The 143,653-nt window shown below is 49.0% G+C and overlaps 1 protein-coding gene across 2 annotated transcripts; it reads left to right on the top strand.

Moving 5' to 3' along the window:
• Nucleotides 1-26,986: 26,986 nt before the first annotated feature.
• WSCD2 (WSC domain containing 2) lies at nucleotides 26,987-130,066 on the top strand. 2 transcript variants are annotated; one of them, XM_033097482.1, is made up of 9 exons: nucleotides 26,987-27,450; nucleotides 82,592-83,517; nucleotides 91,203-91,317; nucleotides 95,422-95,606; nucleotides 104,784-104,905; nucleotides 106,929-107,103; nucleotides 112,390-112,554; nucleotides 120,859-121,059; nucleotides 127,995-130,066. In XM_033097482.1, exons 2-9 carry the CDS (start codon nucleotides 83,136-83,138, stop codon nucleotides 128,345-128,347), a joined length of 1,698 nt encoding a protein of 565 aa, XP_032953373.1. In that variant the 5' UTR covers nucleotides 26,987-27,450; nucleotides 82,592-83,135; the 3' UTR covers nucleotides 128,348-130,066. The 2 variants fall into 2 exon arrangements, with proteins under 2 accessions (XP_032953373.1, XP_032953374.1); XM_033097483.1 differs by lacking the exon at nucleotides 26,987-27,450 and adding an exon at nucleotides 29,381-29,517.
• The last annotated feature ends 13,587 nt before the right edge of the window (nucleotides 130,067-143,653 follow it).

The raw sequence follows: 143,653 nt of genomic DNA, 5'->3' as shown, positions 1-143,653 counted from the left end.
GAATGAGTGAAAGCACAGGCTCCACTTAAGGTTTGAGATCAGAACTGGCCCACGGTTACTTCAACTTATTCCATTGGCCAAAGCACGTCACTTGGTCCAGCCCAGTAGCCCTGGGATAGGAAGGTCCACCCACCCACAGTGGACTATAGAAAGGATGGAGAAAGGAGAAAGATTTGTGAGCAAATTGTACCCTTACAGCTGTCAAAACCCATAGTATGACAGTGGGCCATACGATTCCATCATCCACCCAGCACTGCCTTCTGTATTTCTCAAGGTTTAGCAGTTCATCCAAATTCCTCACCTCACTGATGGGGAAACTGAGGTTTGAGCCCCTTCCTCTGGTTGTCTCCAGTCACAAAGGGTCTTAGGGATTGGCAAAGTGCCACAAAACACTGGACGTCTTATTCCAGTGGGGGATTTTAATAAATAGCCTCCAGCGTGAATTCCCAGAGAAAGCCTTATTTACTGCTGGAATGTGAAGGCAGCCACCCTCCTACCCCTACTGGGGGTCCAATGTGAAGGAAGAAAACAAAACATCCCCATGAAATTGACCACCGAAGTTTCATTTATGAGTGCCCAACTCTGCCCATTCAGTTTCCCCTGGCTGAATCTTTTGGTGATTTCCACTGTCAAACCCAGGTTGGCTATTTACTCTGGATACCAATGGCTGTTACAAACCATACTGATAAACGAGCTTCCAACATCCTCTCAATCCCAGGAGCAGTTCATTTAAAACAATAGCAGCAACTCCACCAACAACAACAAAATCAATGTAGGCATGTGTTTTCCACCCCAACCCAGAGGAACCTGGTGATGAGTTGATGAGTATTTTTAGATATAGATATAGATATCTATTTTTAGATATAGCTTGGGCCTGGCCCAGGTACATTCATTTCTTCAGTAGCATTTTTCAGAGTCCAGATTATTTCCTAATTTGTTCCAGATACACCATATTTTGTGGCTTCATTTGGGCATTGAGTTCATCGAGAGACGGTTGTGTTTGGTAGTAGAGAATGTAGGAAGAGGAAAGAAAATTTTCATCTATTCATTCACTTTCTCACTCACACATTCACTCACTAGTCACGGAGTATCTGCAGTGTCCTAGGGGCTGGGAATTCAAAATTGAAAGAAGCAGACGTTCCACTGTGCTGGTCACACCAGTTCCTCATTAAATGTATATTTTCAAGGTAGGTTGTTGGCTTCCCATCAGTCACTGCACTACAGGTGATTGATTGCAGCTAATCTCAGCAATCCAATTCCCTTGCCAATGATTGGTCTAAGGGTTGGCATGTGACCCAGTTCTGCCCAATGAGAAGTGAGGAAAAGTCTGTTAGTGGCTTTTGAGAAACTTCTCCCCATTACTAAGAAGGAGCTGTAGGAAGGAACGGCCACTCTTCTCCATTGCTTGCAGGATGTGCAGATGTGACAATTGTAACGTTGATAGCCATCTCGCTGTGTGCTAGAAGATAGAAGACAAAGCTAACGCTGGCAATGGCAGAGTGGAAGGATGAGTGGACCTACATCCTCGTTGACATTATTGAGCTGCTGAGTCTCTAACCCCAAAGGCCACACTAAGTCCAAGGAAGTCCCTTGGACTTCCTGTTATGCAGGATAATAGACTTCCTCGGTGTTTTAGCCAGTATAGGTTGGCATTTCTGTTATCTGCATCCCAGGGCATCCTAATCCATGCAATACTGTTACTGTATTAGGTTGGTGCAAAAGTAATGGTGATTTTTGCAGTTGTTTATGACCTTTTAAACCGCATTACTTTTGCACCAACCTAACAGAACCTTGATTTCTCTTAAAGGAGCAGGCACAGAGCGTGGGGTAACTTGTCTAGACAGCTGGGGAGTGTCTGAATTAGATCGTGAACCCAGGACTCTTTGCCTCCAGACTCCTCTCCCCATAGGTAACTTATAGCTGGCCTCTAATAGTGAGCATTCGGCAAATAACAGATACTAAGCTCCCACCACGGGTAGTGCTGCACGCTAAAGGGATAGGAAGCTGATATCCAAAGAAAAAGGTGGTGAAGGTCTTGCCAGAAGAGCTCAACACGGCAGGTGGGGGTGGGGGCCACCTACACTGGGCTAAAGCCACTCTCCCATCCCCACACTCTCCATAGCTACAGCCGCTTTTCCTGGGGCATCTTGGTACAGTGGAAAGCATTCTCGCTTTGAATTCAGACAGATCTGCGTTCTATTCCGGTCTGTGCTGCTTCCTAGCTCTGTGGCGTTGGGTGTGTCCTGTCACCACCTCTCTAAGTCTGGTGGTACTGGGGAGTGGACGTGACATATGCACATTGCTAGATAATTAGAAGATGCTCAGTGAGTGATAACTACGAGGATGATTATGACAATTAGGATTATTAAGAACTTTGAGAGTCACATAGCAGAAAGAATGCTATTCTGATGGCAAGAAGACCCAGGTTCTAGTCCCAGCGCTGCCACGGTGAGCTGTGTCCCTACAAGCAATTCCTGCTCTTGTTGGCCGTTCAGTTGCCCCCATCTGTAAAATGATGGGGTGGAACTTGACCAGTTGTTTTCAGACACTGCTCCATGAAGCTCTAGAGAGTCATTGGGTCTGTAATGAGAAAGGGGTACAGGAGGGACTGGACCCCCCACCCCCAGCTTGAAACACCGCTACTCTTTTGTTATTTCTTTCGTGGGATTGGGGTTTTCTGTGTTCTTAAGAGAGGCTTCTGCTACTTTTATTTCTTTTTTAAAAGACTTAAAAACCTCTTGATTAGATCACTAAATGCTTTCCATTTATTCAGTGGTTGACAGCATATGCTTTGGAACTCAATCCACCCAGATTTCAATGATGACTGACGTTAATTATCTTAGTTAAGAGGGAAGCCGATAACTTCTTGGGCCAGTTTCTAGTCATCTACCAGCCATTCCTGAAAATTTCCTTTCCCCTCGTCTCTGCCAGCAGGAGGTGTTACAGCTCTTTTTAATTTTTGCCAGTTAGTGGGTCTAAAGTGATATTTCATTGTTACTTTAATTTGCATTTCCCTAACTCTTAAAGAACTTAAGCATCTTTTCTTATATTTATTTGTTGGCCAAGAAGATTTCTTCCATGAATTTTTATCCTTTGCTCACTTTTCTATTGGGTCATTTGTCATATTTCTTGTTAATTCGTAAGAGCTCTTTACTACAGTCTGGACATTATCCTAATATAGTATGGATTTTATCTTTTACCTGCATTACAGCTTTTTTCTAGAACTATCTTTTGTTCTTTTTCATCTCATAATAATGATTCCCACTGCATGTCTTGTGAGGATTAAAGCACTGAGCAGAATTCCTGGTATATCGTTCAATAAATTATTTCTGTTATTTACAAGCTTTGGTGTAGGTACAGGGTTCTGGAGTTATTTGAATATGTATAAGCTAAAATCCCATCGGCCAAAGCAAGTCACATGGTTGAGAGGGAGAGCGCTCTGGTCACATGGTCAAGAGCAAGGGCACAGGTAGGGATGGAGCAGCGGGGCCATCATTGCCATTGGCCACAATGGTCTAACACTGAGATCAAGATGACAGGTTGTGGAAATGGAAAGACCTGGATTTTGCTGCCTGTCCCTGCTGGCATTTGCGTACCTCCCTAAGAGCTCCCCTTGGTGACTAAGCCGTTTTCCCACAAGGCTTTGTTACCATGGCCAGAAATGTTGCCTTCCAGCTGCTAATGCCATCCTCGCTCTCAAGGGTATTTGCACTGAAAGATCCTTATTGCTTTTTCTGATTACAAGGGAACATGTGCCCAGTGCTCAAGCAATACAGATAACCTTGCCAGTCCTAGAACCCCACGCTGAGTAGGAACTTCCCGCTGTGAACATAGTCTCCCAGGCATTTTTCTGTGCTCATTTGAGATCTCTCTTTTTTGGGGTTAAATATGGAATCATGTTTGACACTACAAATATGGGGTACTTCTTTAACTTAACAGCCGTGGGGGCGTTTTCTACACGGTAGCGTCAGCAGCTTGTACATCAAAATCATCTAGAAAGAAAAATATCAAAATGCATGTTCCTAGGCCTCATCCCTAAAGAGTCAGTTTTAAAAGGTCTTAAGGGAGGTTTGAGAGCCTCTGTTTTTAAGTAATTGTTGCTCCACGATATTTGTATTTTAACAGGGTCTCCTTGCCGGGTGCTAAGTTTGGGTGATGGTGGTGGAAAAAGAATTACCCAATGAAAGGAATGACTAAAGAGGGGTTCCAGGGATTGTGACAGGAAGTAGGAGGGACAGCCATGGTCAGGTCATACCACGTGAGGAGGCCTCCCTTGCCCAGAGAAAGGATCCTGCATTGGCTTTAAGTCACAATTTCTTTGGCGTCTGCCCAGATGTGGGCCCCCTAGGTAATCAAGTAACTGTGAATCTGGGTTCTGGAACTTCCCAACTGTGTGTCCTGGGGCCAGTGACCTTCTCTGAGCCTCAGTCAGCTCATCTGTAACGTGGAAATCGTTCTGTCCACGTGGCAGGGGCTGTTAGGAGAAGCAATGAGTTCACATTCATAAAACCCCCACTTTTGGGTTGGGCTCACAGTAGGTTTTCCCTAAACATAGTCTCCCTTCCCCCGCGAGATGAGCAGGGACTCACCGGGCAGTTTGGGGGAAAGCCAGAGAGTCCCTGAAGAGAGCAGCAGCCGCACCAGGTGTCTTGACGAGTTAATTATGGAAAATTAGGGCAAGTCAGGTTTCACCTCCAGGAATCTCATATTAAGGTCTGGACGATAGTGTGGGATTTTAATCATTCTCCAGGGGCTGGCGACAAGAAAGGCTCTTCCTGCTGGGACAGATGATAAGTAGGGGAACCAATCAAACTATGCAAATCCAGCCAAGGGAGAGCTGGGGACACCTTCAGAGAGAGAGCCAAGGCCTTTTCTGGATGTTTGCTGGCTGGGGGCTCTGACTCAGGCAAAACCTGAGGGAAAAATTCCTAACTCCTGACTTCAGAGTTACGGGTAATAGATGCAAGAGTGGCCACAATTCTCTACCCTTCCCTCTAGCCACTCCTTTTCCAATGTACCTTTGCCTCTGCTCCTATTGAGAAGTGGAGTCTGTTTCCCTAATGCCCTCGAATCTGGGCTAGCTCTGTGACTTGTTTGGCCTATAGAATTGGTGGAAGTGACTGTGACGGTTCCCAGCTTATGGGTCTAGAGGACTAGAACACTTCTGCTGTGTTTTGGAATCTTGCCCAGCCACCATGAGAACCAGCCCAGGCTCGTCTGCTGGAGGATGAGAGACCTTGTGGAGGAGAGCCCAGTATGTCAGCCAAGGTCATCCTAGATAAACCTGCAGCCAGCTGACCCTCAAATATGTGAGCAAGCTCAGCCCAGCTCACACGGCAGAGCCACCTGCCTGACTCTAACTTCACTCAGATACGTAAGTGAGCCCTGGTGAGGCGGGAAGAACCCCTGCTGACCTGTAGACAGTGAGCAAAATAATTGCTTCCTGTTTTAAGCTCTGAGTTTTGGGGTGATTTGTTAGACAGCAACAGCTAACGGATACAGTGTGTGTATGATGACAATAAAATGAAAATAATAAAAATGTGGTAATAGTAAGAGCTGTTTCAGGGACTGCGAAAGTGATTATATACAGAGGGTGCCAAAAAAATGTATACTCATTTTTTTGTTATTATTTTAATTTTATTGGGGAATATTGGGGAACAGTGTGTTTCTCCAGGGCCCATCAGCTCCAAGTCGTTGTCCTTCAATCTAGTTGTGGAGGGTGCAGCTCAGCTCCAAGTCCAGTTGCCGTTTTCAATCTTTAGTTGCAGGGGGCACAGCCCACCATCCCATGTTGTGAATTGAACCGGCAACCTTGTTGAGAGCTCGCGCTCTAACCGACTGAGCCATCCGGCCGCCCCTGTAAACACCTTTTAAGAAAGGAAAAAACTGTATTCATTGTAATACTCAATATATACCCGATAACAAAGATGAATACGAGTCACGTTTGACTTCTGCAATTACAAGAGGTGTGCAAAGTGGTTCCCATCAGCGTCCAGACACTTCTGATTATGGCGAACTTCTTGAGCATAGATAATATCTCTTAAAATGTGTCTACATTTTTTTGGCACCCCCAGTAGAATCATTTAATTCTTACAATGGCTCTGCAAGGTAGCTATTATCATTTTTCACTTTACGGAAGAGGAAACAGAGGTTCGGGAAGGTTTATTATAATTGGGTACTATCAGTTGCTTTCAAGTGGAGAGGCTAGGATTGGAACTCAGGTCTGTCTGACTCCAGAGTTTGTGCCTCCTCCGGGCACTCACTAATCCATAGACAAGCTGTTCCCAGAGTAAGGGCAGGTGCCCCTGCCCAGCATGGCAGGCCCTCCATGACCTGGCCCCTGGTTTCCCCTTTTGGTCCTTCTCCAAAAACATCCATGCCTCTTCCCACGGCATTCCCTCTGCTTGGGTTGACCTTCCCTCCTTCTTCGTCTAGAAAACTCTTATCCATATCAGGTCTTAGCAGCAAGTAATAGAAATTCCTTTTTCAAAGCAGCACAACCCATAGTACAATCTGATTTGATATCCCACAAGAATGGAACTCCAGAGGGGAGGGAGGAAGGCGAGTCCTGGCTTTGTAGACGCAGCAGTTCAATGGATCTCCCCCAGGACCTCATCCCTTCCATTTCTCTGTTGTGTAAGCTCTACCCCAGGCAGGTTGCAAGGTGTCTGCGGAAGACTTAGAGTCACATCCAGACCCAGGTACGTCCAGGGAAATCAGAGATTTTGTTTCCCCCTCATGTCTCATTTTGAGAATCCTGGAAACCTTTCCCTGCAGCCTCAGGCAGACTTGCTCTCATGCCTCCTAGGCCAAGATTGAGCCACGTGCCCTTCCCTGAGCCAATCCTTAGCGGGAAGAGGATTGCATAGCGGGGAGAGATAGATAAAAAGTATCACTGTTTTTGATACTTCCGATCATCTCTGCTGGAGTGGCTGTAGACGAGCCAACCACCATGGCCGTAGTCTGCCTCCCCCAGGGGGCTGCCTCGGACTTTTCAGGCTGGGTCAGTTGCCTCCATCTGCGTTCTCACAGCCTCCAGAGCCTCCAGAGCTTGTTATAACACAGCTTGGCTGTTAGAACTAAGCCCGGGTGCAGCTCTGATCACCATGTGTTATTAGTGGCTGCTTCACTGGGAAGACATCCCCTCCCACTGAGCTCTGTCATTCTCATCCCATTGTCCCCTACACCACCCAAACACTCCCTACACTTGGGATGACTTACCCAAAGTCCCGCCCGAGACAGCAATGGCATAGCACCTGCTGTCACGTCATTGCTGTCTCCCCTACTTATCCCCAGCCCCTAGCTGAGCTCCGGCCCCACAGAGATGCCCAGTAAATGTTTGTTTTCCTGAAGTCTCATGTGCTAGCACTGGAACTCTGGATCAATGCAGGAGAAGGAACTGTAAGCGAAATATTGCAGTGTCAACTTCAAGGACACCTTCATGCAGATTCCATCCGGAATGGCCCAAGCCTCTGCTGGGTGCCCACTGAGCCGAGAACATTTCACCAGCCACCACATTAATGGCTGCGAATAATCCACTGTGGGGTGTTCATGGATTACAAGGGTCCACCCATGCATTCGTCCTCTGATCCGTGCAGCAACCCCAAGAGTCATGTGGGAGCCTCATTGTATAGATGATTCCTGGGGAGGTGAAAGGACATGCCAAGGGGATTGGCTCCTAAGTCTGCTTTGATTTCAAACTGATGCTCTCTCCACTTTGTACAAATACCAATGGGTTTCCAACCTCCAACTCTGCCACCATCTAGGTCACTCTCCTTGGGATAATATAGAATAGTTGTCCACCACCTGTATTGGGTTTTATGGAAGAAGCATCTTTGCTCCCTTATAATAAAAAAGACCTTTTATCAAAACACATAGTGTTTTGTACTGTTACCCAGCAAATACTCTCCCTTCCCTGGTCAGTGAGGAGAATATATGTCCTCACCCCGTGGATATTGGGCTTGACCATGTGGGTTGATTTGGCTAATGGAATGTGGGCAGAAGTGGTGGTGGGCCAGTTCCAGACAGTGACCTTCAGGCATGGCTAGTGTCACCAGTTCTTGCTCTTCCCCCAGAGAACAACATGCCCAGATAGGAGCTTATCCTTTCACTTGGGCTCCCAAATGAAAAGACACGTGGAACATCCCAATTCTGACCGACCTAACCTTCAGACGTGTGAATGAGAAATAACTTTGCTGGAGCCCACTGAGATGCTGGGGGTGTTTGTCACACAGCTTTATTTTAGCAAAAGCTGACTAATACAGGCACTCTGTTCCGGGATTGTGCAGAGTATTTTCCATGCATTGGCTCATTCAATCCCCATAACAACCTCTGAGGGAAGTGCTATGAAATCCTCTGCCGCTCTATGAGTCCTTTACCCCATTCCTGTGTTAGCAGAGCCCAGCATACTGCTTCGTACATAGTATATGCACAATAAATATTTTCAGGTGATTAATAAAATGAAAGTAGGAACCATGCGGCACTTCTCTGCTTTGTGGCCAATATGTGAATAGTAATAATGGACGACTGTGTGCCAGGCACCGTGAGGTGTTTATTTAATGAAATTATTTCAACAAATGTTTATTGAGCCTCTAACTCATTCAAGACATTGTTCTAGGTGCTGGGACTACCGCAGTGAACAAAACAGACAAAACCAGACCCTCTTGGAGCTGAAATGCTCCTGGGGAGAGATAGATAACAAACAACATGTATAAATAAATGATAGAATATGTTCTGTAACAAGTGTTATTAAAAAAATAAATCAAAGCCCGGAAAGGAGATGGAGAGTGCCAAGGGGTGGGGTTGCGATTGCTGCCAAGGCAGGGACGGAAGGTCACTTGGAGGAGGTAGCATTTGAACAAAAACTTGAGAAAGGCGAGTGTGAGAGTCAAGTCAATGTCTGGAGGAAGATGTCCAGTGGGAATAACAATTATTAATGCACTTTGCAGTGAAGAAAGAGGCTCAGAGAGATTAAATCGCTTGCTCAGTGTCAGACGGCAGGTAGCAGAGCTGGGATTTGGACCCAGGTAGCCTGACCCCAGCGCCTGTGCCCTTGATTACTTTGTAGATGGTTGTAACAGGGCTGCTCTGACTTAGCAGTCGGTCTGGGAATCCATGCTCTGATCCTGGGGCCAGCCCCCTGGGCCCTGAGCTATCGTCATCCTATTGCAACTGATGACAGTGGGAAACCACTTTGGTTCCTAATGGATTCAGCACTCTCCAAACGCTCCGTCATATTAGCTGTGGAAATGGGCTTTATCTCGTCGCTTGATGAAACGAGCAGGCAATCAACCTCCCTAAGCCAAAGGTGATTTAAAAATATTGCAAAGAGCCAGCCTTGGATGAGGCTTACTCAGTGTCTGTGATTTGATGAGGGGGATTTTAGGGCTCTCCCTGGGGGCCTTGGGTTCCCGCTGTAGGCAGTGGGTAGAGGACAAACTCCCAAGCGTCCTCCTGCTGGCGCCTGGGACCAAGATTAACCAGGAGAGAAGAGACAGTGTCCCTAAGCTGTCTAGGCTGCCAGCGGGTGGAGGCAGAGAACAGGGCTCCAGGCCTTTTTTGGAGATGGACGTGTAGTATCCTGCTTCCTGCTTGTGTGTTCTGAAAGATTCCCTTCTGCTCTTCCTTTCTTCCTGTTTCTCCTTATTTTTTTTCTCTCCCGTCCTGCCCTGTGTCTCACCAAGCATCTGTGAGTGGAACGCTCTTAGTCGAGCCTTAGTGTTATCCAGTACAGGAGCCACAAGCCACAGGTGTCTGTGGAGCACTGGAAATGTGGCAAATCTGCACTGAGGTGGTCGGCAAGGGCAACACATATGCCGGAATTTGCAGACTCAGTGCAAAAAAAAATTGTTTTAGATACGAAGTAGAAATAAACTGATATTTTATCTTCATTTCATGTTAAAATGATATCTTTGAGAGTTTGGGTTAACTAAAATATCATTAAATATACTATCTCACCTATTTCCTTTTCTTTTTCCTTAATGTGGCTACTAGAGAAAGTTTAAAATGGTGTGTGACCTGCATTGAGGCTGGCACCCTGTTTCTGACTGCTTTCTCATCACCCCACATTGATTAATTAAGTTTTTTTTTTCTCACAAGACACCGCCCAGAATCACCACAGCAGGTTGACATTTGGCAATAAATAAATAAAATACAAAGGAAGTAATGTGCTGAGAGCACCTACTCTGTGTCCAGCTCAGTGCTGTGTCACTGACGTAGGCCAGGGTTTCTCAGCAGCTGCACTGTGACGTTTTGTACTGGATAATTCTGTGTTGGTAGGGGTGGGGGTGGGTGCATAGGAGGGGTCCCTGTGCATCTGTAGGATATTAAGCCCCATCTGCTAGCTGCCACTGTCACCCCCTGAGTTGTGACGACCAAGAACATCTCCAGATATTGTCAAATGATCCCTGGGGGCAAAATTGTCCTGGCAGGGCACAGAGAGCCGCTACCATGGAGGGTCTGAGGGTCTGTTCCCTGCCCCACAAATGCAGTCCTAATGGAAAACAGCTCATTCTCCAGACATGCCCTGGGCATGGGTGATCCCCCCAAACACAGCAAGAGAACATGCTCGGGAACCTCCCCTACTGGGCTCAGATGGCAGGTCTTGGGGATCCCCATCTACTGCCTCTCCTGCCAAAGGGTGTTTCAGCTGAGCAGAGGGAGGCCTCAGAAAAGGCTGCAGCCTCGGAGGAGGGAGTGGAGGTGGCTTGGGTGGTTATTCTTAGCAGTTCAGGGGGCAGACTCACTTTGGGCTGCCAGGGCCGCATAGCACCTTCCAGAGGGAGCAGCCAGACCACAGTCCTTCACGGCCTGCCAAGTTTGGTCGGAAATTCTTTCCGCCCCAGGCAGTAGAGAATTTGGGGAATTCGGGATGGGCCCGCGAGGGCCTTCAGAACCCCTTAACTAAAATTTCTCGGCTCTGGGATCAGAGCAGTGGTCAGTAGTAAAGGGGGATTTCAGACAGAGGGGCCAGCCAGGCCGAACCCCGAGTCCAGGCTCCTGGCCTGGCTGTGGTTTTCCTTCTGCCTGAATGCTTTGATGAATGATGAGGCTGGCCCAAGGAGGACGAGTGGAGCTGAAACGTTCCACATCCTCCAAACCAAGGCAGGAGGCAGACAGAATGCTTGCTGAAGCTCCAGCTTTCAAAGGTCCAGGAAGAGCTGAATGCAATTGAGGTTTGGCCTTTTTGTCCAAGGTGTTGTCGCCTGTCTGAGCTTGAACAAAGGCTCTTTTCTAGGGTGGCAGAGTGGGGAAAAGCACAGGCTCTGGACTCAGAGTCCTGCATTCAAATCCTGACTCTGTCACTGATAAGCTACGTGGCACTGGATAGGTAATATAACATTGCTGTGCCGCAATTTCCTCAATTGATAATAATTTCTACATGATGAGGTTGCGACGAGGGTTAAATGAGTCAGTACAGTTCTTAGAACAGGTCCTGACATAGAGAAACTACTCAATAAATAGTAACCCATGAGCCTGGCACACAGAACATATTCCATAAATAAATAGTAACCGTCGTGGATGCTGGCTGCTTTTCCTTCCAGCCATCCAGTCCTTTGTAGGGAGTTTTAGAATACCAGATGTGAAGGAAGACGTATCCAGACTCCTTAGCCGAGTGGCCTGTGACTAAGATTGTAGCAATGAGTCAGCAAGTGACTGATCTGTAAAATGGGATTAATCGTGGCTGTCACTTCATAGGGTTGTAATGAAGACTGAAACTGCTTAGCCCAGGGCCTAGCACTGAGTAAATGCACAATACTTATTTATTTTTATTATTATTTGTTATTTATTTTTCCATCACTCCTTTGACTCAGTGTCATCAAACACTTCTTGTACTTCAAGCATCAGCTCTGAAAAAAATCAAACACGCTAGTACCCTCAACAGGCTAATTCTAAGTATCTGTGTGTGTCCTCAAGAAGGACGGGTTTGTTTGAAGAAGAAGAGGAGAGGAGAGCAGGAAGGCAGAAATAACGATGTCCACACCAACTCCTAAGTCTGGGGGTCCAGTTGGGGGAGGGGAGGTGAATTGGTACTTCAAATGGACACATAAACGATGCCAGAAAGCAGGGCTCACTCCGCTCTTTCTTCACCTGTCTCCTTTGGGAAACCTGAAGGAGGGTGGCAGATTGAAGAGGCTGCACAGCCTGACAGGCAGAGGCTATTTATCATCCTGTGACTCTGGACAGGCCTCGGTGACTTGCTCGACCAATAGAATGTGGCAGAGGTGGTGCCCTGGGATACCCAAGTCTGGGTCATAAGCAGACTGCTGCAGTAGTGACCAGAGCAAACAGCGTCTCTCAAGTGGGCTCTGGACCACTCTTTATGAGACCATCCAGGGACATAAGTACACTCGGATTAAATCACCTTGGGAAACTGCATGGTAAACCCCTCGCCACCTCACACACAAGAGAGTTCCCTGGGTACTTTAACATTTGAAGGCCCTGAGAAGTCCTGCGTTAGGGAATCCTTTCATCTCTGTTTCACCCAGAGTGACTTTGTAACACCTCACATCTTCCCTTGGAATTTACTAGCCCTTAAGATCAATGCTAGCCTAGACCATGCATTAAAGATCTTTGGGACAGAGAGTTTTACAGCTTGGAGAGAAAGCCCTTCTCTCTCTCTCCTCAACCCCACCCACCCCCAACCTTTTCTAAACCTCCCTCCTTCTGTCTATGAGGGGAGGGGGCCAAGTGTTGCACACCAGCTTCCACAGCTGGTTCAGCTGAGGAGAAAAAAACAGCAACTTGAAAAAGTCCCACTGCAGGCATTTTCAAATTACTTGACCCTTAGGAGAAACAAACCGGGGGTGAGGCCCAGGAATTGGGGGAATGCAATGCGTAGCCACAGCCATTTAAAAAAAAAAAAAAAAAACAGAGAAAAATAATTTGGAGGATTATTGAGCGCCAGAACCCCAAAGCTATAAACAGGATGTTTGAACCGATTTCAAGCATAAAGGTCACAATCTGCAATTTAAATGGAGCGGTTGTTGCCTTTTTTCTTGGTTATGGTTGGGTGCCACCAATTAATTAAAGTGTGCGTGTGTGCACTCACACGCACGTGCGTGCTTGCTTGCATGTGTGTAAAGGTTTCTTCAAAGAGCACCTTGGGCTTCTCCATCAGGCTGGGTTGGCTCGACAGCCTCCAAACCCACACGGGGGTGGGCAAATCCTGTACAGCATGAGAACAGGCAGAACTCTATGCTGCCTAGTGAGTGAGGGCCTTCTTCCTCTTTCTGGAAAAATAAAAATATAACGCAGCACAAACCCTTGGTCACTCCAGCCCTCTGCAGTGGTTTTTACCCTGAAGAAACGAATCATTGAAAAATCGTCCCTGGGGTGAGATTGCCGCCAAGCTCACACCCTAGTCCAATGGTCATTATTAACACAAGTCCTGCGGAATTGATTTGGCGAGGGCAATGGGAGCGAGTTTATTGAGCTGAAGACTGGTGTCATTCCTTCAAGCCTTTGCTCTGTGACAGACACCAGGTTTAGTCTGTGGCTTTGGGAGAGGTCAGTGAGCGGATAGCCAGGCCAGCTTGCATGTCCTTTCCAAGGTTGGGACTCTCTCTCCTGCTCATGGGAGGGTGGTTGTGACAGTTAGACCAAGGGGGCTAAACTAGGAATGGCCACCCGGCCATGATTTCTTAAACTGTAATGTGCACGTGAATCACGTGGCCGTCTTTGTTGCGCGTTTAGCTACACTACTGCATATATTGCTGCCTCAGCGTCAAATTTGTGTGGCCAAATGGCCTGCAGAGTCCTTGAACTGACACCAGCCCCTTCCATAAGCACAAGCCCCAGAAAACAGTCTGCAGGGTCATAAAGAAATGTGAGTTCCCGACATGACTCCCCCAGAGGTCCTTGTGATAAGTGTTCTCCCTGCTTCCCAGGGCCATGAAGCTTACCAAGGTCCCACTCTTTTTAGTTTGAATTGACCAACCCAGGCTTAGCCTGGGCACCCCAAAGCACTCTATCCTCAGACCTTACTAAAGGCGTGTGGCCCTTGCGCTCTGCCTTGAGCTCTCCACGTGGCCCCTTGAGTCAACTGGTACCTCCTCCGGGACTTGTGTGTAATCAGATTCTCTGCTTCTCTTGTGGTCTTTTAACTGTGGTTCAACATCCACTCCCCACCCCTGCCCCCAGTTTAAAATGTTAATCGAACAAAGTCACAACAATCTTATTGAATGCGATTCTGACTCAGTAGTTCTGTGATGGAACTTGAGATTCTTCGTTTCCAACAAGTCCCCAGGGGAGGCTAATGCGGCTGGTCTTAGGAACAACAGTTCGACTATCAAGGCTCTGGACCATTCTATCAAAGCCCCATAGAATGTTCTGTGCCGATGGCAGTGTTCTGTATCCAGTGTGCTGCCTGATATGGTGGCCACCAGCCACATGGGGCTATTGAGTACTTGAAATGTAGCAAGTTAAAGAACTGAATTTTAAATTTTACTTAATTTTAGTGATTTCAAATTTAAATAGCCGTCTAAGGCTGGTGGCTACTGCTTCAGACTGCACAGCTCCAGACAGGGAGCTCTGTACGAGCAGGGACCATATTTTTATCTCACTTTTGGGTCCCCATCGCTTAGCAGAGTGCCTGGTCCACACTGGGTCCTTAATAAATGTTTATTGACCAGGTTATGACATAATATAATTGGAGAAGGAGTTTTAAACTGTGTTTCTTAGAACCCTATGGTTGTATGTGACCAAAACCTACCTTGAACTTGAACCTACCCGAGATTTTATTGGCTTTTCTGTTCCAAGTACAGAAAGGAGTGTAGCTGATCGTGGGAAGTGTTGGAGCCAAAAAGTAATTCAACAGCAGATTTTTTCTCTAGCTTTTGTCTGCAGGCTGGTTCATTCCCTTAAGCTAGTCTTCCATACTAGACTGAAACCAACATCACAGGTAGCTCTGGACCTCCAAACCTCAAACCAACACCAGTCAGAAAATTCCCAGGCAAGTTCTCTGATTGGCTGAGCTTGAGTCATGTGCCAATTCCCAGACCAATCACTGTGGCCAGGCCAATGGGATTCTAAGAGTGGCCCAGCTAGATTCAAGGATGTCCCTCCATATTCAGGGATGTCTTCCTCCAAACACGCAAGATTAGAGGGGAAAGGAGCAGTTCTCACAAAGATGGGGTGTCCTCTTCAGGGCAAATGGAATAATAAATGTGGGGAGAAGGGGAACAGAAGCTTTCTAGCTTCTGTAAATGGTTGTTGAAATGTATTTCTTTGAACTAGACTAAAGCTACGGAGTTGGCTTCTCAGATTATGTCAAAAGGCATAATAAGGATAAGATTTCATTGGTCAAACCCATTTTCTTCTACTCTCCCTGCCCCTGCTATGTAAGTGAGGCCACTGGGGTCTAGAAACAAAGGCATCCCAAGGGGAGGCTTCATTTGATATTGTAAGCTGAGCAGGAGTTTGTTGGACCTGAAGTGGAAGGAAGGAAGAAAAGAACATTCCAAGGAGGAGACATAGCATAAGCAAAGGTAGGGTGGGGACCGAGCACTGCATGTGGGGGAGGAATGAAGGGTCTGCTATGGAGAGTGGACAGGAGCAGTGGGCAAGGGAGCAGGAGGGGGACCTGAGGCCAGACTGCCGCCGGAGGCCTTTAGTGCCGAGTGAAGGAGTCGGGGCTCTCAGCTGTGGGAAGCAGGAAGCCACTTGGAGAGCTTAAGCAGAGGGGTGCCGTAGTCAGAGCTGTGTGTGTTCTAAGATGGCTCTGGCTGGGTGGGTTTGGAGGATGGACAAGCTGGTGATGGGAGGCAGGGTGCCAAGCATGAAGCTGTCCCAATATGTCTTTAAGGAACTGCTGTCTCAGAGGTGGGCGATGGAACACCAAGTTCTATTCTGGCTCCTCGTGTACTCTCTCCCCATCTCATGTTTAGACCTTGGTCAAGCTGGATCCTGGTCTCAGCTGTGCCACTTTCCAGCTCTGTGACATTGGGCAGGTTACGTTAGTTCCCCGAGCCTCAGTTTCCCCACCTGGAAAATGGGGGCAGGAATACCTACCTTACATGGCCGTTGGGAGATTGCAAGGCCAAAATGGATGTGATGGCCCCAGACCAGTAAATCCCAGACCTGCACATAGGAAGAGCTCAGTAAATGTTCCTGTTGTAATGAACTGTGGCTACTGGGTGTATTTGCATGCAAAAAGTTTGAACAATGAAGACATGGGGAGAAAAAAGACATTTCAATTACTGAAACTTCTTGGAGCAGCTCTGTAATCAGGTCAGGCTGACTTCTTCTGAACTCCAAGGTAAAAATCCTCCGGCCCACACGCCCATGGCTCTCTGTCCTCCCAGGAGACTCATGTGTCTAAATTGAAACATGTCAGCAGAGGCTGGTTTCCAAGAATATTTCCCTGGAGGCCAGGCTGGAGTCTCTGGGGAGAATAAGGGCATCGTGCTACATTTTAGATTGCATCTTAGATTGACCTGTTTGGCAGAACTGACAGCTACATGTTCTCCTAGAAAAACCCCAGTGTGGAGCCAGGACCACCCAGGCCTGAAACTGGAAATCCCCAAGTTCAGGCAAGTCACTTCACCTCGGTGGGCCTCAGTTTCTCCATTCGGAGGATGGGAACATTACCACCCATGTGGGGCTGTTGTGCGGATTAAATCGACTAATGCATGTGGCATATGGTCACATGGCTGTGTCTCCAGTTGGGGATTAGGAACGTGCATGTATTGGTCCCTGTGATGGGTAAGCCTCTTGCTAAGTACGAACAATCCACAGACAGGAAGATATGGATTCTGGCTTCAGGGGCGGGCTTGGGGTACAGATAACTGAACATACCACCAATGACGATATAAGACAGTCTCTCTATAACAGGTGTGCCAGTCCATGTTGAATGTGATTTTTCCATGGAAGGAATGATATACTTCAAAGTCATATTTATGTCTTGGAGGATAGGACCCTAGAGTTTATTTGAATCATCACAAACACTGAAAGTAACCCTCTATACATAAGTCTGCTGTTGTAATAATAATGATAAAAATACTGCGATAGCAGTATCTGATTTGATCTTCAAAACAGATAAATCGCATCTAATAGGTAGATATTATTGTCCCCATTCTACAGATGAGTAAACAAAGGCTCAAAGAGGTGAGATGACTTGCCTAAGGGCACATAGATCAGAAGAGCTGAGCCTAGGACTTAAACCCAGATCCAACATCTAATCCTTCATTGTTGTCACTAAAATACACTGCATGGAACATCCTTAGGAAATGTATGGCAATCAACAAACACCGAGGAACCGGTAAGGAGAGTTTGTCAGCTCACAAACATTAATTGAGCATCTACTACATTCCAGACTTGCTCTCTGCGCAGGCTGGTTCCTGCCCTCGTTGAGCTTCCAGTCCAGAGGGGAAGATGGCCATGCAATAATAATTATAGTGGACGCTCTTAGGAAACACTCAGCTCCGCTGCTCATAACCAGTGCATCTAATAAACTGATTCTCACTCTGTCCTCTGTAACACGTGCTGACTGATGCCACAATTTACTAGAGACTAGCAGCCTGGGCCATCTCTGTCCAACCTGGGACTCCACCAATGGACAATCTTTGCTCTGGGGCTCCTGCTGGGCCAGCTGAGCCGTTCTTGGAGCTGTGCTGAGGCTCCCCAGCCTCTCATCTAAGGCTCTTCCTGCACAGTCTTCCTTCCTTCCCTTTCTCCTTTCCCAGGTGTCAGAGCCACATCACGGTTTGAAGGCTCTGCCAGCTCAGTTCTGCTGCCTCTCTCTTTAACCTCCACAGGGGTTTCCTCCAATAAATCCATGCACTTCTGATTCCATCTCAGTACCTGCTTTGCAGAGGACCCACACTCACTGAGAAGCCTGTGGAAGTGAGGTTCACTGAGGCCTGACACATGAGAGCTAGGGTAAGAGATTGGGAACAGGGTCCTGGAGGATGGAATGGTGCTCTGGATGTGGCAGGAAGTGAATCAGCCCAGAAATAAACGACTCCGCTCCTTTCTGGTGTTCACACATGGGTGACTCACTTACCTCCTCTGTGCCTCAGTTTCATCCCCTGAAAAATGGGAATAATAATAAGGATATTACCTCCTTCCTCCTGCTGTTGGATTAAATGAGATCCATGCTCAGTGGTTCAGACTGGGTCTTGAGGAGACAATGGGAGAGCTTCATCGCAGGACGGGGAGGGAGCCTGCCCGGACGCCTTTGGTTTCTAGAGCAGCCTTCCTTACTGGGGCCTCTGCAGACTCTCAGAGAGCTCCCACAGCTCCTCTTGCAGAAATTAGACCCCGGGGGTGGCACAGGCCTCTCTCCTTTCTACCCACAAATATGGCCCCAGGGGAAGGGTCCACCACATAGGTATTTTGGCTGGGACGTGTGTGTCACCATGACAGTCTGACCATTATCTGGGTCACTTGATGCCAGGAAACTGCCAAATCAGATAATTTGGGTGGTTTGCCTGTCTCTCTGGATCAGATGTCCTGAGTAATGGCCCTTATCTCCACCTGGCCAGGTCCTGCGTAGACAATCCCCCTTTCAGTGAGCCTGAAATGAAAGCTGGTTTCAGTGGGTATATTCAAGGTCAAGTCTTAGGAGACGAGGCTAATTTAGAGGCCTACATTTACCCTCTTTATTACGTGGCTTGATTCATAGGCATCGGTAGCTAATAAAGGTTAAAATTACTGGAACTGGCTAATTTTTACATTAAAAACCATTTTCACTGAAGTGTAATATATGCCCGTAAAGTACAAATGATAAGTGCACAGCTCATGCATTTTCGCAGAGAACAGCCATGTAACCAACACCCAGATCAACAAAAGGAGCATTAGCAGCCCCCCTGAAGCACCCCCAAGCCCTTTCTAGCAACAACCTCCCGCTGAAGCACAACCACTGTTCTGACTTCTAGCAGCCTGGTTAGTTTTGCAATTGTTGAACTTTATATAAATGGCATCTTTGGATTTGGCATCTTTTGTTCACATTATGTTTGTGACATTCATCCACGTGATCATGGAAGCAGTTGTTTGTTCGTTCTCATTGCTGGATAATATCCCGTTGAATGCGATACTATTTATCCATTCTTCCATTGATGGAGATTTGAGTTGTCTCCAGTTTGGGGCTGTTACAAATAGTGCATTCTGTTATGTGTATTTTTGTGATCATATATGCGTATTTGAGTTAGGCATCAAATTTTTGATTATTTAAAAAATAGAGATGAAAATTGGAGGAGCTTGTAACATTACTTTCAGTCTCTTTCATGATGATAGAAGTATGCTTTGGGACTGGAAGAGAAAGGGGTGCAGCCACATTAGGATGTGTCCTGCGGCTTCTGAGACCTGGGATCCAGTTTTAACAGGGTCCCCATATGACCATCATTGGTCCCCTGGAAGAAAGTGGAGGTTTCTGTACGTTCTGTGGGAAGAGCTTTGAAGGGGAGGTCCCATACAGTGCCTTCTCCAAGGGGGCCCTCCACACACCTCAATTCTGCTTCCCACGCACCCCACGACCTCAGACCACTTCTTCCAAGACAGGTTGGGGACCGAGCGCTGCACATAGGGGAGGAATGAAGAAACTCTCCAGCCTCAGGGGCTTCATCTGTAAAGAAAGGTTAGAAATGGGCGATCTTCTTAGATGTTATCACTTCTCTAGTAATTTGAAATTGACTACTGTTGATAATTAATTATGAGAAGAATAGTTGCCATTTGTTGAGTGCTTACATTGCTGTAAGTCATTTATATACATTCTATCATTTCATTCTTCCAAGATTTACTAGCCTCATTGTAGTGTTGAGAAAACTGAAGCTCAGAGAGGTTCAATTCCTTACTGAAGACACACAGCAGATGTCTAAACGGTGGTAGGAATTAGGCCAGTTCCACTCTAGGCTTCACTCTCAACTGCTGCCTCAATTTTTTTTTCCCTTTAATGAAATGTTTCAGGCATACAAAACAATGCAGAGAACAATAGAATTTCTACGTATCCACCAAATTACCTTCAAGATAGAACATTAAAAGCACAATTAAAACTCTCTGGATTCCTCCCCTCCCACTCTGCCTGGAAGTGGTAACCCCTCTACTGAATTTGGTGTCAATTATTCGCATGCATGTTTCTATACTTTTACTATATATGTATGTACTCATACACCGAATTGTTTTTCAAATTTTTGAACTTCATTCAATGGTATTATTCTGTATATGTCCTCTTACAACTAGCTTCTTCTTTTTTTTACTCAACACTAAAATTTTTGAGCTTTATTCACAATGATAGAGTTCTAGTTCATTAATTTTCACTGCTGCCTTGTGCACCCCTTTAAAAATGTACCAGAATTGATCCATCTATTCTCTTGTTGATGGGCATATAGAGTCTTTCGAGTTTTCTGCCATTAAAATGTGCTGCAGTCTACATTCTTATACATTTATGTACCTTGGCTTCTTTTACTGGAATTTTAATGAGTGACCTCTCCTGATCATACCAGGTTTTCTTTTCATCTGTATATATCTATAGTAATCCTGGACAATTTTGTTCCTTCATCAGTTTTTTTCCTGAGCACCTATTCTATAGACTGAATGTTTGTGTGCCCCCAGTATTCCTGTGTTGGACCTAAATCCCCCGTGTGATGGTCTTAGGAGGGGGGCCTTTGGGAGGTGATTAGGTCCTGAGGATAGAGCCCTGATGAGTGGGATCAGTGCCCTTATAAAAGAGATTCCAGAGAAATCCCTCGCCCCTTCCACCACATGAGGACACAGCAGGCCGATGGCTGTGTGTGAACCAGGAAGTGGGCCCTCACCAGACACTGAATCTGCCAGCGCCTTCATCGTGGACTGAGTCTCCAAAACTGGGAGCAATACATTCTGTTGTTTATAAGCCATTCAGACGGTGGTATCTTTGTTATTACGGCCTCCGTGGACTAAGGCAACCTACTAAGTGTCAAGGACTGTGTCGAGTGCTAGGGAGGGAGAGTAGGTAAAAGACATAGCTCTGGTGTCCAGGAGTTTGCATGGCAGACCAAGCCCCAAACACTGTCAGATAGGTTGGGGGGATGCTGGGAACTCACTATTGATTCCCTAGAGGAAGCAGAAATGCAGGGTTTAGAAGGAGCAGCCAGCCCACCTGGGCATCGTGCCCAACCCCTTGCAATTAAAGGACCTCCTGCATCGCGTATGTGCACCCAGGACAATGTCACAGTGACCTTTGCGGTTGCCTCTTCTCAACCTTATTCTCTCTTCCACACCTGAACAGCGACGTGTGAGTCAGTGTTTAGTGCCTGAAAAGAAATCTGACAGTGGGAAACCCACCCATGCTTGAATTCTGGATGTGCATAATACATGTACAGCAGGTGCTGTGGTCAACTGTCCGTATACACCTATCCTGTAACCTGCACAAAATCCTCACAAGGTTAGAACTACATACTGCTCTCTCTGTTTTTAAAGACGAGTCCCAGAGAAGTTAATTAATTTACCCAAGGCCACCCAGCTAAGAGGTGGCAGAGCCGGGGCTCCATCCCAGGTCTATTGACTCCAGCAGCCTTCATCTTATCCCTCTGAGCTCTGCCAGGATTTGCGTGACATTTCTGGGGCAAATACCCTCCTGTCCAATTTAGAAAAAATTCCATCAAAAGGAGTTACTTACCACCTGACACAGCCCGCTCACTACTCTCTCATTCTCTCCATTTGCACCAGTTACTCAGGAAATTAGAGCAAATCCTATTTTTAGATGTTGTGGTTCAAATGACAGTGATGTATGGGTTAGTGACTCGTCTTATGAACACAGCTTAGAGGTGTTACTTGAGCTTATGCTTGGAAACTCGCTGACATCACCCTGTTTTGATCTCTGTGATTTATTTCAAAGATCGCTTTGTTTCTTCTCTCTTCTCCATGAGTCCTGCAATAGACTTTGGCCAGAAACAATAAAATTCTGAGCTGAATTAGAAGGCACGGAGAGGGGATGAGGCTCCCCTCGGAAATCTGAAACACAGATTGTGCCTGGCTTTAGCAGCGGGCGGGGTAAGCTCTCAGCAAAAATGAAGAGTTTGCCCAATGGTTGAGTTTAGAGGAAGCTGACTTCGTCCCTTTCGGCCAAAATTGACTGTGTGTTAGACAAAAATCCTACAACTTCACTACCTTTTATAGCTAATCACAATCTCTTAGTTTTAAAGGCCAGCACTGGGACTAAACAATGTTTATGGGGAGCTCTGGCAAGATTTAGGCAAGGAAAAAAAAAAAAGAACAGAAGAGGAGGAAGGAAGTGAAAGGAACCAATACAGAGTGCTTGGTATGTGCTAGGAATACCTTTCTGCTTTAAGCAAGTTCATGCTCTTGTCAACACTGGAAAGGACCTTTATTCCCATTTTACAGATTAGGCAATCAAGGCCATAGAGGTCAAGTGACTTACCCCAAGACACACACCTGGTAACTCTGAGGTCAGGATGGCAAGATTTAGCAAATGAAATTTTAGGAGACCCAGTTAAATTTGAATTCCAGATAAACAATGAGAAAAAAATTAGTGTAAACATGTCCCATGTAACATTATAGGCTTATACTAAAAATGTAACTGAGCCTCCTATATTTTACCTGGCAACCCTCGATGAGGTTCAAGCTCAGTTCTTTCAGATATTTCCCTAACAACCTTTGACTATGGGACAGACACAATACTGTAGAATGTGATTTGTGATCATCAACAGCCAATAGTGCTTGAGTGAAGTCCCCACACTTTGCATCTGTTATTTCACTTGAAGCCCTTTCTTCCTCACACAACCCCATTGAGTGCCTTGTTTCCCCGAAAATAAGCCCTAGCTGGACCATCAGCTCTAATGCGTCTTTTGGAGCAAAAATTAATATAAGACCCAGTATTATATTACATTATATTATGACTCGGTCTTATATTAGAATAAGACTGGGTCTTATATTAATTTTTGCTCCAAAAGATGCATTAGAGCTGATGGTCCAGCCAGGTCTTATTTTTGGGGAAACACGGTAGGTACCATTATTGTTCCCATTTTATGGAGGAGGAAACTGAGACTCAGTGAGATTAAATAACCTGACCGTGGCCACACAGCCAGAAATGAGCAGATCTCAGGTTTGAACCCAGTTCTGTTTTGCTCAAGAATCGTCACTTAAAAAACAGCTTTTATGAAAGTTAAGGTTTAACACATGTACAGAAAAGTGCTCAATACGTACACACATGGTTCTATGACTTACCGCAAATACCTGTGTAGCTGCCAACCAGATCAAGAAGGAAAAGATCTCTACTATGCCAGAAACCCATGTGTTCCCTCCCAGTGACAACTCTCGTCCTTCTCAGAGATACCACCACTCTGGCTTCTAACGCGCCGGTTGAGTTTTGCCTGCCTGCAAACGTTATGTAAGTGAAAACATACATACAGGGAGCACTCTTTGGTGTCTCGTTTTCATCAGTCAACATGATGCTCCTTGGACCCATCCGTGTGGTTGTGTATGGCTAGAAGTTAGTCGCTTTCGTTGCTAGATAGTACTCCTTAGGAACATATACGTACATAGTTAGCCCATTCTATTGTTGGCAAACATTTCAGTCGTTTGGGGTGATTTCAAAATTGACCATTATAAGCCACAACAATGGCTGCTGTGAACCTTCTTGTATATGTCTTTTGGTGGCAGAACTCTTCATTTGTGTGGGATGTATGCTTAGTAGTGGATCCGCTGGCCCTAGGGAGGGTGTCTGTCTCAGCTTTAGTTGATAATGCCACACAGTGTTTCAAAGCATTTGTACCAGTTTACAGGCTCAGCAGCAGCATATCTGATTTCTAGTTGCTCCACATTTTCACCAGCACTTAGCGTTGTCAGTCTTTGTCATTTTAGTGTAGTTGCATCGCCTCGCAGTTTTAATAGGCATGTCTCAGATTTCTAATTAGATTGAGCACCTTTTAATGAATTTACTGGCTTTTAACATCCTCTTTTGTGAGATGTCTGTCCCAATTTCTTGACATTTGGGTTGTCTGCCTTTTACTTATCAATTTGTAGAAGTTCTTTGTAAATTCTGGATAGGTGCCCCTATTTAGTTATGTGTCTTGAAAACATCTATTTTCTATGGTTTGCCTTTTCACTCTCTTCTTAATGGTGTCTTTTAATAAAGAGAGGTTCATCTGATTTTAGCGTAATGAAATATATCCTTGTTTTCCCTCATGGATAGTGCTTTTTCCATTGTGTAAGAGATTGTTTTTACCCCAAGGTTATAAAGATTGTCTTCTCTATAAGCTTTTAGAAGCTTTGTTGTTCTGCCTTATACATTTAGCTGTGCAACCCATCTGGGATCAATTTGTGTGTATGGTGTGAGGTAGTGGGGGTGGGAAAACTCAATATTATAAAGATGTCAAGTGTCCTCAAATTGACTTGTAGACTCAATGCCCTCCCATCCAAACCTTTGAGGTCTTTTGTTGTTTTGTTGAGTGAAGGACTTGACAAACTGATTCTAAAATTTACATTTAAATGCAAAACGCCAGGAATAATCTTGCAGGAGGCAAAAAAAGAAAGTGTTTTACTGATATTAAGAGTACTATAAAGCTGTAGTAATTGAGACCATGTGATAAAGATGACCAAATATAGCACAAAGGTAACCAAATTGACCAATGGAACTAAATGGAGAGCACAGACCTGTCCCCTCCACACACAGGGACACACAAGGTCGGACAATTAAGTTTGCGAACTCATTCTAGAAAAAGTGCTACCTACCTCATTGCTGAATATCACTACGGTCACCTTTCAAGTACTCCCCTTGGGAAGCTATGCACTGACGCCAGTGCCTAGTCCACCTTTCAAAGCAATTTTGGAACTCTTTTTCTGGAATGACCATCAGAGCTGTCGTCGTATTACCCTTGATGTTTTGAATGTCATCAAAATGTCTTCCTTTCAATATTTCCGTATCTTTGGGTAAAGAAAGAAGTCACTGGGGACCAGATCAGGTGAATAGGGAAAGTGTTCCAATATAGTTATTTGTTTACTGGCTAAAAACTCCTCACAGACAGTGCCGTGTGAGCTGGTGCATTGTCATGAAGCAAGAGCCATGAATTGTTGGTGAAAAGTTCAGGTCATCTAACTTTTTCAAGCAGCCTTTCAACATTTCCAAATAGTAAACTTCGTGAACTGTTTGTCCAGTTGGTACAAATTCACAATGAATAATCCCTCTGATATCAAAAAAGGTTAGCAACAGCGGTGCAACAAGTTCGCGGACTTAATTGTCAGGCCTCGAATGCTTTGTGACAAAGGTGGCCTCACAGAGCAGTGGGCTAAAGACAGTTCTTTGAATAAATCATGATGGATCAATTGGACAGCCATATAGGGAACAGCAAACTTGTCTCCAGAGCTCCCACTTTTAACCACAACAGGATGCCATGTTGCTCTGTCCTTTGAGGTTTTGATGATGATGACGAGGAAGATGATAAAATCACCATTATATTTTTACAGCTGTTGCCACTCTCGAGGTGCTTTCCAACCTATCATTTCCCCAGCAACCCTACGAAGCAGGCATGGAAGACACTATTTGTCCTCTCATGGATGATGAAGCAGAGGCTTGAAGGGGCAAATGACCAACCCACGGACACTTGGCTAACACTCAAGCTTCACTTGCTTGACTCCAAGCCTTGGGCTTTTTCACGCGGAGCCCAGCTCCCATTCGTAAGGGGGATTAGGGAGATTCTCTTTGAGCCAACAGCTTTTCCCCTTAGTATATATTAAAAAAAAAAAAAAAAAAAAAAAAAAAAAAAAAAAAAAAAAGGTCCTTGATGTAGCAGGAACTACATCAAGATGTTAATAACCATTATCTCTGAGAGGTGGGAATAGGGTTTTTCTTCGTACTTTTCAGTATTTCCTGAATTACCTACATTAGACAAGAATCAGTTGGAAAAACAATGTGCTTTACTAAAATAAATGCGGGTGCCGATTCTTATTGCTAGTGCCAAGAAAGAGTAGTCTGCTCATGGCCACTTTAGAGCCTTTCCTTGAGTCCCAAGCTTAACAGACACTGGTTTGGGAGTCAGAAAATCCAGAGTTCAAACCCCAGCTCTGCTACTTTCTAGCTTCACCAACCCAGGGTGAGCCTCTGAACCTCTCTGGGTCTCAGTCCTCCCATCTGTGAAATGGAGATGGAACTAGCTGCCTTCTGAGTTTTTTAGAGGATGTAGTGACATAAGGCATTTAAGAGTACATAACGAGGTGTCTGGCACTTAGGAGTCTCTCGGTCACTGGTGGCTCTTGTCACATGCCACGTCAGAAGATGTGCTCCTTTCCCAGAGATTCACTGTAGATCCCTTGAAGGTGGGCGTAATCTATTATTATCTATCATTCTTTACAGATAAAGGTACAGACGTTCAGAGGGAGTGCGAAGACATGCCCAAGGTCACAGAGCTTGGAAAGGATCTTCTGAAACTGGCTCAGAGAGGGTAAGTCATCATTAGAGGCCACACAGCTTACGCCTCCTGCCTGTTAAAACAACAAACTAAATACCAAAAAAACCGAACTGCCCTTTATATGGTGTTCACTATTTGTTAAGCCTCTTGCACAACAGCAACAGCAAGGAATACTCTGCCATTTATTGAGTGCTTACTCAATGTCGGACAGCCTGGCATTTGGCATAAACGTCTCAGTTAATTCTCCAAACGATCCTAGGACGTGGGTCTCTTGAGCCCATTTTCCAGACGAGGCAACTGAGGGTAGGAGGCTGAGGCCCCTGCCCAAGTTCCGCAGCAGGCCTGGCAGCAGGTCTGCCAAGCTCCCCGGGAGGCTGCGGGAGGGCCAGGTGGCATGCAAGGAGTTAAGCGGTAGGCAGTGCTGTGGCTCCGTGCGAGGAGCGCGCCGGGATGAGGCGCTGCTGGCAGCGGCGGCGGCGGCGGCGGCGGCGGCAGCGGCGCGGGGAGCTGGGGCTGGAGACGTGAAGTCCGGGAAAGCGAGGAGCTAGGCAGCGAGCGAGAGGCGAGGCGGCCCGAGCTCGCGCCCCGCCGCAGCCCGCGCCCCGCGCCGGGTGCGCACCGGGCCCGGGCATCCCCGGGGCGGGTGTGTGCGCGGGGCCTCGCGGTGGCGCGGGGTCCCCGCAGTGCCGCCCGCCCGCCAGTCCGCCCGCCCGAGCGCCAGGCTCGCAGGAGCCCGGCTTTCACTTCCTCTTGCCTCCGCCCGCCTCGCCGGCTCGCCGGCTGGCGTCGCCACCGCCTCCTCGTTCCCGGCCACCGCTGTCGCCGCTACTGCAATCCAGGACGCACACTTCCACTTTCCCGCTGGAGGCACGGAGGAAGCCCCTTGCACCAGACCCGGAGAAATAGCCCCCGGGCCCGGCCGGAGGAGCCTTGGTGGAGAGAAAGCAAATCCATATTCGGCTTTCCTTGATGCCACTGCAGCAGCTGGCATCTGGGAAGGCGCCCACAGAGCGGGCACGCCAAGCGGGACGCAGGAGTCGCAGAAAGAGACCCCGGGCTTCTGCCGGGCTCCACTGGCAGAGTTTGCAAGTGGCTGAGACCCCCTCAGGTAAGGCTGAGAGGCCTGCATTGGGTAAGAGGGTTCCATAAGGGAATGGGGCGCCGAGCTACTGCAAAATGATTCCTGCCCCCCATTCCGGCTTCCAGTTCCAGCCGCTTCTCCGCAAGGTTGGGGGTTCAATGCACAGCCAGGTAAGTAAAGCACCCAGAGTGGTGACATTTACCAGCTCTGGGTGAATGACAAACTTTCTCTGGTAGAGAGTGGGACATCCTGGCTCATCCAGGTGTCCTTTCTCCCGGCACCCCGCTGGGACCCCAAAGGCAGGCACTCAAGGGCTTCGCAGGCTGAGCTCTGCCAAGGGGAAGGCAGCGGGCCCCTTTAATTTGGTTCATGAATCACCACCTCCTTGGCCAGTTCAGAGTTCTGAGGGAGAGGGAGCTGGTCATATTTTCAAGTTGGCTTTACGAGGTGTTTGTTGGCGGTGATACTCTGGTGAATGAGGCTCCCCGTTATTTGGAGACATCATCCAGGGCTGCCGGGAAGATGGGCTTTGTGTCTGGTGCTTTGCAGGCTTGCTTATGTCTATTCTGGGGTGTGTGTGTGTGTGCAAGGAGAGGGAGAGAGAACTGGGAGCGGGGTACCCATTCAGCCAGATCGCCTCCATTCAAGCCCTTGCAGCAGCCCCGCGTGTCCTCCCAGGAGAGGACTCAGCTCCCTGGCAGAGATACCAGGAGAGGTGGGCATCACCTCTGGTTCCTCGCAGCCCCTTAGATGAGCAAACGATTTGGGAGAAGTTTCCTGGGCTGTTCAACGAGACCGTTTAGATTGGAGCTTAGGGAGGTGCAAACTTTTTGCAGAAAAAGGGACTGCAATGGAAGGTCGGAAAGGGGCGCCTGGCATTCTCATGCAGCTCCGAGGATGTGGGTGGTCGCCCCACATCCAGGCCCCTAGAGGCTCTGAGGAGCCCAGCACATGGCTCATGAGTTTGGCCGGATTATTTTTCCCACTAATGAAGAGCATAATTCAGAGAGGCCACGTTGTCTCCAAGGATCATTTCGAAGCCACCCCGGTGGTCACAGCCCTCTAGATGGCATTGTGCTTCCTCACTGGGGTTCCAGCCTAGGGCTGGGGATGTCTTGATGGACTGGTTGGGCAGCGAGGCAGGTGGTGGAGGTGCTTCTGGCCATGAGCTGAAGGTGGGACCGTTCGCTTGGCCCTGTAATCGCCTGCTTGGGCTGGGCAGCTGCCCCTGAGGATAGCATCGCTGTGTAGTTCTGGGACAGGACTTGAAGCATAAGGTGGGAGTCAGGACTGCCTGTTCTTGCTTGGGATTCTGACCTGGGACCAGGTTGGAAGCTGCTTCCCTAGGCTGGTGAAACCCTGGGGATTCCTCTAGGGTGTCAGAGACTGGTTCTTGATGTCCTGGGGAAGCCCCAGCTCTGGGTCAGGAGGGTGAGCTTCAAGTCTGCCTTCAATTTGCTGTGTGACTTTGGGCAAATCACTAGACCTCTCTGGGCCCCGGTTGCTCCTTCTGTAAAATGAAGAGATTTCGTGTATCCCCAGAGGTCCCAGCTCAGACACTCCATGGCCCTGAGCAACTGTTACAGATGAGATTTTTCAAAATCCTAGGAGGCGATGTGATTTGGTGTTTAGGAGGCCTGGGACTCAGCCCCACCTGAGTCTGACCCCCCCAAACCTGAGTCCCTCTGAGTCACATCACCCCCCAAACCTCCGTACCTCTGCTGTAACATAGGGAGTTCGTTCTTCCCACTTCAGAAGGCTCTTGGGAGGACTAACTGAGATGGTGCACAGAAAGCGCTACGTGTAGATAGTGGAGTCTGGAGCTCTGTAGACACAGCAGCAAGACTGTCCATTTGGGGGTCTTATGCATGGGCATCTGGCTGCTGTTTGAGCACCAGGTGATCCTTGGTGGGGGGTGGGGGTGGGAGCAGGGCCCTTGTTCTCTCCAATCACCTGGCACCTGCAGTCCCCACCCCCTCGCTGTTGCCTCATAAAAGCCCTGCTGGATCAGCAGCTCCTAGTGGGGAGCCTCCAGTGGTCTGGGAGCATTGGAGGCATCCAGCTGCTGTGTCACCATGACAACAGGAGGTGGAGGTAAGCTGTCTCCAGGGCTTCAACTTTGCAGCTGTGCGGGGACCAGGACAGAGAAGTTCAGTGTGTCTGGGTGTCAGGCTCTGGGTCTGCTGAGGCTGTTGGAGCAGGCAAGGCCGCTGTTCCCTGCAGGAACAGCCATGCTGGGGAAATGCCTTGTGTGTGTGGGCAGCGGGGCGACGCGGCCGGGAGGGGGCTGTTGCTGAGATTGTGGAGGAAGGCAGTAGGTTGACCAGTGTTACTACTTTCGGAGTGGTTCTAAGGTTTGGGACATCTGTGGCCCTCCCCTAGCTAGGGATCCCCAGGGTCCATGCTGAAACCGCCGTGGGAAAGGCAGACCTCATCTCAGCTGACATAAAGTAAATTAATGGGCGCGCAGCGGGAACTGGGGCAGGAGCTGCTCTGCCGTGTGCTAGCTCAGTCTGTGGGCTCGACTGAGACAATGAACAGTTTGCTTTCTTGGTGGAGTAGGAGGTGGATGTGTATAGAGGTGCATGTGTGTAAATGTGTGTATTCCCATGCAGGTTTGGGCACATGTGCTCCTGTGAGTATGACTGACATGAAAACCTTAAATGCGTATGCACACATAAGAATAGTGTCCGTCGGAGTGTGTACTTGTGAGCTCCAGGTGCATGGATTTATGAGTATGCGTACGCGTGCCCTCCCGCAAGAGAATGCATGCCTGAATGAGTCCGTGCGAGTGTGGGGATGCGTGTGCCCTCGTGAGTGTTGAGCAGTTGTGTGTGTGTGAGTGGGATGTAGCTCGGTGACCAGGCAGGTTGTATGGCTGCACCGCTGCACACGTGTGCCGTGAGGGTCCGCGCAGGGACCCCTGCGTGTGAGAAGCCGTGCAGGTCTGCCTGGTGCCTGCTTTGCTGGCTGTCTGTGCTGTGTGCACATGTCTGTGTGTGTGCTCACACACGTGAGCGTGAACTTGTGGCGTGCACTCACAGGCGTGTCTACCTACATGGCTTTCAGTGTACTTCGTGTGCGTCTGTATGCACATGTGTGCATGGCACTGCACGCTGACTGTCTGTGTGTGTGTGTGTGTGTGTGTGTGTGTATGCATCTGTTTGTCGTGGCGTAGCCCCTGTGAGTATCCGAATACATGTGTGACTTTCTGGGCATCTGTGTCTGGGAGTGTCAGCGGGCACATTTGATTGCATCACTGTATTCACGTGCTTCTGTGGGTGTGCACCTGTGTGTGTTGCCGTGTAAACTTTTTGTGCACCTGTGTTTCGGAGTGTGTGTGCCTGGGGGTAGCATCGCGTGCTTGGTTGTATCTCTGTGCGTGTGTGTGTTTCCTAGTATTGGTGTCTCGGGGTGTTGGTTGCAGTGTACATTTGAGTGTCTCTCCGTGTGCATGTGAGTGTCTCTGAATGTGTGTTTGGGGATGTCGCGGTGTAACTTTCGTGCATGTCACCTGTGTATGAGTGAGTTTCTGAGTGTGTGTACCTGGAGAGTTCCACTGCGTTTTCTTGCAAGTCTCTGGGTGTACATGGTGTGTTTCTGAGTGTGTGTGCCTGTCTGTGGGGCCGTGCTACATTTGTGCGTGTGTCGTGTGTATGTGTGTGTTTCTACCATGTGCATCTCTGTGGGTGTACATTACGGGTGTACCTTAGTATCCCCAGGGGTGTAAAGGGGTGAGTGTGTGTGTGTGTGTGTTTGTGTGTGTGTGTGTGTAAATGCAGCTGAGAGCTTCCAGACAGAAAACATCTCTGAACCTTTGAAACTACGCTTCTGCCTGCTCTTCAGGTCTGAACTGTGCTCGGGCTGCGTGTCTTCCGAGTGTAGATTCAGCGATCGGTGCCGGCTCTGAGCAGCGTGTCGGGATGTTGCATGTTCGTTTTTCCACATGTCTTAGCCCCGAAGCCTGTGTGTTCCCTCCGCCCCCAGTTGCCTCGGCCCCCATCACAGCCCAAGTCTCTCTCGCCAGAAGCCAGCACTTTAGGACAGTTGCTGAATACATTCACAGATGTTAGGAGCGCAGGTATCCTTTTCGGCAGAAGGTCTGAAAATCAGCAGCCTAGGATGCACCGAACATCTCGACAGCAGTTTGTAATTAGGAGCAACTTGTTTTCCTTAAATAAACAAATCAAGTGAGGAAAGAAATTGCCTAAGATGAATGGCTCCCCGGAGCAGGTCCAGATGTCGGGAAGCAAGGAATGGGGTCCCCAGGGACTACGCATGTTACTGCCAAGGGTCTCTTCCAGATTTTGACCAAGAGCTGATGAGGCAAGAGCTGGGGAGGAGGGCAGGGCAGTGTGAGGCCCCACTGCCAGGTTTGGCTGGTGTTTGGTTATTAGGGTACACGCATTCCTGGCCCCAATTCCTCCTTCCTCCCCGTGTCCTCAGCCACACGACTTCACTGTTCTGCCCACTCAAGGGGCTGACAGGATTTCTGTTGCTGCTCCTTCACTTAGGGCTTGGCCATGTGACCAGCTTGGACCATAAGGATGAGGTGGAAATGACCGTGTGTCCGTTTAAAGCTTAGGCCTCAGGGGGCCTTGTGTGTTTCTGCCACGGCTGGGAGAAGAGCTCCCACAAAGTAGCTACTGCCCCCCTGAGCGTGGCCCCCAAATGAACACATGTCCAGCCACCCTGAGCCCAAACATCAGTGAAGAGCCTAGCTCAGCCACGCGCCAGCTGGCCACAAACAGGGTGACTAAATAAATGCCTCTTCCTGCCTGTCACTGGGGTTGGGCGGTTGTTCGTGACGCACCGTGATTGTGGTGATGGCTAACCAGCGCAGTTACCGGCACTCTGTGTTTCCTCCTGCCTTTGACCCCTGGCACCCATTCAGAAGTGTATGGTGGGGACACCTGTACTTCTCACCACAGACAGCCTGTTTCTACCTTGCTTTCTGCTCATTCCGACATGAGCAGTAATAATAATAATAATAATGATGATGATGATGGTAATAATAGATAGTGTTTGCCAGATACCACACCCCATGTGTGAGGTGCTCAGTCTCTCTATCTCTCTCTTCCCACCCCCACCCCGCCTCTCCCTAGATATACACACACAGAGAGTGCCAAAAGAAATGTACACACATTTTAAGACAGGAAAAAAAAACTATTAAAATTGTCATACTCAATATATACAGATAACAAAAGATGAATCCAAGTCACGTTTGACTTCTGCAATGACAAGAGGTGCTCAAAGTGGTTCCCATCAGTGTCCAGACACTTCTGATGATGGCGAACTACTGCTTGAGTAACGCTGACCAAAGTGTCCACTTGTGTGCATTTTTTGGCACCCCCCACCATGGTATGTGTGTGTGTGTGTGTGTGTGTGTGTGTGTGTGTGTAATCTATTACAACAATGCTATGAGGTAGGTTCTGTTATGATCTTCTGTTATCATCTATGAGGCTCAGAGAGGTGAATCGGTTTGTGCAGTCACACAACCCAAAAGGGCACCCCTGGGCTTTCCACCCAGATCACCGGATATTAGAGACCATATTGCCTCCCAAAGCCAGCCGGCATGCTGGACGTACCGACATCCTAGCACACATTCAACATTCCTCCCTTGTCTCGCCTGGAGGTCAAGTAGGCAGGAATGAATCTTGTCACAGAAGTGGGAAGTGTCTAGTTGGATTGGCGTGGTGGGGGGCGTTTGCTCCTTCATTCGTTCTTTCATTCATGGATTCATGCATCAGGTGTCAGTAGCTGCTGACATTCCGTGTTCGCTCAGAATCTTCTGTGTCTTATTCTGTGCCGGGCACTGAAGACACAGATGAGAGACCCCAATTCTGTCCTCAAGGAGAGGAAGCAGGGGAACCCGGTTCTGGAGGCAGATTAGATTGGGCTCCAGCCCAGCCTTGACCCTCCCCTGGGAGTGTCTCTGGTCACCTCAGCCCCTACCCAGCCCCACCGAGAGGATCAAAGGAGATCGTGTTGGCAGAGCCCTTCGCAGTGCCTGGCACTGAGATGCCACAATAAACAGTAGCCCTTCTTCCTCTGATTCTTCCTCCTCTTCCTCCTCCTCCTCCTCCTCCTTACAGAGGAGAGACAGTTAAATGTCACAGCCAGAGCAATGCTGAGATGGGAGAAAACAGGCCAGGGATCCCAGACAGGTCAACCAACCACCCTTCTTTGTCGGAAACTGAGAGGTTTTCTAGGACCCAGGATTTCATGCTAAAACTGGGCGAGTCCCTTGCAAAGCAGGGAAAGTTGGTTAGGTGGCCCGAGGAGATGTCACACCCAGCTGGGAACGAGTTAGAATAGGGCTTAACAAATGGTGGCCCACAGGCCAAATCTGACCCCTCCCTTATTTTGTAAGTAAAGTTTTATTGGGACACAGCCACACCCGTCGTTTACATATCCTCGAGGGCTGCTTTCCAACTACAACTGCAGTTGAGTAGCTGTGCCCGGATACCACGTGGCCAGCAAACACTAAAATATTTGCTATCTGGCCCTTTACAGAAGAAGTTTGCTGACCTCTCAGCAAAAAAGCCCACCTGGGGTCCTGGGCCTTGGCCAAGAGGCATAAGGCAAGAATTCAACATACTTGGGTGAATCACTGGATCAGGTGACAGGTGGGGCTGACATCCATCCACGGGTGAGGCATCAGAGGGTCAGGAAAGAGGCAGCAACTCCAAAGACTATGAGCTGGGAGAATTCTTAGATGAGGAGATGGAGACCCAGAGAAGGGAAGAGATGTCCCAGCGCCACCCAGCCAGTGGGAAGTAGGTGGCTGTGGTCTTAATACCTGGAAATCTGGGAGGACAGCCGTGTGCCTCTCCCTTCCTCGACTCCATACATTTGACATTTCTCCCTTAACTCACCTGGAGGTTAGGTAGGCAGGAATGAATCTTGTCGCAGAAGTGGGAGTCCTGGAGTCACAGACAGGAGGGCCTGACCACATCTCGATATTCAAGTTTCTAGCTTAGTTCCCAGATGTTACATTTACTGTTTCCTTTAAATTCTCTGCATTGTCCTACAAGTGCAGGGTGAAGAGAAGAGCCCCTGAATGGGAAGGAAAGACAGCCGGGTCTCCACTCTGCCCCCTATTGACTGACTTAGTGGTCTTGAGCAAGTCTCTTCCCTTTCTGAGGCCTCAGTTTTCCCATCTGTAGAATGGGAGAAAAGTTATATGTGCTGACTAAGGACTTTTCCAATCTGGTCTTTTACGGTCCCACTTTCTTTTCTAATGGGAGTAGCCCCCAAAGACTTAATATATGTTGGCCCCTGCTCCAAGGGGGTCCTGCGGGACCCTGATCTGCTGACCCTTCTGGTGATGATAATGAAGGAAATCTCCATCCTCATGGCTTCTGTGTGTAGGGTGTTCACGATGCCAGGCATTGTAATCAGAGCTTCACTTCCATTCTCTGTCTGTGTCCTTATGTGTTAAGGAACCTCCGTCTGCGCTTTATAGGTGAGCACACTGAGGCTCAGAGAGGTTAGTGCACTCGTCCAGGGTCACATAGCCAGTAAGTGGCAGAGCTGGGCTTTCAGTCCCTGCGTGCTCAGCCCCTCCTCCCTCCTGCCTCCCGTCCCTGCCATGTCACCACTGTCTTTCCCAGATGGAAGAAGGAGCTATCTCAGGAACCCCTCGGTGGAAGGTTTCCATTCCTCTCCCTCTAGTTTATTAAAGTGGAAGTAACAAAGCCAAGCCAGGGTCCATCCGCGCAGGCCTAGTGATGGTGACGTGGGTCTGTCAGGGCCGCAGTCTGCGTGGGCAGGAGGACTGAGCGGCGGGGGGCCTCTAGGACAGTGGACAGCAGAGGACTCAGGTGGGTCTGGGTCACCAGGGCGATACCCATCAGGCTCTGGCTTTGCAGATTCACAGGAAGTCCCTGAACCTCCAGGGAGCTGGGGCCACCCGACACGTACCGTGATGAACCACGTGGAAGTTTCTGGAGATGGCAGATCACTCATGTTCCACCCTCTCTTGTGTTGTCCCCAAGGTGAGCCCCACTTTGCTGAGATGGCCCTGATTTCTCCCCCACAGAATGTCCACTCACAAGTCTGTGGCCTGGGCTCTTTGCAGTTTGAATGCCTACCTTGTGGGACAAAGAGGAAATGCAGAGTGTGGAACCATCAGACTAGCTTTCCTTTTCACAAAGCTTTTAAGTGTCTCACCATAATTGCAGGCCATTTGTCCTGGAAACTCGTACTTATAAAGCAGGAGAAGAAAGTCGTCCCATTGAATTGCCACAGTGTCCATATCAGAAAACAGCTAATCTTTCTTCACTCAGAGCCTGTTTACTCTTACTTTGCACACCATTCTGATAAGCCCTGTGACCTGATTCCCCAGCCTTGTAGCCTATAGAAGGAGTGAGTTAGAAGTGCGTAGGATGCTAGAGAAAGGACAGTGACAGCAGCTGGAAGCAATCAATAGCTGACAGCATGAGAACAAGGGTACAAATGAAGAGATTATAAAAATAAGCATGAAAATGAAAGAATCAGAGTGGGGGGCGGGTCTAATATAGGGGTCAAAGGACCCCCCAGGTCAGTAGTATATGCTCATCTCATTGTTTTATAGAACAATGTAACCAACTATAGGCTAATGGGCAGTAACCCCTCGCCCCCATCCGTGGAGGATACATTCCCAGACTCTCAGGGGATGCCTGACACCGAAGATAGTACCAAACCCTATATACTGTTTCTGCATATACACACATAACTCTGATAAAGTTTAACTTATAAATTAGGCAATTTCATGGGTAGAAGTTTCATTCTTAACATAGATCTAAGTAACCTCAGCATAAGATTTTTTTTTTTCTTATTAAGTCAAGAATTTTCACCCCATCACTTAAAGGAAGCCCTTTATGACCTCTCTTTGGCATGTCCCAATTGCCAGCATCACTACTCTTGCATGTTGGGAACATTATTAAGTAAAGTAAGGGTTACTTGAACACAAGCACTACAATACCGCGACAGTCGACCTGGTAACCCAGACAGCCACTAAGGGACTAACAGGCGGGAAGCATACACAGTGCGGATACGCTGGCAAAAGGATGGTTGACATCCCAGGCAGGACAGATCAGGATGGCAAGGGATTTCACCACGTTACTCATAAGGGTGCACAATTTAAAACCTGTGAATTGTTTATTTCTGGAATTTTCCATTTAATAGTTTTGGACTGCAGTTGACTTTTCAAATCATGGAGAGTGAAACCGCGGATAAGGGGGGCTTTTTTTTCTTTTTATGTAGAAAAGCAATTTATTCCATTATAAGCACTTACACAGTTAGTCATGGAGAGTAACAGACCTGGTGAAACAGGTCACCCAAAATAGAGATGGTATCAAACTAATGGTCAACGACTAACTCTTAAAAAAAAAAAGGCAACTCTTATCCAGGATTACTTTAATTTTAAAAACAAATACAAGCTATCGATTCACTCTGCTCAACTTAACTGGACAGTCTACCTGTGGTATAACTGTCAGGTAAAAACATACATCTTTACAACCTGGTGGTCCCCAAGTTCTTTTAAAAAACCATTTCACAGAAAGGAAAGAAATAATATGAAAACAGCTCAAGAAGTACACTAACAAGCAAAAATATATGGGCAAGAGGAACACTTAGTTTTGACTTAAGAAACTGAGAGGACACTGGTCTGCATAGGAAAATATGCATCCCGTTAAGTCAGGTGTGAAGATTTTACAATAGGAATTTATGACTTGAATCTCCCCTATTTCCTGAATGACATTTTGCAGTACTTGTACTTCATGGCTCCGACACCTACCTCACTTGGCTCTATTCCTTCCTTCCTTCTAGTCTTTACTTAAAGAGTTTGCAAAACTTAGGGATATACTATAAGAAGAAACATAAAATAACCACACACAATATAAGGGGGGACTATTGTAGTACAATGTGCTGTGTCATAGAGCAGCAAAAATGTTGCTGGCTTCTGTGATGGCCCTAAGAAACAGTTAAACCCCATTCAGGAGGCAGGGCAGAAGGCAAAGAATAATGTCGTGTATAAAATATTTTGATCCCATGGTTAACCGAGTGTTGCTGTTATGATGCCTCAGGCATCTGGAAAATTCACTTGTGTGGAACTCTTCATTTTTCACAGTGTTGAGTAAGGGACATCTTTTTGCACCTAGAAGAGTATCTGGCGCATGGCAGGCACTCAAGAAATGAACGTTCTTTGGAATCCGACAAAGGGTTCAGATGCTGGCCCCTTAACAACAGCCAGCGTCTCCGTCTTCGGCCTTAGTGTTCTCGTCTGTAAAGTGAGGACACGAGCTAAAGCTGCTGCTGGAGACCACAGCACCTTCTGTCTGTGTTTAGCCTCTGGCTCAGGATATTAGCTCCTATATCACATGGGAGCTCAGAGAGGACTCTGAGATGCGTCATGTAATTACAACTCAAAGTAACTGCCAGGAAGGAAAGTATCTGACACTGGGGGTTCACAAATTAAAGCCTTTAAAAAGAAGGCTTCCCCAAGAAAAGGAGAAATGAGCCGGAAGCTGAAGGGTGAGTAGGATTAACCAGGCGAAGAGAGATGGAGAGATAGAGGAAAGAGCACATGCAAAGGTCCTGAGGTGAGAGTGGCAAGGACCAAGGACATGGACCCGAGAGCTTTGGCGTGGGGAGGAGCTGGTACACCATGAAAGGGGACAGTTCTCCGTGCTTTGTGGGCCCCATAAGTGTTCTGCTCTTTACTTCCAGCAGCAGGAAACCTTGTAAACATTTTAAGTACAGGGAGTGAAATGATTCAATTAAACCCTGGCCAGAGCAACAAGAAGACTCCTCGCCCACGTGTGAGGTGGGAGCCCATTGAAATCCCAGCAAAGAGGGGACTGAGTGGGCATTAGCAAATTCAGGATCTCAGCATCATTATGCAAAGCACCCAGGCTTCCAAGGGAGAGGTGAGCTTTGGAAAAAGAGTCAACAGATTAGTTTTTTAATCTGCTTTAAGTTGCTGAAATGCCCCTGTCTTCCTTCCATTGTCACCGGATAGCCTGTGGGCTATTTTAACTTTTATTAAAGATTTTTTTTTTAATTAAAGGAGGTTTTTTTGAAAAAACAAATGTTAGCCGTGTTTGATAAGACACAATTAAAATGTGGCACTGGGGAAATACCGCAGAAAGCTTTGATTTTTCTCCGTATGGCATCTGAACTGATTTAAATAATAATTATATATCTAATCTCGATGCAGCCCCCCCGCCCCGCCTCCCTTCCTGGTCTCCCCAACACACCACAATGTACCAGCACCTCTGAACATATGCTGTTTTTACAATCCCCAATTCTTAGCTCCTAGAGAAAGAGGGTTAGCCCTGTAGGAGACCACACTTTCTGACCTCACTGCTTTAGTTTCGGGTAAATCTCGCTCAAATCCAAGTGCTACCAATTCACAGCTGTGTGGCCTTGAGAAATTTACTTCAATCCCCTTAGCCTCCGATTACTCATGTAAAATGGAAATAGTGATAGTACTTTTATTCATCGGGATTCTTTTGGTTGTTAGAGAAAGAAAATCCAACTTCAATATCATTACACTCTTATTCTCAGGCACAGAAGGGAATATATTGGTTCATGGAACTAGCAACTAGCTTCAGGCTTGGCTGGATCCAGGGGCTTGCCAAAGCCACAGCTTTCTCCCTCCCACCAAGATTTTTGACCCTCCTTTTCTTTTTCTTTGTCCATTTTTACTTTAGACAATTTATTTTTCAATTACAATTGACATAAAGTATTATATTAGTTTCAGGTATACAACATGGTGATTCAACATTTATGTGCTTTATGAAGAGATCACCCCGTGAGTCTCATTTTCTTTGTATGGGCTTCCTTCTCAGGCTGTCTCTGGCTCTCTTCTTCTGCGCACAAATGCCCACCCATCCGCAGCTCCATGCTTAGACATTATGCCAGCTGTAAGCTCAGTTCCAGCAAGTCCTGGGATTGAGAATTGAGACCTGGGGCCTCCTGGAACCAATCACCATAGCCAGGGAAATGGGCTGTACTGGTTGGCCGGATTGAGGTCATGTGACCAACCCTGGTGCTTCATGTGGGCTGCATCACTCTTTGCTGCTTCCTGAGTCACAAAGACCAATAGTGGGAGAGGGATGGGTTCTCCAAGGAAAATCAGGACCCAGATAACCAAAGATGAGGAAGTGAATGCTGGTCAGACGGTAATGACTGATCGGCAGGCCATCTAGTCCTCGTCTCAGTGGGTGGTTACCAGGGTGCAATGAGCTCAGGCATGCAGGGTCCTTAGCACCGACGCCAGCGTGCAGTATACTCAGTAAGTGCTACCTGTTATTACGGCTGCTACTACAGTGATGATTCCGATTGGCATGGTGATAATATAGGCCAGGCCGGGGCTTTGCAAGTTTTCAGGGCAATGGGAGACACCCATGACCAGAAGAATCAGCCTGGACATGTCACTGACCTCCGTAAGCCTTGGACCTGTCACTTCCCCTCCAATTTTGCTTGCTAAAAGCTGCCATCCCCGAACAAGCCCCACGTCTCATGGGTTACTTCACCAGCTAAAATGCCTCCATGGGTAGATGGGTCCCCTAGGAGGGAGACAGAGCGGAGGAACAGTAGTGAACCAGAGACCAAGTGCCTTGTTTATGGGGGCGGGGGGGCTGCGGGATACCCGCTCCAGGCCCCAGCCATTGCCCTCCACCCCCACCCCGTGAGAATGCTAGCCCAGGGTAGTCATATCTCTCAAACGTTTTTTCCCTAAAGAATTCCTTGGTTTTATGCAAAATTCACCCAGTTGTAAATGTTGGCCACCAATTCAGGCAATTTTAAAACACAGAACGGACCAAGCAAACGTGTCAGTGGTCTTATAACCAGTGTTATAAGACCGGGTCCCTCCAGCCTGAGGGACATGGAGCCTGTTCTGTCTGAACCGTAGAGAACTTGTTTTGTGGATGACCTCAGAAGACACACCAGCGCATTGTTCTTGAAACCTGGATCATGTGCTTTCTGTTTTCAACATCTCCTCGGATGGCCATGGGTGGACCTTTTCACTCTGAGCTGCACCATTTGTAACACTCTCCAAGGATGGGATTCAGCAAGAACGGCGGCTTCAAAGCAGTTCGTTTTGCTGCCTGAGATTATTAATGTTCTCTCTGATTTCCTGCTTCACACTATTGATTTCCTGGGATAAATCTTCCTCTGCAGAGGCTGAGAAGGTAATTCAGCCGCCGTCCCTCCAGGTGAGGGAGGGTTCCATGCTGGCTCTCCCACTCTTCTGCTGTGTGACTGAGGGCAAGTCACTTCACCTCTCTGAGCCTCAGTTCTCTCATCTGCAACATGGGGATCCTCGTAACTCCTGCCTGCTGAGGAGCTGTCAGGCACATAGTAGGTCCTCAGGGAAGCCTAGCTCCTGTAACCCCCCCCCCAGCAGCCTGGGGAGAGGGAGATAGATGACCATTCTCCTCATGTGGACTCAGCACTCACTCTGTGTGTGCCAGGCCCTTTCCAAGCACAGCCCCCGTTTCTACCCGTGGCAGCCCTGAGGCTCATGGCTTTACTCCCACTGTCCTCTTTTTTACAGATGAGGAAACCAAGACTCAGTGATGAAGGGATCTGCTGAGGTCACACAGCTAGGCCTGCCTCTTGTTGGGGGCCCTACCTCCTAAGGGAATCAGTTGCGTTCACATAAACCCATGGGTGCCAAGAAACCATTAGCAATGGAGTCTAGACCCAGCTCTGCTACTAACTTGCTGTGTCACCTCAGGATGCTTTCTTGACTTCTCTGGGCCTTTTTACTCCCGGCTCCTTAAACTCACCTTGCTCCCTTCCACCTCAGGGCCTTTGCACATGCTGTGCCATCTGCCTGGCACACTTCCCTGTCTATCTTCACCTGGTTAATTGCAGCTTCTCCTTCTGGCCTTGGGGAGAACATTACTTCTGAGAGTCTTCTGGGGCTCTCCTGGACCAGGTCAGATTTTCCCTGCCATGAGCTCTCCAAACACCATGTCCTTCCTTTAGAGTTTGTGAGCACAGTGCTGTGTGATGATTTAAATAACCTGTGTCTTCTCCACCACTCTGTCTCTTCAAGGGGGTCAGGGATCCTTTCAATCCCTTCCTAAGCGACACTCCAAAGCTGCCACATGCATCCAGCACAAAGTTGTAGTTATTAACTGAAATTTAAAAGGAGGCCTAGAACCCTCATACACTGCTGGTGGGAGTGTGAATTAATACCACTGCTTTGGAAAACTACCTGGCAGCATTTACTAAAGCAGCACGATCTAGCCTCTAATCTACTATGCCATTTTGAGATATACATTCAACAGCAATGAAGATATGTTGTTGTTTTTTATATTTATAATCATCATAATAGTAAAAAACTCTGAGGTGAGGCAGCTGACTGCCAAATGTCCATTCTGATAGAACAGACAAGTGACATGAGGTTCTGTCATGCCATGGAATAGTACACGGTAGTAAAAAATGAACCAACTACAGCTACATGCCACAGAAGGATAGACCGTGCAAAAATAATGCCGAGAAAAAAGCCAGACACAAAACACATAAGCTAGATAATGTTAATTACAAAAAAGCGTGCCATCGAAGCTAAACTGGAGTGCGTAGGAATGCATGTATGCTTAGATGGAAACATTATAAAGAAAAACAAGAAAGAAATGGCCAGAATAGTTAGGATGCTAGTGACCTTGGGTGGGGAAGGAGCACAGATGGAGTTTGAGGGAGCTGGCCATGTTCTCTTTCTCGCCCTGGAAGATGATTACATGTGGGGGTTTATTGTGCGATAATTCGTCAAAGGGTACATCTCTGTTTTGTGTTTTCTTTTGCATATGGGTCCCATTCAATGATCCTATTCCTCCCCAGATACTTTAGCTCTACGGGACCCCACCTGGATGCATCACTTCGGCTTGATGCACAGAGAACACTCTCAGCCATCCTGCCTTAAGCCCAATTACTCTCTATTTCTAATGCAGCAGTTGTCTTCGGGTGTGGGCTGTGCCCCTCTGTCCTGTAAGCCCCCAGGGATCCAAATTTACATGTGCAAAAACAACCTAAGCAGCTTTTGTCTTGGCACAGAGACCCCCCCTGGCCAGAGAACACAATTAGCCCCTTTTTTTCCAGAATGTGATCAAGATGGAGAGTTGATTGCCCTAGAAGAAAATAAAAAAGAAAATAAGAAAAAAAAAAAAAAAAGAGAAAAATAAAACGCGAGAAGCAGTTTCTAGTTTTGCAGGCTACCGAAAGCTGGGGAGATAAGATGTACTCGATGGAGGGTCAGATAACAGGGAGGACATGGGCCTCCCAGAGAGGGGCAGCTGAGTGCCAGGCCCAGGGTGGGCTGGCCTCTGGGTCCAGGAAAAGTAGGTCGTTGAACTCACCGCCACGGTTGTTCTCCCATGGCCCTGAGCCCCCTTTCTGTGCAGACAGAAGGTGGGCCTGCTCCCTGCTCTTGAAAGCAGGCCCTCACCAGAGAGCAGAAACACCATGATTTTGATAGGTCGTTGGAGCGCACGTCTGGAGGGACTAGGGTTGAAATGTTCCAGCGGCTTCCAGAAGTCTAGCTCATAGTTTTGGATCATTAACTCCTTGATGATGAACATCGTCCATCCATCCGTTTAAGAAATGTTTGTAAATCTTCTACTCGCTATTCGTTCAACAAACATGAATTGAGCTTACCTTGGACTAAACTTTGCTAAGCATTGGGAAGACAGGGTGACTGACTGGTTTTGGTTTTCACGGGATTTTCCCAGTTTTAGCACTGAACGGCTAAGCATCCTGGGAACCCCTCAGTCCTAGGCAAACCTGGACAATGGGTCCGGGGTGAGTAAGACTCTTCTGATGCCCAATCTCACCGCCCAGTGGAGGAGGCAAAAAATGACAAATCAGCAGATCAGCGCTTTGATGGAGGAAAGGCAGGGCTCTGTGAAAGCCCAGGGGAGGCCCCTCAGCCAGAGGAGGGTTCCAGGACGGTTTCCTGGTGATGGCATCAGGACCACGTCCTTCCCGAGCAGCCGAATCAGGCGGGCGTGAAGAGTGGGTGGCAGGGGAGACAGTGTTCCTGAAGGACGAGAGGTGAGAACCTGGTGTGTTTGAGGAGGTGAATCAGGTGGGGGGCGAAGGGACCTGGAGGGGTGAGGTCATGGGTGGGTACCCAGCAGGCATTTGGACGCCCTGGGAGGTTCAAGAAGGAAAATGGAGGTACCAAATTTCTATTTAAAGATTGCCCTGGCTGCTGCGTAGAGAATGGAGGAGGGATTAGCAGAGGAGAGAGAGTTAAGAATGGATGTGAAGACCTTCGGGTAGAGCTGTTCATTAATCCTTCCAGATGCTTTTGCCAAAAGCCTGGGAGACATCCTTCACTCCTCTCTTTCTCTCCGACCCCACATAAGCTCGTCAGTAAATCCAGCCTCTTCTCTCCATCTCCATCTTCGTGCCTGGCATACCCCCAACCTACTGTGTGGTTCTCTACATAGCTCTTACCACCTTCTACTTTACCATGCAATTGACTTGCTTATTTTGTTTACTCTCTGCTTATTCCCTCTAGAACAGGGGTGTCCAAACTTTTTTCAACGTTTTTTTACCAAGGGCCGTATGCAGTGAAATACACACAACAGCCGGGCCACTCACTCGAGGTGAAGTACGTATTGCCTCACCGGGTTTATTTAAGTAAACCAAATATATTTTTGGAATTTGCTGCGGGCCAATTAACAATGGATTGCGGACCGCAGTTGGCCCGCGGGCCGCAGTTTGGACACCCCTGCTCTACAACAAAGTTTTTCAGCCTTGCACTACTGACATTTTGGACCAGACCATTCTTTGTGGTGGGGGCTGCCCTGGGTATTGGAGGATGCTGAACAACATCTAGTGCCAGGAACACGTACCCCCAAATTGTGACAACCAAAATGTCTCCACACATTGCCACATGTCCCCTGGGGGGCAAAATGGCCACCAATTGAGACCACTGGTTTGGACCAGTCATAACACATTCCCTGGGAATTAGCAAATCGCTGCCCCCTTCCAAAGACGGGGGTCTCTGTTAGCTAAGAAGAGGGAAGGGGGTGCACATAGGGTAGATAACAAGCAGTAAATGCCAGACACTGCCACATAGAGTTGGTTTCTTTCCTTCTGTCTTCCTCCTTCCCTCCCTTCCTTTTACCCTCCAACAAAACTTTATTTATGTTATTTACAAACATAGTCAGCCAGATCTGGGATTTAGCCCTCTGGGTATAGTTTACAGACCCTTGGAATTAAAACAAGAAATTCTCTTCTCCCTGAGATGAAATGCTTCCTTTAAGGCAGGAGCTGTCATATTTGTCTGCCACTGTCTTTGTACAGTGTTATCCACATAAGAGATAATAAATCCATTCTTAAAAAGAATTTAAAAAAAATTTTTTTTACCTGTTTTCCAATTTTTTTTTATCTTGGTAAGATACACATAACATAAAATGTGTTGTCTTAACCATTTTTAAGTGTACAGTTCAGCGTACACTCGTACTGTGCTATCATTGCCACCATTCATCTATAGCACTCTTTTCGTTAGGATTTCTTGATCCGAGACGGGTGAGCTAAGATCATTTGGACCCACCCTCTCAGTTTAGATCTGGGAAAACTGATGCTCAGAGGGAAAGGGATTTGCCAAGGGACATAGCCAGTTAGAATCAAAATCCAGTTTAGAATCTGGGCCTCATTCTGCCAGGTAGCCCCCCACCCCCAGCCAAGTGGGCCTCCCAGGCATTTCCCAGAATGCCTTGCACACAAAGGTACCACATAAATATTTAGTGACAACTGCAGACTGGGAACTCCATTGACGCTTTCCCTGGGACTAATCCAGTTCCCTCTCTAATCTCTGGGAATTTTGGAGATGAAAACCTACTCCATAGGCTAATGGCCAATTTAATTGCTCTCTTTGGCCAGATAACACTTTTCATCTTTTCTTCTAGAAATTGCATTGGCCTCCCCTGAGATCTAAGCAGTTCTTTCTAGTAGTTCCCTTCATTCTCTCCCCACACTCCCCCTGCCCACACGGGCCAGACAGGAGAGCTGCTCTGCGATAAGAGAGCCATCGATCCCCTTTCACAGGCGTCACTGCCCTCCTGGACCCATCTCAAGGCGTCTGGGACGCTCCAGTTACCCTCACAATGAGGGCATTTAGCCGAACTCTCCTCCCCCGGGATGCTCAGAGGCAGAAACCGGAGGAAGAGCAGAGAGGAGAGAGAGAAGAAACAAAATCCAGCAGAACTGCCCATTCCGAAGGCGACAGGCTAGGAGAATGAGGTGCAGCCAGCTTTGATTTCAGAGACGTTTTAGAAAGTGCCTCTTCGTGGCTTGTTTTCCCCATTGGCGGGCTGATCGGGACGGTGCCCAAGGAAGGACAAAGTTAGAGGCCCCATTCAGGCAAGCAGAGGCAAGGGTCCAACATGAGTGGGGCAGGGTGGGGGCCAGGAAAACAAGGGCTCTGTGTGTTCTTGGGCCTGGGGATGTGAGCCGTGGGCTCCCACCGGCTCCAGCCAGGCGCTGGATGCAATCAGAAATCCACAACGTCGCTGTAGAAATATGGGTCAGGGAGGCACCGATGCTGTGCAACTGAGCTGTAAGGAGAGCATTTTTCAGCGTGAGCTGCATTGGAGAGGATGACAAATTCCCCCTCTGGGTGGCCGGGCCTGCTCTGGGGTGAAGATCACTCTCGGGAATGAGCCAAGCCCAATGGGAGGACTTCGGGTTTCTTCAGCTAGAGATAGAGAAGAGCCCGCAAAAGGAAGGAGTTGCAAACCCAAATGTCCTTGGGAGCCAGGCACGTGACCGAAGGAATGTTTGTTGAAGACGGAGGCACGTGGGGAACCGACGCCACATCTGAAGGCTCAGTGTATCGGTGTCAACTGACCAGCTAGGTCGGATCCCAGCTCCTCCACTTGTTAGCTGAGTAACCTCAGACAGGCCATTGACTCTCTGTGCCTCAGTTTCCCCATATTGAAAATTGAGGTCATGCCAATAATAACTTCCTGGGGTTATTGGGAGGATTCAATGAGTTAACATACAAGCACTTAGAACCACGCTGTTCCATTTAATCTTTCGAGAGAAGCAATAACTCTGGGTTTGTATTCCAAAGCTCCCCATCGTTAACTGTTGGCAATGAATTCAAGAGGAAGAGAAATAAATACAGTCTTTCCTCTGGCTCCATGCTGGCAACCTCTGGCCGTGGGTTTTGGGACAGACATGGGCCCCAGAGCTGCCTCTCCCACTGCCTGTTCTTGACATTGAATACGTGACTTAACTTGTCTGTGTCACGTTTGCTTCGTGCTGTATCAGTTGGGTGCCTGGCAGGAAATAATGACTCACTCAAAGTGGGCAGCAGGTGAGAGTTTAATAATGGTGGGTGCGTGGTGTGGGGAACTCGCACGGGGGGTGCAGCACTCAAGGTTAGTCACGGAAGGGAGCTGTTACCGCCTCTGGTCCTGAAAAAGCCAAGGGCAAGAGCAGTGACAGGAACCTGGAGAAAGGAGCTGTGTGGGGAGGGCCACCTGCAGGAACTCTGGTCTTCAGTAAAGGGGCTCTGCCAAGCCGGGTGGCCCCACAGAGAGAGGGGTGCCGGGGGAAGGAATGCCCTGACCATTCTCTACCCACCTTCCCATTTCCTGCCAGTGCCTCCTGCTGGCCAAACTTGAGCGGAAGCCAGAGAACCACGGAGCCTGTTGTTGTGGTCCATGCAGACTCCCCACCCCCCGCCCCAAGACAGATGGGGTCCATGCAGACCACCCCCCCCCAACAGAGAGCAGAGTGGAGAAGGGCAGGAGTCAGTGTGGACGGGCAAATGGAGGACAGGTGGTGCTCTCACCTGCCTCGATGCTACAAGGCTTTCCTTCAGTCTAGTTAACATGAGATACTCAACACACAGTGGTAGCAATTGGTTGTAGGCGTTCTCCTTGTTACTGGAAGAAGGATGGCAGAGGCACTGCCAGGCAGCGTGGAGGGCCCCCAGGGGGCCTCAGTGTGCCTAAATGGCCCCTTAGAGGTGTTGAAGGGAGTATTAGTTTCCCCTGGCTGTTGTAACAAATCACCACCAACTTGATGGCTTAAAACAGCACACATTTACTGTCTTACAGTTCTGAGGCTTGGAAGTCCAAAATAGGTCTCACTGGGCTAAAAGCAAGGTGTCTCCCGGGCTGAGTTCCTTCGGGACGCCCGAGAGGAAAATCCTTTCCTGGCCTTTTTCAGTCTCTAGAGGCTGCCCACATTCCTTGGCTCATGACCTCCTTCTGTCTTCAAAGCCAGCCGTTGTATCACTGTCACCTTTGCTTCCGTTGTCACATCTCCTCTCGCACTGACTTCCTGCCTTGCTCTTATAAGGACCCTGCTGAGGACATTGGGCCCACTGGACAACCCAGGGTAACTTCTCCATCTCAAAACCCTAAGCTTAATCCCTCCGCAGAGTTCCTTTTGCATGGAAGGGAACCGATTTACAGGTTCTGAGACTCAGGATGTAGACATTTGGGGGGGCATTATTCTGCCCACCGAAAAGGTTCTCGGAAGCTCCTCAGGGAAAATATCCTCCCACTGCCATGCCCAAGAATCCAAAATCGCCTCCATTAATGTCTCTCTCTTTTTGACTTAATGATGTTCCCAAACTCCCACACTTCTTGGGCTCCCTTCAAGAATTTTCCCAGAGCTGCCTGTTTGTCTTTAAATGGATCTGACATCAACTCACTATTTTACTCAGCTTCATCCTAAGTGATAATACATGTACAATCAAGGTTTGATGTTCACTTATAATCTTTCTAACTATTCCCATTAAAATTATTACATAACTATTGACATTTTAAGAACAGTTGTTATGTGAACCACCTAAAAGTACCTCGTGGAATACTATGATTATGTGTATACCACAGGGTGCAGAACTCTGGATTACCATATGAAAAGGCAGCTAGGCTGTCTGGATAGCAAATATGCCTCGAATTCCCTCAAAGCTTGCTGCCTGCAGAGTGATTGCCTGTGTCGGGGCTTCTCAGAGAAACAGAAATACACACACACACACACACACACACACACACACACACACACACAGCGAGAGAGACAAAGAGACACACAGAGAGAGAAGTAGAGATTCATGGTTTGCTCACACAGTTACGGAGGCTGAGAAGTCCCAAGACGTGCAGTCGGCAAGCTGGATACCCAGGAGAGCCAAGGTATAAGTTCTAGTTCCAATCCAAGTCCAAAGGCAGAAGAAGACCCAATGTCCCAGCTTAAAGACAGGTCAAGAGTAAATTCTCCCTCACTCCACCTTTTTGCTCAAGGCCGGCCTCCAAAGGATTGAATGAGGCCCGCCCACCCTGGGAGAGCCATCTGCTTTCCTCAGTCCACTGATTCAAATGTTCATTTCATCCAGAAACACCCTCACAGAATAACGCTGGACCAAATGTCCGGGCACCTTGGGGCCCGGTCAAGTGGACACATACAATTAACCATCACAGTGATATTGTGGAAAGAGCTCCAAGAGAGGAGTGAAGAGACCTGGTTTGGGTTCTGGATCTGCTCTGTGACATTGGCCAAGTCTCACTCGGTTCTGGGGCCCAGTGTCCTCATCTACGTGACGGGGACAATTCGTCAGGCTCTCTCTAGCTCAGACATGTTCTAATGTACCACTGGTACATTAGTAATGAGAGACTGGAACAGGAGACAGGCCAGTTTTGACATGGATGGCTGGAGTCTGAGGTGCTGTTGGAGCATCAGAGGGGTCCCTCCACCTCACCCCAGGACCAGCATGACCTGTTCTCCCTGGGCACACATCAATCATGGGTCTTGGGAGGAGACCGAGTTTGATCCTGCCTTGTAGCCATCACACCAGGCCTAGCTAGAATAAGGATTCAGTATGTTATGTAGCTATTGAATGACCGATTGGCAGGCGGAAGAAAAGGCAGTGGGATGTGTGTGACAGTCCCAAGAGGTCAGCGCTCACTGAAAGGCCCCTCAAAGGACTCCATGCCCCGGAAAACTTACTGTGAGCATGTGGGGTCTGTGAGTCAGACAGTCCTGGGTTCAAATCCCAGAGCCACCACTTAGGAGCTGCATGACCCTGGGCAGGCTGTTTCACCTGTCTGAGCCTCAGTGGTCTCATCTGTCCATTGGGCATAATGATAGAACCGAACTCATAAGTTTGTGCTGAGATTGAAATGAGATGATCTATGCAAAGTGCACAGTCCAGTGGCTAGCACATAGGGCTCCATAAATATTAACAACTATGACTTATTATTGCCATCATCTTACCTCCCATGTTGTCTGCGGAAGACAGAGATGATTCTCTAAGAGCCTGTGCCTCTCCTGGGCCATACAGGGGATGTAGGGAACTGTTGGAGACCCCATATCTGAGGAAGTTTATTAGAGTCTTTGAAATATACATTGACTCGCCCATACCACACCCGCCCCCCGCCCCCGATTCTGCAGCAACAAGCCATTTGGTGCGGTTCAAATACTGTTCAAATGTAATATTTTGAAACTCATTTTAAGATGGTTCTGAAATCCTTGCCCAAATCCCACGTGAACAAAAAATGTTATTGTTCGTTGGCTTTGCATTGTGAGAACCGATTGTCAGATGAAGAGAAAATGACGGCAGTACATTTGCTTCATCACAAAGAACTGGAGGAGAAGCGAGGAGGCTGTGCAGGGTACACACCTGGCCCTGCCACTTACGACCAGGTAATCCCAGACGACAGCCATTTAGGATCTCTGAGGTGTTTCTCCATCTGTGCCATGGGTCACTCACAGCTTCACCAATCAGGTTACACCAGCACCTAGTAAATCCAACCAGTAGTAGCTGTTAAAACTGTTGAAAACGACACTTGTGATGTGGCTGGCACATAGTAGGAGCTTTGTAGATGTCAGCTTCCCCATAGGCTGGAAGAGAGATCAGTGGATGACTCTTGGTTGGATCTGAGCAAAGCCTTTCTAAGAATGGGTTGCAGTCCAGCCCTGTCTGTATATTTCAGGAGCCAGCATATTTAAGAATCTGGTTTGGCAGCTTGCAGCATTCCGAAGAGGCGGGCAGGTGTGGGTGCTGGGTGTCAAGGACTCTTATTTAAACCCACCCATTCAGATAGACCAGAAATAACAACTTTATTAAACACCTTTAAATGAATTCAAATTGGACTTGGAGTTGCAAGAAACTCACTTTTCGTCATTCCTGGGGCTCCCTTATACCAGGATGGACTTACCCTGCCTACCTGGACACCATCAAACCCCATTTACTTACCTGTGGGTTTCTTCCAAGTCTGGAAACTCGGCTGCTTCTGGACCCAACTTGGAGCAGGGGAGCCTGAGCCCAGGTTGGTATTTCTGGCATCCAGGGTCCACTCACTGCCTTCTGGCACTGCCGGGGCTTGCTTGCAACCTCTGACCCTTGATGCCAGAAATACTGCTCTGCAGGCTCATCAAAGAGCTTTCAGCAGAGTTTGCAGATGGAGAGTTGTCAGGTTGAATGAGGCCTCCAGATGTTTCACGTGTGTGTGCCCGTTTGTTTGTTTATTGGTTTAATAGACTTTATTGGGCAGAGCATTTTAAGCTTACAGAAAAATTGAGCACAAAGTACAGCGAGTTCCCACATCGCCTTTGAAACCCACTCTCCCTCCAGCCTCTTCTGTGATTAATGTCTAGTGTTATGGTTATTCATGACAACTAATGAGACAATATTGACAATTATTGTTACCTAAAGTCCATAGTTTACATTAGAGTTCACTCTGGGTTTTGACAAATGTATAATGACACAGACCCACTGTTATAGGGTCATATGAAAATAATTTCACTGCTTAAAAATCCCGTGCTCCTTCCTTCCTTCCCTCCCTCCCTCCCAATGCCTGGCAACTACTGATCTTTTATCTCTCTCTATAAGTTTGCCTTTTCCATGTTTTTGAATTCATTAATTTATCTTCCAAACTTGAGAAAGTGAAATATTTTATATAAAAACCCAGGTGTCAAATAGCTCTTGAAAAATTGGTATATTCCAGGTACCACTGGGCTGGAGCTGAGTACCAGATGCTGCCCTCCCAGAGGGGCGTGGCCTCTCCCATTCATTCTTCCCCCTTGGCACATGTGACCCCTCCCTCTCTTCCTTGGCCCCCTTAGGCATTTGAATTTTTGACCCTGCTCTGGCCTCCTACAAAGACCAGAACAGCCTTTGACTTGTGGATTGTTTCCATTTCCTGTCCTGCAAATGTATCCCTGAGGCCATGTGTCACAACACGAATAGCCACCCGCCTGGGGTGGGGATGAAAGAAACATGTAAGGAAATCAAACGCAAATTAATTCCTCTGAAAATTGTCTGGTGACCCACGGGAGGCTCATCTGAGGCCACTCACATGCCCAGCTGCAGGCCTGTCTGAGGCTGGAGCAGGATCACCCAACACCCTACATTCAGCAGATCCCTCCTGCGTTCTCTACACAACCTGCACGTACCGGTTGTCTGAAGTGGTGGGTCCTCACGTGGGCTACACACCAAGTCCTTCAGTGCCTGCCGTAGCTCTGGGTCAATAATTGATGCGAATGCTGCAATTCACCCTACTGACCTCCTTCCTGGAGCATGTCAGGGAACTGTACACCCAGAGATTAAATTGCCCCTGGAGTGGGTGGTGGCAGGTGCAGAGGGACACAGTGGGAGGTTCAAGGCCAGAGCATAGCCCATCAAGACACAGCCAGCAATGGAGACAGTCCTTTCATTAGGCTGCAAGGTTTTACCGTGCAGAAAAACCTGCGTCTCTAAGCAGTGAAACGCTACCTGGCGTGATGGGAATATGCCCCCATCCTTCCACCTAACAAGCCCCTGGGTGGTCCTTATGCTCAGGGCCTTCAGGACAGGCTGAGAAGTGACCAAAAGAGCACCAGGTACAGAGTCCAACATCTGCCCCTTCGGGGCTGTGCAATCTTGGCAAGTTGCTTTGTCTCTCTGAGGCTCCATTCCAGAGAGACCGAAAAAGAGAGAGAGAAAGAGAAGGTGGCAGACAATAATGCTTGTCTCACAGGAGAATCACTGGGTTGTTACATCCCAGGGAATTCCTTTATTATCTCCTCTCAGCCTTGTATCTGTCCCCATCGCACCAACATCCTGCCCAAATCATCATACTCAAGTCCCCCCTCTTTCTTGCTCTCCATAGTCCTTCAATCCACAAATGTTTGCTGATGACCTACTATGGGTCAGTCAGGCACTGTTCTTGGCACTGGGGACACAGCGGTGATCAAGACAGACCCCGTCTCTGCCCTCGTGGAATCACCCGTCCATCAATTTCCTTCTTTGTGTCTTTCATGCCTGCACCCTCACCTCCAACGACCCTGATCCAGGCCACCACTGTCTCTTGCTAATATTCCTGGAGCACCCTCCCTAGTGTAGCCAGAGTTCTTCCCGAAACACAAATCTAATCATTAGAGACCTTCTGTGGTCTTCTGTTGCCCCTAGAATAAAATCAAAACTCACCACGCACCAGCCACTTTAGCCTCCTTTCTGCCACTGAAACTAATGGAGCTTTTTCCCATCTCTGAATGTTTGCCCTGGCTCTTCCCTCCATCTGGTTTCCTTGTCTTAATACGCCATCATCTTCTCAGGTATCACTCTTGACACCTCATTCTCCAGCTAGCCCTCCTTAGCTCTCTCTCTGTCCCTATCACATTCCTGATGATAATAGTCAACATACATCTGGTACTTTCTGTATAGCAGACCCTGTCTTAAGCTCCTTACTCATATTAACGCATTTAGTCCTTACAATAACTCTATGTGGTAGGAACCACTTCTGTGCCCATTTTACAGATGAGAAAACCAAGGCACAGAGAGGAAAGTGGCTATGCTGGGGTTCCACAATGCTACAGTTGCCTCTGGCCACTCCATCTTGAGTCCCATGGAGCAGAGACTCTGTCTTGCTTGTCTCTGCATCTTTATCATACAGGGCCTGGCACATAGTACGTGCTCAGCAAACTCTCACTAAATGATAAATAACTGTCTTGCTGAAAAAGGGCTCATGATGGTGAAAGCCCTAGTCACATTGTTCTGGACCACCTGATTATAAAGGATTCTTATTACTCCTCTTGGAGCTGGTTTAGCCAAAGGAGGAATCCGTCTCCCGATCCCAGAAAGCCCCTGGTGGCCACTGAAGCATCTCTCACACAGGGAACATGGGTGTGGGAGGAAGGCCTTTGCCATCCTTTGTTTTTCTCAGTGTTGACTTTTTTCCAATACATACTGTCCCTGGCAGGCCAATGGAATCCAACGAGTCAATGTCATCGGGGGCATTTCTGGCTACGGGGACTCCTGAGGTCTCTCCCTGTGTCAAGACTCAGGGGATTCGTTTGGCTGGGGCTCTACTGGGGACTTAATGGAGATATTGGACACGGGCATAGCAACATGAGCGCCATGGCTCCTTACAGCCTCATAGTTCATTTAGGGACTTGGCGGGACTGGGGGTGAGGGCTCCTGGGCGTTTGGAGGCCGCCACGTGTTAGCTTCTTTCAAGACCCAAGGTGAAGGTGAAGGTGAACCGATGCATGAGGATGTCTAGTAGGATGGGCGGGGAAGAGCAGGGTTGTTCTGAGGGCTCACTTTAGAGCCTGAGGTCGGGTAGACAGAGCTTGCTTTAAATCCTTTCCCAGTTACTATGTACCTAGATATGATGTGGTGTGATATGATATGATATGATACGAAGTGGTGTGTGGTGTGGTGTGGTATATATGCTATGATATGACATGATACATAATATACTATGCTACGTAATAAACCCAGGATTTCACAGAAGCAGAGCGGTGAAATAAATGATTGAAAGCACAAACTTGAGAGGCCGGTGCCTGGATTCAAATTCCAGCTCTGCCATTGACAAACTGTGTAACCCTTGGTTTTCTCACGTTCTCTCTCTGAGCCTCAGTTTCCTCACCTGTAAAGTGGTAATACTAACAGAAGCTGCGTCCCTGGGTTATTATTAGGAGGACTGAAGGACGCGAACACGGGGAGGCAGTTGGGTGTGCAGTAGAGAACAGAGTTTGGAATGGTGCGGTCTGGTAGACAAGTTTTGGTGCCGCCTCCACCACACCTGTGCTGGGCCTGGCTTCAGGTGAGTTTTTCCCCTCTTTGAACCTCAGTTTCCTCATCTGTGAAATGAAATATTGATTCTCATCTACCTTGCAGCGCAGTTATAAGAAAATATCACAATGCATGTAGGGACAGTTACGGTTTAAATTGTGCTCCCCTCCCTTAAAATCCATAGGTTGAAGTCCTAACCCCCAATACCTCAGAATGTGACCTTATTTGGAAATAGGGTCTTGGCAGATGGAATGCATACAGTGGTCGTCCTGGTATGGGGGGGCCTACTCCACCTTCCTCTCCCTGCTGGTGGTTTGCTGCCCATCTTTGGCGTTCCTTGGCTGATAGAAGCATCACCCCATCTCTGCTTTCATCGCCACTTGCTTTCTCCCTGTGTCTGTGTCCGATTTCCCCCTTTTTGTAAGGACACCAGTCAGAGGAGGTCTCTCAGCTTCTAGACCAGGAGAGCATCATCTGACCTGATTTGGGGTGTGAGACCTGAGAAAGAACAGAGAGGAAACAGGCCCATTCTTCTTTATGGGCCCCATTCTTTTTATGTTGGCCCCTCCCATTTGCTGAGTTGATGAGGCAGAAGTTTGGGGTTCCACTGAGAGTGTGGTGGAGACACCTCCCAAACTTCACTCATCAGCACACCACCTACATGATTTTTGCCACATTTGCTTATTTTTCTTGGAATCGACCTTTTTTTTTTTTTTTTTTTACTTTTACTGAAAACTGTTTATTTAAGAAACCAATTTACCTGCAAATATAAAATCAATGTGACTTTTCCTAACTAGAGGTTAATCACTATAAACACCATAAAAGCAGAACAAGGTTGATCAATTGTAGCCAGACACTGTTCCTGGACTGGGGCTGTGAGCCTGAGGCTTTTCTCTGTCATGAAGGCAGATTGGCAGAGCATAAAGGAGGCTAAAGCTGTATTAACACCCAAGGGAGACTTTCTCCGTGATGGAGTCGGAGGACTGACAGAAAATTAAGTGTTCGATTGTTATTTAAGGCTGGAATCTTCTGTCCTGCCAAGGCTGGTGCTACCCGGGGAACACTGGAGTATTGAAAAGTCTTCTAGTCCAGGAGTCAAATCTTTGAAATTGTATTAGCTCCGTAACATAGAATCAGTGACTTCCCCTGTCTGAACCTCAACTTCCTCGTTTGTACAATGGGATGATCACAGTACATGCCTTGAAAGCCTCTGAGGTACCCATTCAATGCCTCTGACCTTGGTATTGTCGTGATGGGGCCGACTTCTCACGAATCTTATGGCCAGCAGCGGGAGCGAACACCCAGGATATCCCTTCATCATGATTCTTTTAGGGCTCCTACACCTAAGCAAAGTCAAGTCCTCTGCCATTCTCAGGGAGTGTTTATTGCCCTTGGTGTCCTGCCAAAGGTAAATGGAGAAAACGGTCCTGGTGAAATGTACACACTTTGTCATTTGCTTGCAGGCACCGATATGAAATCCCACCCACTGGAGAGTAAACAGAATCTCCTCAGTAGACCCGCTCTCGGGCAGGTGGTGATGTGTTAGGGGCAGTGCTTTCCCTGTCAGACTCACCTGGATGCCCCGCCCAGTTCTGCTGCCTACTCACTGTGTCTCTTGACTGTGCCACTTTTCCTCTGGGAGCAAACTGAGTCTCAGTTTGCTCATCTGTAAAATGGGAACATTTACCCCTACCTCATCGGGTGATAAGAAGGAATGGATGAGATAATGCACAAAACACTAGCCAGATATTTAAAAGACAAGAACCATTATTGCAGTTATTCTTTCTTGAGGACGCTAGGGGCTGCATTTAAATGCTCTGCGGAGCTGATTCTGCCTCTTGGGCTCATGGTCATCCCAAATCTTTGTCTCAGAAAGCCCTTACCCCAAGTTCAAGTCCATCCCAGATTTCTGCGTCCCCACAACCCAGACCACGGGTGTTCACAAATGTGTTCACAAATGCAACAGCTCTGACGCAGGTAAAAAATTTGTATGTTGAAAGTGGCAAAAACACAACTCAAACTGACTTTCCAAAAAGAGAATAGTTTATTTTGGCTCACAACATCAAAATCCACAAGTATGTTACTTCAGGCCTGGTTCAGTCCAGGCTCAAGGACCATCAGATCTTAGTTTCTCTGCATCTCTACCTGTCCCTAGTCTTTGGCTGCCCTGAAAGGAACAAGATGTCCCTGGGGACCCAAACTGACTTCTCCGAGATGCCCTCATCCATAAGAATCCAGAAACTCTCCCAGCCAATCTGTTGGTTCTAATGAGATTATCTGCCTACTCCTGAACCAATCACTGCGATGGGAGAGGGACATGGGCTATGCTGATTGGCTTAGGTCAGTCAGGACCCATTTTGGGAGCTGAATGTGGGGTCGGTCCTCAAACCATACTGGCAGGAGGAGATGTGGATTCTTCAGAGTATTGATGCCAGAAGAAAGGGACCAGGGGTAAAAAGATCTGGAGCTGCAATCAACCAGTGTCTTTATGCCTTTTTCAAAAAAATGACAGATTTTCCCTTAGACACCCAGCAATGCTGCAGGATTAAAGGAGCGCCGCCCCCACCCCAACTTTTTTCCAGTGCCCTGTTGCCTGAATAGAAAAGGTTGGAGTGAGAGTGATGAATGGGGCAAGATTGACTCAGCACTCATTTGGCCTGGAAGCCATAGCTATTTTGAGCTCCTGCTGAGCCCGGGTTTAACTTAGCTGGTTAGAGAGCAGGGCTCACAAGGTCAGGGGTGTAAAAAAAAAGCAGAAGCATGGGCCTGGAGGCGGAAGTCCTGGGTCGTGGTCATGCTGTGCCACTTTTGACCTGGAGCCCTCAAGTAAGTCACCCTCCCCCAAGTGTCCTTTTCTCCTCCCCTCAACTCCTTGGCTAAGCAACCCGTACACATCTCTCAGGTCACAGCCTGAATTCTCACCCCAAATAGGGTTGGAAGCCCCTCCATATTCTTCTATAGCTTTAAGTTCCTGGGTTCAATTCTCCCGGTTTCTCAATGAATGACTTGGGGCAAGTGTGTCAACCGCCCTCTGCCTCAGTTTCCTCATCTATCAAATGAGGATAAGGTGAGTAGTACGTCGTGGGGTTGTGGCAGTAATTACGTTGGATAATTTCTGTAAACATGTAGCACAGGGCTGGGTTCAGTAAATGCTAGTGTCAAAAAATGATGATTGTGAAATCCGGGTAGAATATCAAGCTGGCGAAATGAGGCTTCTACTTCTTTATTGTGGCACTGGGATTTTATATCATTCTCCTCTCCACCTCCTTATCTAGAACTGTGCCTGGCATCCAGCAGGTGCTCAATCAAATATGCTGACTAAATGTCTCAGTTCAGCATGTTCTAGGGAATTCCCCTAGCTCTGTTGGGAGCCCAGAATCGCACAATTAGGTCGTCCACGGGTCTCACTGGACATGTCCAGTTTGCAAGGCCAGTGTGAACTGGGAGAGAGGCTTCCTGAGTTGGAGAGGGGTGCCCCGTTGGTTCCCTCCTTTATGACTCCATTCTCTGCTGTCTCCAGTTCCTACCCACAGAGGGAGATTCCGCTAACATGCAAATATCTGCACCTACATTCATTATCACTAGCATGCCACTGGCTTTAAAGAGTTCATTAGAAGAGCAGCGGGTGTGAGAGCAGGACACTGGGCTGGTGAGACTTGCAGGGTCAAAGATGGAGGAAAGAAGAAGTCAGAGAGGCCACCTCCCTGGGGGAGAGGCAAGGCAGCCAGAGCATGTCTTTGGTTCTGCCCATAACTTGACCTGCAGTGACCCTGTCTAAACATGGTTGGCAGTAGTGCTAACAATAAATAAATAAGCACCCCCCCCCACACACAAACAAGGCCCCCTCTGTTTGAGCAGCCCATTAAGACCTGAGGGAGGTTATTTCACTTGGCCGCTTCCCCCATGGGTGGCCAAGAAGCTGAAGACGGAGGCCGTGCTCCCTGAGCCTTGTTGTATCAGGAAGGAAAAAATAAACTCCGCAGGACCTGTGGCCAGTGACTTATTTTTCTCTCCCCAAAGGCATTCTCAAAGCTGTGTGCTGGCAGTGTTCTTTGGCCAAAGAAAATGTCCTGGGTGTAGGGGTCTGTGTGTGTGTGTGTGTGTGTGTGTGTGTGTGTGTGTGTGTTCCAAACAAGGATCGTCTTTCAGCCTTATGTGTGTTATTAGTTGGATTTAACACAATTTATTGCTTAGCCTGGTTAAGAAACTTGCTTAAGGTGGGCTCGGCAAACCTGTACCCAGCAGTGTGATGACGGTGATGGTGGTGATGACGGTGATGGTGGTGATGACGGTGATGGTGGTGATGGCGGTGATGACGGTGATGACGGTGATGGCGGTGGTGGCAGTGATGACGGTGATGGTGGTGATGACGGTGATGACGGTGATGGCAGTGGTGGCGGTGATGACGGTGATGGCGGTGATGGTGGTGATGACGGTGATGGTGGTGATGACGGTGATGGTGGTGATGGTGATGGCGACAGTGATGATATCAGTGGTGATGCGGACGAAAGCAGTGACGATGACGATGATGATTCAATGTCCATGTTGATGACAACAGTGATGAGCTGCTGATGGGAAGGAAGATCTGCTGAGCACACACCACATGCCGAGCACTCTTCTAAGTGCTTTCATTTAATTTATTAATTTATCTACTCCTCACAACCCCCCCAGGAGAAAGGGCCTATTACCATTGAATCCATCATTTGCTCATTGGGTGACGCTGGGCAAGTTATTTCATCCCTCAGAGCCTTAGTTTCCCTATCCGTAAAGTGGGGATAAAAATAGCACTTCACGGTGACATATTTAGTCAATGGTTATAAGTGTTCAAGAGATAAAAGTGATTCTCATAGTTCCTCATTCGACCCACCTGTCAATCCTGTGCAGCAGGAGGTATTATGATGACCCCGACTTTACAGAATAGTGGCTGATTCTCCCAACTAGGAATGGCTGAGCTGGAGTTCAAAGCCAGGCATGGACTGTCAGTCCTGTGTGCTGGCAGAAGCCGTTTTTGTTGTCTCTGCAGGGCTGTTTCTGATCCACGGGGTCCCCGGGCTGAGGCAGAGCTCAGAGGTCCACGTGAGGCCTGATAGGCCCCAGAGCAAGCTGGGTTCAGTGAGTCCCAAGCAGGACCCTGAGCCGGGGTGGCCTGACGCTGCCCACAGAGTGACGGGTGGGCTCAGTCAGGAAGTGGCTGGAGCCCGTGGGCACACGGAATCAGTCACCTGGTACCTGGACTAGTCTGGATGCCAGAGACACAAGGTGTTCGGCCTCCTCACCTCCCACGTGAGGAAGCCATGGAATGGCAGCAGTGATGCGTCTTGATTTGCAGTCAGAAGAATGTTTTTTCCAGCTGTGTAAATCCACACACAGCCAGATCTGAGCTACACCACCCACTATGGTGGCCACCGGCCACGTGTGGCTATTGAGCACTAAAAAATGTGGCTGGTCCCAACTGGAGGGTGCTATACGTGTGGACTACACGCCAGATTTAAGTCTTGGCATAAAAAAAGAATATAAAATACCTCATTAATAACAACGTTTTTATTTATTTCATGCTGAGACAATGTTTTAGATATAGTGGGTTAAATTAAATATATTATTAAAATGAATTTCACCTGTTTTCACTTGTGACTACTAGAACATTTTAAGTTATGCATATGGCTCACCTTGTATTTGTCTCCTCTAGAACTTACAGTCAACTGAGGCCATCGAAAAGCTTGCTTACAAGTTTCAGCCTGGCTGTCAAGCAGACCTGAATTCAAATCCCCACTGAGCCACTAACCAGCTGTGTGACCTTGGGCAAGTCACTCCCACTCTCTGGGACGCAGTTTCCTCAACTGCAAAATTAAGATAGTAAGAGTACCTGCCTCATAGGGTTTTTCTGTGAGCAACTGAGAGACAATATAGACAGTAGTGCAAACAGTGCCAGGTGTCAGGTGCGCATTTCATCACTGCGAGCCCGTCGTCGTCGTTGTTCTCGATTGTTAGCGCATATCACGGATCCCAAACCTCTGCAGCCGCATGAATTGTGTTTGAGTTATTTTTTTGTTTGTTTCTCCTGTGTTTGGAAAGACGTTGGTCTCTGAAATAAACGACATGATTTTAAATAAGAATTCTCTTTACTCCCCCACTAAATTAAAAAAAAAAACCAACTATCAAAGACACTGGTAATCAATTGTTAATGAGGAATTCTGCTTATCCTCAGAAAGGATTGACTCTAGCACTGAGTTAGTCCTATTCCAGCCAAATGTGCATTGTTGAGGATTCATGTATAATTTCTAGGGTTTCAGAAATTCTAAGAGGTCCCATGGGCCCCTGTGGTGACTTCAGTCCTTTTAAGAACCTGGGACCATGGGAAGGGGAAGAGGACCATGATCTCTTTCAAGCTTCTCATCTTGTGGACAGGAGAACAGATGACCAGAGAGGTTAGGCAAACCTGTCCAAGGTCACACAGCATGTAGGCAGCAGGTCATCTGGCTCCAGGGTCTATGCTCATGACCACTTGCTGTACTGTACCATCACACCCAATCATCACAACAGTCCTATAATTATCCCTATTTAAGAAGGGGGAAACAGGATCAGTGTGGGTAAGTCCTTTGTACCGTCACACAGCTGCAAGTAGCAGAGGTGGGATTTAATACCGGGTATACTGGATGGAAGAGAGTCCCTCTAAATTTCGTGTCCATCTGGAACCTCCTAATTGAACCTCACTTTGAAATAGGTGTCATAGTTAAGATGAGGTCATCCTGGATTTGAGTGGGCCCTAATTCAATGACTGGTGTACTGTAAGAAGAGAAAACAGAGACAGACACGCAGAGAACGCCATCTGAAGATAGAGGCAGAGCTTGGAGTGATGCATCTATAAGCCAATGAACAGCAGAGATTGCTGCTACCACCAGAAACTAGGAGAGAGACAGATTCTCCCTCCAGAAAGAACCTCCAGAAGGAACCAACCCTGCCGACACCCCGATTTTCGAATTCCACAATTGTGAAAGGATAAATTTCTGTTGTTTTGTTCCACCCAGTTTCGGTAATTTGGCAGCTCTGGAAAACAGATACACCAGGCATGATATGCTTGCTGCCCAGTCACTGTAAAATCCCCAGCTTGTCCTAGGGAGCTGTCAAGATGTGCCCTCCTCCGGTCCCCAGACCCTCCCATGAGTCCGTAGCAGCTGCTGGGCCTTCAAGTGGCCCCACGGGCTCTGAGCTGTGAGAAAGGCCAGCTGTGGTTCAACTGTGCCATCCTCTCCGCTCCTTGCATTGTGAGCTCTTGCAAATTACTGTTTTCAGTTGAAAAGAGGCTCCAGAGGGCTCTTCAGTTGCTCAGCAGGAGATATGGATGCTCTTGAATTAACACAGAGAAGTGGAACCTTCTATGGCTGATGGCGCAAGGCCCCCCTTTTGTCCTGTACCCCAGTCAGGACTGGGCGGGACAGCAGTGCCTCGTGGTTCCCACAAGGGCGGTCTCAGCTGAGGCCAGGTCAAAGTCGCTTGTATTTGGAATGTCTGTTGAGAAGGAGTCAAAGGATGCTGAATTCAGCTTTGCAGTTTCCAAGGAAGGGGTCAGCAGCCTTCTGATGTCTCTTACCCAACCTAGCAGCCTGTGATTGGTCAGCATGCACAGTGAGCCTTTGTTTGGTCCAATCAGAGAGCAGGAGGCCACTGAGGAAGCGTCTGCTCCTGGTTCACTCTGTGTGTGTGTGTGTGTGTGTGTGTGTGTGTGTGTGTGTGTGTGTAGGACTGTCTGGGATTGGAACATCCTTCCCTTGCTGGGTGATTTGATGTAAACTCACCTATGCCTCTGGCTCCCACCTTAGCAGGGGCCAGTCTCCCCAAAACCTACTGTGTACATCTTTCCAAACAGCATTAACTGAGCGTAAGCTATTTCCCAGACTCCAGTAAGCGCTTTACAGCATTATCTCATTTAATCTTTACAAAAATCCTGTGCTGTATTATTGTCATTGTCTCCATTTTACAGATGACAAAATCAAGGCCTGGGTACTTGCCCAAGTTCACAGAGGTGGTAAGTGGCCAAGCGGGAATTGGATGCTGGTCTATCTTGCACCGAAGTCCACACTCTTTATCATATTAATCTTGACAGGTTCTCTGCTTTTGGACCACATTCCCTCCCCACATGTGTGGACATGTGTCTGGATCTACTGTTAAAGAAAAGTCAAAGCTGGACGGTAGTTAAAGTGACAGAAACAGATTTTATTCAGACTGTTGCAATAGGGGAAAGAGACCTCAGGATAGAGCCAGTTCAACTCGGAATCCAGCAGGAGCAAGTGGGAATGGATGACAGGGAGCAGGGAGGGGTCAGTGTGGGGCCGGAGCCCCAGAGAGCAGTTTCCAGGCTCTCAGCCTCATGTGGAAAGGTGCTGGCTCGGGTAGTAGATGGCCATCAGCTGTGACTAGTTGGCCATCAGCTGTACCCAGTTAGCCATTAGCCACTAATATAACTGCCATGGCTACGTTGGTGGGTTGGTTGGCAGAGAAGCAGATGGCGGATTGCACATTGGTTGGATCCTTCTTCCTTTGTCTCCAACCCAGCCTCCAGTGAGAATATAGTAGTATGACTCCCCCATCTATGGCTCCGTGGGTGTTCCTTTTTGGCCTCACCATATTCTGCGTTCTTGTGCAGGGAGCGGGACCAGAGACCCTGCATGATGGCAGGATTCTTGCTAAAATTGGACAATGCAGAGACACCTACGTGAAAAAGAGTTCAGGGGAGCCTGAGTAGAGTTTGGTTAGGGAGAGAGAATCTTTGTTCCTATTTATTCCGCATCTTGTCCTTAAAAAAGGCAGCTACGTTAAGTAGAGTGCGATAATTAAGAAACAGGGCTCTGGTGTCAGACATTTCTAAATTCAAATCCTAGCTCTACCACCCACTAGCTGAGTGCCTCAGTTTCCTCACCTGTAACTGGGGATAATCACGGGCCTCGGTCCCAGGGCTGGGTGAGGTCATGTGGGAACAGCCTGACACGTGGTACAGATCCACACAGAGTGGCCAGAGACTGACTGCTAGACAACGCCCCCCATACCGAGGCAGTTAGTGACCATCAGCGTCACTCCTGCTGCCGTCCCACAAAACGTCTTTGAGCCTCTGGTATGTGAACGTGCCAGGCACTGTGGAAGGGATACAGCGGTGAAGAAGACAGAGTCCGCTCTGTCTTTCTATGAGTCTTGGAAGACAGAGGGATGCTGAGGTGAGCTTGTACCTCTCTTGAGTGTACCTCTCTGCGTGTGTGCCCGTGGTTCTTAACCAGGGCGATTTTGCCCCCTGGAGGCGTTGGGCAGTGTCTAGAGATATTGGTGACGGTCATGACTGATGGCAGAGCCAGGGATGCTTCTGAACATCCTGCAGTGCACAGGACGGCCCTCTCAGCAGCAAATCATCCAGCCCCAGATGTCAGTTACACCAAGGCTGAGGCACTTTTGTGGCCTCTACAGAGACCCCAGGGCTCCAAAGGGCTGGGAGGAACCACCTACCTGCACCACCCTCCTTCCCCTGCCCTCTCCCGTCAGCTACTGCCAGCCAGATAACCAGGCCTCCCCACGTTTCATAGAATCCAGGCAGCTGAGGCAAATTTAAAAACAAAACCCAGTGCAAATGTGTTTTTATGTAAACACAGCAGGGGGGTGGCGGCTGCCTGTGGAGAAAGTACCCTGTGGCTGGTACTACTGGATGCAAAAATAACCCCTAATACTCCTGCTCCTAGAGCAGAGCAGGCAATGAGATGAGGGTCACACAGGGAGCTGACTCTGCCCAGCATGAGCCAGCCCTTCCCTCCAGGTGAGCATCCCAGGGGCCGGGGATGAGAAGGTAGCAGGTGTTGATTTTCCTGGAAGCATCCCTTCCTTCCGGGGTCAGCCAGCATTGCAAGAAAAAACACAGTGGGTTTTTTTTTTTTAATTTAGTATAATTTACCTGTAATAAAACTCACCCATTGTAGTTTATAGTTCTATGAGTCTTAACAAATGCATTCAGCCAAGTAACCACCACCAGAATCAAGATATACAAGAGTTCCTTCAGCCTCAGAAATTCCTCTGGGCCCTGCTGCCCTATCCTAGCCCCTGGCAACCACCCATCAGTTTTCCTTTGGCCTTTTCTAGAATGTCATCTAAATGGAGTGATACAGCGTTTGAGTCTGGCTTCTTTCGCTTGGGCGAATGCCTTTGAGATTCATCAGCGCGGTTGTACGTACGAGTAGCTCATTCCTTTTTATGGCTGCGTAGTATTCCATGTACATGCAGCACCGTTGACCCATTCACCCTTGAAGTACACTTGGGTGGTTTCGTTTGGGGCAATTACAGATAAAGCTGCTATAAACATTTGCATGCAGTGTTTGTGGGAGTATGTGTTCTCCTTTCTCTTGGGTAAATTCCTAAGGAGTGGGACTGCTGGGTTGTATGATAAGTGGGTGTTTCGCTTTATGAGAAACTGTCAAACTACTTTCCCCAGTGGCCGTAAGCCCGCTGGCTTTCCCACCGTTGCTGTCTGAGAGTTTCAGTCACTCTGCATCTCTCCAGCACTTGGTATTGTTGGGTTATATATTTGAGCCATGCTAGCGTGTGTGCTATGGTATTTCAGTGTGGTTTTCGTGAAGGTGCAGGTCGTTGAGTTCTGTGGTCCAGGGGCTGCTACGTAGCAGGAGCTGGCAGGAGGCAGGTGAAGTCAGTGGTTAAGAGCACAAACTCTGCAAGTAGCCACACTCCATCCCAGCTCTGCCACGCACTTGTTCTGTGACCTGGGACATGCATCTCAACCTCTCTGAGCCTCAGTTTTCTCCTCTGTAAAAGGGGGATGCTGTTAGTATTTACTGCTGGTAATACTATATAGTATATAAATAATATAATGTGCCTGGCCCAGAGTTAGAGCTTATTACTTGATAGACGTCACTGTGATTATATTTACTGGGCACTTACTGTGTAATATACTGTGTAATGGAAAGTACAGTGAGTACAGCCAGACTACCCAGGTTCACATCCTGATTCTACCACTTATACCCTAGCTGTGTGATCTTGGGCAAATTACTGAACCTCTCGGGGCCTCTGACTCCTCATCTGTACAGTAGAGAAAACCATAATGCGCTTTTCAGGGTTTTTGTTTTTGTTTTCTTTTTTTATGAGGCTCAAGTGAGTTTATATGTAAAGCGTTGGCTTCCTCTGTGCCATACTGTTCAGCCATTTATGAGGCTTAAGAACAGGCAAAACTAACCTATGGAAATAAAAGTTAGGCCAGTGATTGTTGCTGGAGAGGGGGCATTAACTGGCGGGCGCATGAGGGAGCCCCTACAGATAAAGGGAATGTTCTCTATCTTGATCTGGGGGGGTCACGTGAGTGTGCACACAGGTAAGATTCCGTTGACCTGTGTACTTAAGATGTGTGCATTTTCCAATCCATATGTACATTTCCTCATAAAAAATAAAAAAAAAGAAAGAAATCTGAGGTGTTCCACAGAGAGCCTGTGTATTAGTGTCTTAGGGTTTCCATAATAGATGGGGTGGCTTAAACCTCAGAAATTGATTGTCTCACAGTTCTGGAGTCTGGAAGTTCAAAAGGAAGGTGTTGGGAGGGTTGATTCCTTCTGAGGGCCGAGGGCAGGATCTGTTCTAGGCCTCTGCGCTTGGCTTACAGAGGGCCGTCGTCTTCCGGTATCTTCACCTCATCTTCTCTGTGTACCTGTCTACATAGACATTTCCCCTTCTTATAAAGACACCAGTCACATTGGATTAGTACCGACCCCCGACGACCTCATTTTCCCTTGAGGACCTCTGTAAAGTCCCTTACCTCCTAGGAAGGTCATATTCTGAGGTACTGGGGGTTAGGACCTCAGCATACAAATTTTGGGGGGGCACAATTCAGCCTATCACAGTACATAGACGCACTCTCTGAGCATTCATTCATTAGTATTATAAGGTAGCACTCATTTACTCCTCACCACAACTTTGGAGGGAGTCACTGTCCACTTCACATGTGGAAACTGAGGCTCAGACAGGCTCCTGCACACACCCCGTGCCTCACAGGTACCAATGGTGGAGCTGGGATTTAAATCGAGGTCTTCTGGGCCCAGAGGTCGTGCTCTGTCCCAGAGGATCACATCCTGATTTCTTCTCCCAGCCTCCTGTAATCACTTCCATGTGGGCTGCTCTAATTACCTAGACAGGAAGTTTTACCAGGCTGGTCCCTGGACCAGAAGCAGCTGCTCACCTGGGAGTTTGTTAGAAATGTACGTGGTCAGGCCCCACCCCAGAGTGCTGACTCAGGAACTCTGAGGGGGTGCCCGGCCACCATGCCTGCTCCGCCAGAGAAGGCCTGCAGGGGTCCCTCACTGAGGATCAAACTGAACCCCGGAGTTGCCTAACTGAGTCTGATCAAAAGACCACGTCAGGTCCCAGCTGGAGCCTAAAGCTTCAGCCCCGAGCGGATCATGGCCAGTGGATTTCTCTGACGTTGAATATCTTCCTCTGTCAGATTCCGGAGAATTCAGGGACCATCTTGCTGTGTGAGGAGCACAGAAAAGGCTCCCTTTTATCTGGTGGGGCTGGCATTTGCACTCAGGATTCCTCCAGGAATGATGTGCTCCAGACACTCTATCAGGACTTGGGAGAAGACGCCATGTCCCAAGGGACAAGTGAGGGAGAGACTCGAAGCCAGGCCCCCAGCCCTGAGGAGCTCACTTCCCTTTGGGGAGGTGAACTTCTATACAAAGAGAGTAGTGGCGTCACCAAAAATTCCTTTGGAGCCACACAGCCCTGGGGTAACATCTTGGCCCTGCCACTTACAAGCTGTGTGATCTTCATCTTACAAGCTGTGTGAGTCCTTGACCTATCTGAGCCTCAGTTTCTCATCTGTATAGTGGGGAGAATAGCACCCACCTTATGAAGTCATTGTGAACATGAGGCATTATGCATTTCTAGGTCTAGAAGCTCAACAAGTGAAACTGCCATTGTTAGTGCTTAAAACCAACACAGACCCCAAGATTTTAAAAGTTAAAAAATAAGCTGGTCATCTTGCTGATGGCCCAGGCAGGCCACATCTCCTTCAGGGGTGTATCCACAGCACCTGGCATACAGTAGGCACTCAATAAATGTTTGTCGAATGAAGAGATAAAAATATGCCGCATCTCTAGACTGGGGTTGAAGGCAGAATACTGGGCCCCTGTGGATTGGAGTTGAGGTCTTCTGAGGTGGGGAAAGAGAAATTTTCTCCAGAGACGATGCATTTGTGAAGTTTGTGCAAGATAAACTCTTCCTATGGATTGATCCCCTCGGGCAGGCCAGACTTGGCAGGTGGCTGGCACTCAGTGAAAGTTCGTTGAGTGAGTGAATGAATGAATGAATGAATGAATTGTAGTTTGCATGGGGTGGGGGAAGGACAATAAGTAGGAGTCAGAAGAAATTTTGAAGCAGTTTTCAGTTTTGTGTTTTACAAACAGAAACTGAAGACACAGAGAAGGTAATCCACTTGCCCCAGGCCACACAGAGTGAGCTTGAACAGTGGGGTGGAAAGAGGAAGGGAAGTGAGAGACCAGGCTTGAGTCTCCACCGGTTGCCCTGCAGGGGGCTGGGGCGTTCACCATCAGGAGACCCCTCCAACCCTCACAACCACCCAGGACCAGCTACATAATTTGCAGGGCCTAGTACAAAATAAAAATGCCCCTTGCTCAAAAATTAAGAATTTCAAGAAAGCTACAGCAGGGCATTACCTCAAGTACAGAGCCCTGTGTGACCAGGAAAAGGATCCCGCAACCACCTCATTTACAGATGAGGAAATCCCAGCTCCCAGAGGCTACGGATTTCACCCAGGACACTCGCTTGGACGCTCAGATTTGAACCCACAAATCTTAGGGGTCATCTAGTCCACCCCTTCCTTGTACTAACCTTGCTTGTGAACACCCTCCCTCCCCGCCCCAGCAAGTGTCCCCACTCCCCACCCAGGTCCCATGTGGACCTACAGGAAGTCCCCTGCCCCCAGGCACTTAACTGCTGCAGGGAGCCAGCTCCTGGCTCCCTCTCCTTCCTGGGCTATATAAGGAGACAGACCTTCCCTCCCACACCCCTCCCAGATTTATTCCTGGAGATGCGTGGGTGGACGTGTGTTTGTGTGTGGGGTGTTCATCTAAATTTAAAGACATGATAGCAAGGACTTATTAATGTTCGGGCTGGTGAGGCCTCTTCTTTTAGAAGAATCACAAATAAGTTGAGAGCTGAGGGGCCGCCTCCAGTTCCACCTTCTGCCTCGTTCCACCCTACCTGGCTCTGTGCCTGCCAACCCTCTGGAGTGGGGTAATAATAGTAAGGCATGCCAGATGCCTGTGGGGTACCTGGAGCAGTGACAGCTTTGTGCCCATTTTATAAGTGGGGAAAATAGAGTCTCAGAAAGGGGACATGCCCTCCTGAGGTCTTGAGTTACAAAGTGACAGAGCTGGACTAAGACTCAGGCGACTTCAACACATTCCAGAACCCTTATGCCTTCAGCCAGGCCATGGCTGCCTGCATTGATTCGAACGTGAAGTTAAGAAACCATTGCGGCCCGGTGTGCCTGGCCCCGTGCTAAGCATTTTGCATGTGTTACTTGCACTAACCCTCTCAACAACCCACCCTGTGGGCACTTTCATTCTCATCCTGTTTTACAGATGAGGAACCTGCAGCTTAGGGCAAGTGGCCCCCTCCCCTTCCCGGAGTTAGTGAGTGGTAAAGCCGATTCCAACCCAAGTCTAATTGACCTCCAAATGCATGCTCTCTGCGTCTCTCTTTAAACCACAGCCATTCATGGAAAAAAAGAAAATACAGATAAGCAAAATGAAAACAGCAAAAAAATCATTCCTCAACCTACCCTGCAAGAGGTAACACCTCCGTGTGTATCTTGGTGTGTTTCTACCCCACTGTTTTTCTCTGCTGAAGGGAGGTCCTTGCTCCCGGCCATTGACCCTTGGTGTTCTGTAATTGCTGAGCAATTTAGAGATGACTTGAAATATATAATTCATGGGCACATCTTTTATCCTGGTCACTGGAAGTCAGCGAGGCGTGGCTGTCTCCTGGGAAGAATTTCAACCTTGACACGGGAGGAGATAGCATCTTAGGAGCTTAGAACAGAATTTCTGAATCAGAGAATTCTCCAACATTGAAACTGAACTTGGTCCCCTGGCACAGAGTGCTAGAAGCTGGGGATCCTACCATGGGACCTTATAGTAAAATCTTACGTAGAGCACTCGGATAAAATCTAGCATTGAGCTCTAGAATCAGAGACTAACACGTTGTAAATCTGGAGTCAGATGGGTCCAAGAGCAGTATTCTGGTCTCCTCTTCCGTGCATTCACCAGGGCAAGGTCTAGGACAGTCTAGAGATGGTTTTCAATGTCACAGCTGGGGGGACGATACTGGCATCAAGTGGGGATACTGCATTAACATCCTACAATGCACAGGATGGCCCCCACCCTGTCCCCTTGCCAACAAAGAATTACCCAGTTCAAAATGTCAGTGGTGCTGAGGTTGAGAAACCCTGGTCTAGACTCTGGAAGACATGTGCCGATTTGTTCTTTTGGTGGTAAGACACCACGTTTGGTGAGAATGAAAAGCTTCCGTACTAGTTTTACCTGCAACACTAAACATATTTCTTAGGCAAGTGACAGAGTCCCTGCTGCTTCTCATTTGTGAGGCGGGTTGCAGGATTCCTGCCACGTGCTGTCAGTGGAGCTGGACAAATAAGGACGGGTGCATATGTGTATGTGCTGGGCGGGGCGGGGGGCTGGTTGGCAGGCGTTGGGGATGCACATGTTCACGCATGTGTGTGTCTCTGTTGGCATGTTTATATGTACGTGTGATCGCATGCCACCTTCTCAATGGTGTCCAGATGGTGAGCCAAGGGACCGAAGCATCGGTCAGTTTCTGCTCTCCTGGGAGGGGACACCTCTGTTGGATGCTAGCAGGACTTTTGGGGCCACTGAAGGACATGGTGAAGGTACCACAGAGGTCGGAGGACCGCCTGTGTCTGCTCCAAGGGGCTCATTTCCCTCATTTCCAGCTGTGAGGGGTCTCAAGACCCCGCTTGCTGAGCAGGTTCCCTGGGTGTGGAGGGCCTCAAATCACCCCACTTGCTCTGCAGAGGTCAGGGGATGGTGCTACAGCAGGAGGTGATGTCACACACAGGTTATGATGAAGGTTCTGGAGTCGGACAGGCCTAGGTTCGAGTCCTGCTCTGCCACTCACCAACTCTGACTTCCGGCAAGTTGACTGGCCTCCCCCACCTCGACTGCCTCATCCGCAAAGGGAGTATAAAACCTGGCTGCCAAGGCCAGCCACTGGGGAGAGTCAAGGACACAGTGTAAACGGAAGAGCCTGGCACACAGTAGGTGTGCAGTAAGTAGTAATCCTTCCTTCCCAGGGCGAGTGCCAAGGCTAAGGCTGGGGGCCAGGAGGCCTGGGTCTGAGTAGTCACTGCATCACCGTGGGGAGCCTTTCCACCTGCTCTTTTGGGCCTCAATTTCCCCATCTGTCAGTGAGGAAACTGGCCTGTGGATTGGGAAGGGGCCTCCCTCCAGCTATGATGGGCTACTTAGTCCAGCTTAGTCCGGCTCTGAGCCAGCCGCAGGGGCTGCGCCCCCCTCGCCCCAAGGACACTGGGTGCTCTGTGAGGGAAGAGAACTTGGACTTGTGCAGAGGCCACACACATACACACACCCCCCACAGTGGCATGGACAGAAAGACTGGGCTGCGGTGGTTTGAGGGTGAGGACCACGGTTCTTGCCGGGGAAACTCCCGGTGGAAAATTCCTCTCTGGAGACGAGTTTCTCATAGGAGCTGTCACTGTTCCTAAATTAGAGTTTAATCTTCCATGGCCAGCGGGGAGCCAGCCTGTGGCAATTCGCTTGTGGTTGGGGCAGGGGGGTGATGGGGCTGGCGAGGAGAGGTGTGTCCCTGGGACGAAACCTGCAGGGCAGCAGGCCTGGTCCTGGAACCGACTCAGCCCTGGTCTGGCTGTGTGACCCTGAGCCTCCGGTTACTCATCGGCAAAATATCAGGCTTGTACCAGCTGGTTTCTAAGGGGCCCGTGAACTCTTAGATACTACGGCATAATAATAATAACGATAGCAACAGCTAAAACGTCATTGGACGCTTACTGGAGTCCTGGTCCCTGCGAAGCATTTCACATGGATGGGGGTGATTTCTCTTGAGTTTCTTTGGGTCTCAGTTTGCTCTTCTTACTAGGGAATGGATCTTCCACTAGGGAATGGATCTTACTAGGGAAGGGGCTCTTCCACTAGGGAATGGATCTCCAGGCTTCCTTCCGGCTCTTTGTCACTTGCTCTAAGGAAGTTGCTGAGAGACCAGACGTTGGTCTTTGGGGCTGGACAGGGCCACCTCTTCAGTGGCCCGAAGCCCCTCTCCTGTGACCTTCACCATCAGCCTCCATTGCTGATAAAGATCAAGGTTGGGAAAGCTTTCTGTAGAGGGCCAGACAGTAAATATTTTAGGCCTCGCGGGCCAGGTGCAGGCTGAGACTGTGCCACACCTTATCCTTGTTCTTCTTCGTGACCCATTAAAAATCCAGAAGCCACCCTTCGCTCTAGGGAACTACAAAACCAGGCTGCAGGGTAATGTGGCCGACGTCATGGTTTGCCATCCGCTGAGAGTGATGATGTCACCGGAATTCATCCTCCTTGGCACCTTTTGCAGCGGCAGGTTGAGCCCCGTGCCCGCCCTTTCTCAGATGTTTCCCCTGAGCCTCACCCAGAAACGAATTCTAGAACCGCCACTGACCCCTGTGGAGGGCCCGGCCCGCAGCCTCTTCTCAGCTCCTCCAACCAACCAACATTTCAGCCTCCAAGAGCCAGCAAATCATGGCCGTAGCCCCCTGGGACAGGAAGGGTCCTTAGGGCAGGCTGATGGCACTACCTCCACCTGCTCATTGCACATGGAAGGAAAAGCCCTGAGCACAGTGGGGTCCCCCCACTCCCCAGCCCCCACTCTCACTACGCTGACCCTGCCCTCCATTCTGGTTCCTGGGATGTGCTGGGCCCTTCCTCACCGGCCAGTCTGCATTCTGTCCCCTCAGCTTAGGATATTCTCACCCTAGATCTTCCCACGGCTGCCTCCTTAGCTCAGATGCCTCCTTCTCAGTGGGTCCTTCTGCACCCACCCCACCCAAAGTAGTTTTCCCCTACTTGTCTCCATCACTAGGGCTTTCAAATGATTGCAATGGACCTACAATGCATGGTCATCCAGAGCGCGCGCGCACACACACACACACACACACACACACACACACAACTAAAGCAAATTTATTTAGGTTCACTAAATAATACTTCTCCCTACGGCATGTGAGTCAGAGGTAGTTCACTCTGTTCCATTCCCCTCCCTTCCATCCCATCCCACCCCCTTCTTCCCCCCTGTCCCCCTTCTCTGCCACCACCTTGTGGGTAAACATTGTTCCCAGAACCAGCAGAGCCACCCATTATCTCCCCCAGACAATTAGCAAGTGTGCACTCACTGAGCCATGACCCAGCCGCTCCTGCAGGAGACGGGTGACTTCAGACGGCTTAGTCACAGGAATTCGGGGCCCTTCTTTAGAAGTCTCTCTCAGGGGAAAAGCGATCTGGGTTCAGAGAAAGGCTGCCAGCTGCAGCAGGGAAGGCCCATGGGTGAGGTGGCCTGCGGCTTGGGCCTCATTCCAGAAACCACTGGACAAGGGAAACTGTCATTTTACCCCTTTACCCCCATCCAGGACCCCTGTCCCTGCCTGCAGCTCGGTCCCTTCCTCCTAACCCAGAGTGCGGATGGTTCCTTGACATCTACTCCAGGGGGTTCCTGCCTTTTCAAGTATATGATTGGCCCCCTCTAGTTTTTAAAACAGACTTGACTTTTTATAGAGAAGTTTCAGGGTCACAGCAGCCCTGAGCAGAAAGTACAGAGATTTCCCATCGAGCCCCTGCCCCCAACCAGACACAGCCTCCCCCGCTGTCAATACCCTCACCAGAGCAGTCCGTTTGTTACAGTGGACACAGTGGATGAACCCACATTGACACCATTCTCACCCCAAGTCCATCGTTTCCATCAGGGTTCACTCTTGGTATTATACATGCTGTGAGTTTGGACACGTGCAATGACACGTATCCACTGTCAGTTTCGTGCAGAAGTTTCACTCCCTTAAAAATCCCCTGTGCTCCCCCCATTCATCCCTCCTTCCCCTCAGCCCCTGACAACCACTGATACTTTTCCTGTCTCCAGAGTTCGGCCTTTTCCAGAAAGTCATACAGTTGGAATCACACGTATGTAACCTCACAGACGGGTTTCTTTCACTTTTATTTATGCACTTAAGGTTCCTGTATGTCTTTTCACAGTTTGATAGCTCATTTCTTTTTAGCGCTGGATGATATTTCATTGTCTGGCTGTCCCACAGTCAAATTAGGTGAATCCCATTCACCTACTGAAGGCCCTCTTGGTTGCTTCCAAGTTTTGGCAATTCTGAAAAAGCCGCTATAAACATCCACATGCAGGTTTCTGTGTGGACATAAGTGTTCAGCTGCTTTGGGTAAATACCAAGGAGCGTCACTGTTGGATTGTTTGGTTAGAGTATGTTTCGTTTTGTACGGTTGTCCTTTGAAGACTAACTGTAGATAACTCTCAGTGAGTCCCTGCTGTATACCCGGCACCATGGTAAGAGAAGCAGCCATTTTTCTCATTCGGTGCTGCTGAACCCTGCAAGGCCAGTATTTGGCTCTCAAGAACCCAGAGCTTTCTCAGCATCTCGGTCTTGAAATCTCTCCTCTGCTTATTTGCTTTCTTTGTCTTCTCTTTGCAGACTAACTTTTGCTCTCTCTTTGGGCCCATGATAACAGCTCCTAAGGTTACAGGTCCTTAGTCTAAATGACCCAGCAGAGATCAGAATGTCTCAAGTCTCAATTCCACATTCCGGAGGGCAAGAATTCGTTGACTAGTTTTATACCTGAGTCCACCTATGGTCCACCAGCAGTGTCAGTGGGCAGGGATATGTGGTAAAAACATGACCACTAGGACCTACCCCTGTGAGCAGGGGCTAGGGGGTCACTCACTAGATGGACCCCCCCATGTATCTCCCACATATACCTAGGGTGGTCTGTAATCATCACAACTCATCAAATCTCCATCTTCTATTGAGATGAAGTCTGGGCAAGTGATATTGTCGTGAAAAGGAAAGAGGTGGTTTGTTTAGTTCACCAAAGTTGGGGCACAGAATGACCATCTATTGAGAAACTGTTATGTCAGTCTTAGCAAAGTGAAGCCTCTGGAGCAGACTACCTGGGTTCAAACTCTGCTCTACCATTCCTAGCTGTGTGACCTCACACAGGTGACATAACCTCTCTGAACCTCAGTTTTTCTCATCTGTAAAATGGGACTAACAAATGAGAGTTTTCCCACAAGATTGTTGTAAGGATTAAATAAGCTAATATCTAGACCAGTGCCTGGCCCATAGTAGGTGCTCAATAAATACTAGCCCATACTATTGTTATGGTTTTATGTATTTTAAATGCATTCGCTCATTTAACCCTCATACCTTCCCTACAAGCAGGGTGGATTGGTCTTATTTTACACGTGAGGAAACTGAGTCTCAAAGAGACCACTTGCTGAAGATCGCACAGCCACCATGTGGCTGAGGCAGGTTCAAATCAGGAATGTCTAACACTAAATCTGACCCCTTCCCCTGTTTCTTCCTGGCAGTCATTTCCACTCACTGAGGCCCAGCCTGATTCCCTGAAATCAGTGACGATGGCCATAAAATTTGACCAAGAGGCACTGGAGTCATTACCCAGGAAAACAAAATTTTAATATTTATTTATAATGGGCGCCATATGCTCCCTCTGGTTTTTTTATTTAATTACATCATGGCAGATGGCTGGGTGTTAAAGGCCATTTAGCTAATGGCACTTTGCCTTCTCATTTATTTTCCCAAGTTTTGGAAAGATGAATGAAAATGGATATGGAAGGCAAGCTGTGAGCGCTGGGTGGTGGCGGGTAAGCCCCCTACCAAGAATGGAGAGAAGGAAGTGTGGGGGTGCTGGGGACTCTTTCGGGGAGGTGTGTGAGGGTGCAGGAGGCAGCTCATCCTGTGCTTAGGAGCCTGGAGCCAGGATTCCCCTGTGAGCACACACACGCATATGCACACGCAGTAATCTCACTTGTTTGACCCAGAAGTAAGTCCCTATGTGCGGAAGTGCCCACTGCAGCTTTGCACAGAGTGGCCCAAAACTGGGAAAACAACACAACACGTCCCTTGCAGGCACAGTGGGCTCATTACACTATGACACGCCCGTGAGTGGAACGGTCCACACGCCATGTGGGGTGCAGAATTCTCCCCCAGGGTTAGCTGGGTTAATAAAATTCTGGGTTCCTAAAGCCTGTGAGTGGACACTGCAAGCTTGGCATTAATAATAGGATTTCTCAGACTATTTTATTACCTCTTTCACTTCAAAGTGGTTGCTCCAGGAGCACGAAGGGTGAGAAGGGACTTGGATTAAAGGAGTTGAGGGGTCCATCTCCCTGGAGAAGACGTACCTGAGGGATGGTGTTCCCTGTCTCCAAGCTCAGGAAGGATCCTTCCATTGAGGCTGGGATTCAAGTGACAGATGTAGTGGGTAAGAGAGGAGTTAGCTGTGCTGGTGGTCTCCTCGGTGTGTGCCACTGCATCACGACATTGAGACTTAGACAGTTCTGCACTGGAATTCAGGCTCCACTTCTTGGTAGCTGTGTCTTGAGCAAGGTACATAATCTCTACGAGCCTTACATTGCTCATCTGTAAAATGGGTATAAACGTACCTACATCTCATTGTTGAGAGGTCCTATATCACTTTCCAGGAATGTGGACAAAGAGCTACCCTGTTTCCCCGAAAATAAGACCTAGCCAGACAATCAGCTCTAATGGATCTTTTGGAGCAAAAATTAATATAAGACCTGGTGTTATTTTATTGTAATATAAGACCGGATCTTATATAATTATAATGTAATGTAATATAATACCGGGTCATATATAATATAAGACTGTCTTATTTTACTATAATATAAGACCAGGTCCTATAATATAATATAATATAATATAATATAATACCAGGTCTTATATTAATTTTTGCTCCAAAAGACGTATGAGAGCTGATTGTCCGGCCAGGTCTTATTTTCGGGGAAACACGGTACATGCAGGAGATTAATCATTACATGACTTGTTTATGAGGGAGGAAAACTGGAAATATTTTACATGTCTAATGATAAGGCTGAGGTGAAACAAATCCCGGCATATCCCAAGTAATCGGTATCATCAGTCAGTGGTTTTATTTAAGAGGTGAAGCACACCCTGACTCCTTTCATTCCCTGAGTGGGAAGGGAGACAGGAAAGAGAAGAAACCAATACACGGGGTGCTGTCCAGTCAGCACCCCCTGACAGTGACTGACACCCAAGCCCTCTGGGGAAACTCAGGGAGCCTGTGTAAACACAGCCTCACCGTCTATTAGGAGGTGAGGGAGCTGGGGCATTTATACACCACCTCCCATCAGTCACTCACTGAGGCTGCCTTCACCTGGCATTTGGAAGTTAACTCTGTGGGTGCCGCCCATGCAGCATCTGTAACAGATTTCCCAAGCTGGCAACCATGAAAAAGGCAGATGACATTAAGTGCTGATGTGAATTTGGAGCAACAGGAACGCTCATACACCACTGAAGGGAGTTACAGCCACTTTGGGTGATAAGTCAGCATTTCCTGGGATAGCCGTGAGACGCTCACACAGTAGGACCAAGCAATTTCACCCCTACAGTAATTCTTATGCACAAGTATCAGGAGTCAGGTGTGTGTTTGCAGCCACTAATGAGGGCATTCCGTTTTGCCCAAGCTACATGAGCTGAGAATTGATGACAAAGAAGCTCTGTAAAGGAAAATGGGGTCCTTATACCAGGAAAAAAGGGGCACTGAGCAGGCAAAACCACATATTCTCCAGAAGTTGTTATAGTAAGAAGTAACACTTGCATATATTAATTAACTCATTTGGTCCTCACACCAACCCTATTAGATAAATACTATTATTTCCCCATTCCTTGATGGGGAAACTGAGGCATAGAGAGGTTAATAACCACCTCAGAGGGTTCTCGTGAGGCTTAAATGGCACAATGGAAATAAGACGCCTAGTAGAGTACCTGGCATACAGGAAATGCTCAACACATACCAGTGACTTCCGATATTTTTATCCTTAGACCAAGGCTAAAGTTTCACCTCTGGCCTGGGCTCTCAGTGACTTGGAGATCCCCAGCTGGGTCTCCTACCTAGAACTGTGAAGATATCAAACCTTCACAAACCCACTTTCTCAGCAGCTATTTCTTAGCCAAGCTTGGATGGTCAGAGGGTCAGCTGGTCCCAGGGATTCTGCCCTCAAGTCAAGTTCAGGGGGCTCTGGACGGTGGGCCAGCCCTCTGCCCAGCCTCATGGGCTTGCAACCAGACCTGCCTGGCCCAGAATCTCCAAGGAGAAGCCCTGTGGCCCCTCCCAGGGGAGGGAGCCTCAGGGCAGGCTGCACCTTCTGTTTTCCCTCTCCGCAGGGCAGCTCTGACCGCCAGTCATTTTCTTGGCAGCTCCACACCAGAGGTTCATTGTGGTGCTAAAAATAGGTTGTGTTTAGACACTCTGAAGCTCCGCCTGGAAACACGAAAGGCAGTAAACCAAACGCTGCCATTCCCGCAAAGGGAGCCCCTGGGCCTCATCCTTGTGGAAACTCATGCTAGGCCTGGGATGGAGGCAGGCTAGGCGTCATTTGCCGCGTTCAACAGGTGGGGAAACTGAGGCTCAGAAGGGTCTCGTGTAAAATGAAGAGGGACAAAGCGATGCCCACCAGCTCTTAGCGAACACCAACTCCCGCCTTATGGATCATCTCATTGAATCCATCTAAGTCGCCAGGAGGGAGATTCTATGGTCGACTCACTTTCTGGAGAGAAAACCGCAGCTCAGAGAGGTGATGGCACCTGCCAGGGTCTCATAGCTGCGAGTGACAGGACAGGATGCTAATGAGATTATGGTTTCCCACATGTAAGGAACAAACGGAGACGGAGAGGCCAAGGAGATTGCTAAGGCCAACCCGGGCCCCCCGCCCGGGGTTGTAGATACACAACCCGTGGAGTGGGGAGGACCATCACACCCACCTTGCAGGTTGCCGGGAAGGAGGAGTTTGTGAGAATGTTTGTAAAACCTTTATACACAGTGTCCAACATAAAATAGGTGCTCATCGAATGACAGTTAGCTTCATTTCCCCGTTAGAATTTCTGATAGAATTTCTGTCTGGAGGGAAAGGGAGAAGGAGAGGGAGAGAGGAAGAGGGAGAGGGAGGGAGAGAGAGGGAGAGAGACAGGCTTGTGTGGGGAGAGAATGAATGATGGATGGACATGAGAGGCAGAGAAGTCTTTGGGGTTCCCTTGGGGAACCAGCAGGGGCCCTGAACTCCAGGACCAGACTGAGTCCTACCAGATGCTGCCTCCACAGAGCCCTGAATGTCCAGTTTTCCGAGGCTGTCACGGTGTCCCAGCACATGACATGGAGCCATGGTTGTTTAAGCCTCAGTGGGGAGGCCAGTCCCCTGATTCTTTTCACTCATCTCCACCAGTGTTTCTTGGGGACCTACTACGTGCCACATGCTGGGGCTAACGCGGTGAGAGCAGACACGGTCCCACCCCCATGGTTCTGGGTCCTCTGCCTCTAGATGAGCTCCCCACCTCCCAGCAGTGGCAGGATGGTGTGGGGGGCCCAAGTCGGCACCCATTGCCCAGGGGAGCCCTCCTCCTCACAGTCCCTTCCTGGGAGGACCCCCTTCACTCCCCATGCCGCCAAAGCCTCAGTCTCTTTCTGATCCCTGCCAGATCCTAATGAACTCATTATCCTCTAAAACCCATTTGGCACCCACTTAGAGAAAAGATGTGTTGAAATAGAAAAGATTGAGAATGGAACAACAAAAAAGGATGAGAAATATCCTCAGAGAGACAAAGAGCCTCAAGGAGCACAACAGCTGAAATCTTTGTCATCTCCACGGCAGCACTGTGCTGCTGTGGCAAATGGCTTTAAAGGCTGCTCACATGTGCCCATGAGAGGGGTGGGGATGGGGGCGGGCGCTTCTCTTGAGCACCTACTATGTGCCAGACACTTCGTGCAATTTTCCATTCAGTCCTCCCAGCAATATATTTTTTTGGGGAGGGGCGTCAAGATTCTTCGGTCCACTTTACAAGTGAGGAACCTCAGTGAGTGGGAAGAGGTGTCTTGCCCCAGCCACACAGGTGGTGGGTGGAAGAGGCAGGATTTGAACCCAGGTCAGCCTGCCTCCAGAATCCATGCTTTTGCCTGCGTGCCTGGAAGTGCTGGTGTCCCCCTGCCCATCCCCATGAGGGCTGCTAGCGTTTTCTCATCCTGGCCCCGCTGCAAAAACATCTGGCACGTGTGTAATCTATATGGCATAACATGGGGCACCACTCACTGCCCAGAGGTTTTCAAGCTGATTAGAGACTAGTCTTTCTAAAGTGTCGGTGTGACCATGACACTTCCGTGGATCCCCACACACACTGTTAGAGCACAGTCCGGATTCCTGAGCTTGGCGTTCAAGGCTCCCCAAGGTCTGGCTGCTTCCCACTACTTAACTGCCTTCCTACCGTGCCCTAAGCTCCTTTGCTCCCTCCATCCCAGTGACTGTCCCTTTGTGTGTACTGTCCCTCCTCCCTGGGGTGTCTTCACCCAAGAACTTCGACTCCTCTTGTGACACCTGCCAGCTCAAAGAACCCTCCCTGAGGAAGCCGTTTCTGATCCCCCCAGGCAGTTTCAGACCCTCACTTGTCTGGGATCCCATGTTCTAGGACTTCTCACCCCAGGGTCCACAAACTCCCTGATGCGATAAGCCCAAATCTGGAAGCTTAGGTACCAGAGCTCTTTTCTGGGTATACATCTGTAGTTTTCATCAGATTCTCAAAGGGATACAAGACCAGACTAGACCCATGGTTAGGAAAACAATCTGTGAAGTCCAGTGGTCCTGGGTTAACAACCCAGCTGTGGCTTACTAGCTGTGTGGCTCTGGACAAGTTACTTAACCTCTCTGAGCCTCATTCCTTTCTTCTGTAAAATACAGATCTCCCTCACTGAATTGTTATGAGGATTAAGTCAATATGTATTTAGAGCTGTGTCTGGCACATAGTAAGTGCTCAACAAACATGAGTTTTTAATATTAGTTGCTGTTCTATATCTTACACATAACGCTTACTACAGGATTTATCGCTGTCTGTCTAGTATAGTGATTTGGTATAGTACTTATTTACGTCATTGTCTCCCTCAGTTAGATCCTGAATTCTCTGAAAACAGGGACTCGGAATTATTTATTTCCGCATCCCAAGCACACACACAGTAGGCAAGCAACACCATGTTTTTAAATGAGTGGAAGAATGGATAGATGAATGGATAGGTGGAGAGTCAGATGGATGAACGGGCTGCTACAGTTCAGATGAATTGATGGATGGATGGATGTATGGATAGATTAATGATGGATGGATGGAGGCATAGGTACACTGATGGATGGATTAAGGAATGGATGATGGATGGGTGGATAGATTGTGAATTAAATGTATGGATGGGTAGGTGGTCTGATGGATGGATTAAAGGATGATGGGTAGATGGATGGATCGATGGATGAATGGATAGCTTGACCCCCACAGAAGCATGCATATTTGGCTGTTTTGTTCACTGATTTATTCTAAGTGCCTAGAACAAGAACTGGTGAATAGTAGATGCTCACTACTTAGTTCTTGCATGAATGGGAAGGCATATGGAGGACTCTACCTTGAACCACAGTTAAATTCCCATGCTGCTGTCTGGATTAGGAGGGGCTGTTACCATTCAGATCACCCATTGGCTGACCGTTGAATCCTATGCATTGACCAAGATTGTCATGAGGCCCCCTGCTGGTGGTAATGTGAAACAGCATCAGCCAAATGGAATTTGCTGTTTTCTAATTTACATTCCATTTTCTTCCTGGCTGATGATGATCCTGAACGTTCACTCATAAAGCAGTGGTTCTCAAACCTTTATGCTCATTGCCATCACCTCAGGGCACTTTGTTCCACCTGTAGGTATCCCCCTCAATGAGAGATTCTAGTTGGAGAGGTCAGGAATCTTGAACCCGGCTTCCAGGTGATTCGGAATCAGATTCTCCACAGACCACACCTGTCAAAGGGTGAGCCACTGCTGGTCACTGGGAGGCAGTGCAGAAGGGCTGCTGCTTCAGGGGCCATCTCTGAATGCCCAAGTGATGTGCACACCACGTGGGGAAAGGACAAAGTCAAAAAGGCAGTGGTTAAGAGCTGTGGTTTTGTGTTTGGACCATTCTGGATTCAAATCCCAATGCCATCACTCAGTAGCTGTGTAGCCTCAGTCTCCTCATCTGTAAAATGGGGAAACAGTTACCTCCCATAAGAATGGGGGAAGAATAAATGAGATATATGCAGAGGGCTTGGCACAAAGCAGGGCATACTGTAGACACTCCATAAATACTGATTGAATGAATATGTTGCTAAATAATCCTGTTTTCCTTCCTTTTCCTTTTTTTCCCGTTGGATAGAGGGGAGAGGCTATGGATTTGAACTCTCCCACTAGAATGTGAGCCCTATGAGGGAAGAGACTTTGTCTCTCTTGTTCACAACTTTATTTCCAGCACCTAGGACAGTGCCTGCTACATAGTAGGTGCTCACTAAATATTTGTTAAAAAAAAAAAAGAATTAATTTGATCTGGCCCCATTACCAGCCAGGTCCAGCAGACAGTTCAGCAAGAACCGAGAAGTACTTTTGGAACTTCAAGTAACCCACAAATCAATGTGTATTTGACACATATGTAGGAAGTGAGCATAAGAAGCTGTGCTTGTCCACGATAAAGCTTGTCCCCAAACCAGGACCCAGTAGAATGCAAGCCCCCAAATTCCCAGTGTGGTTTAAAGGAAAGGCGGGTGTTCTGGAAGACTCAGGACTGGGCTTCTGTCCATCCTTGCTGGTGCTTCGGGCCATTGGTTTCCTCCCCTCTCTGGACTCTGCAATGTCCCTTGAGAATGTTCAAGAACCCCTGGAGCTGTGGCCTCTGGGAGGAGGCCTCTTATGCTGTGTCTGTGCTGTTTTGCAGGTGGCAGCCCTGAGCCCTAATGCTTGACCAGATGGAAACCCGCCAGCTTCTGCTTCCACGAGGTGGACGCTCCGAGCTTGGTCCCCAGCTGGGGAAGAGGCCAGAAATGGCCTCCGTGAAATAGTCCGGCCCCCACAGGCATCAGGAGCCTAGAAAGGGCGAGAAGTGCACTGCGGGTGCTGGTGACTCGCAGAATCGTCCTGCGGTCGCTGTTTTCGAAGTTCTTTGGGGACTCTCTGAGGCGAAGAACAATGTAGGAAAATGGGACCAACTCCCGGATGTCCTGAGCCTCCAAACCCCTTTCGTGGCCCAAAGAAGCTCACCTTGATCTCGGGAGGGCCGGTGAGCTCTGTCCTCCCTCCTCTCGGCCACAGCCAAGTGCTGGACTTGCCCTCCTGCTCTGGTCTTGGCGGTCGCCTGCGCAGAGGGCATAAGACTGAAACCCCCCCGGGGTGCCATCGCTAAGCGGACCTCCGAAAGGCCGCCCCCTCCCTCCCTGCCCGGAGCGCCACCCCCACCCCCGCCAGGCCGGAATGATCCCACTATGGCCAAGCTCTGGTTCAAATTCCAGCGGTACTTCCGCCGGAAACCTGTGCGTTTCTTTACCTTCCTGGTGCTCTACCTGACAGCCGGGAGCCTCGTCTTCCTTCACTCCGGCTTTGTGGGCCAGCCCGCCATCTCCCAGAACCAGGCCAACCCCGCGGCGGGGGCCCCGGCCGAGGGCGCGGAGCTGCCCTTCCTGGGCGACTTGCATCTGGGTAGAGGCTTCCGGGACACGGGCGAAGTCGCGAGCATTGCCCGCAGGTACGGACCCTGGTTCAAGGGCAAGGATGGGAGCGAGAGAGCCAAGCTGGGTGACTACGGAGGAGGAGCCTGGAGCCGAGCCCTCAAGGGGAGGGTCGTCCGGGAGAAGGAGGAGGAGCGAGGTAAGAGGGGTGCGCCTTTGGGCAAGGACGGTGAGAAGGAGGGGAGATGATAACGTAATTACAGCCGTCAGTTTCCAGTGTTTAAGGTGAATCTGCTGTCAAATAATTACAGCTATAAATATTCATTAGCTGTAATTATTCACGATCACCCCCATGTCACAGAGGAGAAGACTGAAGCTCAGAGAAATTAAGTAGCGTGCCCAAAGTCACACAGCTTGTAACTAGCCAAGCATGGATTTGAACCCCACATCTGTCAGAGTTCAAAGTCTGGCCCTCCCCTGCAGCCTTTTCCAGTCCGTATTAAATACACGTGAAAATTAAAACAGCTAGCATCTATTAAGCACTTACTATGGGCCAGGTATTGTGCCAAGCACTTTCCATGTGTTGAATTATTACCACAACTCTCTGTGGAAGGTGCTATTATTCCCATTTTAAAGAAGAGGAAACTGAGGCACCAAGAGCCCAAGGTTACATAGCTACTGAGTGACAGAGCTGCTCCACCACATTGCTTCTTGGTCTACCTTGCTGGTTCCCTTGGTGATGGCGCTTGGGGGACATCATTGCCCTGGGCATATTTTGTTGCATTTTCTTAGCCTTTCACAGTCAAAAAGGGCTTTTCTTTGTGAGTGCATTACCTGACTTGATTTTCATTGCACTTCATGGACTTGAGCAAAGGAGTGTGATCTAGGCCCAGTTAACAGAGGTGGAAACAGGCTTGAAGAAGTGAAGACACTTGCCCAAGGCCACACAGCTGGTAAGTGGTGGCGCTGGAATTCAAATCAGATCCTCTGGTCTGAATGCTTGACTCTAGGACTGCCTCCCAGAGTCTGCTGGCATCTCTGCCCATCTGACCAGCTTGCTGGGGAAGACCCCCCCCAACCCCTGCAATCCATGAGATTAACACGAATGAACGTTTTGAGAGTCTGGATCAGATGGTTTGGGAGGCTCCATCACCAATCAGGACAGAAGGAAAACCTCCCGAGCGTTGGTGTTCCCTGCCACATGTCACACTTCCGCTGTGATTCAAGTCGTGGAAGACCCCTTCTCCCACCGTGGAGGGAAGCAGGATTAATGCAGGGGACTCATCCTGGACGGCCCGCTCCCCTGCTTCAGCCCAGTCTGCACCTGGCTCAGGAGCCATCCAAAAGACCTTACCTTCCACCTTCAGGCATTTCCTAGAAATCTGTGTCTTTAAGAACCCAGTATTCACAGATGATAGAGAGGTGAGAAGTGGCAGAACCAATTAGGGGATTTGTGGCCCAGGCAAGTGGCTTCACCTCATCATGTCTCAGTTTCATCATCTGTACAATGGGAATAATGACTCCACCTTTCCAAGGCTTCTCTGAGAGTTCAATAGGACAACAGTTACGGAAACACCTAGCACAATGTCAGCATATAGGAGTTTCTTAGAGGTGATCAGGAAATTCTCATGGGTCTACCCTGGGAAGGGACCTCATCTTGTAGGCTACGTTGATGGAGAAATCGTGATGTGGCTTCTGTCTCGCCCTTCTCCACTCACTAAGCTCCATCTCCACCCAGCACTCCAAACTCCGTCTGGTACTTTGCAAGCCCCAAAGTTTGTCACAAGCTTGAACTTTAGGATATGCTCCCATTATGCTTAGGATAAATTCCAGGGTTTCTTTCATGGCCCATCTCTCTAACCTCGTCTTGTAACACTCTCCACCCCCCTCACCACACCCCGCCCCCCGTCCTGGATCTTGCCGTTCATTGAACACACCAAGCCCCTTTCTACCTCAGGATCTTTGCATAGGCAGTTCACCTGGGGTGCACATACCCTAGATCTTTGCATGGTTCCCTTCCTCCCTTCCTTCAGGTCCCCGGTCCAACCTTGCCTCCCCATACAGGCCTTCCTGGTCTGCCCTAACTAAAGTAGCCTGACTTCATACCTGGTCACAACCACATTCCCCATTTTATTTTTGTCACCACACTTCTCCCAATCTGAAAGCATCCTGTTTATGTGTTTGCTTCCTTGTTTATAATCTGCCTCCCCTACTAGACTGTCAGGTCCATGAGGGCAGGGAGGTTGCCTGTCCTGGTCTGTCAGAACCTGGGACAGCACCTGGCACAAAAGTGGTGCTCAATACCTACTTGTTGAATGAATGAATGAGTGAATGAATGAATGAATGGACAGTTGAATGAATGACCATCCCTCTGGATGGACAGCCTCCAAGGGTGTCTTCCTCCAGGTCTCAGCTTAGCTCACCTGCAGGAAATTGTCCCCAGTCCCCCTCCAGACATGATCAAATGCTCCTCCTCTGTCAGGGCCTTTCTATGAGTGGTACTTGCCTGGACTTGTCCAGGTCCGCTGATAGAATACAAATTCCTTCTGGCACAATTGATACATACGACAACAATAACAGCAACACCCCATTTGTTAGGAGAATAAAAGACCACTGCCGCCACTCGTAGTAATTACCATTTCTTGAGCATTTACTTCACACCAGCCACTGTCTTATTTGCTTTTCATATGTGATTTGCATGCAACGATATGCTTATCACATCTCCTGGCCCCGAATAATTGGTCACTTATTAGTTGCTGTTACAATCAGGAGTAGAAATAACAGCTAATATCTCCTGAACGATCACGATGGGCTAGACTCTGTCCTAAGTGTTTCATTGCCTTTTATGATGGTCACAACCCAAAAAGTTAGAGATGATTGTTACCGTCTTTCACAGATGGGAAAAATTAAAACTCGGAGAGAAGTCAATTTCCCTAGGTTACACAGGTAGTGAGCGGAGGAGCTGAGGTTGGAAACAAGGCCCATTGCATTCCAAGGCTTGTGGTCTTGTATACCATGCTAACCCTCCTGTCCCTGGAAATCTTCCCCGTATTTTATACAATGTAACAAGAGAAGGATGAAAAAATAAGGAAGGAGCCCAAGAGCTCAAAGCTCTCAGCAGGCAGCCTTTGGAATCAGGAAGCATTATTAAGAAAACCAAATCCAGCCTGTCCTTGATTAACTTATTCAGAGTTCAGTGAGAAAGGCAACATATTAGATTAAGGCTAATAAAAACGAGCCGCTTCTCCGACTTGACGCTAAAACACATTTGGTTTTCCTCTGAAGCTGGCGAGGGCTCTCTGCTTGATGCAGTTAATGCTCGTGCGGGATTTAAGCTATAAGGGATTCAGAGTCCATCTCGGGGGCAGGAAGGGGAGGGCAGAGCTGCTGGCGCTGGACAGGAAGTCCGACTGCCGGGGTGGAGCTGGCACCTGCCATGTGTCAGTCACCTTGCTAGGTCCCTTACCTCCTCCATCCTTTCCAGTGCCTATGCTCTGAGCAGCCAAATCAGGGTTCAGCTTGCAGCTCTGCAACTTGCTGGCTGTGCAGCCTTGGGCAGATCACTTCACCTCTCTGAGCCTCAGTTTCCCCGTGGGGGAAAAACGTACGTAATATCAGATGGCTGTCGTGATTATATGAGATAAATCGATGGTGTGCTCTCTGAGTACCAGGCACTGCTCTAAGCACTTTGCATCTATTCTATCACAGAATCTTCATAGCAACCTAATATTAACTCCATCTTACAGGAAGGAAACTGAGGCAGAGAGGTTAAGTAACTTACCCAAGGTTACCAAGCTGGAGGAGGGAGTAAGCCAGTATTTGAACCCAGGTGGTTTGAGTCTTACACCTGATCCTTAAGCAGTGCATCACCTCACTTCTCAGTGCATGAAAAGGGCTCAACGCAGAGTCCAGCATGAAGTAAGCACTTAATATGTGCCAGCTATTATTATTAATATTGAAATTCTGCAGGAGAATACGAGGCACATAGAGGTGATGTGACTTGCCGAAGGTGACACAGTTAGTTGGGAGCAGAGACAGAAGCTAAATCCAGATTGATTTTCAAAGCCTGGGCTGTTTTCCATTTCCCCCAAAATTACAGAGAGGCATGGGCTGGGCATGAAGGAAACATGGGGAGATTAGTCCGCATTTTGGGAAGGAACCACAGGGTACCCACTCCCCATCTCCTCCAGCTGAAGATGTAATCTCTGCAGGTTATTGAGGGTCTGGTCTGTGTTGGGGACTGGGCTTCCATACTCTTCTTTCAAGCCTTACATCAGGTAGGAATTTGAGCTCCTTTCAGAGATGAAGAAACAGAAGCTCAGAGAGATTAAGTATCTTGCCTGATGTCACACAGCTGCTAAGAGGCAGAGCGCACTCCAACCTAATTCTGTCTGAATCCAAAGCCCTTATTTTTAACCACTGAGCTATACAATCACCAACTCCCATCATTCATTCATTCATTCATTCGTTCCTTCGTTCCTTCCTTCCATATTTACTGAACACCTACCATGTGCCCTACCCTGTGCTGGGAGGTGGAAACAGAGGAATGATTCAAATAGCTTTGCCTTCTGAGGAATATTCATAGCCCCCTGGAGGAAGACAGGCAAGTAAAAAAATAAATTATTGTTTTCAAAAAATAACTTTTTCTTGATTATCAAATTATATAGGCTCATTATAGAAAAATTATAATACATAGGAAAAGAGAGAGATGAAAATAAAAATGATGCAGAGCCCCACCACCCAACAACAGCCACCGTCAACACCGTTGATGTATTAGTTTCCTGCCTTTTCCCTTTATGTGTTTATTTCCGAAGCATGTATTTTCTATATGTAGCATTGTGTCCAGCTTTCCCCCATTATAGCACCTTTTAATTTTGGTGCCAGGGATTGTGGCTGTTGGTTGGTATCTCTGGGCTTACAGAAGATTTCGTCCCCCCATCTTTAATCTATGCGAATCCAAAGAATGGGTCTTACGCTCCTTCCCAAGAGCAATCAATTGCTGGCGGGTGGGAGGGACAATAACGATTGGCCCTGCCAGTGTCAGTGTCTCCCCCATTGACAGGGCAGGTAAGGTCTGTTAACGGAAAAACAGGAGGAAGAGTGCGATGAAAGCACCCACAGTACATTACGGTCCACGCCTTCCCTCCACCAGGGACAAGCCTGGGACATGTACTCTCACTCCTGTTAATTTGATTATATAAAATCTCCTCTAACACAGTCCACTTTTGCACCGACAGCCAAATGTACCTACCCTCCCCCTAAGTCGAGACGACGCGAAATCATTGTACATCCACCTACTAAGCCTAGTAAGTTACGAGCAGCCCTTCCCATCAGGTGTCAGTGTGGCTCTTTATGATCCTGAAGCCCGTGGGCCAAAAGTGGAACCTCCCCAAATGTAAAATGGACGGAAGATAGACCTGAGCTTACATTTCAGGAACTTGGGCAGACTACATAGCTTCTAATTCCACTTAGAAAAGTGTAACATGAAGTAACATGAGTGGTTACCTGTTAGAATATATACTGTAGGCCAAAACTAAGATTCACTTCTAAGGCAGACAGATGGAATAGGCGCTAGGATCAGTTTCCTCATCTAGGAAATGGGTTAATAAGAAGGATGTTAGGGTTGAATTAAAAAACATTAGGCATGGCCCATAGTAAAGTTGATAGCACATAGTAGGTGCTCAAAACATAATTTTGTTCCTATCTCTTTCTGTGTCTCCATCTTTGTTTCTCTCTCTCTCTCTCTCTCTCTCTCTCTCTCTCTCTCTCTCACACACACACACACACACACACACACACAATCTGTGGGTCTGATGTCAAAGACCTCATGCTGTCAAAATAACCCTGTTCCCCCTTCCTCCCTCTCTCCCTCTCCTCTGCCTCGCTCCCTCCCTCCTTCCCATTCTCCTTTCTGTTTCTCCCTCCCAGTCCCTCATTTTTCCCTCCTTCTGCCATCCTACAATGCATCCTTGGACACTCTGTCCTCTAGTGAGCTATTGAGCTGAAGCTGGTGTAAAAGCCCTCAGCAACAAGGCCCATGGATGTCCTCTCTCCCTGCTCAGGTGCAAACGGCATCCATGCCGCAGGTCACAGGGCAGGATTCCATCTGTGACAGGAGGGACATATGTTGTTGAACAAGCATAATGACAAGACGTGAGCTTCTCCAGAACTGTCACTCTGTGATGTGCCCGCTCCAGGGAGGCGATGTTTCTTTTAAAGATGGACTGTTCTTCGTTGACCAAATCACCTCTGTCTTATGCCAGAAATTCAAGGTGATGGAGGTTGTTGCGGTACATCTCCAGGAGGGCTGACAAATCCTGCACTTAGCAGGGCAGCACTGATGGGCACGAAGTGATGAGCCCGCATCCTCTGCTAGACCCTGCTCTGCCCCACGAGTGGTGGTGGGGGAGAAGCAGCCCACAGGTGAATAAACAGCAGCCTCGCCAGGGAAAGTGATCAAATGGCATGTGGAATTTGCCTCGGTCATTCCCTATGGGGGCCATTTAATTCCAAGGGCTGGCTGGATCCTCTTTCCAACTTCCAGTTACTTCCAAGTGGAGCAGAGGAAAGAGCACTGGTTTGGGGGTCCAACAGACCTGGATTTAAATCTTTGTTCTGCCATCAGTTAGCTGCAGGTTTCAGGTGGATCCTTTCACTTTTCTGGGCCTCTGTTAAATCATCTAAAAAAAAGAAAACGTGAGCGTGCCTGTGCTTCCCACTTGACGGGTGTCATGGCAAAGATCGCCAGAGCCAAGAAGAAGCAAGCAGTAGTTCAGAACATAGATCAGATTGCCTGGGGCCAATCCTGGCCCCACACGTACAAGCTGCTGTTTTTCCTTGGGCCAGTGACTTAACCTCTCTGGGCCTCAGTTTCCTCTTCTGTATAGAATGGCAATATTAGTACTTCTCTTATAGGATCCTTGTAAAGATTCGATGTGTAAAGCACTTAGCAAAGTGCCTGTTCAAATTAATAATAATTTTAAGAACATAGGTCTTAAGAAAAGACCTCACAAACTGTAAAGTGCCATCTTCATGTGTGAGAATGACTATTCACCATGAAGTACAGGAATATGTTTACTACTTTAAGAAAATGAAGTGTATGGTTTAAAACAGGATAGTTGTTTTACAGACTTTAAAATTTTCCTTTGGATGGAAGCATTCAACTTGGCTCACGATTCAGGTAAACTGTAAAGTACTTACACAGCCCTGTGAATCACCAGTTTCTTACTCCACTCCCCTTCACTTTATGCCTGTTCTATGCAAGACACTTTGGCAAAAGCATTTACACAAGTCATTCCATTTTAACCTCACTGGGTTGGTATTTTCATCCCCACTATGAAGAAAACCAGGCCTCGGGGAGGTCAACTAGCCTGAACTCACTAGGCCAGTGCTAGAATGTAACACAAGAGGAACACCCAGACCTAGAGATATCCAAGTCCAGTGTCCCTCCCAAGGACAAATAAGTATCTTCAGGCTAGAACGGAGAACATGCTGTCCAGTGTCAAACTCGTCAGAGCTGCGTTAATATGGGTCTTATCGGCTCGGTGCTTATGGACTGGCCTTGGTTTGGGTTCCTGCAAGCCCAGTTGTCACCAGTACAGCCCAAGGCTTTGACCTTCACCCTGGCCACAGGAGGGTCCCTTTCTCTATTCTGTTGACCTCCAGGGCCCACAGCCTTACCCATTGGACTCCACTGCCCTTATGCAGCAGGTTTTGCCAATGCACCATGACTTTCAGTCTCTTTTCGTTCCGCTTTTCTGCTTAGAGGAAGAAATTGGGACCAAAAGGTCAACAAGGCCACACAGCCAGAGGCCACACTGGTTACTCCTGTAACCCTTTCAGCTTTGTCCCCAGCCAAATCTGATTTTTCTCCTTTCCTCAAAGCCAAGTACATCGGCTGCTACCTGGATGACACCCAGAGTCGGGCTCTGCGAGGCGTGTCCTTTTTCGACTACAAAAAGATGACCGTCTTCCGTTGCCAGGACAACTGCGCAGAACGGTAAAGCCCCGATGTGCCAGGGTCCATTCATGTCAGACCCCTTCCTTCTCAGGTTCCTACCTGTAGTGTTGCTTCCTTTTCTGTGGAAGGATGTGACGGAGAGCGAGCACGTGACCACAAGGAAAGGGTGATGCCAGGGTGTGTGTGTGTGTGTGTGTGTGTGTGTGTGTGTGTGTGTGTGTGTGTGTGTGTGTGTGTTGTGTACGATGCATGTAAAACAGCAGGATTGTTTGGGAGTTGGTCTATGGGGTTGTGAGTGTACAGCTAGGACTGTGTGTCGGAGTGAATTTGCAATGCACAGTGTACTGGGTCAGCTGGTTACACCTGTGAGCTTAATGCCATCACACAGTTATATTTGAATAATGGTGGCTGTGTGTGAAGAAGTCTGTGACTACGTGGGCGAGGGTCTAGAATTTTGCTTGTGTGTGGGCAAAGCACAGTGAGTGTTCATGTGCATGAATGCCTGAGTCTGAGCAGGAGGCTTGTGAGACGTCCTGGGAAGGTGAACTGGGAGCCTGGGTATCCTGGGTACTTAAGGGTTTCCCAGCAGAGAAACCCCTTGTTATTCTCCCAGGGAGAAACACTCACCTTATAGATCGTGTTGTTTACCCTAAGAGGAAAAAGGATATTTTGGATTCAAATGTGCACTGGGGAAGGGAGCTGACTTTCCCAGAGTGGATGAGGCCCCCAAGGAGTGGCGAGCAGGGACGGAACCCTCCATCCAGGCCTGGGCACCCACATTGCTGCCCTGGGGGCACCGTGAGGCTACACTGACCCTCTCCTTCCCTTGTGTCCTGGGTCCCTTAACCTATGTGACTTGTGAAGAGGCCTCTAACACATTTACCTTCAGACTCTATCTGTCTGGCTCCAGAGGTCACACGCTCTGAAGGACCTCGGCTCCACGGCTAGAGTGGAAATGGGCAAGTGGGTGACCAAGGCACTCTTCCCTCTGCCCCTTATTAGGAAATGCTGTCCCCTCTATAATCGGCTTCCAGTGTATCCACCACTGAAGTCCTGAGCCCAGGACCTGGAAAGGTGCTGAAGACGCAGAGATGAGTCTGCCACAGCCCTGCCCTCAGGGGGAGCCCCAGCTCTCTGGGGAGACAGAGGCATGAACAGGTTTGGGCAATAGAATAGCAGCAGCTTACACTTAGTGGGTGCTTGCTCTCTGCCAGGCACTGTTCTCAGCACTTTGCAAAGATTAATTATTTAACCCCCACAAGGGCCCCTGTGAGGCAGGAATGTTATAGGATCCACATTCCACAGAGGGGGAAACTGGAATACGGAGATATCAAGAGTGATGGGTGCTGAGCCGGGAGTGCTGTACGAGGTGCAGGGGGTTGTGAACGTGGAAGGAATGAAGGGCTCCACGTGGAGGGCTCAAGATGAGTTGCAAAGGTGAAATCTTGAGCTGGGTTTTGGAGGATGAATAGGAGTTTCCTAGGTAATCACGGGGGGGGTGGGGGGGCAGAAATAACAGCATGGTCAAAGACCAGGACTCCAGAAACGTCCTAACTACTCAGTGTCCTGAGGTAGGCAGTTTCGGGGTGCACAGAAGGCCCAGTGGGAGTCGTCAAGAGGGGAAGCTGCAGAGCTGGCTGAAGTCCACAGACACAGGGTCCGAATGTCAGCCAAAGCATCTGGATTGGCCTCGAGGGCAATGAGGAGCCACTGGGAGGGGTTGTTAATTGGGGGACTGCGCTACACTCATTCATTAAATATTTACGGAACACCCATCACACGCCAGTAGCCAGGGGGTGTGGTGCTGTCAGCCCGCGTGCGTCTGTCTCCCCAGAAGCCCCCTGTCCCAGGATGGGGAGGTGAACACCACCACAAGGTCACTGCCCACTTGGAGACGGTATTCTAGAGCAGGAAACAGGCCGTTTACAAGAGAAATGAAGACATATACTGGATCATTTTACAAGTGATAAGAGCTGTAAGGAAATAAAACCGGGCAATGGGAGAGTGCCAGGCAGCGGGGTGACATTAGGTGGGTGGATAAGGACGGCTTCTGTAGGAAGGACACTGAGCTCAGACCCAGAAGGCAGGAAGGAGCCAACCAGGTGAGGAGCAGAGTCCGAGTCCAGGCAGAGACAGCAAGGATAAAGGCCCCGAGGCAGGACCCAGCTCGGCACGTTGAAGGAACAGAAAGCCCGGGACGGGTGGCAGAGGAGGAACAGCATGGTGGGGGATGGGGAAGGATGAAGAGGAAGGGAGGTGGGAGGTGAGGGAAGGAGGGGGACCAGATCACCGAGAACAGGGACTCTGAACCTGGAGGGTACATCAGCATCACCCGGTGGCACAACTTTTCGAAACACAGATTGCTGGGCTCCACCCCCACTTCCTGATCCCACAGGTTTGGGGTGGGGCCCGAGAATTGGCATTTTTAACAAGTTCCCAGGGGATACGGACCCTTAGGTTCCTGGGAAGAGGGATGTAGCATCGGGCATCGCTGTTGTGATTTTCACACCCAGCTGCACAACAGAATCACAGAACAAAACTTCTTGCCCTCCAGGTCCCACCTGAGTCCGTTAAACTAAACCCCCTGGATATGGGACCCAGGTGTGGCATTTAAATATATGTTCCCTAGGTGATTCTAACAGCCATCCAGGCGAAAGAACCACTATCAGGAAGGTTCGTAGGCCAAGCCACACCATCTGGGTGTTTTCTGAGTGCAGTGGAAAACATGAGGGTTTTATTTTTGTGATTGGTTTTCATTTTTGAGAAGTTCTTCTGGCAAAGCTGACAGCATGAGGGTGTGGTCAGTAGCCGGGGTGGGCAGAGGTCTGAGTCTGGGTGGGTCTGTCTCTCCAGCCGGCCCCCAGAAGTGAAGGTGTGAGCTGGCAGCGGGCCGTTGGTTCTGCCTCCCGTGCCCGGTGTCCCGCTGCTGCTCCCTCAGGAGCCCTCCTGGTCCTAGAGAACGTCTCAGAGGCCCCTCAGAGGCTGGCAGGGGTGAGGGCTGAGCTGGGCTTCTCCTCCTCCCCACCCTCCGTCCCACTCCCTGCAGCCAGAGCAAGCAACACCCTCTTCATCTGTTTACAGGGAGGGTGTCCACTAAGAGGCCTGTTTAGGAAAAGATTCCATGGCTATGGAAAAAAAAAGGAAAGAAAAGGAAAACTTGGCAGTGCCTGGACTTTTTTGTTTTAAGGGAAGGAATTTTTTACTTGGCTGGATAAGTGACCTCGATTTTGCCATCTTCCATGGCTACGAGGGCCCCTGCCTCCGCCTCTTGCTTCAGCTTCTCTCAAGAGACATATAGTGTCATTCCCGAGGATGCTTCCTGAAATAAAGGGGCTGGATTCTGGGGAGATATTTGGCTCATGGCTCTAGACACGGAGGAGCAAGACAGTGGGGTGGGGTGGGGGTACCCCAGGATGGGTGTGTGTGTGTGTGTGTGAAGTGTGCCATGTACGGAAGTTGTATACAGATGGGTGTCAATATGGACATGGTGTGTCTAAATATGGTGTGGGGACAGAGCCAGGAGTGCAGTTTCCAGGCTCTCGGCCTCAGGTGGAAAGGTGCTGGCTCAGGTGGTAAATGGCCATAAACTGTGATTGGATGGCCATCAGCTGTGGCTAGTTGGCCATCAGCTGTCACCAGTGAGCCATTGGCCACTAATATAACTGCTGTGGCTACGCTAGTAGGAAATTGGGGGCTAGCAAGAAGATGGGGGCTGAGCTAGCAAGAGCAGGTTGCAGTTAGCAAGTGGGGTTGGTTGGTTGGCAGAGAAGTGGACGGCGGGTTGCGGAGAGTGTGACTCCTGCTTCCTGTGTCTCCAACCCAGCCGCCAGCGAGACTATAGTGGTATGACTCCCCTATCTATGGCTCTGTGGGTGTTCCTTTTTGGCCTCACCATGTCCTGCGTTCTTATGTGGGGAGTGGGACCAGAGACCCCAGAAGAGACCCTGTGTGACACCGTGCATGATATATGGATAGGTGTATGAGGGTGGAAGACGTCAGGCAGGGATGAAGGCAGGTGGGTGGTCCTTGGTGGTCCTGGTCCCCAGACCCCTCCCACCCCCAGGTCTCCACGCTGTGTGAGTCTCCCTGTCCCAAGGGTGTCTATCGTGGCAGCTGCCCTGGCCTGACACCAGCCTCCCCCAGGGGTTACCTGTACGCTGGGCTGGAGTTCGGCGCCGAGTGCTACTGCGGCCACAAGATCCAGGCGACAAACGTGAGCGAAGCAGAGTGCGACATGGAGTGCAAGGGCGAGAGGGGCAGCCTGTGCGGCGGTGCCAACCGCCTCTCCGTCTACCGGCTGCAGCTGGCGCAGGAGTCGGCCCGCAGGTGTACGTGAGTTGGCCCCTGCCCTCTCCGCGGCTCCTCCCTTGGCCAGCCGGTCACGGCCCGCCCCTACCTGCACGCCCACCCAGCACCTTCCATGGCTCCCCGTCACTCCCAAGCCCTTGGCTGCCTTCCAGGATCCTGCCCCAGCCTCGCCTCCCACCCCACCCCGTGCAGGGCCCTTGGCTCCAGCTACTTGGAATGTTTCCACATGCCCTCTTTTGTCCCCTTCTGAGCTGCCTCCTAGACCACCTGCAGCCCTCATTTGCACCCATCTTCCTCCTTAACAAGCGAAGCTAGAGCCTGAGCTCAGCCTGTCCTTTCTGAAAGCAGACTGTCTCTAACAGGGTGACAATGACAACAGCAAACAATGCATCCTTTTCCAAGTGACTTATGTGGAATTGTCCATCGAATGCACACACTGACCCTCGAAATAGGCATTGATATTCACCTACTCCCATTTCACAGATGAGGAAACTGAGGCCCAATGCCACATAAACAACAGGATTTAACCCAATTCCAGCGCCTATGTCTTTAATGTTCCTATAGAGGGAATTTATCCCTCACTTGTCAGTGCTTCAGTCTTGTTGAAAAAATTCTCTAGTTTCCAAACTAAGGGAGGAAGGGGGATGAATAGGAAAGGCCAGGAGCTGGCCCTCTTCTGTGGACACTGTCCCTTTGTCCCCTCTCTGAGGGTTTAATAGCAGTTAATATCTGATTATCACAAATCTGCTGTGCGCTAAGCCCACTGAAGGCCTGATCTCATTTACTTTCCCGACAACTGTTTCAGGCAGGGATGTTACCGTTATGGATTATCCCCATTTTAGTGGGGAAACTGAGGCTTAACAAATTTAAGTAAGCCTGCCCACGGCCACACAGTCTAATCAAAGGTGACCTTCTGAACTACATAAAGAGCTAATAGCTTTGACCAAAGGTGGAGGGCTGAGGTTCCACCTGGGTACCCTTCGGATGCAATTCCAGAGGCAGCAACAGGAATCTGGCAACTGCATCTCTCACCCTGGGGCCAGCGCTTCCCAAACTTGAATGTGCCAGTGAACTCTACAGGGATCTTGTTAAAATGCAGATTCTGATTCAGCAGGTTGGGGTGGGAGTCTGTATTTCTGAGATGATGCTGGTCCAGGGGTCACACTTTGAATAAGAAGCCCTTAGGCCTCAGTGACGCTGACAAGGCCCCCCTGGAAAGTAAGCCTGTCCACACAGGTGGATTTGGCAGAACCTAACTCCGTCTGCACGTAGAGAGAGACCTCATCCATGACATGTGGATGTCATTGTTTATAAAAATTCACCATTGGTTTGCTTACTCATGTGTTCTGTTTGGCAAATGCCATATTTTTGAAGCCCCATTCAAGCTTTGCTCTGCAACAGGGTTGAGAATGCTGCCAGTTTGCAAAGGGGCTGATGCCTGCAAATGGAGGCCCCATCCACCTCCCGATGGATCCGAAGGCCTCGCTGGCAGAGGACAGAGGTGGTGTGTGGAATCCAGGCTGGAGAATGTTCACACGGAGGGTTCCTGGTTTGGCTGTTAGTGTAATGAGGTTTTAATTTGATAGCAGATTTATCATCCTCATCACTGATCCCTTTATGCCAATATTTATGTTATTTTGATGGTGACTTTTACCATGTGAAGAGATGGCGTTAGAGTCAGGGTATTTTGAGGGAAAGCTGCTACCACTAACACATTCTAGTGGATGAGGATGAGTGAGAAAAGAATTGAGCTGTGTATGTCATTAGCCAGATATTAGGCAGGCGTCCTTTTGGTTAATGTTCGGATTGGCTAGATAATCTGGTCTCTCTCTCTCTCGCCCTCCCTCCCCCCTTGTCCCCACCCCCTCCCCCCTTCTCCCTTTCTGATACACACACACACACACACACACTTCAGATCATCTATTATAATAATACTCTCATGGACCATCAGAGATTTTTCAATCAGCTGAAATATCTCTCTCAACACACAAGACCCCTAGACCTGTTACGATAGGGTATGTTTTGCCCTTGTAGCATTGGGAGGGCTGGGCGGTTGCTAGTGAGCAGCCCCTGCGGTGTCCAGTGGAGAGACAGACCCAGGACCTGTGGGACCTGTTCAAGCATGGGGACTATGTACGGGGGTTGTGGGATCTCTGTCTGCAGGAGCCAAGGGAGCCACACTGGAGCTGAATCTTACTCTAAGGAGATTTCTAGGTGAAAGGGAGAGCCGTGTAGTCCAGCCATGAGCAAAAGCCCAGGGTCAGCAAAGGTCATATGTTGAATGTCGTGTTGGAAGCACCTTCCTTGCTGATGTTCCATTTTACAGTTTTAAAAACTGAGGCCCAGAGAGCAGAAGTGGCTAAATTGAGCCTCCTGGGGAAGGCTATTGGACTGGGGCTTGAAAGATGCGTAGGATTTTGCCTGGTGTAGAAGAGGAGGTTATCCAGATGCAAGACAAGTCGCTAAGCAGTGGGAGAGAGATCTTGGCAAAGGAAATAGTGTGTGCAAAAGCCTAGATGTAATTTCAGGAAATGAGGGGCAGGTATGATTCTTCCAAGGCCCCGGTACCTCCTAGGGACCGAGCATGGCCTGGAACCAGGGTCTGACTCCTGGTGTGGGTGCTCACTCACTACAGTGCGATAGACACGCTTGCACTGGATTCAGGACCCCATCCTCTCTCTTCTGGGGCAACTGCTTGGCTCCAGCTTACCGCCTTCCTTCCCTGACCCCTGGTCTCTCTTCTGCCTTGTTTCCTGACTAAACAATACAGAATGTCCACAGTGTTTGCTCTGCCTCAGTGGCATCCCTGGCTTCCCATTCCTGGGATCTGATTTATACACAAATAAATCCAAAAAGGAGGCTTCCAAGTCACTGGCACATGAGACTCGCTTATATTCCACCAGGCAGAGAAGTGAGCAAGCCATCCAGGAAGCAGGCGGGATGGAAACCAGGTTCCGTTTGTAGCGTCATCAGTTGGTATTAACACTGTGCCTAATTGTGCTTCCCTGAGCAGTGGCACAGAACTCAAAGACTGAAGATTCAAAGGAGGTTTGTTATCTCCCAAGCATCACTCGGGCAGGTGGGGTGGGGGGATCCACCTTCTGTTTCTGAGGTGCTGAAATGCCCCGACAGTAGCGAGAGCGTTAAAAAAAGTTGGCAGAGCAGGTGTCTGCAGGCACCCTGCTATTCTGCCTTGACACAGACTCTCAGGCACATGGACTCATTGCCCTTGTTACCGAGGCACGAGACACGGACCGAGAACCGACACACAGACTTCCTTCTTGGTTGGATTTTTCACAGCAGTTCGTTAAATGTGTCGGCAAGTGTAGCTCTCCTCCCAGGGGCAGAGACCTATCAGTGATTTGAGAGTATTATGGCTTTATAGGGTGTTGCAAGACATATCGTTTGCCTGAAAGATTCTTACAAGATTTGTGTTGCAAGGTTCATTAAAGCCACGTATACACCCAGGTCCTGTGGGTGGCTGTCCATGGTGCTGACCGACCTTTGGCGCTGCCTGAAGCCCCATGACTGCAGACCAGTCTCTCCCAGGGCCCAGCGCTTTATCCTCTTGTTTCTTTTCTATCTTGGTGAAAGTATTATGAAACTTATACTATCACTGAAGAAAATAGGTCCTTGATTTATGGTTCACAATTCACGTACTGTTTGTGTACCATTGTTAGTTCTGGCACCTTTTTTTTTTTTTTTTGTCTTCGAATGTTATGACGGAAATTTTGTTCAATGCTTGTTCTTTAAGCTCACCAATACTCCATTCTAACCACTTCTGCTGAGGGGAGCCTCAGATGATCATGGAAAGTCACGTTTTGATGGATAGACCATTTCTAGCTCTTTCTTTGCCGGGCCTGGAGGCCTCTCCTTGCCCTTGATATATATCTGGGACTGCTGAATTTTATAATTCATATGGACCTTCATGAATTATGCTGTGTAGAACCAAGAAGATGATAGCTAGAAGGTTTTTTTTCTCCTCCATGATGATGGGGGAGAATTGGTTTGCTGTTCTCCCCTAAGAAAATCCAGAAAGGGTGTGGGAGCAATGTGGGTTTTGAAATCAGGCAGACATTGTTTCTATGTCAGCTCTCTCACTTACTTGCTGTGTTGCCTTTGACCAAGCTACATATTCTCTCTGAGCCTCAAGTGCCTCATCTGTAAAATGGGGACAATTCTAACCTTTAAACATGGCTATGGCCTCCAAGTGAGATAAAATTGAGAAAGCACTTAGCACAGTGCCTGTTACAGAGTACCTGTGATGCCCCCTTCTTCCTAAGATGAAAAACTCTTCCATTCACTCTGAGAAGCACCTGATTCAAGCCGCCTGAATTTCCACCAGTCCACAGGAGGCTTTGGTGATGCCTAAAAATGGCTGGTTTGAATTCTCTTCAGAGAGTTAAGCTCTTTGTGTAATTCAGTCTCTCTCTGATTATAGGTACCTGTTAACAGCTTCCAGCTCACTGCCTTTCTTCGTCACTGGCATCTTGAATGCAGTGGAGCTTGGCCTAATTACCGGGGGGATGGTTGCAGGGGGGCTCTTTCAAACCAAGGAGAACTCTTCCACACCTGCCTTTAAGCTGAGGCCCGATGCCACTTACTTCCTTTCTGTGAAGCCCCAGAATAAAGAGATGATAGAACTTCAGAGATTACTTGTGGCTTATTCTGGGCTATTCTTCATCTGCCCCCAGCAAAGAGAGTTGATGAACAGTTTCTCTGCTCGCGTCTTGCTGATAAAAACGCCAAGCTGCTGAGGTCGTGCACCACTTCAGCTGGCCTGGCCATGGAGAACTGACATTGTCAGAATGTGAAGCATAGGCTTTTGTGATCCTTAGACCTCCTCGACCCCCCTACTGCAGGGCCGGAGAGGGTTTCTGGGAAATTTGGGTGGCTGGCACGGGGTCTCTGGAGCTCAACCGTGTTAGAATTGGGCAGGCCTCCTATAGCCTAGCAGAGAGGTGGGAAACTAGGATACGACGTCAAACACGACTGGGGTCAAATCCCAACTCTGCTCCCCACTGCGCGGCCTGGAAAAGGGCCCAAATCTTATTACATCTCAGGGTCTCTGCCTGCAAAACAGGATAGCAGGTATCGTCTCCCTCAGAGGCTGTGGTGAGGTTAATTGACATACTATATGTGTAACGTACTTAGCACTAATGACATGCAGGAAACAGTTGATGATATTACCATTGCTGTTCCTCTTTAGTAAGTGTTGGCCATTAGAAAGACGACCCAGGGTCACTGCGATTGTCCACGGGCTGTGGACTGCACAATCCCAGGGACTACCACCATTCTCAGACTCTGCATGTGCAGAACAGTGGCCCTGAACTCCATGCAGCGTTTCCCTTGTGGATTCAAAACGGTGAAAGATCCGAGATACTGTAAGTTGGATTCTCCCAGAGACAAGGACGTGAACCTTGGTTTGCTTGGGAGGTGACCCCAGGATGCACCTGGAAGGGACTGAGGAAGTGAGACAGGGAAACAAAAGAGCCAATGCAAGGTCCTTTACAAAGCAGGTCACTACAGAGGACAACTGAAGCTTGATCCCACTGGGAAACCCTAGGTGGAGACGGCACTTCAGAGGTATCCCACAGGAGGGGCAGGAAGCTGCAGTATTTATCTTTGCACTCTTACCCATCATTGGCTGAAGGTGGCTCCCAGGGAGATGAGCTCCCTCACGGCCCTTAAGGCGGAGTCCTGGGTGTTTATTATAGGTCCCTGTCAGCTATCCTGGGATGGTGAGTGCCAGCGGCATATTGATGGGGCACACTGTCTACTATGTAGGATTTAGCCACCCTTCACATATCACAGACAGATGATGGAGAAAGAAGCAGGAAGAGACATTGACTGAGTCCTGGTTAGGTCTCAAGCACTGTAAATGTCATCGCAAGAACTTCCGCCCCAACTGTGCAGGGTAGATATAGTGATCCACATTTACAGATGAGGAAACCAAGGCTCAGGAAGTGAAGACACCTGCCGGGGACATACAGCTGACTAAGTGGGTGATCCAGATCTATCTGAATTTAAAACCAACTCCCTTTCCACTGGGCACCTGGGCTTTTTGCAAACAGGCAGGTGTCCCCCACTGCTGTGAAAGTCTCAAATTCTTTATGTCCTTAGGAAGGTCCAGGGATCCAGGCTGGCCACTTCGCTTTCATTTTCAGACATAAGAGATGTAAGAGCCTCTAACCACTGATGGGGAGAACCAGGTGGCCCATTTTACAGATGGAGAAAATGAGGGTAGAAAGATGAAGTATCTTGGCCACCCTGTATATTCTCAGTGTCTTGATCACCAAGCCACAATGGAGATCAACCTGCCAAAACAAATGGCCTTCAGAGCTCTCCCCAGATCCCTGGGAGTCCTCAGAGCCCTTCTGGTTTCCCTCAAAAGCAGAAAAGGCAGGACTATAGGAAGACCCCACATCCAGCAGGTCAACTGCTCCTGGAACCAACTTCCCAAACCTGTTCCCTCCCCCACCCCCACCCCCAGCATACACCTTGGCCAAAGAGAGATTCATAACAGTAGTTCCTGATTCCTGTCTGGCCCTCTAAGGCCTCGGAAAAACCTCACCTTATTTGGTATTCAGGGCACTCAGCGCAGTCCTCTCTCAACTGAGAGGGTCAGGGACTCATTAACAGATGCTTAAATGTCACAGGAAGACAACCTGAGCAGAGCGAGCTTACAGAGTCTAACTTCCTCTTCCCACCCTTGCAGCCTGGCCTCCTGACGTCCAGGAAAGCAAGAGAAAAATCCTATGAGGAGATGCCAGGGTCGGGACTCAACTTCCTCCTTCCCTTCCTTTCCATTGAAGTCTGAAGGCAGCCGGCAAGGAGACAGATGCGCAGACCTTTGCCTGCCCCTTCCACTGTACTCACAGCTCACAAGGCTCATCCCTGTCCGTCTCTGAATGATCCACCTAACATTCATGCCTCCATTTTAGAGATGAGAACACGAAGGCTCTAAAAGGAGAGGAAATTTGCCCGAGATCAAAGGGGTCAAAGGCGGAGGAGAGCTGCCTGTTTGATAGGTGTAGACACTGCATTCCAGGGAGGAGAAGCAAAGTCAGGACCAGAGCTCCTGGCTGCTGGCTGCTGGTCTTCTGAGAGCAAAGCCAGCATCTCCTCACTCTGTAACCAGAGCTGGCATCTGGCTGAGTTTTCTGATGAAGTAAAGATTCGCCCACACTGTTTCAGGCCTCCCCTGTCACTGCTGGGAATCTTTAGCTCAAATGCGTGATCCCCTCCCTGCCCTCACCTTGTATGGCACCTTTCGTGAGCATCATTGCGTCTTCTTCGGGGTGGCTGATAAACTTACAGGGCTTCCCTCTGAGCACCCCCGGCCACGGGACAGGAGACTGGTGGCACTGGTGGCATTTGGAGTGTGTCAGTTCCTCACTTGGGGGGGCGGTCAAGGACTGTTCTGTACAGAAGGGAATCACTGCATAGTCAAAGTCCCGCTCCTCGCCATTTACATGTGGGGAAACTGAGGTCTGGAGGACCCCACAGCGAGTCAGCAACCTCCTAACCACCCCCAACCACCACCAATGTCACCACTGCCTCCCTCACCAGGCTGGAGCCAGAGATGGGGACGGTGGGGAAAAATAGCACTGGGTGTGTGCAAGCCTGCGGCATGTTCTGGAAATCAGCCATTTACCCAAACTCCAGATGTCTTCTTCATTTGCTAGATTGGCCTTCGCAGAATGAACAACTGCAGGCTACTGGGTACCAGGTGGTAGAAGTAATCACTAGGACGCTTTTGACAGCTGAAATGTAAAATTGTCATTTTTAAACTCCCTTCGCTCTTCCCCCTTCCTTCTTCCCAAAGGTTAACCTTTTTTTTTTTTCCCTGAGATAATCCTCAGTACGTTCTTTTGCTAACGGTGAGCCCTCGGGTTTGTCACGTAACTGCCCCTCTCTAAGCCCTGCTTCTCTCATCTGTGAAATGAGAGTTGACTACAGACCTTGGGGAGTTTTCAAGGTCAATGAGATGATGTTTGTAGAGTTCTCAGCAGAGCTGATCACACGTAGTACTCAATAAATGTACCTATTTAGTGCTGCTGGTTTTGATTTATGCGGTGCCAACAGCATCCTTTGTTTTCTGTGAAAGCCGTGCCTCTCGAAAGGTATGTGCAACACACATTTGAGAACAACTGAACCCAATTTTAAATGAGCCATATGAGCCTTTCCATAGATGTGACAGGAGCCACTTTTTTAAAAAAATGTGTCTTCATTACATTAAAAAGCTACATATTCACTCTAGAAAAAGCTAGAAAAGCTTTACAAAAAAGATGGAAATAGAAATTGTTGATAATTCTACTCTGTCAATCAAGAGTTCTCCAGAGAAACAGAATCAGGAAATTAGGTAGATAGATAGATAGATAGATAGATAGATAGATCAATAGATCAATCGGCAGATAAAAGAGATATATTTATGTAAGGAATTTGCTCACACAGTTGTAGAAGCTGGTAAGTCTGAGATCTCTAGGGCAGACCAGCAGGCTGGAAATGCAGGCAGGAGTTTATGCTGCAGTCTCGCGGCAGAATTCCTTCTTCTCTGGGAAGCCTCAGGTTTTCCCTGAAGACCTGCAACTGATTGGGCAAGGCCCACCCACGTCTTGGCAGGAAGTCTCCTTTGTCTCTTTAGCGTCAACAATCGGGATGTTTCCAAATTAGATGACGGTAAAAGGAGTCCCTTCGACACATCGGTCCCTTTTAGCCTGAAGGTGTTCAGCGCGGGGTGGGCAGAGACTCCGGGGGCCCAGAGTTTTCCCCCAAAGCCCAGGATGATGGGAGAAGGGCAGGACAGCCCTGGGCCCTTTGCCTACCTCCATCCTCACAAGCCCCACATGCTCGGCCCTCCCCTGATAAGATCATGAAAACCCTCCATGGCGTCTCTCATCGCAGGGCATGGGGAGTTGCCACTGTTGAGAATGAGGAAACCAGATATAGGAAGGTGACACAGGAAAGGGGAAATGTGGCCCAGCAGGGACATCTCAGTGCCCTGGATGGCTGACAGAGACGCCAGGATTGAGGAGAACAGTGAAGGACATAGCTCCATTAGTCTCCACTTTGGTTCACTGTGTGCTCTTGGGCAAGACTCTTGCCTTCTCTGGGCTTCAGTGTGGAAGTGCTTCCATCAGAAGGTGGTTCTCTCAGCCTGGGTCTGATGACTCCTTCCCGCTCTGGCTCTCCAGATGGAAGTGCGGTCTTCCGAGGCTGCTTCCGCAGGCCCGACAACCTCTCCCTGGCCCTGCCCGTGACTGCTGCCATGCCGAACATGTCTGTGGACAAGTGTGTGGACCTCTGCACAGAGAAGGTGAGCCCGCGGTCCTACTTACGAAACTCCGGGGAGGGGCAGTTTGGAACAGGATGCTTGGCTGGAGAAGCAGCAGCCCAGAGGGGATGAGGGAGGTCATTACGATAATCCATGACATGGGGGAGGGGTATGCCTGTTTGGTGTGGATCCGAGGCATAGGAGTGACACAGGGCCGAGTTCTCTCCCTCTGAGGAAGTGTGTTTGTTCCAGTAGTGAGGAATGCTCAGGAATGAAGGTGACCTTTGAACTGGGGCTAAAAGATGAGTAGAAGATTGCCAAATAAAGGCAAGGACAATTCCACCCTGGAACGGAGTGAGTTCCCTGTCATTGGAGGTGTGCAAGCTGAGGCAGGCGTGGTGTCCAGAGCTTTGGGCATTGGATAGCAATTGGACTGGATGATCTGTAGGTCCTGTCTCAACCCGAGATCCTTGATGGCTGACTGTGTGTATCTGTCTTCCCTGGCCAGGCAGTGAACTCCACAAAACTAAGAACTGTGCCTTTAACATTCTGTGCCACCCCCCAATACTCAGGACAGAGCTGCCGTGTTTCTCCGAAAATAAGACCTAGCCAGACAGTCAGCTCTAATGCGTCTTTCAGAGCAACAATGAATATAAGACCCAGTCTTATTTTACTATAATATAAGACTGGGTCTTGTATAATATAATGTAATGTGATATAATATAATGTAATATAATACAGGGTCTTATATTCATTTTTGCTCCAAAAGACGCATTAGAGCTGATTGTCTGGCTAGGTCTTTTCAGGGAAACACGGTAATACCTCTTAAGAAAGAAATCAAACCTACTCTGGCGAAGGCCGCTGGATCCAGCCATGTAGGTGTGACCTTGTTTGTTATCAGATTCTTCCCAATCCAGCCTGGGGGAGAATTCAGGGCTCTGGGTCTGGAATAGAAGCCGAATGGACAAAGGACAGTCCACTGCCCTGAAATCTTAGGTCCATCCTGCTCCCACTTAGCTGTTCCATGGACCAAATAAAGTAATCAGAAGCTGCTCTCCCAACAAAGACTGTGGAGGCATGTAGGTCCCAGTATTCTCCTTGGCTTAAAAGAACGGACTCAGACGGCTTTTCCCAAAGCAGGGGCTTCGTCTCAATGTGAGACCAGGGGGCATTGACCGTGGTGGGTTACATACCGTGAGAAAGGCATTTCTTTTTCAGTTTTCTTTCAAGTCCTCCAGGGGAAAGCGTCATCTCAGTGCTAAATTGTCTTTAACCCTTCTGTACCTTCGACTAATCTCCGTTTTGCAGGAAAAATGGAGCCTCCCATGGGGCTCGGAGTCTTGGCAGGCAGAGTGCCTTAGTTAGAATGTAATTACAATGTTTGGTTTCTATAGTATTTGCGTTTCCAGTATGGAAATGTATGAAAGTGCTACTTGTCCATAAGTACTACTGGTGGGAGTGATATAACGTTTCCTTTGAAACTTAAATCGCAAAAGGCGAGTTAAAGGAAACAAATCAATAAAGAATAGTATAGCAAAACGAAAAAGAAAATGGTAGCTCTGTAAAGCAATGGGTATATTAATTAGCTTGATTGTGGTGATTAAGTCACAGTGTATACATACTTGTATATCAAGACATCAAGTTGTACACCTCAAATGTGCACAATTTTTATTTGTCAATTATACCTCAATAAAGCTGGAAAATATACTGGGGGTGCCAAAAAATGTATACAAGTGGACACTTTGGTCAACGTTGCTCAAGCAGTAGTTCGCCATAATCAGAAGTATCTGGACACTGATTGTAGTTGCAGAAGTCAAACGTGACCTGTGTTCATCTTTTGTTATCGGTACATATTGAGTATTACAATTTTAAGACAGTTTTCCTTTCTTAATGTGTATACATTTTTTTCACTCCCACTGTATAATAGTGCAGGAGGTACACAGATGGGGCAAAATCATAAGAGCAGGGTTCACTGTTTGGGGATCCTCAAGTTGGAGAGAGTGATGGAGAGTCTGGGCCGTCCAGGGACTTAGCGACTGTTCTTCGTCTCCCACTCCATCCGCAGGAATACCCGCTGGCAGCCCTTGCAGGCACCGCGTGCCACTGTGGGTTCCCCACCACGCGATTCCCCCTTCATGAGAGGGAAGATGAACAGCTCTGTGCCCAGAAGTGTAGCGCAGAAGAGTTTGAGAGCTGCGGGACCCCCAGTTACTTCATCGTGTACCAGACGCAGGTCCAAGGTAAGCCAGGCCTCCCCCGGGCAGATGCCCAGAGGTTCTCCCAGTGGCCACTCTCCCAGAGGTGCCCCAGTCAGTCCATTCCATACAGCCCATGCCTTGCAGGGCAGAGGGCAGAGGGCAGGGCTGGTGAAGTTGGCCAGGCTTAGGGATCCTAGGTAGGCAAGAGAGAGACGGCCCCAGACAATGGGGCTGGGTGCTAAAGACCTTCATCTCTCCCTCACACGGACGACCCCCTGAGTGGCTCTTTTCCTGTAAGGGAGGCAGTGAGATTGAGTGGAAGGATACCTGGACTGGGATCACACAGACTCGCTGCATGATCCTGGACACGTCACTTCTCCTTTCCGGGCCTCAGTTTCTCCATCTATAAAATACACCTGTAGATTGTTGACCTCCAAGGGCCCTCCCAATTCTAGGATGCTGTGTGTTTATCTGTAATTTCTTCTCTTTCCATCTCAGTCATCATTTCTGTCCTTCTCTTGCTAGTGGAACCCACAGTCACTGTTTGTGTCTTCTTCCGGCTCTTGGGGCACCAGACCGTGATAAAGATGATGGTGCTGGTGGCGGTGGCGGTGGTACTTGGGGTTTCTCAAGGACTTTCTTTGGGCCAGACTCCTTGGGCGTGGAGTCCTTTGTTTGCATTTTCTCCCTGAAACCCTCAGCTCTCCTATGACGGGGTAACAGTCATTATGCTCACTTTACAGGTGGGGGTCCTGAGGCTCGGACACTTAAGGGACTTGCCTGAGGTCACTCTGTTTATAAAGTTTCTAGATGAAAATCTTTTCTCCCGAGGGAGGCATCTCAGAAAGCGGGTGGCATTTGAGAGGGGCCTTGCTGGGACACTCAGCCCAAAGTGTCCCTGGAAGGATTACCCAATATGTGAATATACCGACCACCCACTATGCACTACTCTTACGCCTAAGCCTCACCCCATGTAATGGCGTGAAGCCCACAGTAAGCCTGTGATTGGGGCAATATCATCCCGGCCTCACAGATGGGGGAAGCAAGACTCCGCGAGGTCAGGAACTGCCCACAATTACACACCGACGAGAGTGATTTGCTTTCAGTTCTCTGACTCCAAAGCCCCTGCTAGAAACCTCTGCCCACAGTGTAAAGAACACCCCCCAGACCCTCTGAAGGCTGGGGAGCCAACAACCACCATGGGGCTAGACCTCTTTTCTTCTTCATCTCTCAGGAACCAGGCTGCCTTGTATGGTTGGGCAGGTTGGGCACTGACTGCACAGGCACGACCGACAGGAAAAGTGGTGCCTGAAAGCCAGCCCATGCTCTGCCTGTCATGCCACGCACGCTGGATGGCAGCACATCTGCCCGGAGGAAGTGGAGGGCACCTTTTTCTGATTTGCACAAAGGTGCTGTCAGAGCTCATGGCAGCCCCACCGATAGCCCAGCCCCTGCTTGGCCTGATGGCCATCGCAGTGGTGGTCAAATATGGCTGCTGCCTTGGTGGCGAAAGTCCTGCTAAGAGCCCAGGGAGTGGGAATGCTTTTACCAAGTGCAGCCCTTGGCTTTGTTTAGACTCCAGTGAGGACGGATGAGCGTTTGTTAGTTTTCAGGAAATGTTGGTTAGTCTGTGCAGAACTGGGTTGTCTCAACCTACAGGGTGGGTCGCACACAGGTTAATTATCCCATGGCCATGAACGGCTGTGATGTGGGCAAAACAGACACTGGAGCCTTTTTTCTTTTTTTAATTTTTATTGGGGAATATGGGGGAACAATGTGTTTTTCCAGGGCCCATTAGCTCCAAGTCAAGTTGTTGTTTCCCATCTAGTTGTGGAGGGTGCAGCTCACTGGCCCATGTGGGAATCAAACCAGCAACCTTGGTGTTAAGAGCACTGTGCTTTAACCACTGAGCAAACCGGCTGCCCCCAAGCCTTTTCAATAGCCAATAAAGAGCGCCTAATCGATTGGTTTGCTCTCCCCTGTGTCCTGCCCCCAGGCCATTACTGCTTTTCAATTTTTCCATGTCACGCTTATAGTCTCTACACACGGGAGGTTTGAGAGTCATGCTGCCAAGAGCCTGGTCCACCATGGCTGCCATTTATTGAACATCTACTATGTGCTAAGCCCTGATGCTCTTTCCAGGAACTAAGTAATTATTGAGCACTACTATGTGCGAGGTACTGTCTAAACTCTTTAGACCCGATTAACTCACCTAACCCTCACAACAACCCAATGATAGAGACGCTATTTTTATTACCATTTTACAAAGGAGGCCACTTGGCACAGAGAATTGAGTAGCTCAGCCAGAATCATACAGCTGGAACAGGGCAGAGTTGGGAGTCAAGCCCAGACAATCTGGGTCCTGAGACTGTACTCTTACCCACAGCTTTTCAACATATACCACAAATACCTCACACACACTATCCATTTAATCCTGTAAGATTTTAGCCCCATTTTACAGGTGGGGAAACTGAGGCTTAGAGAGGTGAAGTGCTTTGTTCAATGTCACACATCCAGACCATACGTATCCTGGATTGAAACCTAGGTCAGTCTGATTCCAAAGCTATACACACTACTGTCTCCAGCATCTGCTTTGATTTGTGGAGCTTCAGAGCCAAATACACTTTCTTTTTCATGCTGAAAACAATTGCCTTTACCTTGAAGTTGGTCTTGGCCTCCCAGGCGGTATTTCAGCGGAGAATTCTGTTTTCCAGGAAAATTGAAGTGCTAGGTTCTTTCTCTCTCCCAGCATCTTATTATGAGAAAATGTGAAACCTCCAGAAAAATTTGAAAGAATTACGTAGTGAACACCCATATACTATCCCATAGATTTTACATTTGTCCACATTTTGTTATATTTACTTTTTCATACATCTCTCCGTTTCTCCATCCTTATTTTTTGATGCATTTCGAAGTAAGTTGCAAACATTGTTACACTTCATGTGCATATCATTAATTACAAGTTGATATTTGCTGATGATTGTTTGAAGTAACATTTACAATAGAGCAAAATGCACAAAATAAAAAACATAACCATACTCCAGAAGGTTTTACATCTAGGCTCCTTTCTACAGTGTGTTCCCATGAAAACCATTCCCAGATACCACTTGGTTCCAACAAAGACCAAGACTTGGTTTCTTATTTCCCAAGTCGGCTCTCCTCTGAACCAACAGATTAAACATGGCAGGTGGGAGGAGAGCTGGGCCTCTGGCTGGTAGCCACCGTTGATTGGCACTCACAGCATGTGACCCCTGCACTAACACTCAACACACATTCTCGCATTTAACCTTCTGACAAACCCAAGATGCGATTGCTGTCAATAGTCCCATTTTACAGGTGAGGAAACTGAGGCTCAGTCCATCATTTTTCCCGAGGTCGCCCAGCAAGCAGGTGGCAGACTTGTCATTTAAATCTAGGAGTTTAAACTTCTCTCCCAAAGGACGGTTGCAAGAAATCAATGTAATCAAAGTAAGATTTCAATAATGGCAGATCACCACAGAACAGGACATACTGGGGGGCCGTCCTGGGAGGAGTTGTAAGCAGGGCAGAGTGATGGGTGGTATCAGATGCTCCTGAGTAGTCCAGCGAGGTGAGGCCAGATTGAACGCCAGTGACTTTAGCAGGAGCTGCTTCTGTGTAGTGAGCAGGGAGGAGCCCAGAGTGCAAGGGTTGGGAGCAAGTGGGAGGACTTGGAATGGGGTGTGGGGACAGCTCGGCCAGAAGTACGCCTGGGAATGGGGTGAGGAGAGAAAGTGGTCGCTGGAGGTGGGGGAGTTAATGATGGAGTTGTTTGTTCATGTTTGACTACTCGTGCTGGAGCCCGCTGAGAGAGAGAGAAGATACAGGGAAATCAATGGAGCAAGGAGACTGGGGAGAAGGGCGTAGAAGGGATGAAGACACTAGAGCGGGGGATGGCCCTTTCTTCCGTGGAAGAGGATGGGATGCAGAGCAGTGTTGGGAGCGCAAAGGGCAGGAGAGGGAGGTTTGCTTGCATCACCATCATGGTAAATAAGGTGAGGTCATCGGCCCAGAATGAAGAAGCAGGGCTGGGACCAAAAGTCCAGGATTCTCTCTTCCTTTTCCACAGTAAAGCTTACACGGGGCCTTCCCTCAGCCGCCCTTACATCTGTGGGGACCAAAAGAAATCACCACTGTGCTCTCACAGCTCCAGGATGGGTTGCCGTGGGAGGTGTGGAGGCACATACTTTCCATGAGCTCGGATAGTAGTGGCATCCTGAGGTCTCTGTGAAGGCAGAGAGTCAAGAATATCAGAACGGTATTCACCTGCCCAACCCATTTTACAGATGTGGAAGTTGAGGACTAGAGAAAAATAATAATTACACCCTTTGAGTACTTTAGTGTATGAACATATTACGTGCATTATTTCGTTTAATCCTCACAAGCACTCTACAAAGTAGATATTATTGTTACCCACCCATCCATCCAACCACCACTGCATCCATCTACCCACCCATCCACCCATCTGTCACGCGCCCATTCATCTACCCCCCCATCTACCCATCCATCCATCCATCTATCCATCAATCCAAGAAACATTTATTATCTCTGCTACATGCCAGACTGGGGAATCAGCAAAGAACAATACAGGCAGGGTTTCTGACTAAACAGATTATTCTTTGAATTACAGTTGTGATAAGTGACATGAAGGAGACGATATAGTGCACTAACGATAACCCCAGGGAGTCAGGGAAGGAAGGAAGGAGGTACCAGTGTAGCTGAGAGTAGAAGAATAAGAGGCAGTCTACCTGACAAAGGCAGGTTGGAGGCAGTGAAGGCTGAGGAAACAGTACGCCTGAAGGTGCCGAGTCAGGAAGGAACAGAGCACGGATGAGGAAGTAAAGGGATACCAGGTGGCTGGTAGGTGGCGGTGGGATGGAGCAGGTAGGTGGGATGAGCCTGGGAGGATGCAAGGGCTGGGCCACGCAGGCCATGGAGGCCAAAATAGGCACCTTGGATTGCATCTCATGTAGCTGGACACCATTTGAGGGTTGAGTCTGGGGTGGGGGTATGAGAAAGTGACTCCTGGTGCCAGGGAGAAAATGGAGACAGTAGGGAAGACTCATCCTCCAAGCTGAGTTTTATTGAATCCCTACTATGTGCATATCCTTTTCAAACATTATGTCATTTAATCCTCACATCGACCCTGTGAGGGAGGAACCATTTCTCCCATTTTACAGATGGGGAAACTGAGGCCCAGAAGAGGTTTCGTCATGTGCACTGGGTCACATGGCTGGGTAGTGGCAGGGGTGGGACTCACACCCAGGCTCCATCTGCCCCTGCCCCCTGTCTGTGTCCTGCCCTTTGCAGACAATCGCTGCATGGACAGAAGGTTCCTTCCAGCCAAGTCCAAGCAGCTCATCGCACTGGCCAGCTTCCCGGGTGCCGGCAACACGTGGGCTCGCCACCTGATCGAGCTGGCCACCGGCTTCTACACTGGCAGCTACTACTTCGACGGTTCTCTCTACAACAAAGGTGAGGAGGCGGAGGGCAGCAGGGAGGACGCACTACGAGGGCATGGGGATACCCTTCTTGAGCACCTACTGTGTGCTGCTCAGCACGCCTGGGCATGTGTATTGAGACCTACTATGTGCTTGGTACCTTCTCTTTGCTTCTATCCACAAACATCTTCCTGAGCATCGTGTCCTGGGTACCTCACCTGCATCTGTTCAATAATGGACATTGATCACGCACCTGCTATGCACCTGGTACCTGCCGTCCATGTAGATCACTGCAGACATTCCTTGAGCACCTGCAGTGTGCAGATACCTCATCGCAGACATTTACTGAGGTCCAATAACTATGGTCACTTGGGGGCCATTTGTTGAGTACCTACTACTGCTCATCAGGTATCTTAATTTACATTTAAGTCAATGATAGTTGTTGTGCAGGTGCTTTATTTTCACTCCATTCACAGGTGTTTACTGAGCACTGCTATGTTCTGGTGTGTTTCCTAAGTTTGGCTTCCCAGCAGGCATTTATGGAGTGCCAACTGTGTGCCAGGTAGTTTGTGTAGGTCAGATTGCCACAGGTGTTCTCTTGGCCACCTACGACGTGCCAAGCGCTGTGCCACGTGCTCTGTTTTTGTTTAACCCTGCACAGTAAACCTGGGAGGTAGGGTGATGGTACTATTTCCCAGATATGAAAACTGAAGCCTGGAGAGGAGAAGTCACTTACCCAGAGTCATACAGATCTTTTTTTAGTGGGCTGATCCACAGTTGCACCCTATCGTTTCCTGGTTTCAAAGCCCACACTCTTATTACTCCACCACACAGGCAAGAAATCCCTGGAGTTTCTTACTGGGGAAGTGGAAATCTTGGATGAAATGACCACGAGGTGTGAAGCCCTCTTCTGGACAAGGCAGAGCGGGGGTAGGGAGTATCAGGGAAGCAGGGGCTCTGGAGGGGTTTTGAGTCTCCATGTGGAGCAGCCTTAGGCCATGAGTCTTTCTGTCTGCAAACTAGATAATGACCACTTCTCGGCTGTGTGACTTTGAGCAAGTTACTATACCTCTCTGATTCTGTGTCATCATGCACAAATTAGAGATAACAGTATGTACCTGGTGAGGTTGTTGTGAAGGTTAATGAGTTGGTATATGTAACATGCTTAATACCTAGTAAGTGTTCATAAATGTAGGCTGTGAATTCTATGGTCTGGATGCCAGGCACTGGCCAGGAGCAGGTGTTGACAAAGAGCATCCCCGAACCCCAGCTCAGGGAGAGCCACGGGCTATATCTGTCTGAGGGTGAAAAGCAGGCGGGAGACGGAGAGTAAGGGAGAAAAGCCAAGAAAGGTGAAAAGGAACGGGTCAAAGGATGGAGTTGGCAAGTGGTGGGGTATAGGGTCCACCTTAGAGTCCTGACGTTTTGCATATTTATTCGTTTTCAGTTTTGAATTAGGCAATCATTTGTGGAGCGTCTCTTATGTACGAGGCTCCTAGCTGAGGGTTTTGCATGTTTATACCAGGATTTGAACCCAGGCCTGGCTGTCAACAGTATTTCTGCTCTTCACCTACGCTGTGCTGGCTTTATGGGAGGAGCCCAGTCACATTGTAGAATGTCCCTAGCATGTCCTGGGGCAGTGGCTGGGGAAAGCAGGCTCAGAAAGCATCCTGTGTCTGGTCTGCAGTCTAACCTTCCTGGCTGTGGCTGCTGCCACCCTACTCATGGAAACCTAGAATGTCACACATAAAAGAGTCCTTAAGGATCATTTAGTTCAGGGATCCAAAGTAGTTTCATTGCGTGTGTCAGTTCCAATGAATCCTTGCTTTAGGCTTGTCGACGAAAAACATCCAGCCTAAGAGAAAACATGTAAGAGTTTATTTGAGCCTAACTGACGACAATTGCCGGGAAGCAAAATCACAACGGATTGAAAAAATGCTCTGCGAAATGGCAGTTTGCAGCTTATTTTATACAGAGAATCAGAGGAGGAGGGTTACATGAAATCCTTGGTGATAGATTAAGGGGGTGGGAGAAGGCAAAGCGGGGAAGTCTCTGGGATTGGATAAAAGTAAACTGGAGAAACAGGTACTTCTTTCACATAGGAGGTTACAGGATAGTTAATAGTTCACACAGAGATGGTAATCAAGGGACAAGAATAATGAGGGATTCTGGACTTTCCTGCTCTGGTCCAGAAAAAGGGATGACTGACATTCCAAGGATGTCATCTTAGGTGCAAAACGACAACAGACAGGCCCACTGAAAGGCACAGATTAACTTTATGAAGGAAGCTAACGATGTGACTTCCCGCCACGGCCCACTTAGTTATGACATTTATGCTCACGCCATCTTATGTGGTTATTTTCAGTCTCCTGAGCTTGTCAGGTTTAACCTGTGTCCCCTTTTCCGTCCTCAGGATAATGTGTTAAGAAGGATTCTGAGGTTCTGTTCTCCCTCAGAAACAAAGTGTCTTAATCTAGTATAGTAGTGATGCCAGTGGCGGATGTAGAAGGGGGATGGTAGCCTACATGCCAGGTCTTTAACATCTCTCACCTAACGCAACCCCCTAACTTCAGACAGGGAATCTCAGGGGGCTATCAGATCGGATTTTCAATCTGAACTCCGTTACTTATCAGCTGTGGAAACTTAGGCAAGATTCTTCACCTCTCTGAGCTTCAGTTTCCTCATCTATAATATGGGGATGTCATATTATAGAAATTAGAGAAGTTACAGAGATTTTGAAAAAATATAGTAAGATAATGTGTGATTCTGTGTTATAAAATATACATGATTTTTCAAATGACATGTAACCAGGACAGGCAACTCTTCTGTCAAAGTCCAAGGGGGTCAGTCTCTATGATGTGTCCCTACACATTAGAATCACCGGGGAGATTTTGACGTCCTGATGCCCAGGCTGCACGGAGACTGTTTCCATCAGACTCTTGGGAGTGGTCAGCGCATCGGTGTGTTTTCAAAGCTCCCACGTGATCACCCCAAAGTGACTCTGGTGCAAAGTCAAAATGAGACCCCTGGCCCTAGACTAGGAACCCGGTATTCTCACTTCCAGACCCACAACATTCAAAAAATTGGTCTTTGTTCTATATTTTTAATACTCAAGTCTTGGGGAATATCAAGAGTCAATAATGAATCAAGTGAGCTGTTTACTAAAATTTTAACAAGAAAGGGAGGGAGGGAGGGAAGGAGAAAGGGAAGAAGGAAAGAAGAGAAAGGAAGAGAAAAAGCAAGTATCCACCCTCCCTGGCCATTCCCCTGGCTCAGGCTGTGTAATGTTTCCTTAAGTCCCACAGAAAAGGCAGAGGTTTGTGGGCAGGTCACAGGCGCCTGAAGCTTTGAGTGGAGCTGGCTTTTGACTAGGGGCTTAAAAATACTTCCTGTGGCCTGAACCCTGGCAGGAAACAATGAGCTCTCCCTGGGAGTTCAGGACTGACAGTGGGGGGCTGGCAAAGAGGGATGCCTGCCCCCAGTAGCTTCAGTCAGTCTGGCCGACCCCGAAGTCCCTCTGCCATCACCTTTGCCGCTGAGAGATGCTTAACTTAATGAAATCCTCAAACCGATGGGTCCTGGAGCCTGGGGGAAGCGGGAGGTGGTGCCAGAGGGAGGGGTGATTTGCCCCCACTGGGCTGCAGTTCTGCCCCGTTCATGCATCAGACTCTGGGCATAATAAGCAATCTGCAGATGAAAAACACACCAGACATTGGCACCTGCTGTCTCCTCTCCCTGGGACATCAGCCCTGCCCCCACCCTAATTCTCACTCATCTGCCTGGAACCTGTTCCCGCAACCGCAGCTCATGGCCCCCTTTGCAAAGTCTCCGGCGGACTTAGGTATCCTTCTCCTTTATCTTCCTTGGACCCAGGGCACTCCAGCGTCACGGCCATTATTATTATTCCTGTATTCATGTCACTGTTAATAATACTAATAATCGCGGGCATTTATTGAATCTGTGATGGGCCCAGCGCTGTGACAGGTGATTTATATATTTTGTAACTCAGTCTTGGGGTGTGTGCACAGCAGGTGGGTAGGACTTACCCAAAAGGACAGGAGGGAGTCCCAGGCAAGGAGAGGGGGAGTAACACAGCACGATGGGTGAAGGGCAGTAGCTTGGCGATATTGTGCAGTGAAGGGGGTGGGGGCTGGGGCAGGAGGCAGGAGGGGCAGCCAGGGCTGGACAAGGCAAAGCCCCTGGAAAGCTCTCCTGAGAGCTGTGCACATTATGCTGGGGGCAGTGGGTGGGCGGGGGCCGGGGGAGGGGTATAGAGAATTTTAAGCAGAAAAGTGGTGTGAAATAACCCGTCTGGCCACAGGGGTAGGATAGGGGACATTTAGCCTCCAGCATCATCTAGGGAAACAACATGGTGGGGACGAGGGGACAGTGGGGAGGGGCACTTAGGAGGTGGTTGATTCGAGGTGAGGGGGCCTCCGTGAAGGGCTTGAGGGGGGTTCTGTACGAGCGGATTCTCCAGCGATTCTTGCTGATTTACATAAGCCCCTTAGAGTTTCCTCCCTCATCTCTGCTACCAACTAGCCGGAGAACTGGGGTCATGTCCCCCTTCTACTTGAGACCTCCATTCCCTCCTCTGTTACAAGCATGTGTCCTTGGGGTGACCCTCAGGGCCCTCTCGGTCTGCAGGGCTGCTCACATCCTCCTCTTCCTGCACTTTCTCTGCAACCTTTTCTTACTTCATTCTGGCAAAAGACCCACCCCACCAAAGGGCTGGTGAGTAAAAGAGGGAGGGAATTGAATGAAGGAATGAACGAACGAAAGAACCCTTCCCTCCCAGAATCCAGGTGTCTGTCCCACTTGAGTTTTGCTTTCTCTTCCCTGACTGACCGAGGCAGTTTGGCCGTGTGCAAAGCATGGTTTTCTCTGTGACTGTCTGTCTCTCTCTCTCTCTCCCTCCTCTTCCTCCACCCCCTTCTCTGTGTCTCTCTGTCTTGTTACACGTACCTCTGTCTCCCTCTATTTCCTTCTATCTTTGTGTCTCTGTCCTGGCTCCTTATTTTGTTTCTGTGTCTGTTTCTCTCTCCCCTTCTACTCCCTCGCTTTGTCTCAACCATCCGTCTCTCCAGACATCTCTCTGTTTCTGTCCTTCGCTTCCCTCTCCCCCTCTCCCTGGGCTTTGTATCCCTTCTCTGTCCCCCTCCGCATCTTGGGGACTCCACAGCCCTGAGTCCAGGCTCAAGCTCTGGCCTGTCAGGTCTCAGAAGCCGGATCTCTGAATAGGAAGGGACTGGGACAACAGCCCAGAGTTGGGCAGGGCCCTTCTTAGCTGCCAGATGCCTACAGATGGGGCAGGGGATAAGTGAGGCAGCCTCTCAGCTGACACGGGACAAGACTCTCTGAGGACTGCCTCAAAACAAACCCCACTGTTCCTGGAAGACCACCAGCGCCCAGCATGCCCAGGTCCAAAGCCAGGAGTGGGCCTTTCCTGCCCAGTAAACTCCAGGGCATTCAGAGATGTGGAGTCTTTGCCACTGCCCTTCTCTGTGCCTCAGTTTCCCTAACTGCAAAATGCATAGGCAACTATAATATTGGGGGGTGGGGAGAAGAGAAGGAGAAAACCTGTCTTGTTCTTCCTGTGGCCTAAACCTGCAAGGTCATTTCTCCAAATCCTAGGAGAATTGTCTAGTCCCTAGAGTTTGGGGGTTATGTGGGTGCCCCAGATAAGCTGTGTCTTTGTGACCCTTCAAAGTAATGATTTAAATATTCCACATTTACGTAAAGGAGGTGATGGGTCCTGTGTCAGAGAAAAGTGGAGATGGGAGCCCCCTGGTGGTAGGGTTCAGCAATTCCGCTCCAGCCCCAAGTTTGCATCCCTGATTCCGCTGCAGTTACCTAGAGGGGTGTTTAGGGGACAGTTGAGCAACCATCTGTTGTTTCTCAGGCAAGCTCATTCCATGTAGCTTCGCAAAGCCTGCTTTCCAGACATGGGACTCTTCTCTCCCTGGGAGACAGTCTGCTGACTGGAATTTTCCTTACCTCCCTACATTTCCAGTGCTCCCTTTGACTAACTCCCCAGGCAACCAAAATCTAGAATCTGGAGCAGATCTCTCCCGGTGTTCAGTTTTTCTGTTTTTCTCTTGAGAAATGCTGTGCTAGAGTGACCCCATCGTGGAACAAAGAGAAGTGATTCTCACAGTGCATGGAACCAATTTAAACTAGTTTGACTAATCTGGCATGCATCTATTTTCCTTCTCTGAGAATCTGCATGCGTTCTTGTGTGTACCCTCCCTATGTTTTACTTTGCTGTGCTCATAGTGAAATGGATTTCGGTGAAGATAAAATGAAATCATAGATGGGAAGTCCTTTGTGTATGTCATGAAGAGCTCCACCAATGGAATGCATGACCACATGACATGAAATTTTTTCCGGTGCTGCCTTGTGGGTAAACATTTATGTCCCAAGCTCTCTTTCAAGCTCCCATAGCCCACTCCTCTTTGCCCTCAGGAAGCAATTTTCCCCCAGCAATTTATCCCACGATACTGTGCTTCCTACGGGCCTCAAAGATTGTAGGTTAATATTCTCTCATGGATACGGGCCAGTGTTAATTTGCAAGACTAGGCTAATCCTTGCAACTTATTACAGCTTGGCAAGTCCCAGGATAAAATTTGACTCAGGAAATCACACTCCATTCCTGGCTCTTCTGCCCTGTGGCCCTGCACAGAGGGCTGCACCTCTCTGAACCCTGATCTCCAGGAACAGGAGGAGGTACCATGCTAACCTCACCTTAATCCACATTAAAAGCCAGAGCACAAAGCCTTTGAAACTCTTGTGAGTGGGCAAGGAAGGAAGAACCTACTCCAGATTTGATGAGGCAGCATGAAGTCTCAGCCCAAGATTTCACCTCGAGACTTGTTCCACACTAGCTGCCATTTATTAAAATCTTACCGTGTGCCTCACTGATTTCTCACATCAGCCCTGTGAAGGAGAAGCTGAATGGTTCCATTTTACAGATGAGGAAACTGAAGTCCAAAGAGATGACATGATGTCCAGGATCACTCATTGAGTTGAGAACAAAGTCAGTATTCTTGAAAGACTAGTGCAATAATATTTCTACTTGCCTTGAAAAGATACCATACAAATGCCTTAGCTTTCACGAGAGTGAGAGGCTTTGATGGTGAAGAACACAGTCTTGAGTGCCTGGATGGCTTGGGTTTGAATCTCAGCTCTGCCTCTCACTAGTTCTGTAACTTGGGCAAGTTTGTTGATCTTTCTATGCCTCAGTTTCCTTCTCTTTAAAATTCCTCATAGGATTGTTGAGAGAATTGAGTTGCCTAATATATGTAAAGGGCTCAGACCAGTGTCCAGCACAGACTTGGTGCAATTGAAGCGTTCCCCTACTCTCCAGCTCCTCAGAACGTGTCTGTTCCTCAGCGTTTGAAATGAAAACCTGATCGTGTCCGTCCTCCCTTTTGCTTAAATCCTTTCAGGGGCTGCCCATTCTTTCCTGTCTAGGAGTGAACGCCTCATCACATCCCCTACACACAACCCTCGCAGCCTCCCACTCCCTGTTTGCTCTCTGCTCTCACTTAGCAGTCACTCCGAGGTGACACGTCTCTTCCCACTGACCACAGGGCCTTTGCACCTGCTGTTCCCACCACCTCTCGCTTCTCCCTTGGGCTAGTAAATGCCTCCTCATCCTGCAGTTCTCAGTTTAAGCACTTCTTCCCCCCAGAAAACCTTCCTGGATGCCACCTGACTAGGGCAGTGATCTTGGCTAGGCTGCTCAGCTCCAGACTCCAGGTTGAATCCACATCAATTTCATGTCTCTCACCATCTGGGACCAACAGCCCTCCAGGGCGTCCTCACTGTGTTTGCAGAAGCACACAAGAGTGAACAGAAACATGTGATGTAACTTGAGACTTTGGCAAAGACCCACCTCCACCCTCATTCCACTGGTCAAAGCAAGTCACATGGCCATGCCCAACATCAGTGGGGGGGATGTAGACTCCACCCAAGAGGAATCAATCATGCATCATCCAACATGTCACTGTCAGGCCCCTCTCATGGAACCCAAGCACGAATGCTTCTTTTCTGTAGCGCTAATCATGGCAGTGACCTTACATTCATTTGTGTCACTACTTGAATAATCTGATTCTCAAAAACAGTAAGAACCATGGAACTTTATGCAAATCAGTTTATCCCCAGCTCCCAGCACAGTGCCTGGCACATAGTAGGTGCTCAGTAAATATGTGAGTAAATGAAGGAGTTGGCGAGTGAACATATGAGGACTCCTGAAGTGGCTCAGAAGGGGGTGTGGTGGACCTCTTGCCTCCCCCAATTTACCTGCCATGTTCCCCACCCCCTTGGCTGTGGGAAGGGTTTAAAGGTGAGCGGGACCATTGGCGCAGCGGGAGGACCATCTGCATCAAGACACACGAGAGCGGCCAGAAGGAGATCGAGGCCTTCGACGCGGCCATCCTGCTCATCCGTAACCCCTACAAGGCCCTCATGGCGGAGTTCAACCGGAAATATGGTGGCCACATCGGCTTTGCTGCACATGCGCACTGGAAGGGCAAAGGTACTGCTGGGGAGGGGCGGGGAGGGGGCGGGGCAGAGGGCGGTGCCCAGAGCTGTCTTCCAGGAATTCAGGGGCGCTTCCTTGCAGGCGTGTGTGTGAGGCTCCAGTTTACCAGCTGATAGCCAAGGAGGTGCGCTTCCCACATCCCAGCATCAGCCTCTGTGAGCTGGGCTGTTGTGGTAGCACAGTGGTAACGAACACGGGCCCTACAGCAAGGCTATGTGGGTTCAAACCCCGGCTCTACCACTTCCAGGAAAAGCACCTTTACCTCCCAGGACTTAGATTGTCCCATCTATAAAGTCGGGGATAATGACTGGGGTGGGGCTCTAAAGGTTTAACCCTTTAAAGTCAGTAGCTGTGATTCATTATGGAAATGGAGACCCTCCTGTGGGATTGATTGCAGCAGGTTCAAGAGCCCTTTCCTGGGAGGGAGTCAGGAGACCTGACTCCAGCCCAGCCCCAGGTCAGAAGCTGAGTGGCCCTGAGGGCACCTGTGAGGTCCCAAATGATCACTTCACAGAGCATAATTTTAATCAAAACTCTCAACAACTGTGGGTTGGGAGGCTCAGAGAAGTTAAGTGACTTGCCCCAGGTCACACAGCTGGGAAGTGACAGTGATGGCCCCCGAGCACTGAACTTCATTAAGATGACCTGGGTTTGAGATTCAACTCTGACACTTATTGATAGATAACTGCTGTGTGAGTGAATGTCTCAAGGCAGGGTGGCAGCCCAGGGTCGTGGTGAGAAACTTTGGAATCTGACCCATCTGCCATCTTGGGTACCTTTAAGCCCCCTAGGTCGTAAAAGCCCATGTCAATTATCACCATCACAAGAAACACCCATGAGTATTTTAAATCCCCAAATTAACGCATTTTTTAAATAGACGAGACAAGCTAAGTTGATGGGACAAGCTAAGTTCAGGGAGGTGAAGGACCTTTTCTAGAAAGTGATAGAGCTGGGTTTTGAACCCAGCCAGTCTGGCTCCAGAGCCCATGTCCTTAACCACTGTGCAAACCCATGATAATGGAGTAGGTGAAATGTCAATGGATATGAATCCCCCAGCCCAGGGCCTCTGACACCCAGTAGGTGCTCTGTAAACGTGAGCTCCTTCCACCTCATCCAGCCTCAAGCCCAGGGGTCCTTCCTGCTCCTTCCAACCGTCCCCCTGGCTCCCAGCTACTCCAAAGCTCCAGCCCCTCCCCAGAGAGGACCTGAGCATGGCAGGACGATGTGAATTCGGCGACACACCAGTCACACCCTCAACACTGATGTCATTGATTCAAATTCTTGGGCCTGCCTGGCCAACTGTGCTCTGGTTTCCTTTCACTCAAGGAGGCCCATCTGTCCTTCCACTGCCTGGCTGCCCCTGTCTGAGGAAGTGGAAGTTGGACAGGTGGTGACATTTGTTCCCTTGTTCCCAGGAATAAACAGGCCTCTGAATTATTTATTTGTAGATCAACTGACAGTGAACGCTAGTCAGGGGCAGGCAGAGAAGTTCTGCAAAAGCAAATGGCAAGAGCCAGTCCTGGGAGGAGAGACTCGGCTTGTCGAGCTGGAAGGGACCTGGGAGATGACTGAACCCAGTGGTCCGCTGCCCGGCTGCACATCAGAGTCCCCAGAGCAGTATGGGAAAATCCCAGCACCCAGGCCATACCCTGGACCATTACTGGAGTGGAGCCTGGGCAGCAGTATTTTTTAAAGCTCCCCGCTGCTTCCGGTGTACACACAGGACTGAGAACCCCTGATTCATTCTGTTTATTAATGGGGAAACAGGCCCCGAAAGAGGCAGGGTCACTTGGGCACATAGTGGCAGGACTAGAACCCAGTTCTCCACTTCCCAGGCATCCTGCTGCCCATGTGAAAAGTGAGGGGACTCAGGAAGTTCATGGGGGACCAGACATTTAGCCCTCATTATCTCATTGAAACCTTCCAATTCCCAAGGAGGTAAGGAAGGTGGCCATAACCATCCTACCATTCCATTTCCCAGGTGAGGAAACCATCCCAGGAAGGGAGCAAGTCCCATGGCTAAAGCCCCAGGTATAGATACAGCTGGGATGCAAACCCAGGCATTAGCAATTCTCTCTTACCTGGGGGTGTTGCTGACTTTCTGATGCATCCATTCAGAGGTTCTCCTCTCCTGGCATAGCCCCTTGTCTCATGTTCAGACAGTTTTAATTCCCGGGAGCTGCCTTACCTCTTTTTCCTTCTTCAAGACAGCTGGGAGCTTTAAAACCAAAGATAAGGGAGGCGCCAGAACAGGCTGAGCCAAGAGGCTGCAGGGAATGGGGGCAGGGGGGTTCCAGCATAAGCATGTCATAGTGGGGGTCCCCACATTAGTCTCGGATGGGGGGTGCCCCCTCCCAGGCTGACCCAAGTCTTCAAGTGCTCTGGATGAGAGCCTTCCCCAAAGAACCCAAGTCCCACCGTCCCCACCCAGCCCGTTCCTCTCATTTTGTTAACATCTGGATCCCGTAGGCACTTAAGAATGAGACCTTTGCTGTAGGGCCCTGTGGGGACAGAGCCAGGAGTGAAGTTTCCAAGCTCTCAGCCTCACGTGGAAAGGTGCTGGCTCAGGTAGTAAATGGCTATCAACTGTGATTGGATGGCCATCAGCTGTGGCTAGTGGGCTGTTAGCTGTAACCAGTGAGCCATTGGCCACTAATATAACTGCCGCGGCGACACTAGCAGCAAATGGGGGCTAGCAAGAAGATGGTGGCTGAGCTGGCAAGAGCGGATTGCAGTTAGCAAGTGGGGTCGGTTGGCAGAGACAAGTGGACGGCGGGTTGCGGATCATGTGGCTCCTGCTTCCTGTGTCTCCAACCCAGCCGCCAGCGAGACTATAGTGGTGTGACTCCCCTATCTATGGCTCTGTGGATGTTCCTTTTTGGCCTCACCATGTCCTGCGTTCTTATGTTCTTATGGGGAGCAGGACAGGAGACCCCGCATGACACCCCACTTGACAGGCCCCTGCACCAGCAATGTCAATACCATTTGGGAACTGGTAGGAAATGCAAATTCTCAGGCTCCACCCAGACCTGATGACTCAGCAACTCTAGGAGGGGGCCCTGCAGTCTGTATTTTAGCAATCCTTCCAGGTATTTCCGACGCACCCTCCAGTTTTATAATAGAACCACTCGTTCAAATCCTTGCTGTTCCAGGTGTGGCCTGTAGACCGGCAGCATGGGCTTCATCAGGGAGAGTTCTAGAAAAGCAAATCTCAGGCCCTCACACCTCCAGGCTCTACTGGATCATAATTAGCATTTTAGCAAGATTCCCCCAGAAGCTCTGTGTGCACTTGAAAGTTTGAGAATTGCTTTTGGAAGCCCTCAATCTAGAATGTAAGGGTCGCCCCCCACCACCAGAGCAGAGGTCACCCGCTGTTGAGCGTGTCTACCCACCCTGCCCTGTTCTCTCCCAGCTATAGGTGGGTCGAGGCTCCTGCAATGCCCACCCCCACCCCGACTTTTTGTTCCATAACGTTAATTTTACAATCTCCCTGGAGTGCATCCAAAGCAAAGTTTTATGTGATATGATTACACAAGGTGAATTGTCCTGGATCTGTTTAATGAAACAGAGACTATGTTTAGTGATTCCGTGGGGAATTAAGTACAGGGAAGCTATTAATCAGACCCCAGTTCCTCCCATGGGCAGGAAGATGGAGCGAAGAGTGGCCAGCCCGTGCCCTGCCAAGCCCACGTGGGTGACAGTTCCGGTGGAACCAGCCCCAGTTACCGGTGGTCCTCAGCTCAGCTGCCTTTATCACCCAATTTGAAGGCAGCAATCAATTCCCGGAAATCCTGAGCTAATCGAGGGCTTTTGTGTTTCATTTTTATTCTTCTCCTTTCCAATGAAGTAATTGAGGAGCAAGTGGGGAATCTGGCTGGTGGGAGCAGGAACATCTGCTGCTGAAACATCCTGGGTATCAAATATGGTGTTGGAGGGAAGCTCTGACCAACATGACGGGGCCTGCAGGACATCCCGGAGATGCCGGGGGGCCAACAGCCAGAAGAAGTGTAACTGGAGCCAGCATTTATCAAGCGCCTCCTGTATCCAAGGCCCTGTGCCAGGGTCTTGGCAAATCTGGTTCCATTCCATCTGCACAGCCTCTAGGGTGCAGTTCTTCGCATAGTCACCATTTTGCAGAAGGGTAACTGAGACTCAAGGAGATCGACTAATGTCCCGAAGGTCACCCAGCAAATGTAGAGAGGGAGCTGAGTTTCAAACACTGGCAGTCGGACTCCAAAGCCATCTGTGAACAGACCCCGGGTTTTAGACAACACCCGAAGACGATGTGAGCAGTGGTAGAGTGGGATCTGGAGCGAGAAGAGTGCCTGAGCTGATCGGATCAGGAGCTCTCAAAGGGTTTGCTAGGAGGGTGGGAGCCTGGCTCGGTCTGGGATAGACGGGTTCTAATCCTGCTTTGGATGCCCACTGTGTGACCTTCAGCAAGTGGCTTCATGTCACTGATCCTCCTTTACCCCTGTGTATAAAGTGGGGCTAATAATTCCTACTCGCCAGTCTTCTTGCGGGCACTGCATGAGATAATGCACGCAAAGTGTCCAACACAGCCCTGACACACAGTAGGTGCTCAGGCAACGTACGTTCCCATCCCAGGGAGGTTTGCAGTCAACAGGATGCCATGTCATCTCCATCCCACCTGCATCCAGGGCTAGGGGTACCAGCTGGGGGACCCTGACCACCATGCAGAAGGGTCCTTCCTTTTCTTTGAGGACCACCCTGCAGTCCTCCTCCAGCTGCCACTTGAGATGGTCAGAAGGGGCCAGACCTAGAAGTGTACAGATAGACCTGTGTTTCACTGAGTGTCTGAGCACTATATCCATTCACCTGGGCATCTGCCATGGGAGGAGCAGTTGTCCTGAATCACCAGGAATGCTGTGACGTGACTCAGTAGTGGAGAAATTCTAAAAAGAAATAATAAAATAGACTATACGTGTACACATGCTAAATTTTTTCTAATCACCCAGATACATCTGGTCTTAACCCATTATAGCAGTATGGGCCCAATTAGCTAGATACGTTGTAAATAATATATTTTAAGGATAAAAAATATCCTTGTCACCAGCATAAATATTTCCCAAGCAGCCATGGTGTTCCAGGGGGACCCTGGGGGAGCAGGAGCCCCACCACAGATTTCGATGTGTTCTGCCAAGAAAGAGGAGTCCTTTATCACATTGCAACGTGGCAGTTGGGAATTTCAATTTACTTCAACAACCATTTATTGAGGCCCTGCTGGGTGTAAGGCAGTGGGAAGAAGTGGGGTGAGGCTGCTGGTGCCTGGGAAAGATCAGGACCTGGAATCCGGCAGGCCAGGATAGTGCTTCCTGGCTGTGTGGCCTTGGGCAAGTCACTTCACCTCTCTGAGACTCAGCTTCCTCACTGGGGATAAGTGCACACTAGTCCTTTCAGGGTGGTCGTTAGGATTAAATGAAACCATGGGTATCCATTACCCAGCAAGGCATGGGGATTTAGTTATTAAGAACCAGCTGGGCTCCCAGCCTCGCTTGGGTGACACACAGCTCTTCGTTCAATAAACAAAACCTTCTGGAGGGTACGGGTGGTGGTGTCCCCGTGAAAAGCAGTGGGTCTGGCTTCAGGGTTTCAGTGTGCCTGCCCTATAATTCTCCAGCTGAGGCTCAGAATTGAGGCTGGAATCTCTTTCTCTGTCCCCACCATCTTCCCAGCCCCCTCCCCCAGTAACCCCAGCTTTTAGGCTTCTGTCGAGTTCCAGCAGCCCAGTTCCAAAGAGACCAGCTGTCTCTTGGAGTTCCTCTCCAGGGCTCCCCGAGGAATCTCCAAATTCTATTGTAGCCTGTCTTTCAAGTCAGAGGATCCCAAACACACCCTCCCAATTTTGGTGACAATTCCTCCTGCCATTTCACCATAGCGAGGTAACAAACAACAAAAAGAAATAGTACACGATTCTCCAATACAAAGCAAAGAAAGAAAAGTAGAATAGAAAGGTGGAAAGATGACAATAGAAATAATCTGACTTCACTATGCACAGCCCCACAGTATGTTGGGGAGACAGATAACATACGTGGAGGGTACAGTGGAGGCTGTGAAGTCCAGAGAAGGCACCTGCCTGAGGCTGGGAAGTCAGGAAAGACAACATTTTACCTGAGACCAGAATACTCACAGTAATAAGAGCCAATGTATACTGAGCACCTCCTGGCTACAGGGTACCATGCTAAAAACTTGATACGCTTCACCCACTTACTCTGTACAGTGGCCCTATTATTTTCCTATAAGCAGATACTACTGCTACTACACAGGACAACTATTACTACACAGGATACTTTGGTAGTGAAAAGCTCAGACTTTGAAGCCAGACTGTGTGGGTTCAAATCCTGGTCCTGCCAGTTATTAGCTGTGTGACCTTAAGCAAGTTACTTAACCTCTCGGTGCCTCACTTTCCTCTTCCAAAATATGAAGAAAATAATACCTGCCTCATAGAGTTGTTGTGAGGAATAAGTAAATTAATAGCTATATTAATCTGTTTCCTGTATTATATATCAATACCAGGGCTGCCAAAAAATGTATACACGTGCTTTGTATTCACCTTTTATTATCGGTATATGTTGACTATTACAATTTTAATACAGTGTTTTCCTTTCTTAAAATGTGTATACATTTTTTGGCACCCTCTGTATAAGTATATAGTAAAATATAAAACGTTAGTAACATACATTTCTGTATGTTACTAGTCTGTCTTTGGTGTAGTAGAGCACCAAACAGATGTCACTATTATCCCCAAAGAGAAGGAAGGGCTAAGACTATTCCAGGCAGAAGTCGCAGCCCCGAGGTGGGAGGAATCTGGAGATGCTGTGAATACCTGCAGCCACCGCCAGCGCCCTCTGACCTGCGTCCCTGGAGCCCTCCGTCCTCTGACTCTGCTGCCCCTCCCCTCTCCACAGAGTGGCCCGAGTTTGTGAGGAACTATGCCCCGTGGTGGGCCACGCACACGCTCGACTGGCTCAAGTTTGGCAAAAAGGTGCTGGTGGTACATTTTGAGGACCTGAAGCAGGACCTCTTCGTCCAGCTGGGCCGGATGGTCAGCCTGCTGGGGGTGGCCGTGCGGGAGGACCGGCTGCTGTGCGTGGAGAGCCAGAAGGACGGCAACTTCAAGCGCTCGGGGCTCCGGAAGCTGGAGTACGACCCCTACACGGCGGACATGCAAAAGACCATCTCCGCCTACATCAAGGTTGTGGACGCGGCCCTGAAAGGCAGGAACCTCACGGGCGTGCCCGACGACTACTACCCCAGATGATGCGCTGGGGGCGCGGCTGGGAGGCGCACCGCGCAGGAGACTGGAGACCCCGGGACACCTGCCCACCTGTCCTCTGGTAGGGGACAGCCCCCTTGGCTGCTGTTGGCCTCCAGTGAGTTTCCTGCATGACAAAGGAGGCTCAAGGGGAGAGATTGTCCAGCTGGCCCCACCTGCTTACAGCCCCCTGTGGAGATGGCAGAGGCAACTGATTTGGGGAGTTCCAGCCACATGGACCCTCTTCTGTCTCCCAAGTCCCCGCCCCCACCACTCTGGGTTCCCCTTGTGGGAGGGAGGGCTCCTGGGTGTCCCCGAAACATGGGTGCCTCACCGCAAGTGTTGGGGACCTCCATGCAGGAGCTGAAGGGACTGCTGTAAAAAAGTAGCCTGAGACGCCCTTCCCGCCTGGGCTGAGCTTTCGTAGCCTCCCCTTCTCTGCCCCACCCAGGAAGCGCTGGCACCAAGGTTGGTGCAGGCCGCTTGTGTGAAGGAAGATTGGCTGGGAAGTCTCTCTGTGGCCTTAGGTTGCTGGCATTCTGTGTGGGGTGGGGAAGCGCTGGTGCTCACAGTAGGTTCATTGTCAGCACCATGTGGGGTCCCTGGCGTCATGAGCCCACCCCCAGCTCACACTGCTCCTGAGGAACCATCCAGTTGCCCGTCCACTTCCAGGGCTGGAATTCTGCCCTTTGTTTCCCCTGCTGTATCCAGGAGGTGACCTTGGGATGCTTGACCCCACTTCCCAGGGTTCCTCAAAGCACCAACAATTACACCATGTGCAGAATCGGAGTAAAAAATGAGAGCCCCAGTAACCCATCTCTCCATTGTGGGCTCCGACATGGGTCTCACACTGCCCTCGGACCCCTACCAATGGATCCTCTGCTGTCTAGGTGAGAGAGCAAGGGTGCCCCAAATCAGGTGGAACCAAACCCAAAAGTAGACCCCCACTACCTTCCCTTGGTCACAGCCCAATGGAGCCAGCTTCCCTTGGAAAGGAGTGAAAGGAATGGGATGGCTCTTCATTCCCATACAAACGCTGCTCCCTTGATGCTGAGACATCAAACCAAAGGATTCCTGAGGACCTGACTCCCTGATCATGGATCGTAGAAAGCATTGATCCGGGATCCCATTGCTTCCCCCACCTTGGAGACCAGTGGCGTCACACCCAGCCCTCACCTGTGCTCCTGTACCATGCCCCACCATGTAGACACAAAAGCCATAGGTCACAGCTCTTTATATTCTGTCTGGAGCCGCCCCCACCCCAAGCATCCCCTCTGAAGCCTTGGGGTACAGGTAAATGCTCGTTCCCAAACAGCCAAGAGACTATGGAGAAGGCGAGTATAAAGAGATATATTTTTTTAAGAGGAATACGACTAATACATTCCGCCCCTTGGAACCTGGCCATGCAGAGAGAAGAGCCCAGGAATCGCCTGTGGTTCTCCCCCTGATCCCCTCATCTGTAGGATTCGGGCCACCCCAGGGCCCAGCCAGGGGGCTCTGAATGTATTTTGTACCACGTTTCTTTCCCCCCGGCTGATTTCTAGTCTTTCTCAAAGCAGTAGAGGGCTTGGCCTCCCCTCCCACTCAGAGGCCAGCTCTCTCTGGGAGCCTCTTGGTCCAAGACCTGGGCCAGTTCTTCACTGGTGGTCCCCTCAGGCCACAAGCCTCTGTCAAGATTCCTCAGGTCAACACCATCATTAAAAGTGAGTTTTGTTGATAATTCTACCACGAGGTTGAGTATTGTGTAAGGCGAATTCACAAATGGGATGTTATTCTGGAGTGTGTGTGTGTGTGTGTGTGTGTGTGTGTGTGTATGTGTGTAAGAGACAGAGAATTTCTGGGGTACATAATTGCTTTTGTGTTGGTAACTCTAACTGCCTGTGAAGGACTGTGTGCCTCTGTGTAAAAGCGTCTCTGTGTCCAACTGCCCTTCTGTGTCATGAGACTGTCCCCCCCACACTGGCATGGATACCATCCCATTTCTGATGCATCTGTGTGTGTCCGTGTGTGGAATTGTGCACGTGTGGAGGAAGAGATGGCGGTGTGTATGAACCCCATGCATGAGAAGGCGTCTGTCTCTTGTGGAGGAATGTCTTCTATGCCTTTGTCCTTGGCCAGTGTGTGAGTGTGTGTGTGTGTGTGCGTGTGTGCGTGTGTGTAGGGGGTGTGGGTCCGGGGAGTTACTAGGGTGAGGTGTAAGCGTCCCTGCTTGGGTTTGTGCAGGGGTATGGAAGAGGTTATCTATCAGAAGTGTTCCTTTTGTGTATATTTGTGACTGTGTGTGTGAGAGAGAGTCCCTGAGTGTGTGGTGCTGTGCACACACGTGTGCAGAAGAGCAGCCAGTGAGAGTACAAGGGGACAGAGAAGGCCCCTCTGTCCCCTGGTGGATGGAGTGAATCTCAAATGCCCCGCAGGAGGGCCCTGTGTCCTCTCTCCTCACACAACAGAGGGGCTTCTGTGGTGCCTCAGGGACTGTTCTCGGCTCGAAGGAGGGATGTGGGAGGAGGGACGTGGGTTTACATACAGCCATGTGGACAGTAGGGGGGAGAGGGGAGGTAAACAGCTGGTACAGGCAGGGAAAGGGAAGGGAAGGGAGAGGCCCCTCCCCACCCAACGACAGAGTTCAGGAGGACTGGGGCCAGGGAAGCTCTTTCCTCCAGTTCTGGGTCTACGAACGTAGGGACAGGAAAGAAAGAGCTCAGAAAGGGTAGAGCATGTGGTTGTTCCAGGATCGAGGGCAGGGGCTTTCTCCTCTGGCGGCTTGTGTTGGCTTCAGAAAGCCTTCTCCGGGGACTCAGTGGGCCCCAGGCTCAACCCTGACCCCAACCTCAAGCCGAGTCTGACCTGGTCACAGACTGAGCCCCAATCCTAGAGTCCTGAGCCTGTGTCACAGCTAAGCCCTAATCCCGATCACAGACTGAGCCTTGATCCTTTATCCGTGATCCTAGTCTCACACTGACCCCTGATTTCAGCCCTGTATTGAACCCGGACCCTGGCCAGAGGCCCACATCTGGCCCACATCTGGCCGTCTCTGTACTGAGCCTTGCCCTGGTCGTTAACTACATTCCAACCTGGGCCACAGGCTGAGCCCTGACCTGCCCAGAACAAATGCTGACGGTGTCTCCTGACTGAGCCCAAATCTCGGCCTCAGACTGAGCTCTGATTCTGGTCACAGACTAAGCCCAAGTCCTGACCCTGGAGGAGCCCTGACCTTGGCCTCAGTCTGAACCCTTGCCTGACCTCAGATCAAGCCTTGACTCTGGTCCCAGGCTGAGCCGTGGACCAATATGCCAATATCCTTTCGTTTCTCCAAATAGTATGTTTCTAACTAAACCCTCCCAGACCAGAAGTGAGGAAAGCCATAGAGCTTCTAGCTCCAAGCTCCCCTGGACTCTCCTCCTCAGCTCTCACAGACTCTGCCCTATGCTCCTGCTCACCACCGACCTGACGTCCTTTAGACCAGAGGTTGGACTGAGATGGACAGTGTAGCCGCCTCTTCTTTGGCCCATCTTGGCCCTTTTTATCCACACTTCAGCCATCCTCCTGAATCAAATCTCAATATTTCAGACCCAGAAGAAATATATTTAAATATGTTCATTCATGCCAAGTAGGCTCCATGCCTTCGGTTCCATTTCTTCAACAGTCTTTATTGAGCATCTACTGTGTGCCAGGCACTGCTCCAAGTGCTAAAGATGTGAAAAGGAACAAAGCAGACGAAACTCCCCATCCGGGCAGAGTTTGCATTTTACCAAGTACCGAGCAGACACTTGTAAACTATCAGAAAGCTCCTGGGGAGATGATGGTGGGGCAAAGAAGGAAAAGGACTTGGGTGGCCCCTGGCCACCCTCGGGAGGTTAGTAACTCAGCAGGGACAGTGATTCACAGAGACTTGTGCTAAGTGGCCTGAGTCACACAGAGATTAATAGCAGACTGGGGCCGGCTGGTGCCCTCTCCAAGAGGTCCCGTCCACACACACAGTGTGGACAGTGCCCTGCGCTTGAGGAGGAAGGAAAGATTTGGATGCCAGTGGTGGGGACGTGCCCGGCTGGCATGGAAGCCGCAACCCCTGGGCTCTCATCCTGCCGTTGTCTCCAGTGCACGGTGGCTCCAGGACACGGAGAGAACAGGCAGGGCCTGGGATTTCCTCCTGATTTCTCCAGTAACCCTGGAGGCTGCTGCCAACGCATTCCCAGTAGGCAATGGGGGGATGGGGCGGGGGGAGGGGAATCAGGGTGCTGGGGGCAGGTCTTGTCTGGACCCTTCTCCTCCCCAAGGCCCAGTCTCTCTTCCCTTCCCCCTTCTCTCTTACATTGGCTTGTTCTCTCCCCACCCCTCTCCCCTTTCTCACTGTTTCTTCACACCAGCGCCTGCTCTCAATTTCCCGTTTTTTGGTCTCTTTTATTTCCTCCAGCTGCTCATAAACCTCTTTTCTTTCTTGTCCTTCTCTCTCTCTCCCTCTTCTCTCCCTCTCTCCCTCTCTCCCTCTCCCTCTCTCCCTCTCTCTCTCTCTTTCTCCCTCTCCATCTCCCTCTCCCTCTCCCTCCCTCCTTCCCACCCTCATTTCATCATTATCTCTTTCTTGATTTCTGCTTCTGTTTGTGTAAGCATCTCTCTATATCTCTTGATCTCTGAGCTCTCTGTCTCTCCGCCTATCTCTTGCTCCCTCCCTTCCTCCCTTCCTCCCCACCCCTATTGTCTTCTCTGAATCCTCCTCCTCATCTTCCTGGAGAGTGGGAGCCACTCAGCAGGATCCAGACACAGTGAGACAAATGCTACCCAGGCTGGTAACCAAGGAAGTGGTTTCCTTAGCAACAGAATCTGCAGGCACGCGCTGCACTGCCCCATCCTTAGCCATTACAGTAAGTACTGAGAGGGACCAGGGGGAGTTGCAAGCCTGGAGACTGGAAAATCAGTAAAGACACTGCTACGGTGACCCTCTTGAGAGGGGACAGTGGTCAGAGACAGCTCAGTACCTGGCACTTTGAAGACACTCAAAAATCCAAGAAGTGGCGGGCTATGGGTCAGAGAGAGGCACGTAGCATGGAGAGAGATGAGGCAGGAATTCACAGGAGTTGGTGACAGACTGGATTGGGCGGGGGGTAGGTGACAGAGAAGGCAAAGGGACCACCAATAGTCTGCCTGTGCAGTTCCTGGGAGGAGGTCCTTTGGCAGATGGAGAGCCTGGGTCAGAGGAGCAGGTGAGGGAGGGAGAAACGATGGGAAGCCAACATAGGTCCCTGTCCCCAAGCATTCACCACTTAGTTGGAGAGACATTGGGGGAAGGAAGGTGGAGACAGACACAGAAATATCTCACTCAATTCTCCGTATCAGTTGGTGACAAGGAACACGGGAAAGCAAGCACAGCCCTGAGGGTGGTGACAGGCTCAGAGAAGGCACGTCCTTGGCTCCGGTGACACAAGAGTCGTGGCGACACTTGGCATTTGAACCTAAGAAAATCCCAGAGCCATTCCCAAAGATGGAAGACAGAAGAGGGTAGAAAATATGGAGAGAGACAGAGAGGGAGAGAGGGAGGGTGTGGGGGCAGAGAGAGAGAGAGAGAGAGAGAGAAAGAGAGAGAGAGAGAGAGAAGAAAGATTTAAATCATTGATTTGGTACTTTTTCCCACTGGGAAAACAAAAATATGTTCAATTTTAGAGAAAGGAGAAACGGGGAGGAGGAGACAAAAGCGCCCTATGGTATGATAGCTTTTGCAGCTATAAATAACTGTCCCCAAGGAAAACACCTGTCAAGATGAATTCACTTCCAGGGAGACGAATTGTGTCCCATTCCAGGTTGATATTTAAATGACTCAGAGTGGGTGACGAGTGAAGGGCAGAAAGTTGATCAACGTTAACCCACGAAAACCTCGCTCGGCTTTTCCCAAAATGCAATAAAACGTGCAGGCGAGGAGAGCTGTAAATCTGGGTGATAATATCCATCCTCGTAAAAGCAACATGTTTATTTATCATGTTTGCACATTTATAATTTCCCCTCGAATTTACAGTCTGCAATCTGCCAGTGCGCAGGGGAGAAACATGGAAATGAGAACAATCCAGCAGAACGTCGAGGAGGAAGAAATGATAAAATATTTATCCCCTCAGCCTACCCCCAATACCCAGGCTGCCTTAAATCCAATTTCAAACAAAGGTGGGGAGTTATCCGAGTGGGGCCCTGCGCCTCTGTTTCAGGCCACTGAGAGCTAACTGAAATGAACAGTCATTATGCAATGGAATATGTTACAACAAAACGATTTTTGTGTATTCTGAGTCATTTACTAAACAATTATGGGGAATGAAGAGTCAGCCAGAAGGGAGAGAAATGGTCGGTCGATATGGGTAGGACTTTTGTGTGTCCTAAAGTGGGGGGCAAGAGGGACAGGGAGAAAACTCAGGGGCCAAGTTCTCTTCCGAGACCTGAGTTAGGCACCCAACCTTTTATCGTAGTTACCTGAACTTCCCAAACCGGGAATGGCCAAGTCTCATCCTGGACCTTCTGAATCAGAGTTTCCAAAACATGGAGCCCAGGAATTGGTGGGAGGGATCCTGTGGGCCTACTGTGAGACACAAGTGTGTTTACACACTTGCCTTGTTGATAACTTCTGGTCTAGGCACCACTACAGCGGAAGCCTGCAAAGGATTGTCAATAGCGTCCCTGCATCTACTATGGTTTTTCATGCATTATGAGTTCTGCCTCCCTAGCTCTAGCACAGGACCTGACACGTATATAGTAGATGCCAAGGAGATCCTTGTCAATTTTCTGAAGAAGTGAACTGGGACTATTAAAGGATGTTCAGAGAAAAGCCACAAGCCATCCACCGAAGCAGGCCTGAGTTATTCTCTTTGCTGCCCTGAATTTTCTCTCCAGTAAGACTGAATTTGTTGCTTTGTTTTTTGGTTTTTTTTTTTTATCCCTCACCCCCTGCTTAAACCTCCAAAGTCAATGGTGTGGTGCAGCCCCCTTCACGCTGACTCTCGAGAGCCAATCTCTTCTCAAATTCACATTCAGTGGGTAGCTTGAAATTGGTCATGGTGAGAAAATTTACACCATGGAAAATGGCGAATGCTACAAATAAGGCGGTTTGGTTTTTTTCGTTTTTTGTTTTTTGGAGAGCCGGTTGTTGTTTACCAGCACACGACTGCCCAAAGCTCATAGGCACACACTGTGCTCTTTCTTCTTTTCCGTGTCTTTATTCACAGTGTCCCCTCTACCTGGAAAGTCTTCATCTGGCTAATATCTTCATCTCCTTAAGACTCCAGCTCTTCCTCTTCCAGGCAGCTCCCCCGTACCCCAACCACAAAGACCAAATTCAGTGACTTCTGTGCCCTCCTCAATCCCAGCTCTAGACAAGGCCATTGTTGTGGTCACTTCAGTAATCTGGTGTGTGTCTTTGTCACCAGGGCAGGAGCTATGTTGGAGCAGAAACCACATCTTCACCTCTAGATTTCCTTATGCCTCTTGGCTCGGAGTAGGTGATGAGCAAATGTGTAGCCAAGGAAAGGATGAATGCATCAATTACATTTAACACCATGCACCAACCTCTTAGCTCTCACAAACTTTGGGGTGAATGGGCAGGAGGATCTACCTGCCCGGACAATGGCCAGGAAGAAAGGGAAATGAAAAACTACTCACAGTGATGATAGCAGCTAATATTTACTAAGTACTAATTATAAGCTGGGCACTGTGCTAGGAGCTTCCTATGTATCACATCACTAAATCATCACCAGAAACCTGGGAGACAGGGACACTTAGTGTCCCCATTTTACAGTCACGGAAACCAAGGCTCAGAGAGGTTAAGTAATTCACCAAATGTCACACAGCTGGGAAATGATGGAACTGGGCTTTGAACTCAGGCAGTCTAGCTTCAGAGTCCATATGTTTAATCACTACACTGCATCCCAGGGGGAGAAATGAACCCAGAGACAAGAAGGAAAGGGTGGGTCTGGCAAAGCAACATAGAGAAGGCTGCTGTAGGGAAGAAAATAATCATGCAAACAGTTGGTCTCTCCGGGGCTGAGGACCCACGGAGTGAGGTGAAAGTAGCGACAATGCCATCACTCGTGAAGCAGGCTGGGAGCTGGTGTTCCAGTGACTTTGGGTTCTGAGCGGCAAGGTTGGTTTATAGGTTACTATGGCAACTGCCAAGCAATAACCTCTTACTCCACAGCTCAGTGACCTCTAGAAATTCTTTCCTTTTTGCTTCCACTGCCACTCTTCCCAGCCAGTGGAGGCAAGGTGACAGTTTCTTCCCCAGGAGAGACTGTGCTGGAGGAGAAAAGATGACCTAAGTCCCTTCCATAATGACAATGGAAAAGGGAAATTTGAGTTGGGGGACGGGGGTGTAGAAAAAAGAGAAAAGGGGACGTCAAACCTCAAACGTCCGGTCGTCAGACAGGGAAAGGACTGCACAAGGGGATTCTCAGATCAGCTTAAAAATCTCGTGAAAACCATGAACTGTCGTCTCCCCAGAAAAATGTGAGCGTCCACAGCTGGGTATATGTGTCTATATATCCATGCACACAGAGCTTTGCATATAGTTATAAGGAATATTTAGACCCCTTGGGATGAAAAGTAGGAAATTAAAAACCCTCTGATCCAGTGGTTTCCAAATTAGGGCAGCAGAACCGTATGTTCAATCAAAACTGAATGTGAAACCCTAACCTCTAATACGGTGGCTCTCAATCAGGGGGGATTTTGCACCCAGGATACATAGCAATGTCTGGAGATAGTTTTGGTTTTCCCAACTAGGGGAGGGGGAGGTGCTTCTGTATCTAGTGCGCAGTGTCCAAGGACGCTGCTCAACATCCCACAAAGCACAGACCAGCCCCCACCACAAAGAACAGTCTGACCCAAAATATCTGTAGTGCCAATGCTGACAAACCCTGATGTGATATGATAAAAGGGGAGCTGCTCACTTGTTCATTCGTTCATTCATCCAGTGAAATGGGCAAGGAGTGGAGGACAGAGCTCCTCCAGCATCAGACTAACCTGACTTACATTTGGACTCAGCTGTGTGACCTAGGGCCAGCTGCCAGACATCTCTGAACTTTGGTTTCCTCACCTCTGACATCAAGATTATCATGGAATATAAGTATTGGGGTGGTTGTACGGAGCACAGTTACTACACACACAGGGGCAAAAAGAGCAAAGCTATCGTCTTTATTATCATTACTATTCTTATTAATGGTGTTGTGGAAGATTTCACAAATGAGGAATTCAGTTTGTAATAACTCAGGAAAGTGTCTGCCATTGGCTAACTTGAGGGATCAAGGACTGCTATGCGTGATGTGAAGTCGGACAATCAAGTTCTCGAACTCATCCTAGAAAAAGTGCTGCAGACCTCATTGCTGAATATCATTACGGTCACCTTCGAAGGACTCCCCTTGGGAAGCTATGCACTGATGCCAGCGCCTAGTCCACCCTTCAAAGCAATTTTGGAACTCTTTTTCTGGAATGGCCATCAGAGCTGTCGTCATATTACCCTTGATGTCCTGAATGTCATCAAAATGTCTTCCTTTCAATATTTTCATTATCTTCTAGTAAAGAAAGAAATCACTGGCGGCCAGATCAGGTGAATAGGGAGGGTGTTCCAATACAGTTATTTGTTTACTGGCTAAAAACCCCCTCACAGACAGTGCTGTGTGAGCTGGTACGTTGTCGTGATGCAAGAGCCATGAATTGTTGATGAAAAGTTCAGGTCGTCTAACTTTTTCAAGCAGCCTTTTCATCACTTCCAAATATTAAACTTGGTGAATCGTTTTTCCAGTTGGTACAAATTCATAATTAATAATCCCTCTGATATCCAAAAAGGTTAGCAACATCATTGCAACAAGTTCGCGAACTTAATTGCTAGACCTTGTATGCTTGTGTCCTCCCCAAATTCATATGTTGAATTCCAATGTGACAGTGTTGGAAATTGGGCCTTTGGGAGGTGTTTAGAATTGCATTAGGTCATGAGGGTGGGGCCCTCAGGGTGAAATTCATGCCCTTATAAAAAGAGGAAGAGAAACTAGATTCTCTCTGTCTCTCTGCACATGTGAGGACACAGCAAGTAGGCAGCCGTCTGCAAGCCAGGAAGAGAGTCCTCAAGAGACACCAAGGCTGCCTGCACCTGGACATTTTTCTGGGAAATAGCACCGAAGTGTCTTGAAGAAGGAGTGCCTTTTCTATTTTGCAAAAATGTGTCATAGGGGCTGGAATGTGGCCACTGGGAGGGACTTGTGGGGTCTGGGTCTAGTCCCCCACCCCCATGCAGGTGAGCACGGAGAATGTCCCCAGAGCCAGGAAATCAAAGCCAGAGGGAAACTGGGAAACTGTCTTCAAACCCTTTATTTTATGGGGAGAGACTGGAGTCCTAAAAACGGGAAGAACTTGCTCAGAGGAAAATCAGTGACTGTGATGAATAAAGAATAGCTGACATTAATCAAGAACTGAACCAGTACAGGCGTTCTGCTCATCACTTTATGTCAATGAATGAACTAAAGACTCACAACAACCCTATGGCATGTTGCAGGTGGGGAAACTGAGGCTCAGGGAAGTGAAGTCACTTAACCAAAGGGAATACACAGCGGCAATGGGATTCAAACCCAGGCAGTCTGGCTCCAGAATCTGTGCCCTTATCAGCTTATAAATTTTTAGTCTGAGCAGGGACAGCTCACCTCTGTCCCACTGGGTATCAGGAGCTGGAATCTTCGGAAAGTTCACTCCCTCACATGTCAAAGGGCTGGACCATCTGAAGCATCTCTCTGTCCCCGTGTGGTCTCCCACGTGGTCTCTCCATCATGGCGGCTTCAGAACAGGACTTCTTCCATGGACGTCAGGGCTTTCTAAGGCTATGTCCCAAGAGAGGGCGCCAGACAGAAGCTGTCTCCACTTTTATGACTTAGCCTCTGAAGCCACAGACTGTCACTTCTTCTGCAGTCACAGGTCCACCCCGATTCAAAGGGAGGGGACATAGACCCTACCATTCAATAGAGCATCGATGTCACATGGTTGGAATAGCACGTGGGATGGGAGACGATGGTGTAGGTAGCATCTTGACTGCCAGAACCTGTAGTGTTGAATGAGGGAGAGAACTGGCCTATCCCCACTGGGGCAAGGCTCCTGGGTTCACCCTGGGCTTGGCTTATGATTTGCTTCAAGATACCTCAAAGGAGTAGGAGTGAAAATCAGAGGCGGAGGAGACTTGGAAGTGGGTGCCAGTTTCCAGGAGGTGTTCGGTGCCATTTGTCTGCCCCTACGGAGTCATTCCCCTGCGTCTCTTTCCTGCTGTCAGCCCTGGAGTCTGACCTGTGTGGGCTGCGTTAGAGGCTCCCCTATCTGGGTTAACCAAAGCAGAGCGCTGGCAGGAGACGGTGATGGGGGTTGTGGGGTGGAGGGAGGAGGGAGGGATTACTTTTCCTGGCCACTTCCCCTGGAATGGCTGTAGGCTGGCTAATCTCTAGGTCACAGTACTGCTTCTGCTTCTTCAAATGACTCTCCTGCCAGGGTCCAAGACCTGCCCTGTTCCTTCCTTCTTTTGAGCCTGAAGGTGGTAACAGCCTCTCGGGTACCAGTCCCAGGTTACCCCACTGTTCTGTGGGTCCTCACATCCCAGTAACCCCTGTGTAAATATCCCTTTACAATGAAACCTTCCTCCAAATAGCCGAACCTCCTATTGAGATCCTGACGGATTCTCATTGAGCCTGAGACAGCTAGCTGCCTCTCCAATATCACTCACTCATTAATTCACTCGTCTGTCATCCATCATTCATTCATTCGCTTGTTCACCCACTCCTTGGCAATTCACTGGCTTACACATTTACTCATCACCACACCTCACTGACTCGCTGTTTATCTCACATACTCCACAAATGAGTCCACACCCGTGCCTCAGAACCAGGCTGTCCCACGAAGGCTGAACCAGAGTGCCTTTATCAGCAACTCCACCTTCATCCCAAATCCGTTCATTCTCCCTTCCTCATCACAGAACTGAACTTTGCTTCAGAAAGTCTACCTGAATAAGGCCCGGCTCTCTCTAGGGCTCTGTCTCTCCTTCTATAAAACCAGGGTGCTGCACTAGAAGCACCCCTAAGGATTCGATCATCCCCAGAGTGGGAAGACTGGGGGCATGGGTAGGACTCAGAATCACACAAACCAACCCCCCTGGGGGAACAGGCCGAGAGAGGGGAAGGACCCAAGGCTCTCCATATCTCGCACCTACTTTCCCTGATATCAAAATGGTGGTCCAGAGAACAGTCACTCACTCTTTCTCTGTATGTGGACTACATGGAATGAGGTCACGGGGTCCTGACGAGAGGCTGGCAGGAACCTGTCCTTGGGTAAAACCACACCCACTTTCTCCCCTCTGCTGGCTGTCCTGGAAAGCCAGCCATGCCACTCTTCTCTTGCCACCCAGGGCTGTGAAAAGTGTTTCATTCTTAAATACACCTTTAAAAGCAAACGAGGTGCGAGGCCTGCATCTTTCTCCAGCAATTCACCCAGTTTCCAAGCCACAAGATGGCGGGCTGGTTGGCCTGGGAGCCTGGATGAGGGCTCCTGTGGAAAGGGGAACATCTGTGCCTCCACCTTCCCAGGTTCAAGTCCCAGCTCCACCACTTCCCAGGTGTGTGGCCTTAGGGATGTTGCTTCACGTCTTTAAGTATCTGTCTCCTAGTCTAAAAAAGGAGACAAACGTGTGTGGAGTGCCAGACCCAATGAAGGGATTTAATTATTATGATTGTCGATATTCGTCTTTTCTCCACCATGAGCTTAGTGGGGTTTTCTTGTTTGTTTTTTCACCAGCTTTATTAAAATACATTTTACATACAACAAAGTTTGCCAACTTCAGATATATGATTTGATGAATTTTAAGTCATGATGGAATCATGTGACCACCATCACCATCACGCTATCGAATATTACCATGCCCCGGAAAAGTTCTTTCATGAGTCTTGCAGTCAATTTCCGCTCTCCACCTCCCATGGCCCCTGGGGGGTTAGGAACGCACAATCTCAGGCTCCCCTTCACACCCAGGGAGTCAGAATCTGCATTCTGAGAAGATGCCTGGGGATTTGCACACACAGTCAAGTTTGGGAAGCAGAGCTCTAGCCAACCCCTAGTCATTCTTCTAGCCCCTCCTCCTCTGGGAAGAGGCCTCTGGACCCGTCTACTTAGCAAGTATCACACCTGCTGGCAGCTGCCTCTTTGCTTGGGTGGGACCCTGAAGGATGACAGCCCCCATGGGAGCAGGAACTGTAATCCCTCTTCCTGACACTTGTTATTCCTAGCTACCATTGGTGACTCTATCAAGCAGCAGGCAACTTACCAGCATGAGAGCCTCACACTGACGCTACAGGATAAAACCCACTAGATCCTGTTTCACAGCTGAGGAAACTGAGGCTTAGAGGATTAAATGAATTGCTCAAGAGAAGCATGCAAGAGGGCTGGCCCGGTGGCACAGGCGGTTGGAGCTCTGTGCTCCTAACGCCGAAGGCTGCCGGTTCGATTCCCACATGGGCCAGTGCCAGATGGCTCAGTTGGTTGCAGCGCGGGCTCTCAACCACAAGGTTGCCGGTTCGACTCCTCCACTCCCACAAGGGATGGTGGGCTGCGCCCCCTGCAACTAACAACGGCAAACTGGAGCTGAGCTGTGCCCTCCACAACTAAGATTGAAAGGACAACAACTTGACTTGGATAAAAAGTCCTGGAAGTACACACTGTTCCCCAATAAAGTCCTGTTTGCCTTCCCCCCCCACCAAAAAAAGAGAGATGCGTGGAAGAGGCAGGGTTGGGACTTGAACTTCAGTGGGTCTGAGACCAAAGCCAGAGAATTAAACCATGTTTCTGTTTCCCATGGTTCCTGCTGGTGGGGAAGGAGGGTAGAGAAAACACGCTGCTATGTCATCTATGAAATAAGATGCGGACACAAATACACCAGTGCACAATTTATTAGAAGAAAGCCAAGGCCTCGTGCTGAGTGCTCTAGGGGTCCAAAGAAGCAGAAAATCTGAAATCTCTAAAAGCCCTTTTTTTCTCCAGCTCCTCTGTGGTTTGCAGTCCCCAAGCCAAGCCTCCCCTTAATCCAATTAAAATGGACTTGTTTATGCTTATCGGCTCTTTATTTGGTTTGTTAAAAACATGCAAATTACCCAGAGGCCTCTTTGTCCCCTGAACTAAAGGCATCCATAAAACTATTACGTTAAATCAAATTAAATGCAGCTGCTGGAACTTGAGTGTGGTAGAGCAGAACAGAAGCCAGAAAGGGGAGGGCAGGATTTTGCCGGGGAGAGAAGAGATCTAGTCTCCTCACTTAGCCAGCTCCCCTCAAAGCATTGCAAGTGTGGGTAGGAAAAGAGATACCATTTGCCATATGCCGGACCTATAGTGTGTCATTAAATTATCTCAGTAAGTGTGCAGGGTGGGCGCGATTGGACCCATTATGCAGATGAAGGAACTGAGGCTCCGAGAGGTGAAACCACTTGTCCAGAAGGTCACAGAACTGGGAAATGACAGAGACAGGATTTGAGCCTTGGTCTGTCTAAACCCTTTGCCTGGAATCTTGCACTCTCAGAGCTTAAAGCGTCCTTAGAGGCTATCTGGCCAAAAGGAAGGCTCTGGAAACACACAAACCTGAGTCTCCATATCCTTAAAACCTAACCATGCCAGCCTCCCAGGGTTTGGGTAGGAGTCAATGAAATGATGTGTGTCTTAAGTACCTGGCACATAGTAGGTACTTGTTATATGCTAACTTCTGATAACTATACTGCTGTCAAAACCCAACTCCTTCCCCTTCCTATTTTTCAGAGGGGAAGGCTGAGACCCAGAAAGGCAATACGACCTTTTCAAGGTTATAGAGACACTGTGACAGAACTAGGACGCAAACTCAAGTCTCCTGCCTCCTGGTCTAGCTTCTGTGTCAGACCCTGCACTGCCTCTCCATTTTGCAGATGAAAAAACTGAGGCACAACGTGTAAGAGGCACTCAGTGGCCAGGGCCCCCATCTCAGTAGCTACCACGTCCTGGACTCAGATCTTGGCACCACTGTTCTTTAGCTGTGTTGCTTGAGCACATGTCTTAAACTAAAAACCTGTTTCCTCTTCTTTAAAAATGGGGCTTATCACCCCTGTCCAAGTGAACATTTGGGGTGGAGTGAGGTCCAGCAGGTGAAAAGTCTTCTGGAAGCCAGGACCACCTATAAACAACACTCTTCAAGGAACATTTGGGGAACAGCATGAGCATCTGTTCTCGTCATCTCTAACGACCCAGGATGGGTTTCTAATTCCTGGCACCGCTCAGACCCAGGGGACACAGCTCAGGGAGAGCAGACATCCAGGC

The sequence above is a fragment of the Rhinolophus ferrumequinum genome, chromosome 25, assembly GCF_004115265.2.
Source record: "Rhinolophus ferrumequinum isolate MPI-CBG mRhiFer1 chromosome 25, mRhiFer1_v1.p, whole genome shotgun sequence".
NCBI lineage: Eukaryota > Metazoa > Chordata > Mammalia > Chiroptera > Rhinolophidae > Rhinolophus > Rhinolophus ferrumequinum.
The sequence above is the reverse complement of the archived record's forward strand: the minus strand, read 5'-3'. Positions and strand labels throughout refer to the sequence as shown.

Bases quoted from the DNA above. Each gene is read 5' to 3' on its own strand.
- WSCD2 (XM_033097482.1), top strand. From the start codon at position 83,136: ATGGCCAAGCTCTGGTTCAAATTCCAGCGGTACTTCCGCCGGAAACCT. The intron at 91,318-95,421 runs GTAAAGCCCCGA...AGCCTCCCCCAG, and splicing joins CAGGACAACTGCGCAGAACG to GGGTTACCTGTACGCTGGGC. The intron at 107,104-112,389 runs GTAAGCCAGGCC...TGCCCTTTGCAG, and splicing joins GTACCAGACGCAGGTCCAAG to ACAATCGCTGCATGGACAGA.